The 144,179-nt window shown below is 36.8% G+C and overlaps 8 protein-coding genes and 1 long non-coding RNA gene across 13 annotated transcripts in view; 5 read left to right on the top strand and 4 right to left on the bottom strand.

Moving 5' to 3' along the window:
- LOC114534443 (neurexin-4-like) overlaps window positions 1–294 on the bottom strand; it is a 912-nt gene extending 618 nt beyond the window's left edge. Inside the window, exon 1 of the mRNA XM_028555882.1 lies at window positions 1–294. This exon is cut by the window's left edge and continues 618 nt beyond it. Coding sequence (XP_028411683.1) covers window positions 1–267 — 267 coding nt within the window. The 5' untranslated portion in view covers window positions 268–294.
- Window positions 295–32,102: 31,808 nt separating this feature from the next.
- LOC114534409 lies at window positions 32,103–40,705 on the bottom strand. Of its 4 annotated transcripts, none has more exons than XM_028555849.1 (4): window positions 40,417–40,705; window positions 39,164–39,267; window positions 38,904–38,989; window positions 32,103–33,842 (listed from the first exon to the last, which is right to left on the bottom strand). In XM_028555849.1, the coding sequence occupies exons 3-4, from the start codon at window positions 38,917–38,919 to the stop codon at window positions 32,494–32,496; spliced, it is 1,365 nt and encodes a 454-aa protein (XP_028411650.1). In that variant the 5' UTR covers window positions 38,920–38,989; window positions 39,164–39,267; window positions 40,417–40,705; the 3' UTR covers window positions 32,103–32,493. The 4 variants fall into 4 exon arrangements, 3 of the variants coding, with proteins under 3 accessions (XP_028411650.1, XP_028411652.1, XP_028411651.1); XM_028555851.1 differs by having other exon boundaries at window positions 38,904–38,985; XR_003688130.1 differs by lacking the exon at window positions 32,103–33,842 and adding an exon at window positions 37,108–38,589 and having other exon boundaries at window positions 38,904–39,267.
- Window positions 40,706–53,321: 12,616 nt separating this feature from the next.
- Window positions 53,322–62,275, bottom strand: LOC114534423. The gene is made up of 3 exons (XM_028555866.1): window positions 62,189–62,275; window positions 56,559–56,621; window positions 53,322–54,667 (listed from the first exon to the last, which is right to left on the bottom strand). The coding sequence occupies exon 3, from the start codon at window positions 54,643–54,645 to the stop codon at window positions 53,359–53,361; it is 1,287 nt and encodes a 428-aa protein (XP_028411667.1). The 5' UTR covers window positions 54,646–54,667; window positions 56,559–56,621; window positions 62,189–62,275; the 3' UTR covers window positions 53,322–53,358.
- A 2,381-nt stretch (window positions 62,276–64,656) lies between these two features.
- LOC114534421 (KRR1 small subunit processome component homolog) lies at window positions 64,657–71,455 on the bottom strand. The gene is made up of 12 exons (XM_028555864.1): window positions 71,385–71,455; window positions 71,243–71,278; window positions 70,405–70,571; window positions 69,883–70,017; window positions 69,075–69,200; window positions 68,079–68,162; window positions 67,877–67,933; window positions 67,577–67,741; window positions 66,889–66,966; window positions 66,314–66,413; window positions 65,988–66,043; window positions 64,657–65,564 (listed from the first exon to the last, which is right to left on the bottom strand). The coding sequence occupies exons 1-12, from the start codon at window positions 71,413–71,415 to the stop codon at window positions 65,490–65,492; spliced, it is 1,110 nt and encodes a 369-aa protein (XP_028411665.1). The 5' UTR covers window positions 71,416–71,455; the 3' UTR covers window positions 64,657–65,489.
- Window positions 71,456–71,468: 13 nt separating this feature from the next.
- Window positions 71,469–76,475, top strand: LOC114534422 (RRP15-like protein). Its single transcript, XM_028555865.1, has 7 exons — window positions 71,469–71,614; window positions 72,416–72,489; window positions 73,019–73,093; window positions 73,586–73,691; window positions 74,293–74,382; window positions 74,854–74,933; window positions 75,694–76,475. Exons 1-7 carry the CDS (start codon window positions 71,500–71,502, stop codon window positions 75,853–75,855), a joined length of 702 nt encoding a protein of 233 aa, XP_028411666.1. The 5' UTR covers window positions 71,469–71,499; the 3' UTR covers window positions 75,856–76,475.
- A 1,609-nt stretch (window positions 76,476–78,084) lies between these two features.
- Window positions 78,085–81,065, top strand: LOC114534418. The gene is made up of 5 exons (XR_003688132.1): window positions 78,085–78,227; window positions 78,405–78,928; window positions 79,362–79,462; window positions 80,157–80,239; window positions 80,786–81,065. It is a non-coding gene; the product is annotated as an uncharacterized LOC114534418 (long non-coding RNA).
- Window positions 81,066–84,981: 3,916 nt separating this feature from the next.
- On the top strand, window positions 84,982–108,369 carry LOC114534426 (multidrug resistance protein 1B-like). Its single transcript, XM_028555870.1, has 10 exons — window positions 84,982–85,704; window positions 92,739–92,781; window positions 94,353–94,738; window positions 96,338–96,509; window positions 98,882–99,006; window positions 99,440–99,556; window positions 102,197–102,239; window positions 103,810–104,195; window positions 105,797–105,968; window positions 108,340–108,369. Exons 1-10 carry the CDS (start codon window positions 85,625–85,627, stop codon window positions 108,367–108,369), a joined length of 1,554 nt encoding a protein of 517 aa, XP_028411671.1. The 5' UTR covers window positions 84,982–85,624.
- LOC114534412 (multidrug resistance protein 1-like) lies at window positions 108,355–124,983 on the top strand. 2 transcript variants are annotated; one of them, XM_028555853.1, is made up of 23 exons: window positions 108,355–108,463; window positions 108,897–109,013; window positions 110,268–110,322; window positions 110,847–110,963; window positions 111,621–111,731; window positions 111,825–111,950; window positions 112,530–112,733; window positions 113,236–113,406; window positions 114,143–114,304; window positions 114,869–114,944; window positions 115,720–115,784; window positions 116,004–116,159; window positions 116,940–117,059; window positions 117,294–117,371; window positions 117,464–117,547; window positions 118,018–118,215; window positions 118,308–118,408; window positions 119,313–119,453; window positions 120,276–120,432; window positions 121,557–121,754; window positions 122,873–123,079; window positions 123,475–123,621; window positions 124,403–124,983. In XM_028555853.1, the coding sequence occupies exons 2-23, from the start codon at window positions 108,964–108,966 to the stop codon at window positions 124,613–124,615; spliced, it is 2,937 nt and encodes a 978-aa protein (XP_028411654.1). In that variant the 5' UTR covers window positions 108,355–108,463; window positions 108,897–108,963; the 3' UTR covers window positions 124,616–124,983. The 2 variants fall into 2 exon arrangements, with proteins under 2 accessions (XP_028411654.1, XP_028411655.1); XM_028555854.1 differs by lacking the exon at window positions 108,897–109,013.
- An 8,526-nt stretch (window positions 124,984–133,509) lies between these two features.
- Window positions 133,510–138,644, top strand: LOC114534411 (transmembrane protein 53-B-like). Its single transcript, XM_028555852.1, has 3 exons — window positions 133,510–133,860; window positions 136,833–137,054; window positions 137,522–138,644. The coding sequence occupies exons 1-3, from the start codon at window positions 133,765–133,767 to the stop codon at window positions 138,122–138,124; spliced, it is 921 nt and encodes a 306-aa protein (XP_028411653.1). The 5' UTR covers window positions 133,510–133,764; the 3' UTR covers window positions 138,125–138,644.
- Window positions 138,645–144,179: the final 5,535 nt, after the last annotated feature.

The raw sequence follows: 144,179 nt of genomic DNA, 5'->3' as shown, positions 1-144,179 counted from the left end.
GGCCCCACCCCAATAGTTCATCTTCTTACCTTGACGAGAGACCCACCAGCCATCGTCTTCATCAAACAATTCACTAAAATGGCATTCGTACTTGATAAATTGTTCACACTGTGCAGATTGTTTTATTACGGAGACAATTTGGTCCATTGTTGCGACATATGTAACATTCCTTTCGTACGATCCAGCTTTTTCGTAACCGTCTACTTTTGTTCTTGATTCACTGTCATGTCCAATCACAGTAACACCAACCCCGCCCTTTGATGTCATGTCACAGAAAAATGGAAAGACTGATGAGCTCTGGTTTTTTGGGTTAAGGTAGTATATTCCGCTCTTTATACCAGGGTATTTTTTCTTTATGGCCGTACACGACGGATTTTCCTTCAATATATCTACAATTGCAATTATATTTTAAAATATTAATTAGTATTTGACATTGGCAGAAATTTTAGTTAAAAAGTTAATTAGTACACTAAAAAACCAGTGATATTACTGACTGCCCCTGATTATCGTATCTTGATGTTGCCAAAATAATGGGGAACATCGTGACATACACGAAATGGCATGAATGTATTGGGTTCTTGGAATGATGAGATATGACAGACGTGGTCCACCATCTTGGGTGGCATGAACCTTTTCTCAACTGATTACTGATTAACTGCAAATCTGCGAAACGGGTGACTACAGTACTACAATCGCAGTTGCATTTATTTATATTTATTTGCTCTAAAATGACGGTATTTTCATTTACCACCGAAAATAGCGGGAGCGGAAAAATACGGACTGTAGTGTCACTGAGTTGCAAGAGTTCAGTAATTAAGATATTTTAAATTGATTGGATAAAAGTACCTAAAAGTGGTTGTGTCGTTTTAATTGATACGAAATTTATATCTGCCCTTCCCCATCCGTTTTGGTGTTATTTCCTTAAATCAGACACTGCAATGAGGAAGAGTCAACAGGGCCGTAACTTGACCGGCTTCTTGGGGGGAGGGGGTGTATATTCATGTATACATGCTTACACATGCTCTACCGTAGGAACAATAAAGTACAAAAGAAGTCAATAAGGCATAACATGAATATTCACAACTCACCCAATTAAACTTCCAGCTACGGCCTTGAGAGGCGATATAAATTTCACTCAACTTTTAAATTGATATGGGATTGACATGGCTGCTAATACTTGTTTATAATCTATAAATTGATTTTTTCTCCCTAATATCGTATCTTTCCTGATCATATTTTTTAAGGTTTCCTGGCCTTTGCACACCTCTCGTGGAAATCAGCAAATGTTGAATGAGAATCCGGCCCAGATTGTCGAAAAATTTTAAAATAATTAAATATTTCATCAAAAGGGATTACCTTGTATCATTTTAATGCAGACCATACTCTCATTTTGTGTTTTCTCATCTTTGCGTTGATACTAAAATACAAAAATAAAACTAATAAAACCAAGTGAAATCCGCAAGTGGTAAGTTGATGGTTCGAATCCGGGCAAAAATATTTTCCATTATTGATCTTGAAGGCGGCAGTTTTGTGTAGTCTTCTAAGAAACAAAAACCCATCCTTGAAACCCAAACATCATTTCTCCGTTGCCATGTGTGACCTTGTCAGTAGAATTGCTGAGATGGCAGTTTACATCAAATTTTCCCTTTTTTCTCGTTTCACGATTGAATACAAAGACCACACATGATAGTTGGCGAGAACAGAGAAGAGAGCATGTTGCTTCGTCTTCGACAAAATGACTGGAAATAACACTGCGATTTGATAAGGTGAAGCAGGCTGAAAAGTCAAGTTTAGTACAAGCGGTTGAACAAATTACGTTAATGCAACACAAATATAAGTATAAAAATATCTGCATGTTGCAAATAAATTTTACATAATTACTTAATATTTCAACAGACGTCATCTCGAGAGTTTTAGACAACCCCGCGCACGCTCAAACAAATTGCATCTATGTTCAATACCACAGCACCTCTTTCTTTTGGTGCTTCTTCAAGCACATTAAAACATATTAGTGCCAAAGTTTTGTACCCTATCTCTACAAGACATACAAACGTTCTAAATAGTAAAGGAGAAGGGTCTTGTCACATTCGGGGCGTGAAGCATCCAGGTCAGGGGCGTGGCAAACTTCTATAATGAAAAATGATCAAGTGAATGGCTTCAATGCGGGTTTTTAGTCACCCCTTCAAGACTCGATTTTAATATAGCTTGATCAATATAAATAATAAGACGCCTGTTCTGGCGTTAACTCCGGCGTGCCGCACACGTGCCAGTTTTCAATATATTCTGAACATTAACAATACAGTTCAATTCATTACATGCCTTGTGAACCTATATGTTGTTCGATCGCGAAATTCAGAAGCACATCGCACTTTAAAAAGTGTAGAAGTTCAATTGTTCAAAAATGTAAATAAACCGCATGATACATTACATTCACTTTGTCTTACATTTTGCTTTTGGAATTCGTGCTTGTATAGAATTTTCAATCCTGTGCAAATGGCGACGTGTCTGCATCGCCCCCATACACAGCGATATTATTAAAATAGGACCAGAAGGCAGAATCTACATGTATTAAATATATTCTTACGCCAATTGAATCTAAACTTAATCGAACAGCATCAAAAGAACGGTTTATTTGTTCCTCTTGGAGGAATTGCCGCATCATGCGAGCGAAATCGAATCGCGTATCGGAAAATGAGCTAAAGCTGTGCAACACCACAACTCTTGGGAGACAAGACTGGGACGTAGATAAATGCGATCACATACACATTTCAAATACTAGTATATTTCGCGCCATTACACACTTGCGACGACGAAAAATAATAAAAAACCCCAAAAATAAAATAAAAAAAACAACAAAACAAAACCGAGGCGAATTTTCAACTCCGTCGCCGACGCCGGAGTAATTAGGCTCTACAGCCCTAGTGATATCTAAAAGATAAAGATATTGGAAATTTGTCAAATTGTCGAGGGAAAGAGGCCGGGTGGTGAAAATATTTTTCTAATTCTAAGCCTCTTCCTAATCCTAGATCTTTGGCAACGGCTTATTTGAGCCTGATTAGCGCAGTACAAATTAAGTAGGTAAAGTACAAAAATGTTTTCTTTCAAATTGGATGTCATTAACCAATGATGGAAATTGGCGAAAATTTTTATATAACTAACCAAATTTAACACTGTAATGATGGAATTGCTTTTATTTATGTTTAAGTATGTTTGCGTAGGTGCAGAAAAAGAACAATTTAAATTGGTACGGCGAAGAAACATTTAAAGCTTTTAATATAAAACCAGTGCCGTGGTGGATCCAGTGTAAGTCAGAATAAATTAGCACAGCTCTTACTTGCAATCATATTGGTAGATTTTTATGTAAAAGTATTCTTTAGAAATACGTACTACCCAATATCGCTGTTATTAAGGTATTTTGAATTGGAAATTAGGCTGTGTAATTTATTCTGACTTACCCTGAATCCGCCACTGTAAAAAACTTCTACGAGTAATATCACAAAAACTGTTGCTATTTCACTTCGGCTAAACGCAATACAATTCTTTTTTTTCATCGCAAAAACAAAAGTGATTAGAGTCTGTCCTCAAAATTTTAGCTTTTTTACTATTTGTAATATCTTCCAAAAGGGCGGCTAAATTGTGTATATGCATGGGTGACTATAGGCTGTTTCAGTTTGTAAATCAATTTTTGGCACTTCACTCGATGCAGGAGTATTCTAAAGGTTTTAAAGGGTCTTAATTTCGAGTGAAATTATGCACACTTCAAATTCAAGCCAGGAACAGTTGATGGAAAAGTGAGTCAACTACAGGTTCTCCGGCAGGAATCGAACCTGCGCTTTTGCGATGCCGGTGCAATGCTAATTTTTTTTTCTATTTTTTTTTGTTATACTACATATTTACAGTTGTTTGTATTTGTTTGTATTTTACTACATTATATCCTGGTTAATTTTTTCTAATTTTTAGGTTCAGGTCGTTTGGTATGTTCCCGTTGTATTTTCCTGGTCCGGTTGATAGGTATAGGTATAGCGTCCATTACTCTGTTAAGTTCCTGCCTCGTGTCGTCAAGCGACTCGGTCGGTTCTTCATCTTCGTCTTGTAGCAGTTCGTTGACAGCTCTGGTGGAGCATAAATCCTGGGATTGCTATGTAGCATATGTCTTTTAGTTGTGTAACACCCGCTGTTGCCATTTGGCGTTGTACAACTCCTGGCCGTCGTTGTCTCGTATCGCAGGGTTTCGAAATAATGGTTCGTTGAGTGTCGGTTACGTTTGTTGGTTCATTTGTACGTTCAGTGTGTTGGTTGTACTTGAGCCATGATGTTAGTAGTTCCTTGCGGAACTTTTAGGTACCCCGGTTTATCTGCTGTGAGGTGTACTTTTGGGTGAGGGTAATTTTTCCCAGTTTCATGTTTCCCGTTCTTAGAAATATTCCGTTAGTCGTTTCCAGTGTGCTGGTTCTGGGTCCAGGGGCCGGTTGTATCAAGCCCGTTTAGCTTAAACGCTGGATAAGTCAAAACTAAATAACACTCTTACAACTCTGTTGAATGAGTCAACTTTAATATTATGCACTGAATATGTAGTTGTAGACAGTATCTTTGTATTAAGCTTAAAAACATTTAGTTTGCTTGTTGAATAAAACGATAGACTTGCTTTCTATTTTGAATTTATCCACCGTTTAAGCTAAACGGGCTTGATACAACCGGCCCCAGGAGTCGTCGTAAGGTGTTTAGTCTGAGTGCGTGTATCTTCGTTTGTATTCGTTGTATGTTGAAACCGCCTTCTTCTAAAGGTAAGGCAAGTGTATCGCGGTTGACAAGTGGTGCTTTCTTATTCCAGAAAAATCGGTAGATTATTTGCTCGATTTGTTGTATGTTTTGCTCTGGTATATGTATTGTCGTTGCAGTATGCCACAGTATAGATATCAGTAGGCCGTTTATCACTAGCGCTTTGCCTTTGTTACTTAAGTCTCGGTGTGACCAGTCATTGATAATTCCCTCAAGTTTTTGTACTTTGTTGTCTACGTTGAGGCTTGTACAATCTATGTTTCCGAAGTGGATACCTAGTAGTTTTTCAGGTATGTAGTCGTTATACCATTCAAAGCCGAAAAGTTGGTCTGTTCTGTTGCTGAAATGTCCCGTCCAAAGTCCTTTGCATTTTTCTACGTTTATTTTTGCCCCTGAGCCGCGCTCATATAGATTAAATGTTTGAAACGCTTCCGTGATGCTTTGATCGTCTGCAAGGAGTGTTGTGTCGTCGGCATATTGCGATAGTTTGACTTCCTCTGTTGAATTTGGTAGCCGAAGGCCTTTTACTTTCGCATTTTTGCACAGATTCATTGCTAGAATTTCAGCCGTCAATATGTACAGTGGCATGCTTAAGGCGCAGCCCTGTCTCAGTCCTCGTTCTATATTTACAAAAGCTGTCATCCAACCGTTGGTTTTAACTGAACTGAAAACAGAATTATACAGAAGTTTGATCCACTTGATGAATTGTGGTCCGAAGCACGACAAGATTTCTTCATTTTGTTTGCTTTATTGCGGTAGAAGTTGAAAGCGATGGAGTTACCAGAGAGGAAGGCACGTCTTCGTTGTTTGATAACTCTTTTAAAATCTTAAGAAATCCAGGGGTGGGTCGTTACGGGTGGAAGGTGACTCCTTTTTCAGTCATGATGTAATTTAGGCCTCTGGATAGCATTCCGGCAAACAGGTCGTTTTTTTCACTGCAGTTTGTGAGCCGGTCTAAGAGTTGCCAGATGATTTGGATTAGAAAATTTCCGAGCATTGGTTTTCGATAGGGTCGAGTGTCCCTTTTATAAATTACCTTTTGGAGGTACGGTTGAATTCTCTTGCTTTGGGGATAGTAAAATGACATGATGGTCGGAAAGGCCAAAAGGTGGGCAGGGTGAGGCGGAGACAAATTCTTAACATTCAATTGTTGAAGTCGCCAGCGATGATAATGCAGCGATGATATTTGTTAAAGTGCCTATATCACTTGTGGGATCTTTACGGATTTAAATAGGGCTTGAAAAATTTGTTTATAAGTTCTACAACCTTTTTTGATACAATTAAATAGTTTCGAAAATACGTTTGTTGGGGGGACTGGGACTCAGGAATGACTTGCAAACACGCCGTCTTTTATAATGTAAACATGAAGAGTTTCACTGGCGATATAGTTTGAGCTTTTGAAGAAAAAAATGCGGGAACGGTGCGTTGTGTATGGCTGTAGCAACTGGGCGAGTTTTTCTCAAAATATTTTACGTTATTGGAAGATCGAAGTAAAATTACAATTGGTTATATATTATATTTGACAAGAACTCGGTTCTTGAGTCCCAGGCCCCCGAGCACGACGGAAATTTAGGCAAATCGTCATGTTTAGATGTAAATATTTCCGAAACTATTTAACTATATCAAAAAGGGTTGTAGAACTTATAAACTAATTTTTCCAACTCTATTCAAATCCGTAAAGATCCCACAAGTGATATAGCCACATTAAATATTCCAACATTTCGTTATCATTAGCACTTGGGGGTCGTATCAGTAACTGTAGCAGCTACAATACACAATACACAGGATTATTTCTGGAAATAGGAAGGAAGCTGGATATTGGGTGTTTCCGGTGTCTTCTTTGGGACAGTATAGTGGGAATGTTCATCTTTATGGCGGGGGTACGATGGGACAAAGGATGTAGGGGAGAAAGGTATCGCGACTCAGAATGAGGGTGTTCTCATTGGTATGTGAATGAGAGGTGGTGGGAACAGTTACTGGAACGGTTACATTCTGAACGGGGGCCGAGACTTTGGATATTGGATCGCGGGAAATAATTTGGACCAAAGGTAAAAGGAGGGAGGGAAGGGTTATTATTTGGAAAAGGCGGATCACCGAAGGGAAACAGAGGAAGGAGAGGGTTATTACTTGGGTAAGATGGATTTGGGGAAGGGAGTCTTTCGAAGGGATTTTACTGGAATTTCAAACCTTTGTTGTGGTATACTTATGCCAGAAGTCGCATCGTGAACCCTTTAGGCAGTGGTCTCTCCTTTTCAAAAAGGGGCACGGTATCCTTGCTTTGTTCTTTCTTTTTGGCCTGCTCAAAGAAGGGCTTCTCGGTGCTATCTTCTCTTCCAAAAGTCCCAAGAGACGGGGGGGGGAGTATTTGGTGATATTACTTTAGATTCATTGATTTGTAGAGCAACTGATGGTTTCCCGTCTTCGGGTTCAATAATTTCATTTGAAGCAGTAGGTTCCAGATTGATTACACGATTACTATAGTTGTCAACATTATTACCGGAATTAATTAGGATAGATTCTCCTTCTGGGAGTACTTTTTGCTCCAAGACTGTTAAGCGTGATTTCAAGGGCAAATTTTCTTCAAACAATTTGCATAACTCCTGGCTGTTTTTGTCAATAAATTGAGGTTGTTCTGTAATTATCGTCATCATAACTGCTACTTTCGACTCAATATTTTCTTTAAACGTATTAAACTGGTCTTCGAAAGGAATCAGACTCGGAGCATTAGCATGTAACGATTTTAACGGGGTCGAGCTGTCATTTTATATTAAGTATTTTGGCATGATCTGTCAATGAATTGCTGTAGTTAATTGAGAGTTGAACTATCAGGAGCAGGTGATACAATTTCGGGATGGGATTCAATACTGATCCGCCAACGTCCAGTGTTGCTTGGGTGACACACAACGGTTTATCTTTGGTGGAAAGGACAGGGTTGGAATTGGAATGTGTGCTTTCCAATTTCCATCAATGTGCATGGTCGCCTTTGTTGCACCATAGACAATCCAAAATATGTGCGCTTTCCGTGATACGGCCAGCACATTTTGCGGGCTCATGTAACATATTTCGAGAACAACAATGGAGACACTTCTCAGCAAAAAGACAACGCACGCATTTATTTGGTGATTTGTAGCTTCAATAACATATAATATATAACAAATAATATATTGAAAAAAGCAATAAGTTAACAGTTTATTGTTTTTTGTTTAAACTATTTTCAAATGGGGCACTAATACTTGCCCAAAGTAAATTTAGTAGGCACATATTTCGAGAACAACAATGGAGACCCTCGGTTTATAGCAAAAAACGCACGCAGTTTTTTATGATAATTTAATCTTTTTTAATATAAGACGATGTTGGAAAATGCGATAAGTGCACAGTTAGTTTATTTATTGTGTCAAACATATAAAAATGGTGCATACATGGCGATCCTTTTGTGGTTGGGACTAAAAAAGGTTCTTACTGTTGGGCTTACACACTAGTCTGCATGTAGGTAGTTAAAAGTTGCAGTTACTGTCCTAATGCATTCTTTTGTAATATAAGATGTTATTTGTATGTGGTCATGAAGAAAATTGATAATTTTGATTTGAAGTTACAGGGTCTTAAAAAACGACCTAATTTTTACGTGCGTATATATTCTTTATGCAAACACTTCCAAGACTGAAATTATGAGCTCTGTTTACAGTCAAGATGAAAAATGAAAACGCACTCGCCTTGAAAATTTATCTGACTTTCTCGTCAGGTAGAAATATATTATTTATATAAAGAAATCCCTCAAAATATGCAAACATATGCTGTATTTTTTTTGCATTATTTTTTCTGAATACAAAGAGCCCGATTGCATGGCAACTTAAACATTGACGTGATAAAGCCATGTCACGGATGGCACGTCAGCATTATAAGTGCTTTAGCTTGCGTTTCCAGTCCCTGTCTTCTGGTTTGTCTATGGTTGCACTTATATGAATAAGTAAAGTTTTTAAAATACCTCCCGTTACACCTTTCAAGGACAGAGTACCGAGTGTTATAAGGTTTATATTAAACTATTTGTTAATTAGTTATTGGTTGAGCTATATCACGGGACGTGACGTGATGATTCGGACACGAGGAAACAGAGAAAAAAACAATATAAATGGGTTTAAAATTATTGTAGGAGTAAATTCATGTAAATATTTGGGATTTTTTATTAATGTCTATTACACCAAGATCATAGTTACATGAGGTAATTAGGTCCGTATTGCCGTATTGGAACTAAATAACTTTTTATATTTGCCTTCCGGCGCCGACCATAACCAGGTTAGCTGACAAAGCAATTTGTAAATAACTTCAACATTTCAAATGAATCTGACCATTTAAGTCTTTTGTGATCATAATCAAAACACTTCTCTTCTTGATAACGGTATATCTTATTTAAATCCCAGTTCTTAAAAAATATCAACTGACAACTATACCACTTTGTTAACCATAAGACATAAGTGGCTTGAATTAGGATTCAAATTATAACCTTGACGTGGCAATGCCATGCAACTGTCCCTTTTGTAATGATGTTTGAGTGTCTGCAGGAGTAGCTAATATATTTTCTGCGCGTATCCAAGCACGTGCGAAAATGTTAAAATATTTAGATCACCTGCTACATTCAGTGAGAAGGAATAAATTAGCAAAAGTTAAGTTATAGGCACGGTTATTTGTAAGCTACAGGTTTGTGTCCCTGGAATCACCAGGGGCCGGTTGTATAAAGCTCTTTAACTACACTTTGCATAATAGATTATGATTTTTGGCACTTCACTCGATGTAGGTAAATTCTAGAGGTTGAAAGGGTCTTAATTTCGAGTGGAATTATACACTTTTCAAATTCAAGCCAGGAACAGTTGATGGAAAAACGAGTCAAGTATCGGTCCTCCGGCAGGAATCGAACCTACGCAGTGGCAAGGGCATTGCACCGGCATCGCAAAAGCGTAGGTTCGATTCCTGCCGGAGGACCGATACTTGACTCGTTTTCCATCAACTGTTCCTGGTTTGAATTTGAAGTGTGTATAATTCCACTCGAAATTAAGACCCTTTTAACCTCTATATTTTACATAGTTAAATCCGAGTTAACTCAGAAATACGCGACTCTGATTGGCCAATTCTGTCATTAACAGTTAAAAGTTAACTAGTCTTTTATACAACTGTCCCCAGTGCTGAAACCAAATATGAATGTATACAACGGCTTTCTTTAAAAACATAAAAGAATGGAAAGTTAAAATTTAAATTCAAAAGAGACAAGTCAGAAATTTAGGGAAATTTAGTAATAGTTTTGCCTTAAAGCCTTAAAGCCTCCTCGTTCTTTTTCTAGCGTCTGTAGGATTCCACAATAACTTACAAAACAGTAAACGAGTGAGAGTAAACTGAAAGTTAATTTAACACATATAATTTTACTTTGTATGGCGGCTCTTTATGCTGTTATTCACATCAGACGCTCACAGAGCTCAATGTAGCTGCCGTGTCCGCGATGTTGTGAATATCAGGTAGTCGTTTCTTAAAAAATATCGACTGATAAAAATTCAATTATACTATATGCTTTTGTTAACCATAAATGGCTTGAATTAGGATTTTAATTATAACCTTGACGTGGCAAAGCCAGCTGTCTCTTTTATAACGATGCATGTTTGAGTGTCTGCAGGAGTAATATATTTTCTGCGCGTATCCAATTGGCAACTCGCTTTTGTATGGATCCGCGATTAAGAACAGCAAGAGCAGTTTCAATTTCGAATTCAATACGGCAAATTTGAGCAAAATTTGACTAATGCATACGTGCGAGAATGTTAAAATATTCAGATCACCTGCTACATTCAGTAGAGGGAATAAATTAGCAAAAGTTAAGTTATAGGCACGGTTATTTGTAAGCTACAGCATAAATTTAGGGAGATTTAGTAATATTTTTTGCCTTAGAGCCTCCTCGTTCTTTTTCTAGCGTCTGTAAGATTTCACAGTAACTTACAAAACCGTAAACGAGTGAGAGCAAACTGAAAGTTAATTTAACACACATAATTTTACTTTGCATGGGGGCTCTAAGTCTTGCTGTTGTTATTCACTGTTTTGTCACATCAAACTCTCTCGCGACATTCTTTTTAAATCCGCACTTAAATATAAAAAACGTGTTAAAAAAGGTGTTTTTAAACAAATTGTGAAAAAATTATTCATTTTGCTACCTTTATTAACTAAGCTACATGAAAGAAGATTTAATTGGATCAGATGGAGCGTTATTAATTATTTTTGACCCTAATTATATAATATAATGGCTTTTATGTTCAGAAACAGCACAACACAAATGATAATCGAACTTAAATATTCAATACGGGCAAAAAGTGTGAGTGTATGTGATGTGTTGAAGAAACGGAAATTATATGTGTGAAGGTCGGAACTAATTACTTTACGCGTATCTGGCTACTAAGCAAAATATCTTTATCCACCAATTTATCCAGCAATTTTTTAACTGCTTGTGTTTCAAAAGAAGGGGTCTGGTTGAAAATTGGCTTTCATGCATAAACAATAAAAGCACTGTAAACTTTAATGGAGCTTTGACAACCGAAACTTGTCCATCACAATGATTCTTGAAATATTTTGATATAAACGTTTTATCGCCAATATCGATAAACGTAGCAGAGTTATTTTAAGCCTGATTATGGGTTGAAAGATGAAACTGATGAAGATAAAATAAGAAAGGTGACCGCTATATATTCTAGCACTAAACCCCATGCACTAATTCGTCCATAGCAGACATGGCGGAGTGATTACATTGTAAAATATAGACAAAAATAAATTATACCTTTTTCGATTCTTTTGTAACGCTTCTCTACGCAATTTTCCGACGTTCCAAATGCCATAAAATGCTGCAGGCGTAGAAGGTACAGTACACTGAGCAGACAAAGTATTTTCATTATAATTATTTCACAATCGTAGGTAATATATACCGTGTCGTGAAAGGATCTTTTCTTTTGAAAAATTTTCAAAGCATCTGTATCGTTCAGACACGCAACATGAAAACCTGTCGTCAAAAGCAAATTTGTTTTTATAAATATTCGCAAGTTTGATTAAGTAAATTACCCCTCGGACCTCGGAAGCACTTTAACCGGACTCTGATTGGTCGATCGACCTCGGATTATTACGCGATAATCACCTAAGTGGGTTTTTGCAAAATCCTTTATGTCTTCGTCTGTGTAAGATTGATATTAAGAATGTGACGTAGTACGATATCTTTCAGGGACTAAAAATTCGTGATCGATCGGAAGCTATTATCCGCCACTATTCTTTGTCAGTTTGTGACATTGAAGTAAAATAAATCTGGAACGATAACTCAATACTTTCGGGGTCTGATTGGTTGAAGCCAAACATGATCGTCTTCCCCAGGAAACGACCGCATGCTAGATTGCTTTGGCGCCCGACCCTAACGTTCGAAGCCGAAGAGTTGCCGTGCATGTGTCGAAACAATGCAAAAATCGGCGAAAGAACGAGGACGATGCGACGATAAAGTGCAAAAGATAATGCAAACTCGATAAGAATATATTTGAATATTTACAGTTTTTTCAGTAACACAATGCTTTGTCAATAAAACAATCAAATGGAACCTTATGAAACGCTTTTAATCACAATCAAGATAAATACAATTATAAACCTATTTAATTTAGCATAGGTTAAATTACGTTAATGATTTTTAAACAAAATTAATTTTGTCAAATGATGTCTCTCACTTGGTTTTCCTTCTCGTAGGACGGTTTCACAATCTCGCAATTTCGCTTTCCATACGAGAAAAGCCAAAGTGTGACATACTTGCCAGCCGTATGTTTGACGGTTTGACCAGTTTAACTCTATGATCATCATCCAATTCATACCTTGATCATGATCCGCAAAAACAGTTGATCGAGAGGATGTATTAACGAAGAAATTATTGCTAACTTGTGAAATTATCTTGCTTCGTAGTTGATCGCTTGAACAAATTTGCCACCCATCTTTGCTGACACAAGCTCTGAATACATTTTCAGCATACTTTAAGCAGAAAAGGCTGATGTTGACGGATATGTCAAACCTTCTTGGTTTACGAAATGCGTGAAGATAGACCCACGTTGATGATCGACTCTTGCTTCTTGGTAATCGTGGTCAATCAACTGCGAAGGCTATGATACCCGACTTGAGATTAGGCATTATTTGCAAGCTTCGCAGGTAATTATTTTTACAAGCTTTCTCACGACAAATCCACCAATATAATATAGGATATTCTCAACAAATTCTGAATGTCCTGTCGTTTCCAACTGTTCTGCAAATGGTTAAAACCGTTATTTTCAGATGCCACATTTCCTCAACCAAAGGGGCACGTCGTTTTTGTTAGGGTTTGTACCGTTGCCATCGCTCTTTCTTGAGTATGAAGCACAACATACAACTTAGGAGTTTTACAAAAGAATATATTTTAATCATACAAATCACTCATATATATACAGAATTATATCTATGTTAACTATTTTGACATATTACATTTCATTACCATACAAGGTTTACAATTTTGGTACATGCAACAACTATTTTTACGTTGGTATTTCTGGTAGCCAGGGATTACATTTTTACATACATAACATTACTGTTCAGTTACGTCAACCTTATTTGGAATATTTAGAGAATATCTCAACAGTTTTTTTCTGAAAAATTGGAATAATGCCAGATGAGGTATTTAAAAATTCAATGCAATTTGAATTTTTAGTTGCTGTAACTGCATTTCCGAATAACATCTTTCATAGGGCATACTTTTTCCATCCACCCTTTGATCTTATACAGGAAACAACAACTCAACATGATCTTGAAAAAATTTGTACGTTAAAATGTACTTGAATGGATTCTCATGGAAGGCAAATATTTCGTCAGACATTTTTCAATTATTGACTTAATTGTTGCTGCAAAAGTACCCAGTAGCAAATGTCTTTCGATCGTGCGTTGAAAGGAGTTGTTTCTTTCTTTGGTCATTGTCACCAGTGTGTGTAAATAGTCTGCTGTATCTCTGAGTATAGGTTGCCATGTGCTTCTAGATTGGGGTCGGAGGGGATGCATGTAACCTTTAGCAACTGGGTTTCTGGAATTAAGTATATCGAATGCTCGATCAATCATTCTAGTAAAACTAACTGTAGCTTGACTGTTGTTGAACAGTGATAATTTCATTGATATATCTAGAAACTCTATAGCAGCAACAGCAACAACTGATGAACTTAATGTTTGAGCTGCCAAGCTAACATTCATCTTATGTTTCTTAAATTGTAGATTTTGTGGTGTGAATTTGTTGCCCAAGTTTAAGTCCTTCAGCTTCCTGGAGATCATGTAACTGTTGGAAAAATGACCATCATAGAAAGATTTTATATCACCCAATGCATTTCTGGCAAACTTCAACATGTGGCAAGGATCTAAGAAGTTGTATTCAGTACCTAATGTACAACCTAGTTGTGAAAAATTGGAAACATTTACTCAAGTTCCATCAGCTGTAATGGACCACAGTCTCAATCCAGCATCAGCTGCCCTCTCGAGTGCCATTTTCACCAACTGTGCTTGGCATTCATCTTATTGGTCAAGAAATACCCAATGGGACATTTCTAATTGGAACGGCACCCTACCAACAGAAATACTAGTGCCTCTGTTGCTGCTGTGCCAGGATTGATTGGTGGAATTGGAGCATATAGTTTACAAAGTCTGCTTTATTATTTACATGACATCAATAATTAATGAGCATTCCTTTCTCTCCGGCAGTTTCTCCGGCCGCATCAACTTTTAATCAGTGGCTTACGAGAGACGATAATTGGGGGGGAGGCACATATTCATATATTCATGTTAACAAACCTGTAAAGACAATCGATTTTAAAATAAATTAATTTTGCACAACATGAATATCTGAGTATGTGCCCCCCATAAATTCTAAAGGTTGAAAGGGTCTTAATTTCGAGTGGAATTATACACAATTCAATGTCAAGCCAGGAACAGTTGATGGAAAAATGAGTCAACTATCGGTCCTCCGGCAGGAATCGAACTTACGCTTTTTGATAGATAGATAGATAATTTTAATAGTTTCTCCCAGAAGGGTTTTTCAGAACCTATTTACAATATTTAAGAAATAATTATATTATACTGGATAATTTACAATTAAAACTAAACTATGTTTAATAGAATGTTAAAAAGCTAATAGTATTTACAATGTCGAAACAGGCTAAAATGACAGTAAATGATCTTTCAGATGAGTTTTAAAAGTCTTAAGTGATGTACATTCCTTCAGTTTACTATCTAGGTTGTTCCAAATCACAGCTCCTCTATACGCAAATGACCGTTGACCTGTACTTGTTTTGAACCGGGGTATTTGTACTAAGTTGCAATACCTAGTTGACCTATTATGAATAGAAGTTCTCTTCTCGAACATATCACAGAGGTATTTTGGCGCTAAAGTGTTCATGCATTTATAAGTCATAACCGCATCACGGAAATAGAGCAATTTGTCGACAGTCAGCCACTCCAGATCTTTAAGTAATGGGGTTACATGATCATATTTCTTAGATCCTGTGATTATTTTACTTGCAAAATTTTGAACCGATTGAAGTTTCTTCATGTTAGCATTTGTTGTATTTGACCACACTGTGGAGCAATATAACATTTTATTGATCACTAACGAGGATATTATCATGGTGAGTGTGCTCTTTCGAAGTTGTTTTTAACTCGGTTTATCTGGCACAATTTGTGGAGGCAAGATGATACTACTTTAGAGATATGTTTGTCATAACTTAGGTGTTTGTCCATCAACATTCCTAGATCTTTCGCCCAATCAACAGGTTCTAAAAGCTTTCCCATGAAAGGAACCGAGATATTAACATCGAGCTCTCTTATCAACTGTCTTGTTCCAAGAATCATAAATTTAGTTTTGTCTGGGTTGACCAGAAGACTGTTTTCGCAGCACCAAGTCGCGATCATATGTAGATCTTGTTCCAAGTTTTTTACAGCGTTGTCAACTTCTGATAGAGGAAACGATAACAGTAACTTTGTATCATCTACATATGATTCCAGATTGCCATTGTAGGATGTAGCGGGTAAATCGTTTAAGTATATACAGAAGAGCAGTGGCGATAAAATGGCCCCCTGAGGTACCCCATGAGTTAATAATAGTGGCTCCGATATTGTAGAATCAATACGAGTGACTTGAGAGCGGTCAGTTAGGTAACTTCTAAACCAATTTATTGTGGAATTAGAAGCTCCGACATTGAATAATTTTTGGAGTAGCCTCTGGTGATTTATACTATCGAACGCCTTTGAGAGATCCAGCAACACTAGCGCTGTAAGCTTCTTTTTGTCCATGGCATCTAAGATTGAGTCAGTGGTGAAAATATTTAATGTTTCCGTCGAATGGAGTGTTTTGTTTCCACTTTGGTGGGGAGTTAATCGCTTGTAGTTGATTAAATAGGAATTCAATTGTTCAAGAGCTAATTTTTCACACACTTTCGACGCTACTGCTAGTAGTGACACTGGTCGGTTATTAAAGGGTAAGTTCATGATCACCTTCTTTAGTATAGGAATGAGCTCTGCCTTTTTCCATGCCAGTGGAAAGGTAGAAGTTCGGAAAGAACAGTTAATAATATCCGTAAGAGGACCCAAAATGACTGGAAGACAGTCTTTTATTATCTTTGGGTTAATTAAATCTGGGCCGGGAGATTTATTGTTAGGTAAAGATAACACCACTCGACGAACTTCATAACAAGATACCGCCCTAAACGAAAATTGATCGTTTTCCGGTATATAAACTTTTTCATAGGGTTCCTGCAGAGCGATGTTATTAGCAGCTGCTAGATGAATAGATTTCTTTGCAGCATTTTCACCAACTGATGAAAAAAATTGATTGAATTCGTTTGCGATAGATTTGTGATCTTTGGTGTAAATTTGTCTCTCTTGGCTCTTTGATGGTACCAGACGGTTTATTATTTTCCAGATAGACCTCGGGTTATCTTTGTGTTGCTGTACTTCATTAGTTATGTTCATTTTCTGCCTTCCTGAGAGCTTTTTTAATATTATTTCGGTAGATCTTGTAATTTTCCCAGTCCTTAGTGTCACGCGTAATTAGGAATTGATGGTGTAATCGGTCTCTCTCTTTCATTTGGTTTCTAAGATTTTGTGTGATAAAAGGGCAAGGTCGGTTACGAATCGCTGTTGTTTTAATCGGTGCGTGAACATCTAGTGTTGATTGCACAACATGGTTAAAGCGATCGAGTTTGTTATTTACATCTTCCTCTTCCAAAACGGATAAGAGGGAGTCTGACTTTCTAGCTAGATCGGTGAAGAAGTCATTAGGTACATAGTTTTTGTAGCTACGCGTAGTGATATATCTTGTGGCTTGTCTGGGAGGTTTAAGTTTGAGTTCCGCGTACACTGGTAAATGGTCGCTGATAGATGCGTTTAATACCCCACTTCGGCTAACTAACGACTTCGACGACACTATGATGACATCTAGCAATGAACAAGTTGAATTCGTGATCCTCGTTGCGGTTTCGATGATTTGGATTCATTTCATTTAAAAATTTTTCAAGAGATTTATACTCTGCGCAACCACTCTTCAATACATCACAATTTAGGTCTCCTAGGATCAGGATTGGTTTGTTTAATAATAAAGCTTCCATATAGTTTGGCTTAAGAGCGTCTTCCAAACAGTTCAAGGGACAGTCAGGTGGCCTGTAAGTTACACAGATTAAAAACGATTTGGATTTTTTATACTGAACATTTATCCATTGTTGATGGAAGTTGTCTTCAGAGATAGAAGACAGAGACTTTATGACAGATGCTTTAAGTTCGTTTGTGAAGGCGGTCTAATCTTAAAAGATTGAAACCTTCTATTTTTACTTCAGCAGACGATACACTTGTATTTAGCCACGTTTCTGATATTGTTAAGATATCAAATTTTTCATTTCGCGCCAGTTCTCTCATTTCGGTGAGATGTACATTGTTCCTAAGCGAGCGGATGTTTAAATGAGCCACTTTAAGCCTGTTGTTTTTTAAGTTATACCTCGAATTCTGGATTCCTGATAAACTTGGTGACTGAGTTTTGGACATAGGAATTGGGATTAGATTATTTAAGTTTCTCTTATTTGAATGAGTGTAAGATAATATACCAGCGTCGTAAAGAAACTATAGGGATTTGCTTGCTGACTTTATTCTGCCGTGCTGATGGGTTAATCAAGTTATTATTTGACTGATGGAAATATTCTTCGGGAGGAATGAGCATATGTGTCGTGTCAGATATTACATTCTGGTTATCTGGCTGACTAATTGTAGGTGTTTGTGCCAATTGTTTGGTCGGTGATTCGAACGGCCTGTCCGAAAATCCCTCTTGCTCGATCGCCAGTGATCATTCGGGGACACAGGGTCGTTACGAGGTGTTAGATTAAATGAAAAATCTCTCGGAGGTAAGCGGACCATCCGCTCAACGTGTTGTTTCGTTGACATGAAGCCTTTATCTTTATTTTTATTCCGAGAACTCGTCCAAGAAAACCTCTTACTCACTGGCTGTGAGTCGTTTGATTCAATCAAAGGTAGGCGTCCCACCCACTCAACGTTCTGTTTCACTGTCTTATGCCCTTTATCTTTATGTAACGATTTTTTGCTTGGTACATAGCCGTAGTTATATTTGCTAGTTTTCATTGTAAATTTTTCTTTATGAGTTTGAACGTTTGTTTGATGTTCTACAGATATATCCTTATGTTGGCTCTCACTTAACGATAAGGAGTCTGTCCATTTGGTTTGTTTTGGATCAATAATTAATGATGCGTCACCTACGCCTTCAGAGATTTTGGGCTGATCAGATGTAAACGCCTGTTCATTGTTCAGGATAATTGTAGGTGATTGGAGCGTGGCATTTTGTTCTCCTTTTTTACAATGGCTTTGTTCTTGAGTTAATACTTGGGCGCTTTTACAATTATTACTTATTGTTACATCCATGCTTAGTGATGCTTTGGAGGCTTCGGGATTAAATTCTGAGAGCATCAATTCGTCCGGCGCACGATCGGTTTCGTCTACCAGATTAGATTTAATTTCTAAGTGAGCAATTTTTATCTTGAGCAGATCTAGTTCCGATCTAAGTTGTTCAGATTTCTTTCTCTCGTCGGCGAGTTCCAACGTAATGCATTGAATGTTGTTTAAGTATGTGTCTATCGGGTCAAGTATCTTATTTGCATTTGCCAGACTTTGCAGGGCATCAGTTCTCGATTGTAAAATTTCATAGTTTAACTTCATATCATCCAATTCCGCCCGGATACTTTCACATGAACACTTACAGCTTGATGTATTTTCTGAGTGATTCATTTCCACTACTTTGGCTTCCATTAGCGTGGACGATGACTTGTCAGCAGTGCAACCCAAATCAAGACGCAAAGCCCTCCTGCTACAAATGTTAACTAGAATTTGTCTTAAACGTTCACCCACTTTGCCTTGAAATAATAAGGTTTTCTGCTTGCCGAAGTACCATGTGAAACACAGGTCAGAGAATTCGCTTTTGAAACGCCGAGATTGACCTCCTGGCGATGTCCATTTGCCCGATTATTCCTTTGATTCTTTGAGATTATTTTCAACGAATTCTTTCAACAGTTCGTAGTTATTTGTCCATTTGATTCGTTTACCATCATATGTGACATTTAGATAAGCATTATTGCTACATATCGATTCTTCACTCCACTTATTTGGAGTGTTATCTAACAAATTAGTGCCATCAACTTTAGCAAGTGCATCCGCCATGTTGCATGTTGCAATTGCGATGCTGGTGCAATGCTCTTGCCATTGAGCTACAGAGCTGGCTGACAAGTGCAACCGTGGTTATTGTGTATATGAAGGTAATGCCGGGAATAGGTGAAGGTAGATCAATTATGATTTTTAGTCTTAATTTCGAGTGAAATTATACACACTCGTAGCGTAGGTTCAATTCCTCTCGGAGGAGCGATAATTGACTCATTTTGCATCAACTGTTCCTGGCCTGAATTTGAAGTTCCACTCGAAATTAAGACCCTTTCAACCTTTAGAATTTACTGACATCGAGCGAAGTGCCAAAAATCATGATTGATTTATTCTGTCATAATCATCTTTTCTTCTTTTAAACGAAATTTACATACACAATGTAAATTTTAGTTGACGAGGCAATGCTTGGACGTTTTGTTCATATGACATATTGCCACAATCATATTAGCAGCATATACAGCATGTAGGCTGAAAGATCACCTAGCATTGCGTCTGAAAGATCAGTGTTCACAAGAACATCACCCCTTGGGGCACGTGTAAGGCAAATGACAAAGATTGTATCACCCAATCAGATGGATGTATCAACCAATCAGATGGAATACAACGCCAGAAGCATGCTTAAGTCTATCATTGTGTTCAAACGTTTCAACAAGGACAGCAAAGATAACAAAAGCATATAAATAAAAAATAAAGATTCTGCGATGCTTCCTGTTCACTGCGGTAGAAAAGACTACGTAGACAAATGTTGAAAAAAGACTACAGAGACGACTATCGTACAAACAAATGTTTATCCGCGCATGGGCAACGCAATTTATGCGATAAATAGCGTTTGATCACCCGTCAGAACACAATGCATATTTCTCGGGAATTACAAACTTACCTAGGATTGTACCATCGAGTTTTTGGCTGCTAACAAGATACACACTCGCTGGAAAATGTTTGATTAATGCGCCTACGACGGAAAATAAAAAAAAATCGATGGTAAAATTCAAAGACAAACTTATCATTTGATGAATCAACGAAGAAGATGGCCAACTTGATCGAGCGGCAAAACACCAGCAACGAAAAAACAGCACAGTGTCGTTTAAATTATAATATCGACCATGCGTCAGATACCTGTACAAATTTGAGTGTACATGCTACACCTATCAATTACGGCGTAACTACTATATAGTCCTATAAACTACGGCGGCTACTTGGCGTCCCCCACTGCAAAGTGTCTATGAGATACCTGCGTCATACATTCCAAACTATTGTCTTTGTTATTGTTTTTGATAGTTTATGTTAGGCTTACCTGTGATAAGCAATATGTTCATTTCCTTTTATTGCTCCATTTTGCTTTCCACACAAAACCCAAGCATGTGGCTATTATATTTCATCAATATCCATATTCAATATGGCTGCTAACATGTGACCTATATAACATATACTTCATATAAGCAAAACATTATATCCCAACCAACGTTAAGTTCAAACTATGGTTTCATCCACACAACTGACTAACTATAACTCAACGATAACTATATCAACAAGTACCTAAATATGTACTCGTTTACAAAATATTAACGCCAATTTATTTGTCTTCTTATCTAACATTCTGTTCGTCCCGATAAAAGAGAGGGATATGTCTGCTGGTTCTTCTTCCTTGTGCATCAATGTTTTGAATAGGTTATTAACCAACTTCTCTTGGCACGATTGCGTCACTTTCGTTATCACTATCCGAACTCTTTTCCCACGACTTTCCCGTAAATATCTTAGAGTGAGAACAATTTCTCGTGATCTGTAGGTCATGTCGACGTGCCGTAATTATTGTTCCTTTAATGTCCATAATTTTATATGGTTTGTGATTGAACCTTGCTGTTAGTTTATTCCGGGTTTTTTTGTGGAACTATAACTTGATTTCCTATCTTAAAATTGGAATGTTTCGCACCACGACGTTTGTCAGCATAGGTTTTGAATTTCATTTTGGTCTCAGCGTCAGCTTCATTGATCCGTTTTGTTTATCTCTTTCATATCAGTGTTCACTTCCTGGTGGGGTATCTTCATGCAAATATTCCGTCCATAGAGCGCTGTAGCAGGAGGTAATTTAACTATGTATGGAATCAAGTTAAGTAAAATAACTTTTGATCTGGTCTGCAGACTCCGTTTCAAAAATCGGTTCCATTTTGTTAAAAATGAAGGAAAATACAATAAATAAAAAAAAACATTCGCAATTAGTCGTACAGTGTGGTGTTACACGATAATTCATAAGGAATTTCTGTAATTCTTGCTTCCAGTCTTTGTTTTCAATAACTACAGTTTGAAGATATTTCTTCAGTGGTTTCATGAATGTATCAGCCTCGGCGGTGGCCTGAGGCAATAAGGGCGTGATTTTGCGATGTTTTATACCGTTTGGTATCATATATTGACGAATTTGGTCGCTTTTAAATGGTGGCCCGTTGTCTGATACAATTGTTTTCGGCAAGCCGTGCGTGGCAAAGATGCGACCAAAGCATTTTATTGTTGATTTGCCATTTGTAGCGTACGCCTATAAGATCCTACAAGACACAGTCACAACACGGCTACCAGTCCCAGTCTGATTTATTTATATCAATTTCCTTCTTATATTACATTCTGTCAATTACGTATCATAATCGCTTAATCATCATGTTCCTCTAGCAAATTCTATTTACAACATTATTTATTGCGACATGCATTACTTACGCAATCATTTTGATCGCGCGTCACAATTAGTACTACGATCCTTGCTTGGCAACGGTCCAAGGAAATCAGCCTACACAGTGTTCCATGCCTGCGGAGGAATTTCCATCTCCATTTCTGTTTGCAATGGAGTAGGTTTCGTGGGTTGTTCCAACGGATTGGCAAGCAAGGCATTCTTCCACAGCTTTTTTTGCTAACGCATCAATGCCGGGAAACCACACTTTTTCGCGAAGTAGTTTCTTTGTCTTGACAAGACCTTGGTGGCCTTATGTTCAGTAATGTCAATATCAGTGTTACCACTGTATTTAGTGTCTGCATCGTTGAATCTTGCTTGACAGCTTTCCGAATCTGTTCTACATCAAGTGCAACAAGAACGGCATTTCCCGCAACAAAACGAAGATGTTCGTTAGCCAGGTCAGTCCTACCCCTGATATAATTCTGCACGCGAAGTTCTGCACTGATTGAAGTTTATTGATGTTGGTAGATGACGTGTTGGATCACACCGTTGAGCAGTACAGAAATTTGTTAATTATAAGTGATCTCGATGACCAACTTCAATGTTGCATTATCAAAACTATCCTTCAAGCGATTTATTTGACATATATAGTTTTCTCATACACGACGAAACGAGTTTAGATACATGTGGTTGTGGTAGGATATGTACAAATCCAAATTGATTCCCAAATCCTTAGCTAATAGAACAGGTCTTATGGTCTTACCCAAAAATGATAGCGACATTTCTGTAGATAAGTTCTGCATGTAGCATGGGTCTTGAGCCGACCACAAGGAATTTAGTTTTTTCAAGGTTGATCAATAACTGATGCTCCAAACACCACTTGGCTGCTTCTGTAGGTCTGCCTCTAAATTAATAGTTGTCTGCTCTAAGTCGCAGATGCAGAATGATTTACAAAGCTTCATCTACTTCATAAAGAGTCATCTACGTATGAATCAAGGTTACTCGATTGTATACTCCCTGGCAGATCGTGTATATAGATGTAGAACAAAAGTGGTGATAGTATTGACCTTGTGGAACGCGGGTTATAAGGGGGAGATGATGACTTGGTGGATCCAATGCACACGTATGGGGATCTGCCTGTCAAATAGTCTTGGAACAATTTAACTGGTTCAGGTGAAGCACCAATACAACTTAATTTGTGTAATAAAATCGAATGACTAACGCTGTCGAATGCCTTGGATAAGTCCAATAAAATTAGTGCCGTTAATTTCTTATTGCTACGGCCACGGCTTCCAACATGGATTCAGTAATAAATATGTTTAAAGTTTCTGTAGAGTGAAAGCTCCTATTCCTGCTTTGATGTGATATTTAAATTAGGAGTTAAATGATTTAAAACAACTTTTTCAAACTTTTGAGATTACTTCGAGTAGTGAGAGAGGCCGATTGTTTGAGGCTATCTCGTGGTCTCCTTCTTTTAGTAGGGTATAACTTCAGAAATCTTGTTGTGTCATTAATGAATGTGCTTGTCATTAGAGAGCTTTTTATTATGCGTAAAGCCGGTTTTCCACTAGCGATATTTTTCGCGCGAAGCGACTTATTCCTTTGTATTTGAGCAATTTGTTCCAGATGGTTGCAGTTGAGAGCTCTGAAACAAAAGTAAAATGTCGATTCGCGCGAAAAATATCGCCAGTGGAAAACCGGGTTAAGAGGACCGAGTATGATTGGGAGACAGTCTTTAATCCACACATGCCAGTTTTATCTGGTCCTGGTGACTTATACTTAGCATAGCCGTTAACAACATGTTTAACCTCTGTACAAGAAACAGATTTAAAATTGAACTGCTGATCAGATGGTAAGTGATTACGTTTAACAGAGGATCTGATAGTAAACATTGTTGTCATTGGCTAGATTTACGGCTGTCTCAGCAACGTTCCGACCCACAGAAGTAAAAATATTAAACTCTTCTGCAACTGGTTTTGGGTCTTTACTGGAAATTTGCGTTTCCTCTTCTTCAAGGAAATTAAATAATTGATTATTTAAATTATTGATTATATCTTATTTCCTGCATGCTTTAGGTTGTGGTGTAAGCGCGTTATAAACTATTATCTGCATGCGTTCGCAGATACAACAAGACGCCTGCTCAAGGCGTTCACTCCGCCTGCATGCCAACTGATGTACATAATTCATCCGTGGACCGTGTAACCCAGGGCTTCTCGGTCAAAAGTGAAGTTGTTTTGGGTTACCTGTAGAATACCAACTTCTGTCGCCCAAACTACGACTACTAAAAGGAAAAAAGACCATGGCATTTTAAGACTCCGCTGCGCATACGCAGGCGGAGTAATAATTTAAGTTAGTGTTTCTATTTAATAGGGGAAATATTATAGGGATGCCTATTCCACTTTACACTTGTGTCGTGAAAGTTTAGAAAATGCAATTGCTTGTAGCGGAGCATTGAAGCAATTTCGTTTCGCGTTTATCGTTTTATTATCATTTTAGGCATTTTGTTTTTAAACGCTGAAATATACTCAAAAGTTACATCATGTTGTGCTTTGTTATACGACATTTTGGGCAATATTTTTCCAATCTTTCTTGCATTAAAAAACTGACAAAGGCCCCGTCCACACGATGCCGGAAGAAAACGCAAGAATATTCTTACGGATTCGCGTACCGTCCACACGTATCCGGCGTTTTCGCTCACTAACGGAAAACGGAAGAATCTGAAAACGCTCTCCAGAGTGGAAGAAGTTTGAAAACAACGGCTGAGCGGATACGTGTGGACGGCTTTGCCGGATAAATTTGAAAACGATAACGTCACGTATCAAGTCGTTTCCATATTAATGAGGCTTGTTTCCAGTCTGGCTGCTTATGCTCAACTTTATATTACTATATTAGCCTCAAAAAAGTCTTATTTAGGTTATTTTCATGGTGAGTAAAATCTTCGCCAATATTTTAGCATTTGTGGAAGTATTTACGAGAGAATCATGTCCAAAATATCGGAGTAGGTTGTGTAATTTCTAATACACGACATGCATTTCATAGATACTCAACAACAATATTTATGAGTTCGGGCTTGTCATCTATTCAGACAAAATTCTCATTCTTGTTTTTTGCTTTGGATTTGGTAGATTTTTTGAATTCGACATCCAACCTGTTACACGCGGGAGGAAAACATGAAGTTGTATTGCGGGATCAAATAACTTTAGCGTTTTCGGATCGTTTAAGACTTAATGTTTAACCTCAATTATCATCAACATTATGATTTATGACTACCACTATCAAAACTCTTTTAGTCAGCTGGATAACTTGCGTGACAGAAACGAAAATTATTCGATAGGTTGATAGATTAAGCGAAAGCATGGAGCATGTGTATTGTGTAATGATATGATAATTGTATCTCGGATCAGATTGGATAGCAAAATTTGTGCTTCGGATCGGATCGGATCCATGCGGTAGCCATCTGATCGGATCGGATTGGACAACGTTATTTTTGCTTCGGATCGGATCGATGCGGTAGTCTTCGTATCGGATCGGATTAGAAGACGATATTTGCGTTTCGGATCGGATTCGGGTCAAGACCTTTTGTAATCCGTCGGATTGAAAGGCCTTAATCTGATCCGATCGACACCTTTAGTGTATATTCATATATTCATGTTTACACGCCTGGGGTCGGTTGTTCGAAAGGCGTTTAGCTTAAACGGTGGATAAGTTCAAAATAAAAAATAAAATGATCTCTTTACTGGACAAATGAGCTGGAATATTTCGATGTAAATAGCTTAATTTTCAATGAAAGTACATGTTTAATGCATAAAATGCAGGTTCAGTCATTCACAAGATGTATGAGAGTACTTTTAAGTTTTGGCTTATCCACCGTTTAAGCTAAACACCTTTCGAACAACCGGCCCCTGATTAAGCTTCTGGCTACGGTCCAGGTTATGATTAATTCGTCAGAGCGAAGCAATGATGATTAAATTTTACTCCGTTGGATAAGATCACTAAAAACAAAATTTACCTCCATTATTACGTACAAACTGATCTCTAAACATGTCCATCAAAACTGTAATCTTGTTCCTTGGACATTACCCTTTTTATACATAAGTCCATGGGAACTAGTTTCGCCATAGGAAGCCCAGACAAATGAGTTGGCCATTTGACAATACAACTAGTGACGTAACTTACTCTATTATTGGGAAGGAAGGAAACTCTCGCCTCATTTTTCAACATATTCACAAATTAAAACACAAATTACTATACTAAAACGGCACGTCGGCTGCTAAATGCCTACCGTAGGTTTAAGTTGAATAATCAAACTATACTTTCATAGTAAAAATAGTGCTGAATCCAAAGGAAAGCGCTGGAAAAACGTACACAAATTTTGTAAATTTGCTGAGATTTTCGTGAATACATGCGGGATGTAAGTACCTACCCAAATGGCGGCGGCGGAAGAATCTGATTGGTCGAGAAAGGTAAGCAAAGTATGATAAACCAATCTGATTGGTCGAGAAAGGTAAACAAAGAATGATCGACCAATCAGATTCTTCTGCCAGCCGCCATTTTGGGTAGGTACTTACATCCCGCATGTATTCACGAAAATTTCGGCAAATTTACAAAGTTTGTGTACGTTTTTCCAGCGCTTTCCTTTGGATTCAGCATTATTTTTATTATGAAAGTATAGTTTGATTATTCAACTTAAACCTACCGTAGGCATTTAGCAGCCGACGTGCCGTTTTACTATAGTAATTTGTGTTTTAATTTGTGAATATGTTGAAAAATGAGGCGAGAGTTTCCTTCCTTCCCAATAATATAGTAAGTTACGGCACTAGTTGTATAGTCAAATGGCTACTCATTTGTCTGGGCTTCCTATGGTTTCGCTGGAACGGGATTTGGATAGGTGGCATTTCTACTCTTTTAATTAACCGAGTTCTCAGTTGGTAGGTACAGCAAACGTGTCAGAAATTGTGTTCGTGTTTTAAATTCCTGAAATTTGCATGCTCAATTGTAAATTTGTAATCACTTCAAAACTTGACTTTCATGCAATTTTTGTGCCTTTCTTAAATTTTTTAATATATTTTGATCAAACGTCATGTGTTTAAAGTTAGGCAGCTTAAAAAGATTTTAAATTAGCTCAGTTTTCTTCAAAAACCCTGTGTAACATTTTAGTTCGGCTCCAAAATAATCATTGCAAACAAAATTATATCTTTCAAGATCGTCAATGCTCATCATATTCAGTTTTTTTACATTGTTTAATCCAAATTCACAAGCGTACTATTACTAAACAATGTTGCACCAAAAATGAAACTGGCGTCTCCCAGTCTCTGCATTGAAATGATTTGCAATCAAATTAATGTACATGCATTAGTTATGTTCGATCGTGATCGTTAAACTCCGTGTTCCCTAGTGTAGAGCATACGGCCATGGCAAATCCACTGTTTCGATTTTCATTATTGCTGCATTCCCACGCGTTTTGACGGTTATTTAAAATTAAAATGATTTAGAACTCCACGAATCAAAACTAATATTCGACATTATTAAAGAAGTTTAATTAATTATTTGACGATATGACATGTGCACATTAATGCATCTTGTAATGCTTTTTATAGCTCTGACTAAAACGTGGAGGTGTATAGCAAATCGACTCCTTATCTTTTCCATTCAACAAGAGAACGTGGCTTATCATACCTTGACTGAAACGTATCAAATGGCTTTGTTTCCATTAATTGCTGTAGAGGCATAATTTACTTGTACATGCTTCCAATTTTAATTTCGTAAACCATTAAGATTTATTTCAACGCTGTATATATAAACGTTTTGAAGGGAAGTGGAGAAAGGGTGAACATTAGATTGTTGCAGCTCGACGCCAACAATAATGCCTCATACTTGTGAAGTTCGGAGAATCAAAACTTCAGTAAACAATTACTTGATAATTTCCGTGTTTGGATGGCCTGATCCAAACACACGGGAATGTTGCGATAGTTAAGAAAACTGGTGCGCAAAACACGAACCAAAGGCGAGTGATTTTGCGAGCTTTTCTTAAGTCAAGCAACATCCCCAAGTGTTTGGATCAGGCCATCAAAACACGGGAAACTATTAAGTAATTGTTTTATGAAAATAACAACAACAAGGTAGTGTTCAAGTTTGATTTCCATAAGAGAATTAATTCCGTGTTTGGATGGCCTAATCCAAACACGGGCTTCAACCAATCAAAACACACGTTATATACATGTTATTTTATAATACTGTCATTCTCCACAGATCTGCGCGCGTACGCGGCATAACAGATACGGCGTCGTTACTGATGGAATTTACACAAATTTGTGGCATCTACAAAATCGAAGATTTTTGATTTCTTATTATTTTTGTTTTGTTTGAACTGTGTTTGTGTCGTGTTTGTGGAAAATTCATGGTTCGTTTAGCAATTTTCAGTTTTAAAAAATATATTTCATATTTGACGATATAGGGTACTTGAAAAAATGTCCATGCTTGCGTTGCTTTGAACAAGAGGTATCAAGAATTACGCATGACAAATCAGCAAGTTTTTGTAAATTGGGCGCAAAATATGGGAGATCCAACTGACTATTTTGTTTGTGATTTCCACCAACTTGGGATAGTGAACGAACAGTTTTGCTGCCTGTATTATATCCCAAGTAAGGTCAAAACAACATGAAAATGTTATTCGAAGATAAAGTTTAAAAAATTGGTCAGTTTTCCGCCTATACTTTAAATACTTGAGCCTTTATCAGTCCTAGCGTTTTCTCCAAGAGATTTTACACCTACGCATTTATTGTTTGGTCAGTTTGAAAACCAGCCGCTGTAAATTCCATTTGTCGAATGGCTTTTAATCGACAGTTTTTATTTAATAAAATGCGCGAGTAAAATTGTTGTTTGGTTGCTCGCAACATTACACCCGGCACAAATTCAACATTTTACTCTAACTATAAGGCCATTGTTGTATCAAAGTATCACGCTCTTGTGCAAACAACGACTTTTGCTTTAAAATATGAGAAATTAACGATTTATTTTCATATTTGTATTTTCATTGAAGAATGTTTGGTATTCTTATATGTATAACCGACAATTTATTTTTGGATCTGATTCGTTACGCCCTTAATTCCAAAATCTCCCCAACTTCTCTGATAAGCTGTTCTCAGACAAATTGCCAAACTGTTCATAGCTAAAGTTTACATGAAAAGAGGTCTTTAATCGCCAGGATATTGCTGAAAATTCAAGTTTTACAAACACCTAAACCTTTCTGGCGCATAAATGTTATACATAATTTATCACTGATCGGTAAGCTATATAATTACTCAATCCTTTTTCGAGAAAATTCGCGAACAAATTCACTCATTATATCATTGTGCAAATTCCCAATTACTACACATCCATCAGGTAGCATAATATTCCTTCATGTCGACCGAAGTATATAGCTACTATTCGGTTTGGAGAAAATATTGCGATAAATCAAAAATATTTTAAAATTCATCTGGGTTAGCTTTTAAAAGATCGAATTCAAAAATTTCTCAAATGATCATAAAGTTACAAAGTTTGACACAGATTTTATAGACAATTTATTCACTTCGCGGCTCTTTAATTCTTTAACATACAATTGCAACGAAAACAATGTATAAATTTTAATATTTCTTTATAATAAGCAAATTTCCTACGTTGGCTATAGGCAGTGAAGAAAAGGTCAGTGCATGCATGAGCCTATAAAATAAACTTAGGGTAGTAGGTGTTTTGATATCGTAAGGGCAATTATGGATCAGTGTGCGCATCTACGAGTAATTTCTGCTAAGTATTTGAACTTTATATGAAATTGACGTACTGCATGGGAAAAAGAATTCATATCCTTACTACTGGATATGCAATCGAACTATTTTTACTTGTCTCTTTCGGACTTTTTATATGCTTTGTGTGTTATCGCGACAGCCGGGAGTTTCATTATAAATGCATTAGCGCACATTTGCGTTTACCTTATCGCGAATTGTTTTCCAGCTTTTATAATTAATGTGGGTTCTTATCTGGAAATACATCATTTTACAATAATTAAAACTAACATGACATGAAGATAAGAGTCCAGTTGAAGAGTATTTAAGACGAGTGGATTTCTAGCGAAGAGAACACTATAGCCTTTGTTGCAAGAAATTGATCAACCGCTCAACAACGGTTCCTTTCAAAAACACTTCTCTGTACGTGAAGACAACCGCGTGCGTGGCGATGGCTAACATATTGCTGTATCTATATTTTGTGCCCTTTCTTATGTGGTAACCGCACGCGCACCGATGCCAGTGAGAAACTTCGGTGAAGTGAACGACGTTTCAGAATATGAAGAATATGAGATGCACCGCCCGCTACTGAACGAGATACTTCGTAATTTAGATGGCACTACCGCTGACATCGATGAAAAAACCCACTGGCTCTGCGACATGTGGAAAATAAATTGCGGCGCATGGTTGAAGAAGTGAAGCAAAAGCGTATGTTGATTTGTTCAGTTAAGCCTGGCCGAAAGTGCGACCTGAATGGTTGAATACACGCATAAAGGACTTTCAAATCTTCAAAATCGACGGACAATAGAGACTGAATTCTAACTGTTTATTTGTTTTACCAACGAAGGTTCAAGTATTGTAAAACTCTTAGGTTGTCAAATTCTGTTAGATTATTTAACTGAATAAATTCTCGGAACTTTAACGTTCCTTTGCTCTTTTTTTATTCTTTTTCTCTCCGTCAAATCCACGGAAGTTGTAAATGTCAAAGCTATAACTATCATCACTGCGGTGCTTAGAACACACTTCCATCTTAAAATAGCCTAAAGGTCTGTGATGCGCATGACAGGATTTTTTATTTTCTACTGGCTATCGCGCGTAGGGATTAGGAGGCGATATAGTGCGCCGTCAAAAGCAGGGAACCCAAACAGTTTGATGAAGGAAAGGGAAATCTCACTTGATTTAAAAAACAGAGGGGAGTCAAAACCTTGAGATAACTTTTAAATCTAAATAAACATTTTATTTACTGCTTTATCTCAAAAACAGCAGCAACCTCGCACCCAGGGTATTTTCTTTACCCCAGGTATGGATTGAAACAGCAGTTTCACTGATTTATCTTTTTTTGCCCAAGGCAACAGTCAGCCATATTAGTTTGTGCAGTTAGTCACAGCAACGGTAAAAAAAATAACAATGAAAACCTTTCTTGTTTTTTTAATCAAAATTCTCATATTTATCTGATATAATCATTCAGCATATATCTTGAGATTTGGAAATTAAAAGTTGGCAAATATTTTTATGAAAAAACAAAAAAATAAATATTTGCTCTAGATATTGAATTCTGGACAATAGGTTCCGATCGCTGCTACAGTCAATAATATTGCAGAAAAGGCTAAGATTTCTCCTGCTGCTGAATAGCCTGATTTTTACAAAAATATTGAACATTATTTTTTGAAGTCGGAGGAAGTCAATGAATATTGGGATGCTTAGTTTGTAATAGGTTGGGCAATTTGCACTTAGTCTTGAGATCCTGACATTTTCCTTGAAATTAATGATAAATGGTCACTTCATACTCGAGAGACGGGCAATTATACTTGAATTTTTTAGCCCGTCTTCCGTACTTTCAGGCCCGTGTGCCAATTGCAGCGTCCCGCTGATTGTGCATGGAATTTTTTTTTCTGTTGTATGCCAGCGGTCCAGTGATTTCAACGACTCAGCGGAAGCCTTTCCCTTTGACTTTATGTTACAGCAGTGAGAAGCGCGTAACTAATGCCGGAGTCCTTTGTTGAGAAGAAGGATTTTTTAGGCAGTTATTTAATTCGCCTTGCAGATGTATTTTAAAAGCGCTTCAAATCACATAACGATATGAATATGTTTTTTTGTTTTTCTCCTTTTAAAATACACAATAAAAACAGAGCCTTACTAGTACAGTCAAAATGGTAAAAAAGGTCGGAAAAAATTAGTAAGAAGTTGAAAATTGGGGTATTCACTCATTTCAGTGACCTTGATAACATAGTAAAAGTCCTCATGTATCCGACTGGAGCTTCTGCCGTTATGAGGTCATGACGTCATTACTTATATTTGCGCTAAATATGGATTTTTTAAAATATGTTTTGGTACGTAAAATTATTACTTTAGACTAAACAGCAATATTATGACGTCATAAGCACGATAACATACAAAATTACCTGACACAAAGTAACAACTGGAATTTTCACAGTAAAGTTGACAAGTGAATATTATTAAAACACGTTTCACAAGAATCCTAGCCAGGGGTTCCACCCAACTCTATTACACGAAAGACTGTACACTGTCCCGATATGTTTATGTTTTACTTTTCCGCTTTCGTGGATTCGCAGTTGCTGATGGAAATTCAAGTTCATCAGATTGATTGTCTATTGACAACTCTTCGTCAGGCACATGGACATCAAATGCTTCATTTTCCAATATCGGCGAATCGGAAATAACATCAATGCCTTCGCTCTTTTCATCAAAAATATGTTCTCCATCCATTTCTGATTCACATACAATTGGTGATTCAGAATTACTGCAGCCATTTCCGTTGCAATGGCCACACAGAACGGTGCAAACCAAACCTGCTTTCTTGCAGCCACATGATCGCTCACAGCCACTCTTGCAATTGCAAGAAATCAAAGTTAACAGTTTTTCAGGCGCAGGTGCTTGACGAGTGAGAACCGGTTGCAGGTTTCCATTTTTCAATTGCCAGCCCCACTGAGTTGGGGGCAACTCCACTCCTAACCACTGTTGCACTTGATGATACACTCTGAATGAATGTTCCTTTGCTGCTGCAGATGTCGGTGGCAAAGCCGCGAGTTGCATCTGGTTGTTAACAGGACAGTTAGCTACCGCTTTCATGAATCGTTTGTGTCTGTGATCATTCAGAGAAGTTGTTGACTTAGGAGCACTATACAATGCCAGAAGAAACTTTTCTCCCGCGGATGACACAGAATCAGGGGAAGATGTTGGATCGTTGAATACACTCACCACCTCGCGCCGTAATTCCTCGTTTTTCTGTAAGAGGTTGAACGCCTTCTTCTTGCCTTGTCTGTACAGGGCGGAGGTAGTGTCACAACCTGTCATGGCGTGCAGAAAGAACAACGAGCTGGATACTTCTGTCAAATGTTTCTGAACATCTCTGATAGAAAATACTTTATCTGGACATTTTCCAGCTCCTTGTTTGTACAGATAGAGTTGGTTGTCTTTCTTCGATAGCTGTATCAACAAAATAAGCAAGTCGACATCAGTTCCGACTACGACAACGTTGTTGTTGGTCGACAAATCAATTGCAGTTCGCACAATTAACGCATCTGCATCTGCTACCGCTTGTTTCACTTCTATCTCAGCATGTTCAAGATATCGCGTTAGACCTTCAATAAACCGTGCTTTATTCTTTCCATTTGTCAGAAATCTTTCTTGACGGATAGTAATAGGCATGTCATCCGTGAACAAGATCTCTGTCGACTGCGCCTTCATTGCTCGCCGATTTTGCTCAGCACACTTTGTGGACGGAGCGTCACTATAGCCATCAAATACAATAACGACCCTTTGTGTTTCATAGTGTTTTTGAACATAGGTCACATATGATGAATATATGTCACTGTATGAGCCATGTTGCGGCCATATCACTCGTCTCAATAAGTATCCACCATCCAAGACGACGGTACTACCTGCAGGATATGTCTGTTGACTATCAGCTACAGATTCTATGACATCATACATGACCGATTTCTGAGTTTTTCTCATTGATATCTCATCAAAGAGTGATAATGGTCTGGGAGCTAGTTCATATTCTAGGCAAGAGGCGAAATCTTCATCTGTTTTGATGACACAAACAATTCTGTTAAACAACTGCATGGTATTTACAGGAATGACCTCTTCACGTACTTTTACCGAGTTGTTGACACAGGACAGTGGAAGAACTTTGTCTTTTCTGTGCAGTTGGATGTCTCCAAACGTCTTTCCCAATATTTTCTGCATTGCTTCTGTTCCAACTTTAACAGCAGCATCACAATTTATTGTGTTGTCAGCCACGACACCAGTCGCTATTGACATCAATTCCTTGGTTGACATCATGGGACTGTGAACCATAAGCCACTGAAGAAGGGTATCAACATCTTTCTGATCTCGCAATTGACGAGACATTCTAAGTTCTACATGTTGCTCGCTTGTGGTGAAGGTAACATCACAAAATGCTTCAAAGTGTTGAGTAATTTCACTACAACCTGGCATACCCAACACCCAACGACTAACAACGCTCTCTGTCATCCCACGACCTCTTGTCAGACCTCCTGACGTCTTCATAGCCCGCATTAGTACCTGTTCTATGGTCATGTCTGTCCATACTCCTGCCCACATTTTGTCCGTTCGCCTCACTGTGAAGTAACCTTTAGAGGTAAAGGCTTCGAATTCATTTGGCAACATCTTCTCTTCTAATGTTGACATCTGTTGGATATATAAGTGAGCACATTTTGCATATGCGAGATGAGCCGATGCATGGAAATACGGAAGCATTTTCCGGATTGTTACAAGGTGAAGTTTCCAATCACCACATCTTTCAGCACGTATGAAATCACGCATTAGCATTACCTGATTTATATATTGCACCCACAATGCAGCTGTTCGACTTTCATTACTGGCAGAAAGCTGAACTGCCTCAATCTTTGACACGATTAAGTGCCGGACTTTTAGAAGCATCTACATGAGAAGTACTATTGTCCATTACCGACTCGTGAAGACAAACAATCTGTTCGATGGTCAAATCATCGATTTCCGCATTGCGCAAGATGACGATTATCAACGCAAGCTGTGTCAAAAAATGTGCTCGTAATGCTCGAGCATAAGCATGTCCATTCAGCATCTTCTCAACTGAGTCGACTGCATATATAAGACTCCACAACTCTTTCAGGCCGCTCCCACCCATTATGTAACCAACAGCTCCCATGAATGACATCAGCAGATGGAAACCACCAAGTCTAACAATGACAGAAGAGAGTTCACTGCCACTAGAGGAAGCAGCCACCATATCCACCGCTTTTACGTACAAGGGCTGATCAAACGTAACAAAACATGTTTGCTGCCCATATTTCTCGCACTCATTTGCTGCAAATTTAAGAACCGTGTAAATGGCGTCCAAGCTGCTGGGTGGCAAGTTGACAAATGGTAATGTTATAACCTTAGATGTCTGGTAATTAATAATGCCTTTGGTTACCAACTCCATATATCCACTCCAACTTGGATTTTTGGGTGGCGAAAGCCATGAACCACTCATCCATAAAAAGTCAAGGAAACTGTGAACTGGATTGGCTGATTGAAGTTGTCGGATTTTGGCTGGGTTTTCCACCACAATGTTATGAATACCTTTGGTGTTGGATGCACTATATCTTTGTAGTTTCACATTATTCACTGCTGCTATTTTTTCTGCTGGCGGACATGTCTTTACACGCTCTATATCAGATTGTGACTTAACTCCTGAAGCTGGTGTAACACACATAACCCCACCCATGGAATGGAATGTTCCATATCCATCTATGGTCCGTATATTAAAGTCTGCGTTGTCGAATACGAATTGCTTGAATGATTCCTCACTGACGTTTTGCTGCTTGCCAAGCATTGCCGAGGCTTCATACCGCCTTGCTTCACTGTATGATGCGCAGACACCAATACTGGATAGTAAGTCTATCAAATGCCGAGATGCTAAATGTCTATGTATGTACACGGAAAGTCCAACATGTATCATGGAGAGGAAAGACCTGGGTCTAGTAGCTGAGATTATGGAATGATTAATAACTGTACACTTTCGTGTCTTTCCAGCAGTATTTCCTTTCTTGGTTTTGTTAACCACAGTATGTGTGAAGGTTCTCAATGTTTCTGGGACAATGGACGTATCATCGAATGCTGCTTCAGATGTTGGATACACAGAAGTGTCGAAAGCTTTTAAGCAAATATCTTCTCGTATAATTGCAGCTGCAGCCTTTACGACACGCAAACGTTCTTCTTCTTGGCTTTGTGATCGTTGTTCATACCAAGAGTTGTTGAGAATCTTGAATCCAGTGTCTTTAAAACAAACAACTGGTGTTTTTCCTCGTCTGCTCGCAATAATAACGTCATCCCCAAAGTGTTCTTCGAGTTTTTTCTTCAATGTCTTCTCAGAACATAGGTCTTTAGATTGTGGAAGATACTCTGCAAGTTTATGAAGTAACTCATCAACCGAGTATTGACATTCATCATTTTCACTCAAGTATGAGAACAGCTTTTCGTATGCCTCTGCCAAATCGTTGTCTTGTGGACGACCTGGCTTACGTTTTGATGGCAATTTTAAGAAATTTGCATAACAATTTCCATGGTACCTGGCTTCAGCAGCCACCAAGTCTATTGCGGATTCAACACGCGAGAGTACGATTTGTCCCCATTCGTCATCACGTTCACTTGCTGCATTAGCAATCGTGGTTTTACATGTTATTGTTCGTATTTCGTGTATACTTTTCCGTCTGGCTAAAGGCTTTTTTGTTTCAATTGAAATATCACAGTCATCGCCACAAAACAAGCAGTGCTGTTTGAAGTTAAATTGCGTCATTGAAGATCTAAGGGTTTTTTGTTTTTTGGGAGAAGGTTGAAGCACGGCCTTAATACTGGATTGACGTGTGTAGTTTTTACGACATATTATGTGCACATCGATTGATGAAAGGCCGTCCAATCTTTCTGCGATTCCATCCCCGCGTTGTTCACTGCTTTTTCGAATGGTCTCCATTCCTCTTGTCACAGTAACACTTTCCTCTGCTAACAATTCTTCATCGCATAGAATGCAAATGCTCTGCTGGTTCATACTGACAATGTTTATTTTTTAGTCTCTGATTATTTTTGAATCTTCGCATCAAGTGAATAACACAAAAAACGTCCTGTTCATGATATATAAATAAGAAATTGAGAAAACTAACATGAAGCTAAATACTGTAGTACATATTTGCAAAATTATGTAGTTAATGATACTATAGAAATAGTAGACCTGAAATGTGTACTCCTATCTAATTCTCAGAAAAGTTTGTCGGTTTTAGTAGTATAGAAATTTGGGGGGGGGGGGAACCACTTACCACTTGCCCTTTGCCAGAACATGGCCTTGAAGAAAAGTAAATTCCAGCCGTAAGTTACAGTCGTAACCAAATCGCGAGGTCTTTGGTCAGTTCCCACGATTGGGAGGGAATTTGTTTGTTTTACGCCCTGTTCTGGCAAGGGCAAGTAGTCCGGTACCCTCCCATTTCTATACTACCGGTTTTGCAAAGGCAATTTGACTTGCTCATGGCCAGAAATCAAGGACATTACAAATGCTAGATATGCGCAGAAATATATAAGTCTTGTTTACGGGTAAATACATAATCAATGCGCAAAAAAAAAAAAACAAAACAGAAACAGCACTGTGGCAACATTGTCATTCATGAGTGAATATTTTACCTTCGCAATCGTCGATATAAAACTTTTATTGCTTTGGGATTAAATGTGTCACATCGAACTACGCATGCATTTGGTGCAATGTGCATAAAGATTGAAGATTAAAGGTAGGATGAGTAAGGATTTGAGTAAGGAATATTTGTAATACAAAATTAAAACGAAGAGAAAAAACTAGTTTAGTAGTGAATCATTTAAACTTATAAACATAACTGGTTTTCTTTTAATGTAAACCGTTTCATAAACAAAGACAAAGTTATTTACCATTATTTATAACATGACTGAAACAGTGACATTTACAGTTCCTTCGTATTTAGGCTACCTTTACACTGCACCGTTTTCGTAGCGTTTTTGTATTGTTCTTAATCCTCAAGGGGGCACAAGACAATAGTCTAATTCTCTTAAACAATACGAAAACGCTACGAAAACGGTGCAGTGTAATAGACTTAGTGTCATTAATGTTAAAGTTATTGCTACTTAGTAATATTTTTAGAACACAACATGCATAAGAGTTAAGTGCGTTAAATAAGCTTTTAATATTCAATAGAAAGAGTAAATGATTTTTTACGTATTGAAATGCTTAACTTTTCTGGGCGATATCTTGGGCACGGTAAAAACTTTCCATCAAAAGAAGTATGTGTTTGTGGACCCCAAGACAAGAATGAGCGTAGCTTTATAGGAAAATCTATCTTTAATCCGTCTCCAATGTTGTCCACAATTTTATCCCAATTGTTTGGAAAATTACGGAAATGATTAAAATCATTTCTTTCAAGTAGAAGTGAATTTCTGTCATTGCCTGGTTTCCCCTTTCCATTGAAAAGATAATTAAACACATCACGCCGAAATGAGATGACAGTTGGTACAGTGCTTCTCGATTTCAGCTGTTTTTGTATTCCACAAAGTAAGAAATCTCTCCCTTCCTCAATAGCTTCAAGTGAAGGTTGTGGATTATTATAAGCTCTATTAAAAGAAACGTTTATCGTTTATTGAACTATGCTAACTATAGTCATGCAGATTCTGCTAGAAATATATTTAGGGGGTTGAGGACTTTTTCAAAGGGATTAGTTACACAGACCACAATTTGTTTTGATTTCCAGAGAGATAAATCCTGAAAACAGACGTCCTCGACAGGGTCAAAGGTATGATTTTTTAATACAATAGCCCAATTAATAAAGCAGCCTCAAATTAAGAACAGATCTATCCGTTTCAATCTCGATGATGAATTAAAAACTACAGTTTATCCACTTTATAGGAGAAAAGAGAAAAATAGATACCTGATTGCAGCTGCATTAAGATTCCCCTCAGGCTCCCACGTGTTTGCTAAAGAACTATACCCTTTCCATTTTACATAATATTCTACCTAAACATGACAAGTCATTAATAAACGATAATAAACAGCCCGAAAAAGTTTCCAATCTAAGTTTTTTAAGTAAAACAAGAGACAGTGAAATACAATAAATAGACTGTCGTTGTCAATGTCATTGACATTGTAATATAAATATTTTGAGCGCTCATGAAAACATATTATGCACACCTTTCTACGATGATATCTGCGAAAAATAACTCTTTCCACTTCAAAACGTTTCTTCGAACTTCTCAGCATATTGCTCCTTCGATTGTTTACCATTTTACGAAAGTCTGAGTATGGGTAAAAAACTGTTTAATGAATGGCGATGTAATCGAAAAGTCTTAAAAATCAAAAGTGCTATATCTGCGCCCGCGAGGCAACACGTTGTAACTGTGCAGAAACTGTCCTTGATTTCTGGCAATGGCTTAATATATTTTATTTCACACTTAATTTGTGTTTTAATGAATAAACGTTAAAAATCAATGCAATAATTTGGTGACTATAATAATATTGTTAGCAAGATAAGCCCGCGATACTTTCTACATTAATCATGTTTACAACATGGGGAGGCTCCACTGTTTTTTGAAAATGCCAACAGGTCATTCAGTCAAATAGACCTTTTCGTAATTACGTCAAAATTACACGGAAGCGAGGCTGAGAGGCCAAGCGATATTGCTTTTATTTAGAAGCCTCGCTTCAATGTAGTTGTGACGTAATTACCGAAAAGGTCTATTCTATATGGCGAATTTATAAACATTCCATACTAGTAATCTAATATTTCTTTGGATGACACATTACAAGGGCTTCAAATAGCAAGCAAGGTAGTACAAATTTTTATAGCGCAACAGACCCTTGCCTTGTTTGCATTTATTAAATTCCGATCATATATGACCAAAGAATATGTGCGCCATTGTGCTATTGTATGCTACAATGCATATATAATAACTAAGCTTTCTTGGGAGCTTGGAAAATTTGCCTTTTAAAAATACCAAATCATAAACAACGCAAGGGATCTGTAGAGTGTAGAAACGTATGACTATACTCTATAGCTATAAACTTAAATCCAGTTGCCAAATGCATATATTACCAGCCTGGAAAGTAAAGTGTGTACACCGGACTTGTCCGGTGTACAAACACAAATTTTGGCGTACATATGGCGTACATTTGTTTACCTTTAGAAGTAATTATTCAGAGTTTGCAAAATTGGACCAAATATATTTATACTAAAGTCTAAAAAATAAATGTATTTGGAACTTTTGCACATATACATTTCCAAAATTGGCGTACATTTACATGTGCCTGGCTGAATCGATATCCGGTTAAAAAGTAAACTTTGCAGACTGGCATATATTATACAGCTTTTGTTGCATACCGAAGGTAGAGTTTAACATATAGTGTAAATTCTGAAGAAAATAAAGGTTTTTTGCACATATACTTACATTTTTTTAACTGAGATATTTTCAATTCGCAGCGTCTGCAGACAATTGTTATTGTCAGTGCTTCCACTTTTGAACTGCCAAATCCAACCAAATCCAACAAAATGTATTCAATCTGCCAAAATTTCCGTTCAAAGGTAGTGTATGGTTCTGGCGTTAATACAACAAAAGCTCAAGCGGGATACATGAGGACTTTTAGTATGTTGTTGAGAACGGTTAAAGGATTGCATACTGCAAATTTCAACTTTTTACTATTTTTTTCCGACCTTAACAAAAAAATCTCCTAAAATTACTGGACTATACTTTCTCAAACTTGTTCTGAGACAAGTCGGTATGTCCGGCCATTGAAACAAAATTATAAAATAGTTGTTATAAAATAAGTGTACATGGAAGTGTATTTTGTACATCCTGTGTTTATATTTACCGATGTCATTAGTATATCGAGGGAATAGACCTTTTTCATAATGACGTCAAACGCGGAAAGTCTGATGTTACACGAAGTTTGATTGGCTCGACAGTCAGTTTGTGGCGCCAATTAAATTTCGTGTAACATCAGACTTCCCGCGTTTGACGTCATTATAAGAAAGGTCTATTAGGGAGGTTCATTATAAATGCTGCGATTTATTAAATTATGTTTGTAATGATTTTATTATCATGTTTTTTATCTCTGCTATCGAAACTTTGATGTTTATTATTAACAACCTTTGACTACCTAATATAAATCTATAGCTACTGTGATATATAATTTTTCGATCCTCTCACTGTTCATGCCAGGTTGAAAAAATCTCTACATGTTACTGGTGTCACAGGAATCCCCCCCCAGAAAACATGGCACCTCCCCGGGCCCCTGGCTTGCTCTGGGAAATTTTCTTCTCACTCTAAAAATACAGTTTACTTTCTGTTAGAGCCAAAACACCGTGAAGGTTTTCCCAACAATCATAAAAATAATTTTTCCCCAATATTTACGGTTATAGTGCACGAACTTTTTTGTGTCAAAATTCTCCAGTGTTGTAATTCTGACGATAATGAAGTCTAAAGACCAGGGCCACCTAATACAAGCTCGCTTTAGGATAAATTTTTCATTGAAGTACTCAAACTGTCCAGAATGCGAGATAAGCAGTCGGTGATCTGATCTATAAAGTGACATGAATTGATGTTTATGGGCCATTTAATGTAATGTTGGCTGCCAGCTGTTAGCTTTATCTCTAACCTATGCATGGAAACGAAGTTTTCTAAAGGTACCGAATTCTAGTGATCAATTTAATTCAAGAAGACGCTCCACGATTATAGCTGGAGGGTTGAGTATGTTCTCGAGGGATCCAAATTTCCGAACAGGTGTCATAATTCGTACAGGAAATTTCACCTCACAGAAATTTGGCGCCTTAGCGTGACATACTGTGTAATACAACTGTATATACACTACAGTGTGTCCCAAAAAGAAGTACTCTTAAATGTTAACAACAAAGAATGATTTCAATAGCGAGTACTTTGTTAGGACACACGAACACGGTATACGTAAGTCCCGTTTGTAATACAGTCAATTTATTGGCACGGCAGGGCTAAATTTGGTACCCGTGCCCAGTTTAAGCAGCAGTGTTTAGGCAGTGTTTAATCAGTGTTTAATCAGTGTTTATCAATTGCAAAGGCTGAGCGCTGATTAAATTGGTTCGGGTACCCATTTTAGCCGTGCCATGTCAATAAATTGACTGCAGTGCAAACGAGGCTGTAAGCAGCAGGGGCCGCTTGAATACAAATTTGAGTGAAGATTATGGCATAAGTCCTCTTTTGGATTCGTCAGAATGGTAATTAAGGGTTAGAGACTGCATGTTGTGAGTGTTTTTGTTCACAAATAAACGCACGCGCTGACCATATAATTAACGAGTACGATATTGAAATTTCGAGTTTATTGTATGGTCGGCAAGTGGGTTCATTTTTGTAAACAAAACACGAACATAAAGTCTCTAACACTTTTAATATACAATCTGAGTTCATTGATTGTTGCATTGAAGATCCAAGCTTCGCTGCACGCTGTCATTTTTGAATAAACCACGATTTTCATGGGTTAATGCGAATAAACTATGATTAATGGTATCTGTCGCCAGGCAACAAGAAACCACGTGATTGTTTTTGACCAATCGCGTGAGTAGATTTAGGCCAGTGCACGAAGATTGTATATTAATTGCATACAACTCATCGTGTAGTCTAAATAGGCCTTAACAAACTTTTATGTGATCTTGATTTTAGAGGTAGCTTTATTATTTTTGGCCTAATAGCAATTAACCTAAAAGCATATGATTTCGAGGGGGGCAAATTTCTTAGAAAATTTTCGTAGGAAATATGACCCAGGGAATGTGAATTGTTTTTGGGGAAGGGGGTGATGGAATTTTCTGAGACAATGTAATCTGCATGGTTTGAATTTACATATTCACACCAGAATCATCAGTCACAATTTATTAGGTAGAAACAGGTTAATTAATTCATATCATACTCAATGTTCGCGTGACGATTGTACTTATCTAGGAAAGGACTTTTCTCAGTCACAGCGCGCCAAATCCACCGGTGGATCTTTTGACCGGGGTCTACTGGAGGTGTGTCAATATTCTGGCCAATAGAAAGCACGTATTTAAATATTAATTTAATTTAATTGCAATAATTTTCGCGCCAGAATTTTTAATCGGATGCAAATTCATGCAAGGAAAACAAGTCTAGCACTTATCTTATATAGAACATCTGAAACGTTTGTACACACCTTTATTTTTAAGCCGGTTTTCCACTAGCGATAATTTTTGCGCAAAGCGACATTTTACTTTTGTTTTAGAGCTCTCAACTGCAACCATCTGGAACGAATTGTTCAAAAACTAAGGAATAAAGTCGCTTCGCGCGAGAAACCGGCTTTAGGAAACTATATCTTTCCAATCTAACTTCAAGCAATCGCAAACACACACGCTATATAGCTATAAATAGCCCGGCGTCGCTTGCATAAAACTCTTGAGCAGTTAAATGAATAGATAATTCAAAAATACAAGATTTCGATTGGCTAATTCTGCTACTAAGGCCTGTTTCAGACGTCGATCTTTTCATGTGCCGAGTCTGATGTTAATGTACTAAAGTCTTAGTTTCATATGTCATTTGCATTTGTTCGACACATGAAAAGTTCGATGTCTCTATATATATACAAATCGAACTGCAAGTTTACTTTATGCGGAAGATTTAGGACTCTTATCGGCAACATTAGCGAGGTTCAGATTTGGCTTCCACTACCACTACCGCTACCTCTCGCTAATCTATTAAGCTCGTGATTGGTTAGTCTGATAGACCTATCGCATTTGATTGGTTTATATTCCCTCAAAGGTTGTGGTAGTCGTAGTGGTAGTCAAATCTGAACCTCGCTATTGACGTTTGCAGGAGTGCCTCGGCTTGCCTTGGCTCGAACTGAAAATGCATATGAATACTAAATGGCACCTCCTAAAACTACAGGGTGTATAAAAAAATGTCTCAAATGTAAAATTTCCGTTTTTCAGGATATTTTGCAGAATTTGGCAAATTTTTGTGTTCCTAGAGATATTTAAGACTTATCTGGTATACCCAGGGCAAGTTTGTTTTTCATTAACAAAATATTACCGGGGGGAGGGGTGGTTCCTATCCACTGATATTGAGTGGGCTTGCGCGCGAAAATGTGTAGCTGAAATTGAGATATTATTTAACTGTCCAAAAGTAGGAAAGGTTTTTAATAAACTGTTAAAGTTTCAGGAAAAATAATGCATACTGGGAGCACCGCGCGACCCCTAAAGCTGACGAATATTTCATTGCGCGCAGTGGATTAAATGCATCATTGATTTTAGCCTGACCGCTCTCATGCAAGGGTGGGCAAATGAATAAATTAAAGGAAGAAACCGAACAAAAAGATGAAGCGATTTAATAACAAAACTTTTATTCGTGATGTTCCACCATTTCTTTCTAAAGCAAACTGCGGCTCGTCTGAGCATGATAAACACTAAACGGCGAACCATTTGTTTGTCCTGCCTCAAATTCTCCATTTCGTTCGAAATTCTTTTTGGACCAGGAACTGGTCCCCACACGCGGATAATCTTGTTGTTGTTGTTGTTGTTGTTGTTGTTGTTAGGGGGTGACGCTCTTTAAAAAAGCCTAAGGCTCCGTCAATTCGCATCAGATCGCAATTAAACTTCGCACAACTATCCTTAGCGATATTCCCCATCGATTGACGGAGTTATTTGATTTTTTTATTTTAAAGAAATTTAGAAGCAACTCAAAATTGTAGCGTAGTAATCCGTATAGATTATATTCAATATTAGTATGCGTAACTGAAGCAAGTTCAAATGGCTAAGGCTCCATCATTTCCACCAGATCGTGATAAAACTTCACACAACTATGTTAAAGGTTATTCTCTATCGACTTACGGAGTTAAATTGTTTGTGCTTATATTCTTGAGAAGATTTGCAAGCCATGTCAGATTGTAGCGGGAGGCAAATTTTAATATTATTAATATTCATATACTATGTCTATGAGTTCAAGCCAGAAGGTCGTGTATTTTCTTTTTTTTTGTACACAATATACAGGGTGTATCAAAAAAAGGAGACCTTTAGAAATCAAGCTATTGTTAAAATTTGATTGCCTTTTCAATTGCATTTGCACATATGCTGAACCGTAGTGCGTTAAATATTGATGGCATGCATGCATACATATTAGAAAAAGGAGACCTTTAGAAAATGAATTGAAGTTTGTACACAAGATTGTCTGTTCCTGGGAATTTGAAAATAACTTTAATAGCATAAGGAAAAATAACGACCCAAAAATATTCAAATGACTAAGCACAAACGACTAAGCACAAAAGCAATAACATGCGTGGTAGATTGTTTTAGCTGTTCCTTTAAAACATGAACAAATATTTGTTCATTAATTTTTAACACTGCGCGCGAGTATTAGGGCTGTTCACATGAGTTAGATTGACTTTGAATCCGGAATGGCTCAGCATCCCATTTTACAAACCCTAGCTATTATTAAAATGTTTACATGAGTCAGGAATGAATTACAACTTGATCTAACACAGATTCACTTAACATTTCGATCCGAATTGAAAATTACTGATAAATTTAACATCAAAAGAACTGAATGTCATGGACCATGACCTCAAACGTGGCCTGCATTTCTCGCGAACTGCTTTTCTGATGACAGCAGGCTGGGTATAAGTTAAGACTACAAAAACTCTTTGCTCCGAAGTCAGTTGAACCATTTTTGTACTGGTAGTGTGCTTAGTCATTTGAATATTTTTGGGTCGTTATTTTTCCTTATGCTATTAAAGTTATTTTCAAATTCCCAGGAGCAAACAATCTTGTGTACAAACGTCAACTCATTTTCTAATGTATGCATGCATGCCATCAATATTTCACGCACTATGGTTCAGCATATGTGCAAATGCAATCATTTTGCAAAGGCATTCAAATTTTAACAATAGCTTGATTTCTAAAGGTCTCCTTTTTTTTGATACACCCTGTATATTCATGACTATAAGACCATTACGTTAAATGCGTTTCTCTCTAGGGCATTACTTATTTTTTATTTATTACTCCGGCGTCAGCGACGGAGTTGAAAATTCGCCCCGGTTTTGTTTTGTTTTTTTTTTTTGTTTTTTTTTTTTTATTTTTCGTCGTCGCAAGTGTGTAATGGCGCGAAATCTTACTTGTATTTAAAACGTGTATGTGACTGTATTTATCTACGTCCCAGTCTTATCTCCCAAGAGTTGTGGTGCACAGCTTTAGCTAATTTACCAATGCGCGATTCGATTTCGCTCGCATGATACGGCAATTTCTCCAGGGTGCATTCCGCGTAAACCATACGCCGGATATTCAACAATTTGGTTTCATCAATGCGCCAATACGATCAAAAAATGTTTTTTTGAATTGGTTTGTGCGCCGACCGCATTATATATATATATATATTATATTATATATATATATATATATATATATATATATATATATATATATATATATATATATATATATATATATATACCTTTAATTACATATACGGATATATAGAGTATACATTTCGTTTAATCGTTTTACATACAGTTTTGTTTCTACCTAGTGAGCTAGATTCATCATGTTTATCTACAACAAACAATTACACAATACTATTTGTGCTGCAGTGTATCCAGTCAATCCACTGGCAATTTTACTCATCTGCTAGGAATGGGCAGCGACCGGTATCACTATCGACACGATCGACCACTTTTGACACCTTGTAGTTTTTGCTTTGGACGAGAAAAACGTGTTTACTCTGTGGGCTTTTATCTGCTCATCGCCTTTCAAATACAACTCTACGCTTTCTTCAATAATGCTCTCGCACTTCTTCAAGGATGGTAGGCACCAATTTAACTTTGTTCTGCGAGCAAGTGTATCATTTGACTGGCCTCCTGACTGCTGTTGCGCCCTCATTGCACTATAGAAGCTTTCAGCGATTGCCTCAGGGCCGCCTTTTGCTAAAGCAACATCAATAATGACACACGAAGGTGCTTTAGCGATTGAATATACCTCTTCTTCAGAGTAAAATGAAGAGTAGACGCTTTGTTCGTGTAATCGGACAGTACGCTCTTCACCATCGCTGTATTTTAGATCGTACATCAAATCAAATGGTGTTTTTGAACTGCTTGGTGTAAATTCAACAAGAGCCGCGTCTTTCCTTGGGAGCGGATTATTCTGTTCATCTCTGAACCACAGGGGACAAATGTTTTTCCAAACAGCAGTATAAACCGCTTTCTTTATGCGATACATGTATCTATGCGCCAAACGTTCGTCAAAATCCATACCAGAGGAGATAATGTGGGGCATAGTTGAGATGCTCTTCATGACAACTTTGCTTTCCTGCACACCATAACTTTCATATTCACCTTCAGGCACAGAGAGCTTCACATTTCCATCTTCTTGGCAGTGTCCACACTGCAGGCTCACTAAGTGACCTGCATCTAAGACCTCGAGCTGTGACAAATACGGCTTTGAAATTATAGGGTTGATTCTGCTGTCCACAGCATTCACTAGATCCAAAGCAAACTGATAATGATCTTGTTCTATATCTTCCTCTTCTCTCACTTGCCAGGTGTACAGCTTGCCTGAATTATCATCATCTGAACCGATCTTGGTTACGAGCCAACCTTCCAAAAGATCTACACCATTAAACTGGCCTCCGGGTTTGATAGAATTTTTCAATTTTGCCAATCTTTTGTAGAAGGATTGATCTCCGCGAGCACCTTTTTCCATCACTTGCTTTACCTTTGGCCACCACAATTTTAGCTTCCACACTGGACAGTCGAGGGATTGCACGCGAAGCATTAGATTAACAATCGGCTCGAGTGTATCAAGGAAAGCCAGCAAATCAGCTACAAAATCAGAACCCATAATCTTGTATTGAGTTTCTTCGTCTTCACGTCTGTTTGGATGCAAAAGATCGAATGCTTTGCAAAATGACTTGTAACTTTTCTCGATTTTGACCCATTGTTCGTATGATGAACTAGTAAAACGTTGTGTGGCGTATGACACCGGTCTTCTTGCTTCTTGATCTATAATTTGAAGAAATGCGAAACCTTTTCCATTGGCAAGTAAGGTGTTAAAGACGTTGCAACGCTTAATAAACCTTTGAAAGTGGATTCCACTTGGCGTTTGGGAGTCTTTTACGTCCAGTACACCCAAATTTATCAAATGTGCTGCGTCCCATGATACTGGCAATGAAATCTCATCACATTTTTCTGCATCGTCGATTCCCAGTACTCTTTTAATAAGCTTCTCGCGAAATCCACTAGCTTGGTGGTAAGGACCATCAGCAGCAACGCCACAGAGTCTTGTGATGATGTCTTTATCAAAGTTATCTTCAATAGCTTGAAGAAGGCCTTCTGCAAGTTTATCATATGTGGCAGATTCAATTTCAGTGTATACTTTCGGCGCAGCAACTGGAATAGGACAAGGCGTTCCTGTGTCATCACGAGCCACAACGAGAACAGCTTGGTTCGTTGTTCTGGATGGCGTAGCCTTGTCAACTGTTGCCCAGTAATGCGGTGGCAAGAGTGTGGAAGCAAGTGGTTCCATCAACCATTTCTTCATTCTGGCATTCACTGTGCTTTCCAGGCAATAAAGGATGTCGTTAAAATTATTCCTTCCGTGCCCAATTTTACCAACGTTAGCAGAACAGCAGGCTAAAAAAGAAATTAATGTTTCCAAGTGTTTACCAGCTGCTCCCATTTTGATATCAACAATTGCGGCTCGAAAGATATTTGTGCTTTTTACTTTCTTTTCTTCTCGAGCTTTTCGTTGGTTGTAGATCTCGATGGCTTTTTTATGTTGTTTTGATCCATAACCAACCAGACACAAATGCTCAATGCAGGCGTTTTTTTGATGGTACCATATCGAATTTTGGCCTTTTATAAGAGCTTGTGTTTTTTCTTTTTTCAAAAATATTCCTGTTGCCAAAGTTCCACTACCTGAGGAATTTAACATCCGCTGAGCTTGTAATGGAGTCAGGTTTGCTAGGGAAGGTTTAGCTTCTTGGTGTAGCTGGAAGCAAGGCAAACAACGTAGCACGGCCGCCTCTGTCATTTCATCGTAGAACCATTCAAGAAGAGGTGAAGCATCATCCAATTCAACAATGTTCTTTGCCTCTCGCAATTTATTCATCGAGGTTCTTGTGTCACTGTCTTCAAAGGCTAGATCAGTTAAAGATGCATGATACTTGCTAACATTATCAATCTTCAATGATAAGTCCGAAATAGCACCCATTACCTTTTCTAGGGTTACATCTTCCGAAGTATTTGACTGAGGTATTGAGTAATTTAGTAGTGTCGACTGGCTCCTCGCATTTGGCTTGTGAATGTCAACAGTATGTTCTTTACAAGTCTCTGAATCTGGTAACCGAGTGGGTGATGGCATATCTTTTTCTCCTACCTCTTGAAATGGATCCAGGAGAAAATCATTACAAAACTCGAAATCTGAATTTTTAGTTGGCTGATTATATTTACTCGCAAGGGACATTTCTTCATGATTTAACTCTTGTTTGGACTGCTCCAGATATTTATTTTTTAATTCTTGCAGATCTAATGCTGTTGAAGGAACAAATTTGCACAGCTCTAAATTAGGTGGGGTATGCCAGCGATGTTTGTGGCGGTTGATACTTGACTGATCAAGTCTACAAATTTTCGTACATTTTTCATCCCGCTTTCCCTGTAAGAATAACTCAAAGCATTGAAAGCAAATGTAGCTATCCACACTTTTCTCCCTTTTTTGAACTGTTTTCTTCTTCTTCTCTGGAATATTTTCAGCAGGGCATCCTTTCTTCCAATCCCAAACCAACTGCCTCTTCTTTGTAGGGTTTACTTCACTATCTTTAGGGTTTTCTGAGGATAAAAGTTTTCATTTAAAAAAATTATTACTAATTTTTTTATGACAATAACAACACAGTACAGCACACATATATTTAAGTTTTGTACATAAGTTGATGAATAAAAATTATTAGGAAAATCTGAAAATGTACCTTTATTATTGCATGTAGTGCAAATTACTTTCTGCCCATATCCCTCCTCCCCAAAAGGGTTTCCACACTTAAATAAATGGACGTACTTCTTGCACATGTCACATTGATGAGCTTGCCCCACTACTGTGCCACAAACATGACAATTCTGCTCCATCTTAATGAAGTTGAATTATTAAAATAAAATACAATAATTACAATTGCATAATGATAAATGATAATTGATAAATCATACAGATTATAATTTATAAATAATTACAGAATAAGTGAATTTAGTCAATTTACTGAATTACAGAAACAGAAATTAGAAATAAAGAATAGATTACACAAATGACAAATTAATTAAAGAATAATTAAAGTTTACCTTTAATCTTTGGGCTTTTCTTTTAAAAAAATTTTCTTTTATAAATTTGGGTACCAACAGTTCAACTGAATTTGCATCATTGCATGACACTGATTTCCATATGGCGCGCTATTGACCATTGTCTATGACTCCCAGTGCTTCCACTTACCTTACCAATATTCAAAAATCACTTTCGTTTCCAGATTTATGCCAATATTTCTCAAAATTACTGATAAATTTTAATTGTTACAATTTTACATAATTAATTATTTATATCGATGGCCTGATTCAATGATCGCCCACTTTATGGATTTGTGAGTTATATTTTCACGCCAAGAAGCCTGCAAAAGCTCATATTGTGCTACGCGCGCCTACGCCAAGGAAACTGTCGCAAGGAACTGACGCCAGTACGCCAAGCACCGATTCAAATGCACGCCGGATATATCCGGCGTGGTTTACGCGGAATGCACCCTGGCAATTTCTCCAAGAGGAACAAATAAACCGTTCTTTTCATGCTGTTCGATTAAGTTTAGATAGAATTGGGGTAGGAATATATTTAATACATGTAGATTCCGGTCCTATTTTAATAATATCGCTGCTATTTCGCCGTTTAACAAGATGATGTGGTCGTGTATGGGCGCGTTGACACGTCGCGTTGTTTGCACAGGATCGGAGATTTAATATAACTATATAAGCGCAAATTCCAAAGGCAAACTGTAAGACGAAGCGAATGTATCATGCGGTTTATTTACATTTTTGAACAATTGAACTTCTATACTGCGATGTGCTTCTGAATTTCGCGATCGAACATTTAGGTTCGCAAGGCATCTAAATGCGAATATGTATGCGAAACAATACGCGAACTGTATTGTTTATGTTCAGAAGCTCTATATTGAAGACTGGCACGTGCGCCGGAGTTAACGCCAGAACGGCGTCTTGTTTGTTTAGGCTTTGCCCAGCATACATAAAAAACGACTATAATGACAGTGGCATGCACGGTGCACGCAACGCTAGCTTCTCGCCAGCTACAGCAGCATAGATTAGGACATAGATGTGCAACACGGCACATTTTAAGTGTCTTTGCAGATGAGAAATTGTAGAAAAACGACAATTTTAACATAACCGTTCGCAAGATTGCCTATATAGGTTCATAAATATTTGAAATTTCATCCTGGAGAGAAAGATTGAATCTATACTTCACCAGTTCCTGGTCCAATAGTACGATCGTACTTGTTTGTAAATCGCATAGGCGACCACCGGCAAATCTAGGCGAATGGACAGACAAATGGTTCGGCGTTCCGTGTTTACCATGTTCAGACGAGCCGCAGTTTGCTTAGAATGAAATGGTGGAGATGCTGAGGATTAAAATCACGAATAAATCGCTTTGTTTTTGTGTTAAGTTTCTCGCTTTAATTTATTCATTTGCCAATCCTTGCATGAGATCGGCCACGCTAAAATCAACGATACATTTATGAAAAATTTGTCACCTTTAGGGGTCGCGCGGTGCTCCCAGTATGCATTATTTTTCCTGAAACTTTGACAGTTTATTAAAACCTTTCCAACTTTTAGACAGTGAAATAATATCTCAATTTCAGCTTAACATTTTCGCTCTCAACTATACCTCGGGACAAAAAAATCCAAAATTCTGCAAAATATCCTGAAAAACGGAAATTTTACATTTGGGACATTTTTTTTATACACCCTGTATAAAAGAAATAAAAAAGTGATAACCCTTTGATAAGGCCCAAAATTCTACTGTTTCAGCAAAAACATTAGTTTAAACACAAGCGTTTATGTAAGTTATGTATTAAGGTGGCTCAGTCTGGAGTTTTGTAAAAATTCTAGATAGCAGGTTTGTTGTACCGAATTACACTAATATTGTGGACTAAAGATCAATAATACTTTTGATTATATTGCACAGTACGTTAAAATTTGGGATGAGAAACTATTAACTATGAAAGCCATTGCTAGGGAAACAATGAGGTTTAACGGAATGCTTTGCAAATCATTTAGTAAACGACCGGACAATTTTGAAAAAACGTTATTGATAGGAATTTTTTTAAATGCGTAAAACCAATTTTTTGTATCAATAACTTTTTCTTAAAATTGTCCTGTCAATTACTAATCATCTGGCAAAACGTTCAGTGAAAAAGAAGACATCGCACCGAAGAGTTTGTGAAATATTCGTGATTTAATGAGAATTGGTGGCCATATTGAAACGTCATATAAACGGCTTCTATGTATAATTGGCCAATCAATAGTTTCTTATTTCGAACATAGTATTCAATACGTTAAAGCTAATTTTAATCTATAGCTCAGTTTGGTTCTTAATTCTACATCATCAAACCTGGACTTAAAAAATTTCTCAAAACCCTAAGTACCCACATGAAAACTAGTAAAGCTTGAAAATATAAATATATATTTTTTAAAAAATAATCTTTAGCCTATTCTAGCAATTATCAATGAAATATTTTGAGAGCAACTCTAATTAATTAATTCCGTCTCAGCTGCAGTTGATATATGGCAATATCTGCGGACGCCACGCACATGAAGAGAATAATAATAACGTAATTCCAATAGTTGCTGAAACCTGATTTGCTTTCAAGCGGTGGTTGCATTCTTCCACATTTCGCAAATACTTAATAGGATCTTATTTTATCTTTCACTTGAAATTTTTTTCAAAATCCGTATTATGGACATGTATGGATGCTAGCTGGAAATACAGGGTGTGTAAAAAAACTCAACCCTTAAAATTCCCAGGGGCCTTCGATCTTTTGCTATTGAATAGAAGCGAACATATATGAATATGAAGTGGTTGCAGTTTTTTTATACATCCTGTGCTATAGAAGGTTTTAATATCTACAGTAATAGCCATTGTCGTACAATGGATATACTAGGGAAACAGTGTAAATGCAAATGTCACCTAAACCTAAACGTCGCATTTGGTCGCGCCGAATGAGATGATAATGAAGCTTAATGAGGTTTATCATCTCATTATCTATTGTATGAATTGCATTCCACGCGACCAAAATGCGACGTATAGCGTAGACCTAGCCACAACCCTAACCCTAAAGCGAAGTCATTCTTCGATACTGTGCGCTATACCATATAATACCAATCAACCAGTTGCTGGCCATGAAAAGACAGTAACCTATTAGGCTCATTTTACTAAGTGCAAAACTGGACAACACTCGACTTAATGCAATAGCTGAATGTACAGACGCAAGTGATATACTTTGGATGAATGTTGCTTTTTCAGGTGGGGTTATCTTTGAGAGAATAGAATTTCCCAAGGGGTTTGCGAAATATGGCATGCCAAAACAAATGTATGTTAGCAGAATATAATATTGGACGCTTGTGACATGATCCCACGTTAATGCCAAAGACATCAGAAATGCTATGGCAATAATTTCCATCATCAAGGCGGCAAAAAATAGCTTCCTTTCATCAATACACTCTGAGGCGCGATAAAGACAGATAAACAAAACCAGGGTGAACAAAGTGCAGTTCAAGAAAAAATATTTGACATGAATGAGTTCCAAATGAAAGTGGTCCAGTGCCAAAATGGGGGTTAAGAAAGTAGCTGTACTCGAGAATATCTCGCTGGAAAATATAAGAAAAAGAAGACACAAGATTCTCGAATTCCATATCGTGCTTCGTTTTTTACCAGGGGTCAGGTTTTCGGGCAACTTTTGTTCACGGTGATTAAGATCATCTCGTTTCTTGACTTCTTTACAATCACTCGAGGGTGGCTGGGTATTACGTGCGACACTTTCCACCCAAATGTCTTTTGGTAACAGAAAAGAAGCAATGAGGAAGAGAGCATATATGATTGCTAACACAAGCCCAGGCGAATTTCCTTCATCTATTTGCCAACCAAATATATAGGCACGAAACGTAATAAAACTTCCAATTCCAGGACCAAATACCGCACCAAGACAATATACACCTTCTAGGAATACGAAGTTCTCTCCACGACTTTCTTCGTCGGTCTGTAATGCAACTTGTCCAAGAAGAATTGCTATGTCCCCACTTAGTCCTGTCATTAGCCTTCCAAAAAGAGGGAAATATGCGCTGTAGTTGACACTATATAGAATACTGGCAAACACTTTCATCGCACAACAGCAGCTGAACATAAACTTAGGATTTCCAAATCTATCTGTTAAGAATCCGAATAAGGGTCCGGCAATAATGGCGCCAACATTGTACGAAGTGAAGACTAAAGCGAGAAAAAACTTGGTTTGACCCAGGGATCTGATGTAATACCATGCTGTAGGCGCGATAATGTAGATTTCAATGCCACCCAGGAAAAATCGAAGAGCTGTGAATTTTGTTATCCAGCCGTGTCTGTCCATTTCTATAACACGAGATTCAGATCTATAATGGAAAAAAGATATAGAATTTCAAATTTAAATTGGTTAGGAAGACACTAGGTAAGACTATGTGGAATTTAGGCAATTTTTCACTCGGCGGAATCTCCGATGGAGTTTGATTCCGTGATTCACAAAATATCAACCAAAATTAAGCGAAAAGGTAGAAAACTCCCTTTATATAGTATATTACCATCTAATCTGATATACTAGTTTTTTATATAATGTAGTCTTAGATTGCTCAATAACTGTTTAGCTTTTTTGCATCATGCAAATCAGAGTGTACTCGTTTTTTATGAAAGCCAAAAGCTCTACCCCAGACACAACAGCTTCTCTTGTTTGTCGCATTATAAGTCTGTTGCATTATAATCATAAATCTCGTCGGTGTTTTCCGCTAGCGAAAATAAATGGTTGTGAAAAGTATTCTCGCAGGCAAGTTACTTTGCTGCAAGTCCTTTTCACGTGAACAGAGAATTCGCCAAGGGGAGAACCGGCTCCACGTGGGGAGAAGCGCGCGCCAATTGTCTCGTGCTACACGTCACAGGCCATACCCGACCTTACCTGACCTAATTGCCTATTGTCTTACGCACGTTAATTGCCTGATTTTGCTTGTTTAAAGTCGATTGAGATGAAGCAAAAAATTTTACAGCGAGTTAATATTACTTTACTCTTTATTTTGAAACGGGCAATTGTCAGCAGGTTGTCCTAGAAGGAAGTCAAGGACAAGAAACGGGGAAAAGAAACTGGTTTAATGAGAATGCCGGTAGGGTATCGGACCAAGTTTCACGACGAGTCTTATTTCGTGTGTTTATGTTGTGCGCACGCATTTTTACTTTTTTAATGTATTTAAATTATGATTTTCAGCCGTTTTCACAGCTTGTTCATCTGCAACAGACACAGCGGCCTTTTGAACCCTACACGTGATAAAGACCTAACATTCAAAAGCGGTTTTTGTGTTCATATTACAATGTGAAATAAGCTTTTTCAATGGATGTAGAAACATATTTGTTTGTTATTTATTTGAGTAAAATAAGGATGATTTTAAGTGATTGATTTCGGAGTCGTTGAAATTGGCGAAGTTTACTTGAATCGACAGATGAAAGAATTTACTTTCTCATATTTTCCTATATTTTCCATGTTAAAGAGGCAATTACAATAAGCATAACCTGGGCGCTAGGTATACAGGGCTGGGTGCCTATATAGGCGCCTGAAGGGCTAGCAGCTCGCGAGCGTGGCTAGAAGACTACAGGCAAGCATGATCTTTACCCAAATGTATAAGCGTTGCGCCATAGTAACTCATGTTATTTTTTGGTCAGAAATCATATTTACACCTTTGTGAAATCTGATTGGTTGTATACGATAGCGGTCCATATGAGGCCGTAGGGACTGCGCGAAACTTAAATCCCCAATGATGACAATGAGTCGGACTAATTGGAATTTTTTGACGTTTTCCTGCCTTATATATATTTATTAAATTGCGCCGAATAAGCAAGATTGATCATGAAATTCATTTCAAACGCGAATAAAACGAATATACAAGCAAAATTCAAGCATCAAGAGAAATAATTCGTTTTTAAAACATATAAATAGTTCATTGAAAGGAAAGAAAACGTCAAAAAATTCTATTTAGTCCGATTCATAGTCATCGCTGGGGATTTAAATTTCGCGCGGTCTTCGGCCTCATACGGACCGCTCTCGTAGCCAATCAGATTGCAGAAAAGCGTAAAATATGATTTTGGTCGGAATATTTCCCTCGATCACAAAAACGTACCTTTTGAGACCACGGTAAATAATATATATATATATTTTTTTTGGTTTGTTTAGTGAACTCTGGTGCTTCTGACTGGCAGTGTAGGAATGCGAATATTTACAAAGGTTTATTACGAGTTATTACATACCCTGTGGTTCCATAAGACCAAGGTGCGTCTGAAATATATTAAGGAATGTGTGGACCAATGTCTCTGAAAAAGCAAAAGATAAATAAGTTATCTTAGTAAAAGTATTTTGTTATTTACATCATGAAAACACAAATATTCCAGTCATTAATTATTAATATAAGTAGAACAGGTTTCATTTAAAAACCATGGCCAGCCGACAATTTAAGGTGGCTCCCTACAGTTTTAAGAATATTGAAAACTAATGATTTAGATTGAAATTTTTGGCAGGAAATTTCTTGCCAGACGAAATGAAATTTTCCAGATATATTAACCAACATTCTAATAGTCGAAAATTTTGAGTATCACGTCATTACCGTGTTATGGTAAACAATGGCGATTCAATATGGCCGTCATTTTACCTATTCACGCATTTTACTCGAAAACAAGTTCGGTTACTCCAATTTTTTATTTTTTAAAAAGTTTTTTTCTTACAAAAAAATGGGAAATTTGAGCAAGTTTAAAAAAATTCTATAAAGCCAAAAAATTCTATAACGAAAAATCACGTTTTTTCATTTTTAATGATTTTGGCTCTATAGAATTTTTTTTAACTGGTTCAAATTTTCCATTTTTTTGTAAGAAAACTTTTTATAAAATAAAAAATGGGGGTAACCGAACTTGTTTTCGAGTAAAATGCGTGAATAGGTAAAATGTCGGCCATATTGAATCGCCATTGTCACCATAACAACGGTAATGACGTCATGCTTATGGGCAATTTCTGACTGTTAGAATGTTGGTTAATATATCTGGAAATTTCTTTTCCTTAGCAAGAAATCTCGTGCCAAAATTTTAAATCAAAACCACAAGTTTTCAATATTTTAAAAAATTGTAAGGAGCCACCTTAAAAAAGTAAAGTAAAAAGCAAATTCCGAATAAACAAGACATCTTGAGAATCAAAATATAATTCAAACAAGACACAGATTGAGACTGTAAATTTTCGACTTTATTACAAAGTCATCTTCAGACAGAATGAAATACAATACTTTACAACGCATATATACACAACACAGAGAGACAGAGCGCACGTATCAATCCAGCATGTAGCGGAAGGCCGGTAAATCAAGCAGAGCGAAACATGATAAGGTTTTGAATAAAACTGTAAATATGTATGCTATATTTACAACAATATGTTAGATAGATTAATTTAAGGAAAGAAAGACCTGACAATTAAAATATAGAGAGATTAAGTGAACAGTTGTAGTTCTTTGCTGGCTTTAAGTCCAGTGTTAAGGAAAGGTTTGTTATGTTTGATTAAGAGTGCTTCAAGGAAAAGGCGAGAACTGATATGATAGTTATTCGATTTAGTTATGTGAAGAATTCTATAGTTATTGAAAACTAAGTTCTCAATAGGAGAGGGGTTATTCAAAGATAATGGTATATCGTTGAGTAGTGAGAACTGGTTTTGTAGTGTGGCTAAGAATTGAGCATGCTCACACTCAGAGAAATGTTGGCCTACTGCACTAGAAGAGAGCCTAGTAGAATGCTCTTTCAAACGTACAGAAAGGCACCTTTGCGTCATGCCAATATAGGTTTTCCCGCAGCCAGGGCAAGCGACTTCGTATACTAAATTGCTACGAGATAAAGGAGGAAGTTTGTCTTTGTTGGAAACAAAATAAGACAACCTTTTAGTGTCGTAAATAGTGACGAATTTCATCGGTTTGGAAAGAAATCTTTGTATTTTATTGAGACGAGATTCAAGCAGAAAACAAAATTCATTTGGTTCACAATTTATACCGGATTGCTTTCAAAGTGGTTCAAATTTTGTAGCTATTAAAAGGCAGTAAAAAAATTGCTGTCAGAGATTGAAATAAATACACCAAATCTATCAAACTAGTAAACATTTGCTACTAACCATTCTCCTTTAAAGGCAGACGAAGATATCGCGACAAACGAATCCGGTGTAGTGTAAACGGGGCCTTTGGTGTAGTGTAAAGAGTTTGGGGCATTCGGTCCCTGTTAACTTCCTGAAAAGTATCCCATTTATAATTGGAGGCATATTGTTAAATTGTGTAATTAAAAAATTGAGTTATTAGCGCTCAAAAATACAATCATCCTTTGCGCGAATGATTGGTTCGTCTTCCAGTTCAACGATTACAATTAAGACCGTTTTACAGATAATTATTTTAAAATTTCTATAGTACAGACTATGAATATTAAACATTTTAAACCACCAATCCAGTCCTATATTTAGGTATGTAACGGTAGGTCATTGCTGGGAAAAAACTGTTTTTATGCCTATGAGTCCGACATTTAGGTAAAGAAAGATTAGTGTTGTTTCGCAGAGTAATGCACGCAACAACACTGTCTTCGTGTGATGGAGGTCCGGACCCCTAATATTTGTGAGAACTTTTGAAGGGTGGGGATAAAATGCGGACACGGATTGCGGATGCAGATGGAAAAATGCGGATAGGAAAATGCGGATAAGAGGATAAAATGCGGATAGGAAAATGCGGATGAGGAGATAAAATGCGGATTTGGGGATAAAATGCGGATGATGGGATGAAATGCGGATGATGGGATAAAATGCGGATGATGGGATAAAATGCGGATGAGAGGATAAAATGCGAATGAGAGGATAAAATGCGGATGGGAGGATACAATGCGGCTGTGTATCCAACTTGCGAATTTGACGATCGAACAAGTATATTCAGGGTTTTTTTGGCACTATTTAAGGCTATTGTTCGGTTAATATTAATTTACATTGCCGTTACACCGGAAAAACTGAATATTGGCTACATATAAAGGCTGATTTCGTTCTGCTCCTTTTCAGAAGTTACGAAATATCGCAAGTGAAATTTACAACTTTTGAAATGACAAAAAAAAATTTGAACCCGGGCGCACAAGTTTATGATCAAATCGCTGACATACGCCTTTAGTTAACGATTACCAGGTGCCCACAGATCATATGGATTCGACTAGCTGTCTATAACCTTGTCATGCATCCAAAACAGAATTCGCTAACTAAAATACACTGGAAGCCCCTAAATTTGAATGGGAAAACATAGTCAAACAAAAGAAACTTGGTCGCGGCAGTCTCGGTTCTATGTACCTTGCAAAATATAAAGACGATGGTAAGCATTGTCATCCCATATATGTTGTAGTGAAAAACTTAAGAGCGGATCCGTTGATTCACGAACTATCCAAAACAGCGCCAAAAGAGATCGAAATATCACTGAATGTCTCAGATTTTGTAAGAGTCCTTACTCCATCACGATGCAATACTTGTGCTTTGACTCATAACAAAGCCCACCGCGAATTAAAGCCATCCTAGTTTCTAATCAGCATTTGAACAATCCTAAATTTGACGAAACTCAGTAAGCTCTCGCACACGTAAGGATAATTGCTTTCTTTGGCTTCCTTTATCAGTCAGCCAGATTACAGCCATCGAACAGTACGCACGACTATCACCTTGCTGCAGAAATGCAAAACAGCAAGAAAAAATCCCACATTCCGTGCCCCACAATTGATGCAGCCAATTCGTGTGCGGTGTGCGTTCCTCTCTTTTGGAATTTGCGATCGAATTTTAAACGATACTGAATTCATTAATCATCCCAATTCGGAAAAAGTACGTGAAATAGCTGAGGATGTCACCTCCATTCCTGGAGGGAGTGCTCCTCGAAATTCAGTAACTTCGCCGCCATCTTTTTAAAGTCGAAAACATGGTGGACTTCGGCCTTCTGCGCACTGCGCAGAAGCTCTTCTGACGCCACGTGGTCCTAAATGGACATGGTAGAGCCACTGACCAGGCTCAAATCTGAGCCCACTTCGAAGACATTCCCCTTCTGCATTTTTGGGAGATTTTTATTTTGTCGGCGAAACCTCACTGTTTTCGATATATTATAACTATTTAACCATGATAAATCTTGTCCAAGAAAAGATTAGGCTTTGACAGCAACTCCAGTGGTTGTTAAATATATTATTTTGTATCAGAACCTGCCTGAACCCCTGCCAGGTCAGGCAGATTAAACCAATATGAAGTGACTGGTATATCTTGTTCGGGTCATGAAGCAGCTCCAAGAGAGAGTGATATTGTGCAATAGGGAAGATCTGGGGCGATCGAAATATAAATTTGTCAATCTTGTAGCCAAACCTGCCCCGGAGATGACATAATAATGATTACACAATAATTGAACTTCTATACTTTTTAACTGAATTTCGCGATCGAACAACATTTAGGATCGCAAGGCATCTAAATGAGTATGAACTGTATTGTTTATGTTCAGAAGCTTTATATTGAAGACTGGCACGTGCACGGCACGCCGGAGTTAACGCCAGAACAGGCGCCTTGTTATTATTTAAAAATATTCACACAGGGTGTCTCAAAAAAACGAAAACCATTGAAATCACTCATTGTTAAAATTTGAATGCCGTGTGCACGAATTTTAGCCCGTGGGGATTTAATGCAACTCAGTAAATGTCAAATGCTTTGTGTTGCTAGAGAAAGGGGACATGTCGAAGGTCATGGTGATTGAGATGCACATTTAAATATTGTTAATAAATATCATTTTCGCGTACGAGCAAATTTTACTGCATCATATGCATGCATAAAAATGCTTATGGCAAACATTTACACACCTGTGGGTCCCAACAGAGCGCTTAGGCATTCAAACTCGAACAATTACTTTGTTATGTGTGATTTCGTTTTAAATGCCTAAGCACTCTGTTGGGACCCACAGGTGTATAAATGTTTGCCATAAGCATTTTTATGCATGCATATGATGCAGTAAAATTTGCTCGTACGCGAAAATGATATTTATTGACAATATTTTCAATTTACAAATACGGATAACAATATCTAAATGTGCATCTCAAACACCATGACCTTCGCCATGTCCCTTTTCTCTAGCAACACAAAGCATTTAGCATTTTATAAGTTGCATTAAATCCCCTGGCACCTACACTGCATTCAAATTCTAACAATGAGTAATTTCAATAGTTTTCGTTTTTTTTGAGACACTCTGTATAAGGTAGCCTTTGAATTGCGTGATTTTCAAAGTAGCCCCACCAGATCTGCTCGCTCAAAGGGTCAATTATGCGCGGTATTTCACATTTTTAAAATATTCTAATTGTGTGATAAATACGTCTTCTGAGCAGGCATGCAATATTTAAATCATTTTCCATAGTGTTAGAAATAATCAGTATCAGGCTTAACCATTCGTTTAAATCCTTTCCTTATTGCAATTATAATCATTATGTATTAAGTGTGGTTTTCACATTTTTAGCATACATGGCTATAATCCTATAATCTTTTATATGAGAATTAAGCATTGCCTGAATAACAATCTAAACGTTTATTTATTTACTTCACCAACAAGCGCCTTTTTATATAGGACCATTAATTAAAGTCAATGTATCTATAACTTTTCAGACTAATTTAAATACGTCATTTCTTGTACCCTATGCTGAGAAGGTTGTTTCACTGAATATGTAAAAAATTGTCGCTTGTCTACCACATAACGTTCTTATTTCACCTTTCGAAAATGGCGCTATAGTATGGCATCGATAAAGTATTCAAAATAGTCGAATAAATGCAATTAAAATGTAAAGTTTCCTCGTTTAAATGATTTCATACACATTAATATCTATACTCTCACCTTACAGATACACGACAAACTACCGTACGCAGGTTTCAGCCAAAATCCAACGCAGCACCTGGGCCAGGCAACGAAACTGGAAAAAATGTATGACCCCAAGGCTCAACGACAAATGTGCATGTTGTGTTTAGTATATTGTTTGTGAAGTTTTAATAAGGCCATTCTAGGTGACGTCGGGTGCAATATAAAATAACAATAATTAAGGGCCCGATCATACATGATCCTCGTTGTGCTACTCTTGATGTATGGAAATACGGTTATGGTTAGTGACAGCGAAGGCCGTAGAAACCGGGGGGGGAGGAATTCTTGGGTAATGGCTAATTTCCACACTTATTTGTCAAAATGAAAAATTATTTTTCATGCATGTGTTGAAGAAGGATGTTTTGCATCTTTGCACCTGGCTCATCGAAGTTAAGGTGGTTCTAAATTTAAAACGATGTTGTGACGTAATTATTGAGTCTATTACTGTACCCCACTTGTATCTTCAATTTTACAACACAGGTAACAATCAAAATATGGTTTTCACGTCAGCCTATGAGCTGAACCCAAGTATTCCGGTTGTGCTTTGGCTTGACACCAATGTTATCATACTGTAGTGATGATATACACACAATATAAAAATCATAATCATAAATATATACTCATGCAGGATTAATAAGGGAAAAATATAAGTGATTAAATAGCAGGATGAAAAAAGAATAAGCGGATTTAACATTTTATTATATTCATTTTGAAATCAATGGTGTTTCTTGCAATCTGATTAGTTAAAAATAGTGTGATTAATTCCCAAATCGCACTATTTTTGAGCATTAATCACATCATTTATAAGCCAATAAGTTTGAAGCTCTGCACCACAATAACCAACCAGATTTAGTATTTCAGTGTAATTACAGGGGAAAATGGCAGAACATTTTATTATTTTGTATTTTTAAATGCCCCGCAAAATTTCTTGAAAAAAATGGATGAAAATTGCTCACATTTTACACGGTTTTCGGTTCTTTCAGCCAAATAAATCGTTTTGAATTGGTTTACTTTTTTGTATGACTTCAAAATGAATATAATAAAGTGGAAATTGCACTTCGTGTCGTGCAATTTTGGTGTGAAATCAAACTTGTGATTACAAATCATTTTGTAATCACGCGTTTGATCTCACACCAAATTGCACTCCACTCAGTGCAATTATCATTATTTATCCGACTGCAGAAGCGTAAAGCCGAACGAACCGTAAAGTTTTGTCGAGGAATTTTATACCGACGAACATGTGGCATTTGAAACGCATCCTGAGAAAGCACAGCCATTTCGTGAGTTATGGAACAATGCTTGTGAGCCACTTGTGTGTATGAACGAGGATGAACCTGGGGGTTCAGAAACTCCCCACAATCACACCCCCCCCCCGTTTCTATAGGCCCGTTTACACTTGCAATTTTTGGTGCGATATTCTTCTTTTGGCAGATGTGAACGAGTGACTAGTTAAGAATGCTATGATGTATAAAAGCTCTTACTTGAACATCTGTAACTAATTCACACGTTCACATCTATCAAAAGAAGAAAATCGCAGAAAAAATAGCAAGTAAACGGGCCTTATAGACATTTAGAAAGGTAGGAAATATTTCAGTATGTTAAATGAGGAAGATTTATACGGCGGGATTTAGTTTGTTTAGTTAAAAGCTTTCAATTAAAATGCTGATAGAGAGGATTTTTTTACTTAGCGCTTGTGAAGGATCGTAAAAAACCACTCATAAATTAAGAATCTCGTGTTAGCAACCTCGCAAGCCAGGCTTGGTATTGTTAGGAGAAACCTCGCTGCTAAGACGGTGTTACACGGTGCAATTAATTTATCAACCAACTTGCAATACAATTATCCTTTTCAGAGATGGCAACTACGCGAAACATAATACACTGATTTAAAATTAGAATTGCATTGCACGTTGCAAGAAACGTTGCACCGTGTAACAGGGCCTTTACATCTTGCTATTTCTTGTAGGCATATACAATATATTAGTTCAATGAATTATTGAATGAAATCAGACTACGGCGAGTATGAGCTAGTCTTCGATATTTAATGTAGCTAATATATATAAGCCCCCTTCACACTATATACACTCATGCAATTTATTGGAACGGCATGGCCAAGATCTGTCTAATATATTTAAATACCAATGCTTTTATGGTCAGCACTTCTGGTTATTTAGGCAAGTGTCTAGAAATTAAATTATATTTTTGAAAATTTATCATCAGAGGCGTATGAAGCAGTTTGGGTGGGGTGCATGGGCGCAGGCTTTCAGAGAAACTTTTTCTTACAAAAAGGGAACCCCGAGTAAATGTATTTTCCAATAGCTTAACAGTCAGTTTGAAAATCTTAAATTGGCGGTATCCCCCATATAGGTCTACACATTTTGAAACATTTCCATGCAACATTGCTTCCTAGCAATATTTATATATTGATTTATATATTTATAAGATATATATCACAAGCCGCCTCTTAATTGAAAAGTCGTTTTAAATCTAAAATATGTTAACTATGAAATGTCCATGTTGTGGTTTTGATGTACATATATATATGTACATATATAGTTTGCCATCCAAGTATGCTCCATATTGGCCAACTGCATGGACGTATTGGCCACTCACAAACATGTTTTGCCCGCAAACTACGTCATAACGTGGGCTTTCTATAAAGGTCCACAATATATTCACAGTAAAGTACACTGTATAGGCATTATTGACTATTGCATTGGCGTCAATCGACGTTCATGGAAGGGGACATACCATATATTACGCTATGGCTTGCTAATTTCTTTTGAAAACAATTTCACTTTCAATAGAAATCAGCAATTAACGTTCGATTGACGCCCAGGGACTATTGAAAACTCATTTTTGCCGACATGTTTTTATTTCTGGCGACCTGAAGTACATGGATTAATAACGTGTTTTTAACTCTGCACAACTCTGCCAATAACATCACGCATGGCAATGTTCAAAGTCTGACAGGCATGCGCGCAGATATTTTATTGACAAGGCAAATAATAATTTTCAGGGTCTTTTAATGATTTCCAGTATTACGAACGAAATCAAGGCGGTTTTTCACGAGCCGGATTTTTTTGACGGTAAAAAGTCGACAAAGTTTACAATGAGAATTGGACGCCTATTATCGTAGGATTTGCGGAGGACATGACGTTGAAAGAAAAAAAATTGTCCAGACCCAACAAATTCATAGACAGTGGCTGAAATATGGCACCTTACACTATACAAAAGATGTGCATTACTATAAGTTGACCATCAATATATGGTGTCGTAGATACTACGTCGACTTTTTCCTTTTCTTTTCTTTGATATTTGTTGTCTTACTATCAATCACGCCAGAATGTTTACGTTTCTAAAAAGATTCAACGAGTGCACAAATTATCATCACGTTACGTGACAAATTAATATATGTGTATTCATATACATTCATCTTGCCCTGACTGCAGTACAATTAATGGTTTTGCCAAAATGAATAAAATGGCGAATAAAAGATATTTGCATAGAAAACTCTTGGTCCTGGGGAACTATAAAAATAATGTTATACACGCAACATCTTTTTACGTCAACTCTACGCAAAAATGCTTCCATAAAGATTTGCGTAGTTATGTGTCGAATACTGTATATATGAGCCAGTTTGTAACACAAAAATGGTTTCGGAAACTACATGTTACAAGAATAATATATTGTTTTAATTTATACAACATTGTTGTTTAATGGAAATTGTTACGTGTAACATCGCGCATAGGTACCCCACACAAATAAGCAAAAAACTAACCTGAGAGGTTCTAACTTTTTTCTTAAATGCTTGTACATCAACTTTATCATTTGAATCTGAAAATACCGTATATATAATATTTAGCAGGTACATAAATTCGTATATACGTGTTTGTCGCATCACAAACTTGTGTGTGTTACATGTAACATTGTTACGTGTAACATCGCAGAATAATATAAATTAAGTTAGAATCAGTTTTTCTTAACTCAACCGGTACATTTTGAACATACATACTTGCAAACCATTTGCTCTTATCTTATTTCTCTTTATCTCTTAAAGCGTTTGAGAGGCGGGAAAAAGCTTGCAAATAAGTGATATGTAAATACCTTTTTCATGCTTTATTTTTGTCTGTTTCTCTTCTTCAGGAGGTACAAACATCTTTTCCCGGCGTTCTTTACGTATTCCTTCCGCCTTCGCTTGTTTGTTCTGTTTAAAATAAGCGCAGTTGCTCAGAAATGCTATTGAATCCGGTTAAACATGCATATATGATGCTTATTGAGCGTTAAAGTGAGCGGACGTGATGTCATGAATAAACACCCCCTCCCCAATTATCGATCTAATTATGCCACTGGCCCAGTCCAGGTTGTAAAAATAATTAGTTAACTTTTAACAATAGTTATAGTGCGTGGCAGAATCAGCCAATCAGGATGAATTGTAATGCTGAGACGCTCGTTTCTTAGTTTATTTTTTAACAAATATGCTGTATGCAAGAGTTATATTCTTCATCCTTGTATTTTAATCGCTATCCAATTATACGATAGGAAAAAGTAAATCAAGTGAGTTAAATAACAAAATAAAACATCAACTTTATATCAGCGATTCATCTTGCACTGATACTTTAACATTAAACACAAAGTGCAGCAGAAAACATTGCCAGAAAATGGAAAAAATATAAGAATACCTTCTTTTCCTCTTGTGCCTTAAATCTTCTTTCTTTCTCCTTGAGGAAATACTCTCCACTAGCAAGCTGTTTATCCACCTTAATGAAAACCAGACTATGTGTAAACTTATGTCATGTATAAATTCGCAATGGTTTTGGTTTTTTTATTAAACACGCACAACTTATTAGGAACAGTAAAACAACATTTGTGATATTGGCTCTGTCCCTTATGTAAAGTGTAAATGCAGATTTTTTAAAACTGATCGGACAAATATAGGACAAGAATCCGCTAGAATCTTTTTACTGTGTCTCACGCGCTTTTCATGCAATGATTTTAACAGGAAATGCAAACAAGCTTTCCCAGGAACTTCATGCACTAAATGGATGGGAACAAAAATTAGTGAATTATTATCTAACTTATTCTCGGGAAACTACAAGATAAAGACGTTCATAAAAATAGTGGCTTTGTTAACGAATCACGAAAAAAATTACATTTGTGAGAAATTTATCAAACAAAATCTTTGATAGAGGCTAAGACTATTCCAAAGGTACATAAAGAAAGATAACAGTGATTATTGTGATTATTATCAATATCGACAGTTTTATGATATCACGACATGTTATACATATAACGTGTTAACGTTGATGCATGACTGTGTCATTATTGCTGTGTGAATCGTGAGTCTTGAAGTTGAATCAGTGAACTTACCTTGCTTTCTTGCTGTGGGGGAGGGAACGGCGTGTATCTTTTCTTCGCAATTTTAGGTTTCTTACGTTGTTGCACAGAACTATTCTTAAACTTGGGAAGAAAACGATCCCATGATTCGTTCTTCAAAGCAGGATCTTTAGCTAATTCCCGTTTGATCATTAAAGTCTATAAAATACGTTAATTTAGTGGTTAACAACGAGTCCACTGTTTAGTTTATTGTGGTTACGATTGCCAACTGCTGCTAGTTCATTCTTATAACACGTAAGCCGGTGGCCACATTTTCAATAATAAATAAAATACCTTTATATTGTAGATTGGATGAATATTCTTCATCGTTTCTTCAACTACCTTTCGGGCCTAAAAACAGAATTCCATACGTGAAACTGACATTCTTTGTCGATCAAAAAAGCCACTTGTATTTTTACGGTCAATTTTAGTGTCATATTTACACCTAATAAAATTCTCTGTGAAATAATTCACGATTCTACAGGATTAAACTTACAGCTTTCAATCCTTTATAGGAGCCAATGATTGCAACCGTGTTTCCTTGTACCATAATATAACACTCTGTTAGTAACTCAAGTGCCTGAAAAAAATATAAAAATATTTTAGAAAAACTTTATCGGGATATGACTTTAAGTTCACCTTTAGCACAATAACTCACGGCATATTTTTCAGGCTGAAATGAAACTCTTTTAGGCCGAGTTGAAGGTTAGTGGGCTAAAATGAGCTTAAAGTTGGTTTTTACCAATGAAAGAACATTAGGTTGATATGTCACCTACTGTATATTGTATTGAGAATAGAATTGTACAACTCTATTTCACCCAATACTATTTTATGAACTCCATTCCTTCCTATTCAACTCTGCGCTAATCATCATCTTCTTCATCACATTTTATGACATTCTATTCTATCTCGTTTTCCATGCAACATCATCACATTAAATGGCACTTCATTCCACGCTATTCCAATTTTTTGCATCTGTTCCATCCCAATTCACCTCGTTTCACGAATTTCTACCATTCAACGGCCATCTCATATTCCATGACACCCTATTCTTTCCCACTCCACATCGTTACATAATATTATATTTCATCTTACTCACTTCCAATTCACACCTACATATTTCATAATGAATACTTCTTCTCGTTCCATGACAATCTCTCCTCACGTAATTCATAGCGTCCCATGACATTTCATGCCACCCAATTTAATATCGTTCTATATGACACTATTTCATCCCACTACATTCCATTCCAGGCAATTCTGCTAAACTCCACAATATTTAACTAATAATTTTCAACACGATGCCACGCCATTCACGTTTACTTAAATTCGACTTAATTTCATCCCCGCTCATTTCATTTCCCCTTAAATTCGTTCATTACACACTAATTTTCGTCCATACGTTACCGCACAACACCTAAATCGACTTCTATCTTGTATATTGTTCTATTCTGCATCATTTTTATGGCGACTTAAATAACCTTTGACTAACCTTCAACGTCGCGCCGTTTGGACCAATTAGCCTTTGTCGACGCTTTACAAATCTTTCTTTGTTGCGAACAAGGGAACCAATTTTGACGATATCACATGATACAGAATCATCCAAAACTCTCAACGCCTAAGAGGAAGACGGTCAATATTCGTATTATATATTTGACCACGTGAATATCATCCTTCCGAAAATCAAGTCTTTATTAGAAGGCCTATTGAACATTTACTTGTAATCTTAATTTGAAGAAGAGGGTTTCACTTAAGAAGAGGCCAATCAGGGGTCTATAGCCCGACTCCTATAGAAGTAAATTTCGAGATCTTAGCCCACCAGAATACAATAGCCCACAAGTAACAACGAAGACGTACAGTATATCCTTCATTGTGATCAAGTGAATTTAACAAAATACTGTAGCAAGCACAGGTATATAAGTTCCAATATAACCAAGGAGCAGCGTGGCAGCGTCTTCAAACAACTTAGCATCAAATGTGGTATAACAACTGCCTAAATTAGACAAAACACTTCTTGACGTTTTGACCGGAGGGGCTTCGTCAGGAGAGTTAGTATCACTCTCCTGACGAAGGCCCTCAGATCAAAACGTCGAGAAGTGTTTTGTCTATTTAGGCAGTTGTTTTACCACATTTGATGCTAAGCCCAAGTATAGGTACAGGTATGATAAAGCTACACTATAGTATGGGCACCTATTCCCCGGATTATTTATTTATAGAACTTTGTAAGTTCTTTTGGCCAATGTTCTTGAGACTTGATGTTTTGATGAGGTTATGAAGTCAAAATGCAAATATAGAAGTACCTGTTCAAATGGGACACTTCTGGCCATGAGTTTTATCATGTCACGTGCTTTGATAATAATATATGGGTCCCAGGTCTTTCTTGTTGTATAGACACTCATACTACCCTCAATCACATCCAATTGGCATTTTACACCCTAAAGTGAAATATTTATACGTACAAAGAATATTAATATTAGGATATATTGAGTTGTTACAAAGACACTGTGGACTTGTACAAAAATTGCCACTAAGCAAAAAGAGAATGTCAAAAGAGAATGTCAAAAATATGTTGATTATGTGAAGAAATCCATATTGTATAACCATCTTGATCTTGTTAGAAACCCTGGTATGCATGAATTTGCATGAACATGCACAAAAAAAACCAAACAAACTAATGTTTCACTAAATGGTAGATGCAATGCTCAAAAAAGTAGATATTGAATATTTTCTAAATTCATTGAATACCTCAAACTAAAATGATGATGATTCCTACATATAATGAAAAGTTATTTTAAAAATGTTATTTGAAAAGTCTTTTTTACATGTTCTTTCAATTTCGCATCCACAAGTGGCCAAACTTCACGTAAATATTTTTCTCTGTATTTCGGGAAGAGTGTTGCAAAGGAACTTTCCTCCAAGAGACCATGTTTATTGTCTTCTGCTGAAAATGGCTCTATTTTCCAATGATCAATTCCTTCATGATCCCATGCTAAAAATGTTTTGTTAAATATATTTTAAAAATATCACATGAAAAAGGGTTAAGGGTTAATTCTGCTCTGCCATACTAAAATTGCACCACACTAAAATCTTATATATTTGAATTTTACTAACAAAGATTGCTTTTACTGATTCCACCCATTTTTTTAGGGTTGCTAAGTGAGCCAGCCTACACATGTCAGAGTTATGGTGGACAGCCAGCATGGAAAGTATGTATAGCACAACAGTGATATGACAGGCATGCCATTTTAATGTCTTCATTTTGCATACTGTACTAGTATTTTCCTTTAAATCTCGGGCACATAATTTGCAGACATTCCAGACAATGATTGATGTGAAATATAATATATTAATGAATGCAATAAGGACACAAATCTAAAGGTTTAGGCATGTCAACTGTATGTCGTTTATACTTTAATCAAAGGCCATCTAGGAAGCAGTCAGAGTCTAGTTTTGTGTGAATTGTAAATAAATGAATAATGTTAAATTGTTTAGTCCAACTAAATTGGCATTAGTTGGACTATTAAAATCTTCACGTTGGCCACTATACATTTCATACCAAGCCATCCTGTTTCTATACAGCCAATTTTAGAAGTTATTTGAAATTAGCCTTGCTATATGTATGTTTCAAATATCAATATCATGCTTCTAAATGATACATACGTTTATCTTTTCGCCATCGATTCTTCTTGTTAGAAACTAAAATGATCAGATAAATAGGTGTCAGTATTATCAAAATAACCCGAACTGTTAGATTGCTTTTTAAATCAAATTTGAGTCACTAGAATTAATTTCTATAAAATACCTTCGGACGACGAGCTTTCTTCTTCAGCCATATTGGAAATTTAAGGTTATCTCGCTCTACTTCATGTAAGCCTGGTTATAAAGTGTATTCTCATCGCTGGCTCATCTGGTAAGAAATGGCTGCTTCATCAGACTCTGAGAAAGAACAACAAATTACTGAAATTAGTGACCAAGAACAAACACATACGCTGGATGAAAACGAGAATGAAAACCACGAGATGGATGAATCGAGTATGCAGTAATCTTCAGTTATGTTATAGTCAGGGCATGTGTTTTTGATCAATTATATGGCAATTATTTCCATCCATTTGCTTCCCAATTTGTCAGAGTTGTTTGACATCATTGTTTCATAAATACTCACGTGTAAATTGATTAGTCCCAATAAGAAGAAAAGAGATCAAGTAAAGGTTGACAACCTCTCTTGCCAATGGCATTGTATATTAGTTGGAGTTACTGCTGATATAAAAATATAAATCCTCTATGGCCACAAAAATCCTTTATTCTCATCACAAGATTTTTAAAATTAATGAACTGCAAATTGAAATACCAATCTCCAATGTTAAACTAACCTACTCTGATCAGTTACCAAGTGGTGTCACACCTGATACCCCCAAATGGCAAATGCCAATTTGAAGTTATTGTACTGTTGCCAATATTCAAGTTTGACCATGTAGAATTGAATATACAGTAAGAGGTGCCAACTTGTTTCTGAAGCCTGTAGATACAGTACCAGGCAACGTGTTGCATCCTTTATAAGAATACTTGCATGGGAATGATTTGCAATTTCATACACACTAATTAACACCTAGCAGAAAATGTTGTTTATTGAACCTCCTCATTGGCCTTTGTTGGCCATGTGTGCACCACTCACATATGTAGCACTGCTCAAGCCCTTCAGTGTAAATTATTTGTCCAAATGTATTTTGCACTCTCTTCACTCATTTTAGTGCTCTTTAAATAGGCATATTGAATTGCCTTAATTGTACCACTGATGACTTCAGATTAGACATTAAAATTCTATTTTGTGTATAGATAAGATTAATGGAAATCCAGGATGGGCGGATGCCATGGCAAGAATTTTGACCAAGCCACTGCCAGACGACAAGGTATTCATAAAGACTCAAATTATTAGCATGCAGGATGTTTTGACTCAACAGGTCACAAGGAATCTTGTGTTTTCTGAAAATTTTAATTTTAAATTTTGTAGAAAGATTTGTATAGAAACCTTTCACTTAAGGCCTATCATAGGTGGATAATTTTTATATACACTTTAAAAAAAAATTTCTATTTCAATATTCACAATTAACCTTTCTCACAATGACGAATAACCGCCATTTTTGGGGGTACTTTCAATTTTCTTAAATGCATTTAAACAATAATAGCAATGTAAGAAGCATTTTTTAAGAGTCTGTAGACTATTTGAACAATAAATTAAGCTTAAAATTATAGACAACCGCCCTGACAAGGACTTGCGTTTACAATTTAAAAAAAAGGTACCCCAAAAATGGCAGCACATTCCTCATTGTGAGAAAGGCTAATTGGCTATATTACATTATAAATTTGTTCAGCTTTTTGAATGAATGATGATTATATAATTTTAAGGGCAATTTTTTTTTCCAAAACTTATCTTTACAGCCAGCTGTTCTCATCAAGTACAAGAAAGCAGAAAGAGAGAGGAAGAGAAAACATGAAGAAGTTGCAAAGCAGAAGGTAATGTGGGTGATTTAATTCAGGATGTATTTGAACGTCTGCTGTGTGTTTTTTAGACTTGCTTTTGTACGTTTTGTGGACGTGTGCAAAATTAAAAAAAACAGTATATACTTTGGATTTACAAAACTCTCAAACCTCTTAGGGCAGGGTGATATTTTTCGTATTTTTCCAAAAAAAAAGTTTTAAACCCTTTCTTCATGATGCATTTTAATAAACAATTATACCGTACCAAATGATTCTCCCATGGTGCTGTCGACCAGTGAACTGTAATAAAAACTCCTATAGTTTAGCGCTATACTTGGTTGAAGCCAAAAATTGAATCTGTTTTTGAATCTGCTTCTCGTTCAATTTTTAAAAAATTAGCTTCACAATTTCCACTATAATCTTCATACGCCCCTTTTTTTTACTGGATTCTGCATGGAAAATCATTTACTCTTCCTATTAGTAAGAAATACGTACATGCATGTAAATAACCTAGCCATTCTCTGACAGGTTATCAGCCAGGAAAAGCACCAGGCAAGGGAACAAAACCATGTCAAACCTGCTCCAAGTAATGATGAAAAGGAGAGAACGTTAAGAAGGATTGCAACAAAAGGAGGTCTGTGTAAAACAGAATAAAACATTCATTCATTTATCTCGCATGATGCATTGCTGTGACTACTGTCCCTGGCTTGAATGCGAGTTGTGTACGATTTCCACTCGAAATTACGACCCTTAAACCCTGTCATGGAGTGAAGTGCCACAGAGTTTTATTGATTTACCCTCATTGATTTGGATTTTTAAATACCAATCAAAACACGTATATTATTTGCCCACAAATATTCCGAACTTCGTTCAGACATTCAAAAGTTTGTTATCAAGATCGAAAATTCACAATAAAATTACAATCCGTTTTGTAGTTTCTAATTGGTTCAAGATTCAAAACAATCTAATCAATATTGCGTCGTCTAAAGAGCTGTTTACATGATCCCACTTTGCTAAGATTCAGCGAAGCATAAGATGACTTAATTGACTTTGAGGTATTGAAATGGATATATAACATGATTCTTACAGTAATGTAGTCATCCTAAAACTTGTTTGGTTTCATGAAGACTCATTTTGATACCTGAAAGTCATCTCATGTTTCGTTGAATCTCGGCTAAGAGGGACTATGTAAACAGTCCCGTAAAATGCTTCTTGATTTTTTATGTGAAATGTAGTGGTGAAGCTGTTCAATGCCGTGAACAAACACCAAAAAGATCTTGATGCTAAACTAAAGACTGCACCGACTGAAGCAAAGAAGGCAAAAGGTATTCATGTCGACCTTAGTTTGATTTGTTCCTAGTTTACAACAGCTCGTAACCCACATATTTTTGACGGCATTAAAAATAGGGTTGTCAGACCCAAATATTATTGTTTGGGTCAAGTTTTTGACAGGACCGTAATTTGACACTCGATTGGTGGGCAGGGGATGAGAATTGGTCCCGTGCCTGCATGAGTGATTTCTGTATTTTACTTTGTGTGTGTAAAAATGAATATATCAATATGCACCCTGCATGAGATAATTAAAGTGCAAGACTTTACTTTAAATATAATTTATCGCGACTGAAGATAACTATATCACCTAAAATGTAAAGTACTATAGATAGAACCTTCTACAATTCGACGTTCTACAGTTCGCAAATTTTCTTGCATTTCTTCATCCAAGATTTACATTGTTTATACATGTCGTTTATTTTACTTTGAAAACGCTAACAACATTGATTTCCTCCTCCTTTTAGTACTGAAGTCAGTGTCTAAGTCAAGTTTTCTGGATATGCTTAAAAGTAATTCAAATGAAACAGTTCAACATGGAAATGATGTATGTACTAATCTTGCGATATAGGACTGCATGGGTTATGCGTACGAATCAGTGATATATGGAAAAGAATAAGTTAATAGTGGTCATACTAAATGCCTTCACCTATAGAATCTATACACTGTACTTTGGTGTACAATCTATACACTGTACTTTGGTGTACAATCTATACATTGTACACTTTGGTGTTGGGAAAATATGATGGCTGCACGCCAAAAGTCTAAGTTTATTATGCATGCAGCGTTGTATAAGTTGCTAATATTACTATATTTTACCAACTATGTTCACTTCATGCCCTATTTAAAAGAAGGTGGTTTTCCTAAAACGCCAGGATAAACATTTTTCAAGGCGTTAATTGCCAGTATACAGCCGCTTCTGTTTAAAAATCACTCTTGTTTTCTCTAACTCGGGAAACAAATTTTGTAAAAAACACGCGCTTTTCAGCCCAGTGTGGGTTTGACACGTCGGAACCATATAAAAACCATGCTGAATTTTGAGCCTAAGACAAGGCTCATAATGAAGCTACGTAGCTATGTATTTAGACTCTTTAAATGCCTAATATGCAATTACTTGGCCTTAGGATATCTGTGATTGAGCATAAAGGTGAAGAAAAGGAAAGAAAAACATTTTCGAAGCTTTTTATTTCCATCCCAGTTTCATAACAAGACCGGGTTGAAATGCCGTCGCAAAGTTAATAATATGATAATAAATTTGGGGACATGCAAGTTCGCAAAAATAAACGACGGTTTATAATTTGATGTAGGTTAATGGAAACGAAGACAAAGCATCGAAGTGGGACATTTTAAGAGAAGACTTTATGATGGGGGGTAAAATGAAAGATTGGGATAAGGACAGTGATGACAACGAGAATGAAAACGAAGAGAACCGACTGGCTGTTGATTTTGATGATGACGAGAGTGACTAAGATATACAGTTGCAAATCGTGGTTTAGTATCTCGTGGTTAGCGAGAAAGGAAATGCAGAAAAAAAGTGGATGCGGAGCAATTGATATCGACAGTGGGAGATATACCGTTTAAGTACGTATCGGTGATAGAACCAGTGAGTGGTGTTAAAACTTTCAATCTTTACTTGCAACAGTGAATGATCTTTAATAATTAAATGCTAGAGCACAGGGTTGATCATAACGCCCACTAAGTATATACGATCATGTTACATAACTTACATTAAACTCAAAGCTAAAACTTGTCGCCCCACCGAATTTCGGTCTGCGTGTTAACCCAGAACCTTATCAACAGAACCTACTTTTGAACTTAACCTGGACGTCGAGTATAGCATACAGCACTAATGCCTAAAATACCTAATGTTATTTTGTTACACATTTCATCCAAGAAAAAATAGAAGTCATGGTAGTGTAACAGCCAGGGCGCTTATATATAAACACGAGGCATTTATATTTGTAAAAAATAGACGATATTTATTTTACTTGGTGAAAAAATTGATTTTATCATAAGGTTTCAGCGTCAACTGGTAACAGCAGTCTGATTTACGCTGTCTCAAGTCAACCATGCCTGTAACCATGTATATCTTAGCTCAGAATAAGAAGTGGCATATCAGGCGCCGGTTGTTCAAAAGGCGTTTGGCTTAAACGGTGGATAAGTTCAAAATGGAAAGCAAAATTATCTATTCATTGAACAACTGAGCTAAATATATGTTCGAACAACCGGCCCCAGACGTCGTCTTCAGCGGACGTTTTTCTGCGTTTTAAGCGCATGGAGACTCGGACTCGTTGACCGCCCGCTACAAATCATTTCAAGATAGACAGGTGTGTGTGCTCACCTTTTCACCTTCGAAGTGGGTCAAAAATACACATTGGGACTTAGTATCTTTTACACATATTAAGGGATGTGTTTGAGGTCGTTCACAATCTTTCAAAGTCATCTGGTTCGGGATTCATTTAGGACAACGATCCCAAATTCTTATGTACAGAAAAATTAGGCATTGGTGATCAATGAAAAACCTCATGGAATACATATCAAGGAGGGTTGGAGCGGTTTTAGCAGCAAGGGAGAGAAAAAGATAGCTAATTTAAACTAAATTTAGCATGTCGTACTTCGAAAATTATTTATCGACTGGAATTTTAGTTATTTTTGTAAGGCAGGTCCACTGCACCAGCCACCCCAGATCAGAACTTCCACACAGATTCATTGTCGCGCAATCTTGTTTCATTGATATCTGTAATATTTTCTCTTCGTTGTACCTTGGTTGTATTCACTTGATAAATATACCCATGACCTCAAAACCCAGTTTTTTCATGCAAGTTTGATATAAGAACAATTAGTGGACGTTAAGCAAATCAACAACTGAAATCACGTATTAGCGAACAGTTGTGCTACGTATTATTATTAGCGTACTAAAATTTCTGGATTCTAATTGGTCGAAAGAAGTACAATTATTTCATTAATTGTACTGCAGTACAATAAATAATTTTGGCAATTTAAACAAAACAGCGAAAAACTTTTTGCAAAAAAGGAGCCGGAAATCTGCATATTCTGCCAGGCGCTTCGTTCTCCCGTTGCGTCCTCCCCAAGCACCATTGCGCGCTCGCACATCTTAGCCACAGATCTCTATATTACGCTGAATGCAGCCTTTATGTTTTCCAATAAAGCGCCTGGGTACTAGGCTGGATACAAACAACGAAACAGCGCTGGAGGAACTAAAAATGGCAAGAAAGACGAAAATACTGCCAAAAGTACAAAATAGTGGATAAATATCTGTCAGGACTGTATTTTTACATTTCTACAAAAACTATCGCGTTTGCAATGAAAATTACGTTCGCGATTTTATTCTGCTAATGATAAATAATCATGCGATGATACTCGCCCGGGCAGCTCGTCCAATTTTGGCAACATTTTCAAACATCACTCGTACTATTAACCCTAAATGAATTGTACTTGCCATCGCATGATAACCTATTTGTACAAATTCCGAATATTGAGAAATTTTACTGTGGAAAAAGTAGCAAGCAGAATGAAGCAAAGTACTGCATGCATGGGAAAAAAGTTGGCTATGACGTACAGAGGCTTTTGACGTATTTCCGAAACTTTACTAAAGTTTGGTAAACAGATGCTTTATGACGCCATTGGTCGGAATTATCACTATATAGCTACAGGTAGTCATATTGCTCCGTCGCAAGCGGAGCTTCAGAATTGACACCCCAGTTCCGGTGTACGAGTATCGCCATTTTGTTGACTAATTTCTGCTGATGTCAGCGTCTTTACTCGTAATTTTTACCTGTTTCCTCGGGGTAAACTATGGCCTAACGTAAACAGCAAACGGGTACGGGTATTGTATGTTTATACTTTTTACGATTATACATATATAAATTAAATAAAATACATTAGTTTTGTTTGATCAATATAGCTATATCGGGCTGCTGTGATATGATCAATATAGCTCAATAGCTGCTGTAACTCGTCAGTTTTCGCTATAATTATATCCTTTTCACTATTCTAGGGCGGATTCAAATGGACAACGGCAACGTCAAAGACGACGCGTAAAAACGAAGAGTAAATGGCGGCCACAGAATAGATATTATACAGAATACTGAGTATAATGTCTACTCTGTACGTCATGGTGGGGGATCCATATTTGGGGCCTTTTTGGGCGTATCACGCCACTTATTTGCCATTCTCACGTCGTTTTTGACAGTCCTGTCCTCAATCTAAATCTATTTGGTCAAACGCGACCAACAAAAAGCTATCAAAACTTTTGTAGTTGTGCATGGCGATAACAAATAAGATTTTTATTGTATAAGTTTATATATACTTAGTTGACCTTTCTGGCAGTTCAAAGGATATATTTGTCAGAAATGTCACAACTGATATATCCTTATCAGTAATCTGTTCCGAAATGTAATATCACACAAGACGTAAGTCTCAATGAAAATTGCATAATGATACCATTATCTCATTGGAACTGTAAACGAAGCATCTCAGCATCTCTGACAAGCTTAAAGTTTCCATTCATCACAAATTGAGGTCTGTTAAAGGTAATTCGTATGCCTTCGTTACTTGATGGTAATAACTGATCTTCATATTGCTGGTTAACATTTCAAATCATTTTGTTGCTTTTGCTGCTTTTCGAAACTGAGTCAACGTTCACACGGACGAATTTGGTGCTGTGCTCGAAATCGTCCGGTTTCCTCGCGCGAACACGAAAAACCGGTGAAATTTTTATCTATTCTTCTTACCCTATGAACACCTGAACCAGACGAATTCGAGTACAGCATCCGAAATTTCTCCGGTCCAGTGTGAACGTAGCCTGAATGTGTCGTTCATCGTTGCATGTACTGCATGCAGTCATACTCATGAACGAGGGCGCAAAGATGCAGAAGAAATTGAAGGAATGATATAATACGTACATATTATATTGTTGTATATATACGTTGTTATCTTGGTCATTTTGTTTCAGGAAGAATGAAGTTTGCTTGTGCTGTCGTGCTATTGTTGGTTGTCCATACCACTTTTTCCTCGCCAATTTTGCGGTATAACAGAAAATCCCAGGCCGTTGAAGTAAGATTTCTCTTTTTTTCCGTTACGTCGATCCAGGACTGTAGCTAAAAGCTTAATTTACACGAATTGTGTTCCCTGACTGCCCCAAAAATGGGCTATAGCCCTCCTAGCACCCCCGGTTCCTTACCCACTGCAATCTATACTATGGTATCTAATTAAAAAAATAGGTGGGTTTCACTTAAGATTAATACATAGCGAAACACCCCAATATATTTCTAGATAAATGTGATTCCTTTATAGCTATTTTTATATGGCCATAATAATACGAATAAAAATTCCTTATAGTAAGTTGTGTAATCATAATTATGTGTTCACTTGCCGTGTCGGTGAACAATGTTTTCATTGAAGTGTTTACAAGAAAAATATAAATGATAATTTTTACCCATGCATGCCGCTGCAGTAGTGAATACAAGAGGCGTTGAAGGCGTAAAGGCGTTTCTATTCGTTATCGTGCACCTGATAAACTTAGCGAGGTTCTTTTACGAATCAGCATTGGGATGACAGACTCTAACATAAAAAAAGATGAACGTTGATTCTTCCCCAATCTGAAGGCCTAACGCTGTCTGCGCTAGCGTTAAGTACACTATATTAGCACCTCCATGACGTTGCCTCCCATGATACCTAGAGGAGCTGCAAGGCTCCTAATGTAAACACTAACTAAACTAATAAAGCATTTGTTTTTAATTATTTGAAGGAAGTTGAGATGAATTCTCCACGGAAGAGAAGAGAGTTCAAAGCATCAAATACTGGATGTAATAATTGTCCTGTAGGATATTGGTAAGCATACTACTTACTTTACACTCTAATTATATATGAAATACATGCATGCAGGCTGTATCAAAACAATTTTCAAGGTAAAGAACAAAATTTACTCGAAAAACATATTTTTATAAAATAAATCAACTTTATTTCCATTTTCGCTTTTTTCAAAATGAAGAGAACCCGGTCAAAACTATGAAAAAATTAGCAAAATATTTGGCCGTGCATGTTGTGACTTGGAGTGGACATTTTTCTCAAAAACCATTCTATGGAAATATGCTACACTCTTACTGTTTCCAGACTAGATCTATGGTATGGAAATTGCATTTCGTATGAATATTATAAACTTGCAGTCGCCATACATTTTCAAAATACAGATTTTGAAAAAAAATCCAGTGAGCACACTCTGATATGCATTCTGATCAAGTGGTATAGTCCACCGATAACGCATGTTCTATATATCAACTGATATACGTATTTCACTATTTCAATCATATGTATTTTTGAAATATATATATTTTCCCTACAATATTCATTTCGGTACTTTATAATTTTGTGTTTTAGTGACTGCAGCAGCGGAAAATGCTTCTGCACAAAGAAACGGGGTTTCTCTAGTTTGATGAAGCAAGAGAAGAGATATTTTAGCTAAATGTTTCATGTTTATTTCATTGAAACTTGTTGTTTCAAAATCTTTAGTTGTCATCAGGGTTCAGTAGTAGCTATATTAATAAGGTTGTGATTTAAATTCTCGCCTTTTCGATTTCATTGTTTCACGATATCGACTGGGATTAAATACAAATACAATATAGACTTGGCTGAAAATACTATTTTTGAAAGAAGAAGGCATCGGCAAACCAAAATACTCACAGTAAGGCTGGCCTGTTTTCCACTAGGCGGAATTTTGCGCGCGGAGCGGAAAAAGCAATGAAAAATTCCACCCCGTGCGCAAAATTCCACTTAGTGGAAAACAGGCATAAAGTCGGTTTTCCACTAGCGATATTTGTGGCGCGAAGCGACTTCATTCTTTTGTATTGGAGAAAATTGTTCCAGATGGTTGAGGTTGAGAGCTATGAAACAAAAGTTAAATGTCGCTTCGCTAGTGGAAAACCGGTTTTAAGGCGTCAGCCGATTATTTTTAGAAAGTTGCAGGGAAAGAGAACTTCGCCTGCGCGGGCGAAGCGGACGAAAACTCAGTTTTGTCGAGACGCCTCATGACGTCATGATCTCACATCAGTTGGAAATTTTCGGTTTGGTCGATCGGAGCCTTTGAAACCATAAAAGCAGTCGTAAAACTCTATACCGGAGCCTTGCATGAGGAACAGTTTTAAACAACAAAAATACACCTCTTGAAGTACGAACACGTCCAAAACGCAGACCCTGCAATATCCTGTCATAAAACATAGGTAATTTTTGCCGGCAACAAAATTGATCAGCAATATTTTTCTTCCACACCTCGAGAGAATACTTCAAGCGTACTTTTGATGTGAGATGAACTTTTGAGAGTAATCCACCACCCCAGCTTAACGTGACGCATCTGACGTAATAATACACAGGAAACGTAATCATGCGTTTAATTGTACTGGCATATTTACTATCAGCTACTACCACTGCTAGTTACGTCAGGGCCCAGGGGCGTGATGAACAAGCTATAGGGTTGGAGGTGTCGTGTGATATTGATATAATGGAAAACTGAATAAACTTTTCAATTATCATACAAGGGTAAAATATCACACTTAGGGTGAGCAGTTATTAGTTTGAGGCATTCAAATAAAGCGTCTTGCTTTCAATTGGGTTTATTATAATATTCAGGCAATCAGATTCAAACAAAGGCTTGGTTTCAATAGAGGGGACTTTTTTTTGGGACGCTCTGTAGAATAACATCCGTTTTCGGCAATTTACGGCAATCGGCAATTCCATGTCCGCGCTATTTCTCGCCATCATATGCATAAACGTATTCTCAAATCCCATAAGCGTAATTAGTTGCACAGCTATTGAAATTCTAATTTATGATCTCGTGCATAATTATGGTATTTGGTATTTAGCCAACTTATTAAACGTTACATTATAAAACATACATTTATGAATATGCAGTCCTCTGATTAGGCGTTGAGCTACGACCTTAGAAATTATTTGTGTGAACCCAAGACGATTTGTCTAGGGTTTCATGTTCAAGCACAGCTAAGCCCTTGCGCCTGGTAATTGATTATTACTCAAACTTATGCAAACGTGTTATAATTGTAGTCTGTACGAATCGAAAGGCCATGTCGGATTAAAGGAATACTAAATGGTTTTCCCTGCAGGATTGCGTGATACTGCACGCGGGAAATTGCGAGGCTTTCGGAGAGCGTGAAAAAGCTTTTTCACGTTTTCCGAAAGTCGAGCAATTTTCCAAGTGCAGTATAACGCAATCCTGCACGGAAAACCATTTAGTATTTTCTTTAAAAAATAGCTACAATGAAACGACGGTCAAATTTCCCGCGCAGAGCGGCATTGTAAACTTTTCGTGTCGGATTGTCTCATACTGCACGCCTACAAATGTATAATGATGCCTGGTTACTGATTACCAGACAATTAGAAAGCATGATGTCTGGATTCTTCGATGCTCCATCGTCCCCGTGTCATGACTCCATTGCACTGGGCTCTCCATCCTTGATTGGACGCATCGGTGTGAATAATCAGGTCGAACACTGGTAGTGTGATTAAACCCTTGATGAACTGATGTATCTAGGACGAAATCCACCATTGGAGGTTTTCTTTTGTCAGATAGACTTTTGTCTTGCTCGAGAGGTTTTTGCTTTTGTGAATGTTGTGGTTATGTTGTCTCTGCAGTGCACGATAATGTAGAGGTGCCTTCAACAGCTTTGTAAAGGTCCTGGGGGCACTGGATAGGCCGAATGGCAGGCATTAGAACTCGTATGTTCTTTCTTGGAAGACAAACCGTAGATAATTCTTGTGACTGTTGTAGATTGGCACGGAAAAATAGGCATCTTGGAAGTCTAACTTCATCATGAAGTCTCCTCGTTGGATTAATTTGCGTACTGCTTCCAGCCCTTCCAACTTGAACTTTTGTGCTTGAACAAAGCGGTTGAGATTCTTCAAATTGAAGATTGGCCTGTTCGTAGACACTTATTTCACTATGAATAGTGTTGAAGTAAATTGATTTGTCTGCTCCTGTTACTGCATCTTTCGCTTGGAGTTGTGATATGGCTTCTTTTATAGAAGCCAAGTCCTCCTTCGACTTTGCTTTTGTTTGTCTTTGTCTCCACTGTATGGGATGACCCACAAAATGGACACTTGTACCCTTGCATGCACTATGAATAGAATTCAGGGATCGGACGTGATCAGTGTCCAATTTGAATAAAAGTGTTTTATGCGACCTGCTACAAGATTGTCCATTGGTTTGATGTCCTTCGGTGCTGGTAGCTGATAGTCAGCCACGTTTTGCCAAATAAGATTTGTTGTTTGGGTTCTTTCTAAACCCGAGTTGTTGTTGCGATCGGGTAAAACTATAGATCTTTGGAAGGATTGATCACGAAAGGGCTGGTCACGAAAGGACTGGTCACGAAAGGTCATTAAAACACTCTCTGGAGAAGAAAAGCCTTTTGGGTTTGGTTGCTTGTGCGACTAATTTGCAATTAGTGTTCACATGATCATATTCTTCTTTCATTATTATGAAATTGCTCGGGGAACGATGTTTGTCAGCTGGTATTTGGTTTTTCAGGGTACACTTACCGACGTCTGTCAAGTACTCAGCAAAACGCGTTTGGCGCCAACTCGGTTTAGCCGTTTAGGCGACAATATGCATTTCCCAAGCAAAAGTTCCGGAATGGATGGATGATTTATTTGAAGGATTTTGAAGCGAATTTAGTGAGTTAAACAAACCGAAGCTTGCCCGCGAAAGAAGTGGAAGTTATTACGCATGTGTAGAAATTAATTAAAATCGTGGGTTCCAGGCTGTCGCGCGTCGCGAAATGCACCAGTATTGTGAGTATCAATCGGAGAAGGGGTGATGGAGAAAGGTTGCTCGCGGCAAAAATTGCAAGTGTAAATAGGTAATATGTGAATACAAAAAAATTTGTGCTCAAGGCCTCTTTGTCAAGTTACGCAGTTTACCACCTAAAGTAGATAGATATTTGCATGTACTGAAAGACTTTTTATTTATCCAACACGATAGCCCCGTTTTCACTACGCTAAATTTATTGACGGTCCAAGACTAAAAACTCATCATCCGTGTTGGGCCTTTGGATTGGTAGCCTGAGCTAATACTAAAATAAGTGTTGTGCAGACGGGACTTATTCAGTTATAATTATGTCACTGAAGGTCAATAAATATCTTCCCATGAATTTCCGGGGCGGTAACATGTAACTGCATAATTATGTAGAAAATTTAAGTATTCCTAGGAAACACGAAATCTTGCATGTCTGCAAAGTGTTTTCATATATCTGCTATAAGATTGCTATGACACTATAAATGAGTCTATTACAAGTGAAAACTCACATATTCCTAGTCTTCAGGGAGAAATCTGAGATATTCTGTCATTCGCATCGTATAATTAAGGATGAATGACAAAATATCTTAATTTGGTCACCCCAGACTAAGAAAACTGATGCAGGTGACGTTGATGCGTCATGTTGATGTTGCGGATTTTTGTGCGCGTAACATGATGACGACAATAACACGAGTCAGTTGTCACGAGTGAATTGCGCCTGTCTTTATAAACAAGTTTCTTGGTCTTTGGTGCATAATAGATATTCAATGGCAAAATCTCGTTTTCGTACCAGATTTCATAACCGTATAGTTCCAAAGCATAAGTCACCGTAAGTCGCCTCGATAAAGAAAACTCGGTAAACAATTCCCTCGCGAGTTAGCTCAGCCCGAAAACCATTCGCACACGAGCGAAATTTGTCTCTCGAGGCGAATTTATCACGAAACCATCCGCAAACAAGAGACACATGCAGAGCTAACTGCCTCGCGAGGTCTTTAGCTCAGCTAATAGCTCTAATAGGCTTTATAGGCAACTAACAAAGAAAACTTTCATAACTCATACCATACGTATGTGTGTATATTAAAATCATGGAAGCTATTTTATATGTAAATATATAGCTGAGGTTGACCATTGACCTGTGTGATTTGTCGTCTTTACATCACACACTTGTATGTTTGCCATGTTTGGCGGGTTTGAATTGCCACAGTTGTTCAACTAATTTCAGTTCAGTTGTCTTGGCATCGCCCTTACGACTTCATTACCTATCAACACTTACATCACAAACATAACGATATTATAACTGTACTCACGTATGAGGAAGATATCTCCGATTCCATACATGCAAGTCTGATTGATGGTGTTCACTTTTACAAAGGACTATTAAACTGAGCTCACGGGTAAAGTGAAACTTGAGCACAATGGCCACTGAACGAACACCGCTTTTGAGCAATGTACCGGAGGAAAATCGATTTGTCGAAGTGAATATTCGGCCATCAAGGTGAGAATATACATCAATACATGAAAATATGAATTGCTAATCATGTCTTATTTGTTGCTAGCATTAGCTTACACCAGTTACTGACAATAGTAAGATAGAAGCGAATATCCAGAAGTAGCACAGTTTTGGTACATATTACATTTTAATCTCTGTCAAAATCCCGAAAAGTTAACTGCTCCGATAGCAATTTGATATACTAAAACGCTGGAGATTTTGTGAATACAAATAAATACTTGTCAGACTTCTAACTAGTATAGTTCTAGCTAGTAATTTCCGTTATAAACTTGAGACTTTGCATTAGCTATGTACGCTATTAAATCAAATAATTTGCTATCATCAGAAAGCAATAAATTATACTTAATGATTTTCTATACTCGTGACAGAGACTATGCGTGAGTAATACGTCTCTATCTCTATAGTGAGAATCAGCTTTTGTTTACATTAACAAACACACACAAATGTCCAGGCCCATTCCAAGCGCGCTTCTTCTCGAGAAAATGCAAAGTATTTCGCTTGTTTAATAGACCTTTTTAGCTTGTATGCAAATTAAACCATTTTAAGTCACATGGTCTGAAATGGTTAAGTTTTATTGGCTATTCCATCACCACAACATCTGAAATGGTTAATTTGTGTGCAGGCTGAAAAGGTCTATTGCGTGTGCAATCAACGGATAGGAATAAAATGCGGCTCCGGAATTGCGGAATCCGGAATTACGGAACGGAATAGCGAAAGCGGAAAAGGGGATAAAACGCAGTGAAAAGGAAAAAACGCGGAAAAAGGGGTAAAACGCAGAAAAAAAAGGATGAGACGCAGAAAAAAGGATAAAACGCGGATAATGTTTGTATAATATCTTTCCTGCGGTGTTTACATGAAACGGGATGTTTTTTGTCTTGTCCCGCGAGGGCGGGATCCCGCTTTGAGCAAGTGGGATTCCGTTTTAAGCGGGACGTTTCTCTAATACGCTAACATTGCACTATTTTATCAATGTCACTGAGCAATATGCTCTCATATAAACAGGGCCTTATTCTGACTAACCGCTAGTTCTTCCACAATTTGTCTTGGCCCCCTTTGCAAAGCCAAATCAGCGATTTTTACATCATGGGACAACGCTGACATTCCAAGTCAGAGCTTATGCCTTAACTGCTTTCTTTTACTTTATAAAAACTATACGATCTATAATATGACTTACGTTTTTTTACGATTACACTTCACTCGATGCCGGTAAATTATAGAGGTTTTAAAAGGTCTTTCGAGTGGAACTTCGGGTCTTAATTTCGAGTGGAACTTCAAATTCAAACCAGGAACAGTTGATGGAAAAGTGAGTCCACCATCGGTCCTCCGGCAGGATTCGAACATCGAGTGAAGTGCCAAAAATCATAGTTGATTTACCCGGTCCCTCACCTATTCCCGGCATTTAACAACCATGCATATACACATTAACCACGCTTACTCTTGTTGTTTTTCCGCTTCCGCAATCCCGTGCCGTAATTTCGGATTCCAAAATTCCGGATCCGCGTTTTATCCCTACCCTGCCATCAACTAAAATAATATCGAGTGATTCCGAAAAACTGGTCGTGTTCCGAAACGATTCAAACTGGCGAAATATTCTTGCTAAAAATACCTTTACAAAATTGTCAATAACATATTCGTTGGTATTACTAGTTGGCATTACATCTGAACAGTTCAATTTGTCCTGAGTTTGTGATTTATCAGGTAAATTAGTAACATCGTGAGTCTATTGGGCATATTAATTTGTTATTTAATTAATTGACAATATAAACTATTTAAATTGTCAGGTTTTACCTGGCGTTATGTTATCCGTATACAAATCCAATGAATACCGGACCAGGCCTATTCAGATGGGGGCATTAAAGTTCCGTTTTACACTACACTCAATATATATACTCCTGGCATATATATATATATATATATATATATATATATATATATAATTATATATATATATATATATATATGAACATGATTTGCTCCAAAATAAATTTGGAGTTGCAACACAGGTAATAATATATATATATATATATCATACTGGTCAGGTAACAACTGATCGCGTTTATGAACGCTATGAAATATTATATGCTTAAGGCGGATTTCCACTTACAGCGAAATCTTTCGCTAGCGAAATATTTGCATATTTTCTTTTGAATTGAGAACAGTGGAGTCGCCCTAATTTATTCATTCTGTTAAAATTCAAAAGAAAATATGTAAATATTTCGCTAGCGAACGATTTCCCTGTAAGTGGAAATCCGCCTTTAATTTTAGGCCTATTGTGTTAGTTCGTTGTGCGGTCGGTACGTATCGGATTGCAGTCATTTGCTACACAATGAATGTTTTTTTTTCTGTCTGCAGTTTGATACTAGTCTGTTCTTTCTGTTAAGTGTGCAAAGCTCCGGATGACAAATAATTATAAACTTCTCATATAAACATAAATTACATCGCTTAGTTATACTGGAATATGATTTACATCGTTTTTAAATTTTCCATTGGATGGAGTGTTGTACATCAGAATCTTTTAGTGACCATACATATTTACTAAGTTCGGTAGCATTACGAAGCTTGGGGTTGACGAAAGAGCTTTTGTGGTTTGCAAGACGCTTTTTGAATTTGTTTTCAGTAAGGCCAACGTACGTTTCTTTGCTTTGATTGTCTTCGCGGGTCACAGTGGCTTGGTAAAATAATCACGCTTTCAACTTGGCATTTTTGCTCTAGAGGATAATTAGCAGTTTGGCGGCAGTTGCAGTTGTACACTGTGTTTGCTTCATTTAGACGTGATTATGGCGTTGATGTTAGACATGCAGCTGTAGCCTAGTTTGATGGTGTTTCTGTTGAAGATCTTGTATAGCGGGTGGGTGCGCGGGAAGCACTCATCTATAATTCTTAAAAAAATGTGGCCGATATTGGTGACGACGTTGCAGCTGAACGGTGGGTTGAACCAGATGATTTTTCTGGTTCTCTCAAGTTGAAAGCGTGATTTACCAAGCCACTGTGATCCGCGAAGACAATCAAAGCAAAGAAACGTACGTTGGCTCACTGAAAACAAATTCAAAAAGCGTCTTGCAAACCACAAAAGCTCTTTTGTCAACCCCAAGCTTCGTAATGCTACCGAACTTAGTAATGTATGGTCACTAAAAGATTCTGATGTACAACACTCCATCCAATGGAAAATTTTAAAACGATGTAAATCATATTCTAGTACAACTAAGCGATGTCATTTATATTTGTATGAGAAGTTTATAATTATTTGTCATCCGGAGCTTTGTACACTTAACATAAAGAACGAACTAGGCAAACTGCAGACACAGAAAAATTACAATCACTCCATATTATTACAATCGAAGCAAATTGTAATACTTCATATTACAATCGAAGCAAATAAAAAAATCGTTAATTTCCTTGACGTGATGTTGAACCTCGCCAACGGATCATACACGCCATACGTGTAGCCAAACAACATACCGCTTTATGTAAATCACGAAAGCAACCACCCACCTGCAATCCTAAAGAATATCCCGATAACAATCAACCAACGCCTTAATGAGACGTCGTCATGCCAACAGTCTTTCGACGCAGTTGTACCCAGTTACCAACAGGCCTTGCAAAAAAGCGGATATAATTATACCCTCAAGTATATGATAAACATCTAGGAGAAGGAATGCCAAGAACGAAGAATCGAGCTCGTAATGTAACGTGGTGTAACCCACCTTTTAGCAAGCCTGTAGCAACTAATGCGGGACAAAAGTTTTTATCGATTGTCAGAAGAACATTCACCGAAATGGTCATCCACTCAAGCAAATTTTTAATAAGAATACATTCAAACTAAGCTACTCATGCATGCCCAATTTACAAGCTAAGATCAGTAACCATAACAAGGCGTTATTACGGAAGACCGATGAGGAAAAGGAAGAAACCAATCATGTAATTGCAGGGATAGGTCATCGTGTCCCCTGGACGGAGAATGCTTAACAACAATTGTATTTTACCAAGCAACAGTGGAGACGGACACAAGAAAAGAAACATACATTGGATTGACGCAGAAGAAGTTTAAAACCAGATACGTCAACAACTAAGCATCGTTTAGGGACAAAAACAAAATGAATGCGATACAACTGAGCAAACATATTTGGGAACAAAAGGACAAAGGCGTCAACTATAATTTGTGAGGTAAAGTTATCGCCAGAGCACAACCGCATACAAATGTAAGCAAGCGATGTAGATTATGCATCGCTGAGAATTTTTTTATCATTTGCAAACCCCATGTTACGCAAAGCTTTATTGTGTTTAGAGATATGCATATAAAAATAGCTGCAAAAATAGGAATATCAATAGCATGACAGGGATTAGTGAATGATTTTTGCCACAAGACGCCTGAGTAAATACAATTTTCGGCCATTAGCAAACATTAATCGCCTTTCCCTTTCATGTATGACATATCGTGGGATTAAATAAGTAATAAGGTGAAAATATTGATAATCCTCTCAGAACTAATACCTGGATAAACAGTCGTAAGTCGTCACTTATCTTAATGGTCGCATTCTTTAAAAAAGTGTGCTTGCTGTAGGCCATTCAAGTTCATATGTCAATCAATTGTGTTAAAAATGTTGCTCGGTCAAGCATGTAATAGATTACGTCATCAAAAGTTCAATTCGATAAAATAAGAGTGAAAATAGTTTAAGTTAAAAGATATTGTTCACAGACGTATTGTTGGTATATTTTACTAGTTGTTGATGATGAATATTTTAAGTTGTGAACATTTTTAAGTAATGATCGATTGAGCAGAAGACCAACTCGACTAGTGCGACAACGCCTTAAATAAACAAGATATGAGAGCTGGAACGAGCTTCTAAGACCAACCCACATTTCTAACTTACAACGCTGATTGGTTGGGTAAGGATCACCCCACTCTGGTTGATGACGTCTGCAAGTTTCCCTCAACCGTTACTATAAAAGGGCGTGCACAACACCCCAACCTTTAGTGGACTAGCGGAGTAAAAAGCATGTGAAACGTTAAGAAGCTCAACCTGACGGAACAGACGACCAAAGACAAGAACGCAAAACGACGAAGATCGAGAAGTAGAGAAGAGAAGACGGAAGAGAACATTATTGAACTTTAGTAAACCCTTGTAAAGATCTCCTACCTCGTGCATAGAAGAATTAAAATCTTATAACACCCATATGGGTACATTAAACAGTAGAAATGAACTTGCTAACAAATGCCGTCACGGAGGAAAGCTTTTATTAAAGAACATGTTGCGAACGAGTATAAATATGACCGAAGTCAGCTGGAACACACCTGACGACAGAGCACTCGCTAGAGTGCTTTCGAAACAAATTTGTAGTTTTTTATGTGTAAATGACGGTTATATACTGTTAAGACTATAAAAAGAGTGCTCAATACTTATTTAAAAAGCAGAGCTATATTATTATTTAAAATCTAAAAATTACAATGATTGTTCGCTACTCAGAGTTTCACGATCTTTAATGATCGATCATCAGGCTATTATGTCCGTTTAATTCTCTTGCTTGATTTCGTGATTTTCAATTTATCTTGAATGTAGACAGTCGATCTAACAACCGGCCAGCAATATTAAGGCTAATATACTGAAGTCATAAACATGCGTATATCATCTCTCTCATCTAACAAAGAGACATGAACAGTCAAAACCCTTTTACGTGAAAAACTTGAAACAAAGTCACTATAAAAAAGATTTGCAATACAACCATGCAGACCCCAAAAACAAAAAAGACGTAGAAATATTATATGGTTTAACCCTCCGTAATCCGTATGGTAAATTGGTTAGGACAAACGTTGGAGGCAGATTTCTTCAACTTATCGACAAACATTTTCTTCCCACAAACTCGCTACACAAGATATTCAACAGAAACACGATAAAAGTCAGTTACAGTTGTATGCCAAATGTAAAAAATGTAATTTCACAGCATAATCGGAAAGTATTAAGGAAAAACGATTCTCAGACAACCGCCCAAAGTGTAATTGTAGAAATCGGATGAATGCCCTCTAGACAACAAATGTCAATCGAGAAGCGTCGTTTACAAAGCAATTGTAACTTCTCTGGATGACAGTGTGAAGAAAATATATGTTGGTATGACAGCAAATTCGTTTAAGGAAAGATATAACAAAAATCGTTTAATTTAATTCCATATGAAAAGGAAACTGAATTGTCTAAATATATATATATATAAATATATATATATATATATATATATATATATATAATATATATATATAATATATATATATATATATATATATATATATATATGGCAACTTAAATTTAAGGAAAAAGATTTTTCCATCCACTGGTCAATTCTTAATCACTCAACACCCTATGCTCCCGGTAACTCACGTTGTAATCTTTGTATTGAGGAGAAACTTTGTATTATGAAATCAAACCATAAAAAATTGTTAAATAAGCGATCAGAGCTGTTCAAGAAATGCCCCACAATGACCGGTACAAAGCTGGAAAATTTCATCATGCGCGCGTGCAACAAGATCAATTGCCGGAAAATTTTGAATATATACTCGCTTCACTCTGTGTTTTACGTTTCTTCCGAAACGATCATCAGGCAAAAACGTAAAAAGTGTTATTTCCAGCCACAACCGACACATCATGAAATCGAACAAAACCTCGCCAGATCGTACAAATTGCTCCCAAGGTACATGTTGGCTTGGAAATTAAGTTGCCAACTTTATCAATATATATTACTAGTATAATTAGTACTTAGTAATTAGTATAATAATTAGTACTGAAAGTTGAAGCTGACCGCGCGGTAAACAATGCAGTCGAAGACTGAGTATAAACAGATTTCAGGGCTGCCTATGGTATAACAACTGCCTAAAATGTCGAAACGTCGAGAAGTGTAGTGTAAACAGGGCTTAGGTTTAGGATAGCGATTCACTCATTCGCCTTTTGGCATGACAACATCTTGCTTGTGCGAGGTCAAACTAAATATCGAGAAGCAGCCACGAAATAATTATTCTTTCTTTCAACTTGCAGTGATGAAATTATGAAGACGCCCTTAGTAACCATCAAGCAACTGGTAAGTAGAGATACGGAAAAAGGAAAGCTGATCTTCTAATAGGCCGTATGCATGCACAGTCTATATAAATATGTTATTTAAATTCTATCAATGGTTTAAAAATGATTAATGGCTGGGAGTAGATTCAGTGGAAAGGTTATTCCAAGCCTCAGCCCCCCTGTAGGCAAAAGCCTTTTTCACATTATTTGTTCTAGGATTACGTAATGCGAAATTGACTTCGTTATTTCTCGTATTATGAGCATGTTTTGAATTGGTATTGGTGAAGATTTCAGTTAAATGCATGATTTGGTAACATTTTGTTATTGACTTTAAACATAAGAAACGCTAATTGACGATCTCGTCTGCCTTGTAGGTTAGAAATCCCTGCGTTTTCCAAAATATCGGCAGATCGAATCTCATAGCTTTCACGTGTTATTATTCGAAATGCTCGTTTTTGGAGCTTCTGTAATTTGTCAAATAAATCTTTTCTTAGACAGCCCCAAACTTGCGAGCAATAATAAAAGTGTGATTGAATAATTGATTGATAATTATATTGTAATTAGTGATCTATAATCTACTATTTCTCGAAGCTTGACCTTAACCTTGTTTTTTATTATTTCGATTGTTAGAATTTCAATTTCAGCATCATTAAGATCAGATCTAAGGCGATAATTGATTGTTATCCTAACGAAGAAGCTGATACCAACCCTAGATCTACCCCTATCCTTGGAAACCATTCATAATCATTGCTATTAAACCATTTGGTATCGTGCCATTCATTCTAGTTTCATTGATTGCAAGGACATCAATGTCTTTGTTACTCATTTTGATTTTGAGTTTATTTATGTATTTATGGCTTGTAATTTTAAAGCCTTTAATGTTAGGAAAAATAAAGTCTTGATGTATACAGACATTGAGATTGATAGTGCTAGTAGTTGAGACATTTGTAGAGAATGTAGTGTCTTCAGGTTTAGAGGCATTGTCATTGATAGTGCTGGCAGTGGGGCACTTGTTTGCTTGTGGTTATAAATTATAATATAGGTAATCTAGTATATTCACACTCGGGAGATCTAGTCACTTTTTTAAAAAATCGATATAATTCTTTGCCAGAGCTGTGGTGCCCTTAATATGTAAATGTAATACCGATGCATTGAGGGAAGAGGTATCAATGTTACCGTGGGAGATAAGAGACCAATTATTAGCTTTACAAACCTCAGCCAAAGTGAACAAACCTCAGTGAATTCACCTTCTGGATTCTTGCATTTGGCTTGTGATCAGCTCTATCAGATCGCAATTTTTAACCAACCGTTCGGCATAACACATTTACTCAGGGTTTCCGCTTCTTTCGCAATTTCTTCTGGTTTCTTGTGTTGAATATCATTAGTTCCAACATGCAGTATGACAAGTTGAGGCCGGATTTCTTTCGAGTGTAAAAAAATAGGCAAGGTTAGGAGATAATCGAAAAAATAAATAACAGAGGTCTCGTGTTTACTTACTTTTGAAATGACTGTATGGGCTAAACGTGCATGGAAACTGATTGAATGGGCAATTTCCTCTTGTTTTCGTTTTGAATTTTATCTTTAATTTTTTAGTTTCGTTTCGCTGACAAAACTGATTTCATTCTGCTAACCCTCGCTACGACTGGTTCAATACTCTATGGAATAATCACGCCTGCGCAGTTTATATTCTTTGGTAAAATGGTGAACGACTTTGTTGAGTACATAATTCATGAAAACTACGACGTCGACGCCTCTCATCTTCCTGATCTCGAGGCTTCTACCACAAGGACGGCATTGTACTACGTATTGCTGGCGATAGGAAACTTGATATTTGCCTGGTTAGGAATGGCTCTGTTCGCCATTTCAGCCAAACGCCAGGTGCATAAAATGAGATTGGCCCTGTTTAAAAGTGCTATATACCAGAATATTGGATGGTTTGAGATGTTTTCCGTTGGGGATTTAAATACACGATTTACAGAGTACGTTTTTATTTATTTTATCTTACTTTACTGCATTATTCTGGGCGCCGTTGTACGATATAAATAACCCTAGAAACATAATATGATGAAGGGACTTTTATACATAACTATATTTTATCGGCTCAGGACAATATAAAAATCGTGATAAATATTGTGATATTGTGGAAATTTCACCCTAAAATGAAGGAAATCATATCTGCTGTACTGTAATTTTTAAATTTTTCTTCAGGAAGTATGCCTGTGAAACCCACTTACCAGTAAGCCCACTTTCTCAGGGGATTGGGGCCTCTTATGAGAATTTGATCCAAGCCCTAAATATTCTCTGTGTGATCCTTATAACTGTTAGTGTTAAAAAATCAACATCAAATTCGAATGATGTTGGTGAAATTTGGTCAACCCTGCCCATAAAGAGATTGAATGTCAATTGGGAATTTTGTCCTGTTTTTATTCACTGCCAAAAACTGTGACTATTGTGAGTAATATTTTAGTACGTTATTGGTGGTAAATCTATTAAACTAAACTAAACTGATTAACTGAACTAATTTAATCATGACTCGTTCACCACGCCCCTGGTTAAGACTTAAGACGTAAAGGAACTGTTATGACTGTAATCATCACTATAATAACATAGTCGCTTTGTTTTCTTTTGTTTCAACCACTGAGCTTTAATTCAACAGGGATGTTAAATGACGTATTTCCCCCAAGTACAGGGATGGGAGATATTTAGTTCTAAACGTACCTTATCAATATATTGATGAGGGACGTTCACAACTGAACCGTTAATAATAAACTGAAACAACGAATTCAATTACACACAACTTTCAATCGCTTTATTCTTCGTTCGCTAAAACAATTCAATGGAACGGAATTCAGAAACAAAAAGCTTCATTTAATTCCTTATTCCCTCGCTCATCATTTTATGACGAAATCAAATCAACACATAGCTTTGAACGTCATTAGCGCGGTTATAAATATTCTAATCACTGAACCATTTCGATAAAGAGATCTAAACAAAAGCATCTAATCCATTGTTTTTCCCTCGGCGACCATGTTATTACAATAAACGCATGCTTTTAGGGATATTAGTGTTCAAATGTACACTTAAGCCTCGGGAGGTTTAGTAAAAGTTTAGGAGGAGGTTTACTAAACCTCCCTCGGTTTGCGGGATATTTAATCACTACAGCTAGGGTGTATCAAAAATCAAGGTAATCCAACTTCAACACGCTATTGTACGCGAACTACTCTGTCCATGAACGAAATTTTTTCATATTGGTGTAAAACATAGAGATTTTAGTGGCATCCCATTCATTGTAATCAATTTTATAGAATTAGGTTATTATGTTTTTTATCATTATAACTAAAACGACCGTAAAGGCGGATTTTCACTTACAACAAAATCGTTCGCTAGCGGAATATTTGCACATTTTCTTTTGAATTGAAAACAGTCAAGTCGCACTAATTTATTTATGATGTTAAAATTCAAAAGGAAATATGCAAATATTTCACCAGCGAACGATTTCGCTGTAAGTGGAAATCCGCCTTTACGGATCAAACAGCGCGCCTGTCCATGCTCTAAAGTTTATATATCATGATATTTAGAGAGATGAAAAGAATATCTGACGGTATGGGTACAAAATTGAGTCGGATTGTATCAAGTGTTGTGTGCTTCGTTGCTGGTTATACAATTGGGTTTATATTCTCTTGGGATTTGACTTTGATACTACTGGCTACGTTTCCACTCTTGGTTCTTTGTGGAATTTTTATGACCAAGGTAGGAACTTTTGTTGCACGCTATAGGTAATCATGCGATGGCGAGTACAATTCGGGATTAATAATACGAGTGGTATTCTTGCACGTTTGCATGGTGACATTTAAATAGGTAAACTAAAGTTAGTGCATTTAAATTTAATTAAATTTCTAATTAATAGCGCGAGAAAACAAATCACGACGAACGTGATATTCAAGTGACGTGTAAATGTGTTTTCAAGTAATTGCACGTACAAAGATGTCCGACTCGCGGGTCGGCACTTTGATCAAATTGCACTGATGAAAGCCCGGATTAACGGACCGAAAGCTGTGCAGTATTAAATATTTAAAAAATAGAAAACATTTTCCGTGTTTCTATACAGTTTTAGTATACACCCGACTATCGTCTATTACAAATCCTACATTCTGATTGGCTACTCAACCATCGTCTATTCGTGATGGTGCACGGTTGGGAAAATTTCGCTAGCGCAACCGTAAAAAATTGAATTATTTTTCGGTGTGATTGCGGTGTATTGATTATTTTCCCGAAATTAATATATCTAGATACAGGGTGTATACTAAAACAATTAGACAACTCGCCTTCGTTGTCTATGAGCGAATAGTCAACTCAGGCTTCGCCTTCGTTGACTATTCGCTCATAGACAACTCGGACTCGTTGTCTAATTGTTAAATAGAAACACGCGTGGGAGTTTGGGAGAACGAGAAATAGGGCGAGTTTTTCCACGTTATTTCGAGTTCTCCCAAACTCCCACAAGTGTTTTTATAACTGTATAGAAACACAGGAAAAAATGTTTTCTATTTCTTTTATAATATAACTCAATAAAAAGATTTTGTACAAATATATAATTCGATTCAATTACAAATACTCATTACATTACTTCGCTTGACAAGTTCGGCGGGAAAATTCCCGTGTTTCTATGCAGTTTTAGTATACACCCGACTATTGTCTATTACAAATCCTACATTCTGATTGGCTACTCAACCATTGTCTATTCGTGATGGTGCACGCTTGGGAAAATTTCGCTCGCGCGACCGTATAAAATTGAATTATTTTTCGGTGCAATTGCGGTGTATCGATTATTTTCTCGAAATAATATATCTAGGTACAGGGTGTATACTAAAACAATTAGACAACTTGCCTTCGTTGTCTATGAGCGAATAGTCAACTCAGGCTTCGCCTTCGTTGACTATTCGCTCATAGACAACTCGGACTCGTTGTCTAATTGTTAAATAGAAACACGCTTCTCGACCAATCAGCACGCGCGTACTATAAATGTTATATTATAAACTCACGTGGTGTACACCACCTACAAGCTAATTTTCTTAATACGAATGATGTTTGAACATTTCGAACTTTTGTGCATGGCGGTTCGGCGAAAATTTTCAAACCGCATCCCGAGTACTTTTAATATCTGATTGTACGAGCAACACCGCTTGATTTTTTGTTTATTATTATCAAGATAAAATCGTCCTTTTTAGAACAAAATGTTCCATGCATGGATGATATTTTCTTGTGAAAACATATGCAGTCCTGTCAGACTTTCACACAATATTTTGTACTATTGCCAGTATTTTCGCTTCCAGGGCTGTTTAATTTGCTCCGCCATTTTGTGAATTAATGATGGTAATAGAACGAATTTAAGCCGTGCAAGTAATGCCAAAACTTAATTCGTTCTATTACTTATTAAATAATTTTATATTATCTTCTGTTATCTAAAGATATTATTTATTTTTTTTATCACAACAATGCTTGGTAAATAGTGCAATTCTGAATTATTAAAACTATTAAAATACTGAATGGTGATTGGCTAGTTGTATATATTAGAGTGATTATTATTGGCTATGAGCAAGGGTGCAATTACAACTCGCAAAAAGTGCAATTAATGCTTAAATCGCACTCCTCTTACCCATTAAAATTGCAGCATTTGGTACAGATTACAGAAGATATATAAATAGTGAATAAATTGTACTCCTCTCGACAAATAAGCATCCAGTAATTCTATATGATGCTGATAATAAGGCCAGTAACACGATTGTTACATGTGTCTTGTTTTATACCCTCTTGCTGCAGAACTTTCGCGATTCCTAATATTTTTTCACTTGCCAAATAAATTTCAAAGCTTTAAATTCCGTGTGCAAGTCATTATAAATTGGCCTGTTGGAAAATACACGTCAGCTAGATTTTGAAAATTCACCTTTCAGAATGAAACCAGAGCTATACAGATTCGAAACTCGCAAAAATGAGCAATTACTATAGATGTATGCAAGTGGAAATCGAACTTTATTCACTTACCGTAGCGGTCATAGCGCAAACAAAAATGACCATGCATTCAAAATGTACCATCACCTTATGACAATGAAAAGCTTTTTTTCCAGATGACTGGTTTTTACACAAATAAAGAATTGATTTCCAATGAGAGAGCTGGAAAGATTGTAGAACAAAGCGTTTCATCAATCAGAACAGTCGTTGCGTTTGGTGGAGAGCATCGTCAAGTAAAACTGTAAGGTTTTGTTTTATATCTACAACATTTTCGTAATTTTTCGCTCGATTTTCTTTTCAATTGTGAGAAATCGACCATGGCAGATTCTCTTCACCGGTCACAATGGAAAAGAAAATCGATCGAAAAATTTCGCCCAGTGGTAAACCGCCTTAAAACCTTTGCTAATATGATCAACCAATCACGCATGACTGGTTTTATTACACGTATTTTTAATTGGCTGAGCTAATTTGAATGTGCATTGTCCGTTAATATTTTCTAAACATAAAAGTTTTAGCTACATGAGAATAAGCAATAATTTTATTAGTCATCGATCTATCATGAGCTATCCAATATACCTATACCTGCATAGGTCTCGAGATAAAGTTGAGTAATTTAATCAGTGATTCTTTTAAAGTATGTAGCTAGCTGTGTATGTACAATTCAAAATTTATAGATACGACGATAGTCTCGCGGATACGTGTAAATACGCAATAAGAAAAGCTGTTAGTGTTGGATGTGGAATGGCAGCATTTCAGATAGTTCTCTTCGTTGATTATGCTGTGTCAATATGGTAATAAAATTAACTGATTTATTCTTGAAAATATAGAAGCCGTTAAACAAAGGCTGAATGAATGGCAATCTTTTAAAGTGCCTATATCACTCGTGGAATCTTTATGCATTTGAAAAGAATGTAAAAAGTTAGTTATTAATATATTAAAAAGTTTTTTGATTTAGTGCAATAATTTTGAAGATACTAGCCTTTAAACTACCTGAAGTTCCTGAGTCCCAGGCTCCTGTAAACAATGGACAGTTTCAAATTAAATAGCCGTGTTCAAACCCAGGAGGTTGGGACTCAGGAACCGCAGGTAGTTTAGAGGCTTGTATCTTCGAAATTATTGCACTAAATCAAAAAACTTTTTTAATATATTAAATGACTTTTTACATTCTTTTCAAATGCATAAAGATCCCACGAGGGATATAGGCACTTTAACTGTTGTAAAATTCTTGGAAGGACCAGTGGCGTAGGAAGCACGCTAAATGGGGAGAGGAGCATATTCATATATTCATGTTCCGTATGATCAAATTCTTTTCAAATCGGGTGTCTTTATACAGTTTGTGAACTAAAATATATGAATATGCACTCCTCCCATTTATCGCGCTTCCTACGCCACTGGAAATGAATAAATCTTCAGATATTTACCATTTTAACGGGAATTTTTCAGGCAATTTGAAAATCATTATCTGCTGGATAGCACTATTTATAGGGGCTGATTACATGGAGCCTTTTCAGCCCGATTTACAGGCTAGATTTAAATTCAGCCCGGAATTGTTGTGAAATGCCAATAAAATATACCTCGCGATTATATGACAATAATTTCAGCTACCCGAGCTGAAACTTAGTGTTGTTGTCATGTAATCGTAAAAAACTTAAACCCGGACAGAAAAATTCGCCTTGACAACGCTATTTCGTTTGTTTATTTCATTTTTATGTGCAATCATAGTCCCTTAAGTTATTGTCATTCGGGATTTTAAAGCGCTCGAAGAATCGAAATAGGTCCACTGCCAGCTTTTACAAACTCAGCCCAGGCTGAAATTTCAGCCCTGGTCTTAAAATAATTCTGACGTGTCGTGACGTGTGATTGTTCGCTACTCAGAGTTTCACGATCTTTAATGATCGATCATCAGGCTATTATGTCCGTTTAATTCTCTTGCTTGATTTCGTGATTTTCAATTTATCTTGAATGTAGACAGTCGATCTAACAACCGGCCAGCAATATTAAGGCTAATATACTGAAGTCATAAACATGCGTATATCATCTCTCTCATCTAACAAAGAGACATGAACAGTCAAAACCCTTTTACGTGAAAAACTTGAAACAAAGTCACTATAAAAAAGATTTGCAATACAACCATGCAGACCCCAAAAACAAAAAAGACGTAGAAATATTATATGGTTTAACCCTCCGTAATCCGTATGGTAAATTGGTTAGGACAAACGTTGGAGGCAGATTTCTTCAACTTATCGACAAACATTTTCTTCCCACAAACTCGCTACACAAGATATTCAACAGAAACACGATAAAAGTCAGTTACAGTTGTATGCCAAATGTAAAAAATGTAATTTCACAGCATAATCGGAAAGTATTAAGGAAAAACGATTCTCAGACAACCGCCCAAAGTGTAATTGTAGAAATCGGGATGAATGCCCTCTAGACAACAAATGTCAATCGAGAAGCGTCGTTTACAAAGCAATTGTAACTTCTCTGGATGACAGTGTGAAGAAAATATATGTTGGTATGACAGCAAATTCGTTTAAGGAAAGATATAACAATAAAATCGTTTAATTTAATTCCATATGAAAAGGAAACTGAATTGTCTAAATATATATATATATAAATATATATATATATATATATATATATATATATATATATATATATATATATATATATATATATATATATATATATATATGGCAACTTAAATTTAAGGAAAAAGATTTTTCCATCCACTGGTCAATTCTTAATCACTCAACACCCTATGCTCCCGGTAACTCACGTTGTAATCTTTGTATTGAGGAGAAACTTTGTATTATGAAATCAAACCATAAAAAATTGTTAAATAAGCGATCAGAGCTGTTCAAGAAATGCCCCCACAATGACCGGTACAAAGCTGGAAAATTTCATCATGCGCGCGTGCAACAAGATCAATTGCCGGAAAATTTTGAATATATACTCGCTTCACTCTGTGTTTTACGTTTCTTCCGAAACGATCATCAGGCAAAAACGTAAAAAGTGTTATTTCCAGCCACAACCGACACATCATGAAATCGAACAAAACCTCGCCAGATCGTACAAATTGCTCCCAAGGTACATGTTGGCTTGGAAATTAAGTTGCCAACTTTATCAATATATATTACTAGTATAATTAGTACTTAGTAATTAGTATAATAATTAGTACTGAAAGTTGAAGCTGACCGCGCGGTAAACAATGCAGTCGAAGACTGAGTATAAACAGATTTCAGGGCTGCCTATGGTATAACAACTGCCTAAAATGTCGAAACGTCGAGAAGTGTAGTGTAAACAGGGCTTAGGTTTAGGATAGCGATTCACTCATTCGCCTTTTGGCATGACAACATCTTGCTTGTGCGAGGTCAAACTAAATATCGAGAAGCAGCCACGAAATAATTATTCTTTCTTTCAACTTGCAGTGATGAAATTATGAAGACGCCCTTAGTAACCATCAAGCAACTGGTAAGTAGAGATACGGAAAAAGGAAAGCTGATCTTCTAATAGGCCGTATGCATGCACAGTCTATATAAATATGTTATTTAAATTCTATCAATGGTTTAAAAATGATTAATGGCTGGGAGTAGATTCAGTGGAAAGGTTATTCCAAGCCTCAGCCCCCCTGTAGGCAAAAGCCTTTTTCACATTATTTGTTCTAGGATTACGTAATGCGAAATTGACTTCGTTATTTCTCGTATTATGAGCATGTTTTGAATTGGTATTGGTGAAGATTTCAGTTAAATGCATGATTTGGTAACATTTTGTTATTGACTTTAAACATAAGAAACGCTAATTGACGATCTTCGTCTGCCTTGTAGGTTAGAAATCCCTGCGTTTTCCAAAATATCGGCAGATCGAATCTCATAGCTTTCACGTGTTATTATTCGAAATGCTCGTTTTTGGAGCTTCTGTAATTTGTCAAATAAATCTTTTCTTAGACAGCCCCAAACTTGCGAGCAATAATAAAAGTGTGATTGAATAATTGATTGATAATTATATTGTAATTAGTGATCTATAATCTACTATTTCTCGAAGCTTGACCTTAACCTTGTTTTTTATTATTTCGATTGTTAGAATTTCAATTTCAGCATCATTAAGATCAGATCTAAGGCGATAATTGATTGTTATTCCTAACGAAGAAGCTGATACCAACCCTAGATCTACCCCTATCCTTGGAAACCATTCATAATCATTGCTATTAAACCATTTGGTATCGTGCCATTCATTCTAGTTTCATTGATTGCAAGGACATCAATGTCTTTGTTACTCATTTTGATTTTGAGTTTATTTATGTATTTATGGCTTGTAATTTTAAAGCCTTTAATGTTAGGAAAAATAAAGTCTTGATGTATACAGACATTGAGATTGATAGTGCTAGTAGTTGAGACATTTGTAGAGAATGTAGTGTCTTCAGGTTTAGAGGCATTGTCATTGATAGTGCTGGCAGTGGGGCACTTGTTTGCTTGTGGTTATAAATTATAATATAGGTAATCTAGTATATTCACACTCGGGAGATCTAGTCACTTTTTTAAAAAATCGATATAATTCTTTGCCAGAGCTGTGGTGCCCTTAATATGTAAATGTAATACCGATGCATTGAGGGAAGAGGTATCAATGTTACCGTGGGAGATAAGAGACCAATTATTAGCTTTACAAACCTCAGCCAAAGTGAACAAACCTCAGTGAATTCACCTTCTGGATTCTTGCATTTGGCTTGTGATCAGCTCTATCAGATCGCAATTTTTAACCAACCGTTCGGCATAACACATTTATCAGGGTTTCCGCTTCTTTCGCAATTTCTTCTGGTTTCTTGTGTTGAATATCATTAGTTCCAACATGCAGTATGACAAGTTGAGGCCGGATTTCTTTCGAGTGTAAAAAATAGGCAAGGTTAGGAGATAATCGAAAAATAAATAACAGAGGTCTCGTGTTTACTTACTTTTGAAATGACTGTATGGGCTAAACGTGCATGGAAACTGATTGAATGGGCAATTTCCTCTTGTTTTCGTTTTGAATTTTATCTTTAATTTTTTAGTTTCGTTTCGCTGACAAAACTGATTTCATTCTGCTAACCCTCGCTACGACTGGTTCAATACTCTATGGAATAATCACGCCTGCGCAGTTTATATTCTTTGGTAAAATGGTGAACGACTTTGTTGAGTACATAATTCATGAAAACTACGACGTCGACGCCTCTCATCTTCCTGATCTCGAGGCTTCTACCACAAGGACGGCATTGTACTACGTATTGCTGGCGATAGGAAACTTGATATTTGCCTGGTTAGGAATGGCTCTGTTCGCCATTTCAGCCAAACGCCAGGTGCATAAAATGAGATTGGCCCTGTTTAAAAGTGCTATATACCAGAATATTGGATGGTTTGAGATGTTTTCCGTTGGGGATTTAAATACACGATTTACAGAGTACGTTTTTATTTATTTTATCTTACTTTACTGCATTATTCTGGGCGCCGTTGTACGATATAAATAACCCTAGAAACATAATATGATGAAGGGACTTTTATACATAACTATATTTTATCGGCTCAGGACAATATAAAAATCGTGATAAATATTGTGATATTGTGGAAATTTCACCCTAAAATGAAGGAAATCATATCTGCTGTACTGTAATTTTTAAATTTTTCTTCAGGAAGTATGCCTGTGAAACCCACTTACCAGTAAGCCCACTTTCTCAGGGGATTGGGGCCTCTTATGAGAATTTGATCCAAGCCCTAAATATTCTCTGTGTGATCCTTATAACTGTTAGTGTTAAAAAATCAACATCAAATTCGAATGATGTTGGTGAAATTTGGTCAACCCTGCCCATAAAGAGATTGAATGTCAATTGGGAATTTTGTCCTGTTTTTATTCACTGCCAAAAACTGTGACTATTGTGAGTAATATTTTAGTACGTTATTGGTGGTAAATCTATTAAACTAAACTAAACTGATTAACTGAACTAATTTAATCATGACTCGTTCACCACGCCCCTGGTTAAGACTTAAGACGTAAAGGAACTGTTATGACTGTAATCATCACTATAATAACATAGTCGCTTTGTTTTCTTTTGTTTCAACCACTGAGCTTTAATTCAACAGGGATGTTAAATGACGTATTTCCCCCAAGTACAGGGATGGGAGATATTTAGTTCTAAACGTACCTTATCAATATATTGATGAGGGACGTTCACAACTGAACCGTTAATAATAAACTGAAACAACGAATTCAATTACACACAACTTTCAATCGCTTTATTCTTCGTTCGCTAAAACAATTCAATGGAACGGAATTCAGAAACAAAAAGCTTCATTTAATTCCTTATTCCCTCGCTCATCATTTTATGACGAAATCAAATCAACACATAGCTTTGAACGTCATTAGCGCGGTTATAAATATTCTAATCACTGAACCATTTCGATAAAGAGATCTAAACAAAAGCATCTAATCCATTGTTTTTCCCTCGGCGACCATGTTATTACAATAAACGCATGCTTTTAGGGATATTAGTGTTCAAATGTACACTTAAGCCTCGGGAGGTTTAGTAAAAGTTTAGGAGGAGGTTTACTAAACCTCCCTCGGTTTGCGGGATATTTAATCACTACAGCTAGGGTGTATCAAAAAATCAAGGTAATCCAACTTCAACACGCTATTGTACGCGAACTACTCTGTCCATGAACGAAATTTTTTCATATTGGTGTAAAACATAGAGATTTTAGTGGCATCCCATTCATTGTAATCAATTTTATAGAATTAGGTTATTATGTTTTTTATCATTATAACTAAAACGACCGTAAAGGCGGATTTTCACTTACAACAAAATCGTTCGCTAGCGGAATATTTGCACATTTTCTTTTGAATTGAAAACAGTCAAGTCGCACTAATTTATTTATGATGTTAAAATTCAAAAGGAAATATGCAAATATTTCACCTAGCGAACGATTTCGCTGTAAGTGGAAATCCGCCTTTACGGATCAAACAGCGCGCCTGTCCATGCTCTAAAGTTTATATATCATGATATTTAGAGAGATGAAAAGAATATCTGACGGTATGGGTACAAAATTGAGTCGGATTGTATCAAGTGTTGTGTGCTTCGTTGCTGGTTATACAATTGGGTTTATATTCTCTTGGGATTTGACTTTGATACTACTGGCTACGTTTCCACTCTTGGTTCTTTGTGGAATTTTTATGACCAAGGTAGGAACTTTTGTTGCACGCTATAGGTAATCATGCGATGGCGAGTACAATTCGGGATTAATAATACGAGTGGTATTCTTGCACGTTTGCATGGTGACATTTAAATAGGTAAACTAAAGTTAGTGCATTTAAATTTAATTAAATTTCTAATTAATAGCGCGAGAAAACAAATCACGACGAACGTGATATTCAAGTGACGTGTAAATGTGTTTTCAAGTAATTGCACGTACAAAGATGTCCGACTCGCGGGTCGGCACTTTGATCAAATTGCACTGATGAAAGCCCGGATTAACGGACCGAAAGCTGTGCAGTATTAAATATTTAAAAAATAGAAAACATTTTCCGTGTTTCTATACAGTTTTAGTATACACCCGACTATCGTCTATTACAAATCCTACATTCTGATTGGCTACTCAACCATCGTCTATTCGTGATGGTGCACGGTTGGGAAAATTTCGCTAGCGCAACCGTAAAAAATTGAATTATTTTTCGGTGTGATTGCGGTGTATTGATTATTTTCCCGAAATTAATATATCTAGATACAGGGTGTATACTAAAACAATTAGACAACTCGCCTTCGTTGTCTATGAGCGAATAGTCAACTCAGGCTTCGCCTTCGTTGACTATTCGCTCATAGACAACTCGGACTCGTTGTCTAATTGTTAAATAGAAACACGCGTGGGAGTTTGGGAGAACGAGAAATAGGGCGAGTTTTTCCACGTTATTTCGAGTTCTCCCAAACTCCCACAAGTGTTTTTATAACTGTATAGAAACACAGGAAAAAATGTTTTCTATTTCTTTTATAATATAACTCAATAAAAAGATTTTGTACAAATATTATAATTCGATTCAATTACAAATACTCATTACATTACTTCGCTTGACAAGTTCGGCGGGAAAATTCCCGTGTTTCTATGCAGTTTTAGTATACACCCGACTATTGTCTATTACAAATCCTACATTCTGATTGGCTACTCAACCATTGTCTATTCGTGATGGTGCACGCTTGGGAAAATTTCGCTCGCGCGACCGTATAAAATTGAATTATTTTTCGGTGCAATTGCGGTGTATCGATTATTTTCTCGAAATTAATATATCTAGGTACAGGGTGTATACTAAAACAATTAGACAACTTGCCTTCGTTGTCTATGAGCGAATAGTCAACTCAGGCTTCGCCTTCGTTGACTATTCGCTCATAGACAACTCGGACTCGTTGTCTAATTGTTAAATAGAAACACGCTTCTCGACCAATCAGCACGCGCGTACTATAAATGTTATATTATAAACTCACGTGGTGTACACCACCTACAAGCTAATTTTCTTAATACGAATGATGTTTGAACATTTCGAACTTTTGTGCATGGCGGTTCGGCGAAAATTTTCAAACCGCATCCCGAGTACTTTTAATATCTGATTGTACGAGCAACACCGCTTGATTTTTTGTTTATTATTATCAAGATAAAATCGTCCTTTTTAGAACAAAATGTTCCATGCATGGATGATATTTTCTTGTGAAAACATATGCAGTCCTGTCAGACTTTCACACAATATTTTGTACTATTGCCAGTATTTTCGCTTCCAGGGCTGTTTAATTTGCTCCGCCATTTTGTGAATTAATGATGGTAATAGAACGAATTTAAGCCGTGCAAGTAATGCCAAAACTTAATTCGTTCTATTACTTATTAAATAATTTTATATTATCTTCTGTTATCTAAAGATATTATTTTTTTTTATCACAACAATGCTTGGTAAATAGTGCAATTCTGAATTATTAAAACTATTAAAATACTGAATGGTGATTGGCTAGTTGTATATATTAGAGTGATTATTATTGGCTATGAGCAAGGGTGCAATTACAACTCGCAAAAAGTGCAATTAATGCTTAAATCGCACTCCTCTTACCCATTAAAATTGCAGCATTTGGTACAGATTACAGAAGATATATAAATAGTGAATAAATTGTACTCCTCTCGACAAATAAGCATCCAGTAATTCTATATGATGCTGATAATAAGGCCAGTAACACGATTGTTACATGTGTCTTGTTTTATACCCTCTTGCTGCAGAACTTTCGCGATTCCTAATATTTTTTCACTTGCCAAATAAATTTCAAAGCTTTAAATTCCGTGTGCAAGTCATTATAAATTGGCCTGTTGGAAAATACACGTCAGCTAGATTTTGAAAATTCACCTTTCAGAATGAAACCAGAGCTATACAGATTCGAAACTCGCAAAAATGAGCAATTACTATAGATGTATGCAAGTGGAAATCGAACTTTATTCACTTACCGTAGCGGTCATAGCGCAAACAAAAATGACCATGCATTCAAAATGTACCATCACCTTATGACAATGAAAAGCTTTTTTTCCAGATGACTGGTTTTACACAAATAAAGAATTGATTTCCAATGAGAGAGCTGGAAAGATTGTAGAACAAAGCGTTTCATCAATCAGAACAGTCGTTGCGTTTGGTGGAGAGCATCGTCAAGTAAAACTGTAAGGTTTTGTTTTATATCTACAACATTTTCGTAATTTTTCGCTCGATTTTCTTTTCAATTGTGAGAAATCGACCATGGCAGATTCTCTTCACCGGTCACAATGGAAAAGAAAATCGATCGAAAAATTTCGCCCAGTGGTAAACCGCCTTAAAACCTTTGCTAATATGATCAACCAATCACGCATGACTGGTTTTATTACACGTATTTTTAATTGGCTGAGCTAATTTGAATGTGCATTGTCCGTTAATATTTTCTAAACATAAAAGTTTTAGCTACATGAGAATAAGCAATAATTTTATTAGTCATCGATCTATCATGAGCTATCCAATATACCTATACCTGCATAGGTCTCGAGATAAAGTTGAGTAATTTAATCAGTGATTCTTTTAAAGTATGTAGCTAGCTGTGTATGTACAATTCAAAATTTATAGATACGACGATAGTCTCGCGGATACGTGTAAATACGCAATAAGAAAAGCTGTTAGTGTTGGATGTGGAATGGCAGCATTTCAGATAGTTCTCTTCGTTGATTATGCTGTGTCAATATGGTAATAAAATTAACTGATTTATTCTTGAAAATATAGAAGCCGTTAAACAAAGGCTGAATGAATGGCAATCTTTTAAAGTGCCTATATCACTCGTGGAATCTTTATGCATTTGAAAAGAATGTAAAAAGTTAGTTATTAATATATTAAAAAGTTTTTTGATTTAGTGCAATAATTTTGAAGATACTAGCCTTTAAACTACCTGAAGTTCCTGAGTCCCAGGCTCCTGTAAACAATGGACAGTTTCAAATTAAATAGCCGTGTTCAAACCCAGGAGGTTGGGACTCAGGAACCGCAGGTAGTTTAGAGGCTTGTATCTTCGAAATTATTGCACTAAATCAAAAAACTTTTTTAATATATTAAATGACTTTTTACATTCTTTTCAAATGCATAAAGATCCCACGAGGGATATAGGCACTTTAACTGTTGTAAAATTCTTGGAAGGACCAGTGGCGTAGGAAGCACGCTAAATGGGGAGAGGAGCATATTCATATATTCATGTTCCGTATGATCAAATTCTTTTCAAATCGGGTGTCTTTATACAGTTTGTGAACTAAAATATATGAATATGCACTCCTCCCATTTATCGCGCTTCCTACGCCACTGGAAATGAATAAATCTTCAGATATTTACCATTTTAACGGGAATTTTTCAGGCAATTTGAAAATCATTATCTGCTGGATAGCACTATTTATAGGGGCTGATTACATGGAGCCTTTTCAGCCCGATTTACAGGCTAGATTTAAATTCAGCCCGGAATTGTTGTGAAATGCCAATAAAATATACCTCGCGATTATATGACAATAATTTCAGCTACCCGAGCTGAAACTTAGTGTTGTTGTCATGTAATCGTAAAAAACTTAAACCCGGACAGAAAAATTCGCCTTGACAACGCTATTTCGTTTGTTTATTTCATTTTTATGTGCAATCATAGTCCCTTAAGTTATTGTCATTCGGGATTTTAAAGCGCTCGAAGAATCGAAATAGGTCCACTGCCAGCTTTTACAAACTCAGCCCAGGCTGAAATTTCAGCCCTGGTCTTAAAATAATTCTGACGTGTCATAAACACAGCCCGGGCTGAAACTTGCCATGTAATTGAAAAATACTTAGGGCTGAAAAGACAACATGTCTATGTAATCACCACCTTAGTACAACCTGCCGGTTAGGCAAGCTGCTGACGTTTTGAAAACCATCGTATTTTGGCAAATATGATTTAACTGTGCTGACGTGTTAACTGTACATGCAATTATTTTTCAGGTATATAATAAAATTGGCCAGAGAAAGCGATAAAACACCTGGAGATGCTTTAACTGTATGTTTACATTTTTTTTTACATTTTACCCGGTTTGAATCCGAGATAGCTTGACAAAAATTCACCTTACAAGGCATGGTTGCAGAAACAAAGCCTTTCAAATTTCAAGAAGGTTGTTCGATTTAGGGCACTATGATAGACAAGTGATAAAGAAGGGGAATTTCTATTACTCCGGAGATTTTGCCACCTGATTTCTATCGCAAATATCATGTTCTCTTGAACTCATATCGCGAATCTTAAAGACAATTTACAGCGGCCTCAGTGCATCTGTTCTGCTCATAACATTTGTGGACTCCATGATCTAGAAATTGCCGAAATCTCTTATTCATTTAGATATAGTGAACTAAAATATTAATAAATATTCTGACAGGACAGGATACTATAATATATAAAATGATATGTAAACACAGCGTTTGCTTACATTACCGACTGTAATCTACCTTTAACTTTAGGTCGTTGGGTCTATCTCAGAGTGTTATACTGTACAATCACAGTGTAACATATAATTTATAACCTTTCTTAAGGTATTTTTTGCTGTAACAATGGGATCAATGATCCTTGGACAAACAGCAGCAACATGCTTTCAAGCAATTACCTCAGCCAGAGGAGCGGCATTCATCATATTCAGAATCATCGATCAGGTAGGTAGTAATGTATGTCATAGAACATTTTTGCGCGATTCTCGGATATCGTGTGCTCAAATTCGATCATGTTTTCAACCTAATTATTTGGAAGAATGTACTTCAAAATACGAAAATGTAAATGTTTCACCTTTTTCTTCATTTTTTTGATGAGCGACATAAGTCGCGTTTACACTACCGTCATGCACTACGTGGTTTGACCTGACCTGGACCAGGCCTAGACCTAGGTGTGAACGTTGTTTATCTGGCCTAGACCAGGCCTGGACCTGGCCTGGTGGGCTGAAGACCAACCTTGTTAAAACCCATTCACATTACAAGGTGAATGGTTTTTACCTAGTCCTGATCTTTTTTCAACTTAGTAGTATGATTCATAAAAGTATTACCACTTTTCGGCGTGTTTTGAGTCTTTTTCCAAGTATTTTGTCAATAATGTTGGTCATCCGGTAATAGTGTTGGTCAATAATGTTGATCATCAACAAGAAAGACAGTGTGGACGTGGCAAAAATTACCTAGACTTGTCCAAAACCTGATCCAGGTCAGATCAAGGCCTCTAGTGTAAACACGGCTATAGACTCAGAATTGTTATTTGCAAATCTTTAACTTTCCCCACCTCTTCTCAAAGCGTGTTCAGCTAAAAATTGAATTTAACATGCATAGGAATCACAAATTGATGCTTCTTCGAACGCTGGAGAAAAGTTGGAGAATGTTGTTGGCAACATAGAATTTACTAATATCCATTTTGCTTACCCACGAAGACCTGAAGTTGAGGTGAGAATTGCTAAATGTACAGATTTGCTAAATGCACAAATTCTCAATGTTGCATTTTTGTTGCAGTTGAATAACATTCCATCATCTCCGCAGGTTTTAAAAGATTTTAATCTAAGCATACGAAGTGGAACATGCGTTGCACTTGTAGGAGAAAGTGGTTGTGGGAAAAGCACAATTGGAAAATTGCTGCAGAGATTTTATGATCCAGGTGAAGGCAGTGTAAGTAAAATTCTTCACACTTCCCGAAGATGACATTATTTTGTATGTGTAGGTTATAGTCACGTATTCCCCAGATAAAATCTAAAACAATATACCTTTGCATTATATTTTCTTCATATGATTTTTCGGGAAATTTCTCTTTATTCCGCCGACTTAACAAGGCATCTGTAGCAGAGACGCCGGAATGAGGCGAGATCAAAGGGGAGGGGGGGGGGAAGATCTTCATGAAATGGTACTTCTGCAGCAGCGCATACTAGAACTTCGTATCGTCGTGTTTTCTCTTTCTAAGATAATTTCGGTGTCTGGATGTTTTCCACCGGACGATTGTGCAATCCTTGACGATCGTTCAATTCACTTCTACTTAAGATACAGAATGTAGTACTTTAAGAAGAAAAAGCATCTTTGCCTCCCTTGCCCCTGCACGTAAAAGTCAGGGGGGAAACTACCCCTGCTGCCTCCCCTGTTTCGGGTTTTGCCGTCAAAGTCCATCATCAAAATGGGACAATTTTCTCGAGAGTTCATATATATTTGAAAAGATATTGAAATAAATTCCTCTCAGCCTTTCTTCTTTTTTCCAAGGTTCTGCTTGATGGTGAGAACATCAAGGATCTTAATGTCAGTCACCTTCGTGGCAATATTGGTGTAGTTGGTCAAGAACCATCCTTATTCTCAACAACTATTGCAGAAAATATCGCTTTCGGTCGTGAGGGAGTTACACAATATGACATAGAAAAGGCTGCGAAGATAGCAAATGCTCACGACTTTATTCTTCGTTTCCAAAAAGTAAGAAAGAACTACGCGATCTTTTCCTTGTTTACTTGATGTAACTTGATGTAACAATAACCAAATATATGAATTCTTTAGATGGGTCCCTTTTCATTCTGCGCATCGAGTGGCGCTAATGCGAAAGAGAGTTTTGGCTACCAGAATTTCATATTTTCGAGTGCGATAGCCTATGAGCCCAAACCTCCTTCGTAATCCCACTTAATCCAACTATCAAATAATCCAACAGTTTCTCTTGTGATAATAAAAAAACGATCATTTTTAATTAAATTTAAGAAGCATAGTCGTGCGTAAAAAAAAATTTTCGTTTCGCCACTAACCAAAGTAAAAAGTGCATATCGATATGTAATCATTAATACGTATGTAATCATCAATGTTTTGCTCGTAATTATTGCGTCTATTGTGATTGTGCTGTTCTGACTGCACTGTCTGTAATATTGATCAGAATAATCAATACCACTTTGAAAGTAATAAATATCAATAATATCGTTCACACTTTCAGGGATACGATACATTATGTGGTGAACGCGGGACACAAATGAGTGGTGGTCAAAAACAACGAATAGCTCTTGCTAGAGCTTTGGTTGGCAATCCTAAGATCCTAGTGCTTGATGAAGCCACATCTGCTCTGGATTCGGAGACTGAAGCTGCCGTACTAAAAGCTATACGCAATGTAAGTTGTAGGATATAAGATTAACCTGTAGGAAGATATTGTTTACACGATATTGTTTTTCCGAGCATATTTCTTTCTAGGGACATAGCGAATGAGCTGGGATTTATTATTGGCCAACTTTTATTATGACCGTCCGCGTACAGTTTTTACTTTTTAGTGGCCGCCTTCTCTACGGAATTTTTAGTGATTCTAATTTTTTGGATATCGTGTGATTAATATAAATAATTAGGCCCAGAAACCAAATGACATCAAAATAACACAGATGTAGGAAATTGTTCAACATTGTTCGAACCTCACCCACTGTTCACTAATTGTTCGAATCCCACACCTCCCCGATTGCCACGCCCCGGTGTTTTCCTGTTCATTAATTTGTCTGCTGGGAAAGGTTTAAGAATACAACCTATGCATAATAAATGTTCCGTTTTCCATCATTAGAAAAATTGTTTGCGCTGCCCCAAGTTAACGTTTTTAAACCTACTACTGTGTACTTGGTAAATCGATCGATATATTCATCCTATTGCGTTCTTTTAAACTAAGCGCGGCGAAGTAACGAGTCGATATCATAAATATAGTCAATGTTTACCTGTTGTTTGCCGGAAATTATATTATACAGCAATGCGAGAAGGTTGCACATGAAAAACCAAGGTAACATTGTCAGCAATTCAGTAAGCATTTTGACATCCCTGCCGAATCCTCCATCCTTCGTTAACTGATGTGTTTCTATATTTCTATATAGGATGGAGAAGAACGCACGACAATAATTATTGCTCATCGACTTTCGACAGTTCGCGACGCTGATGTTATTGCCGTCATAGATGAAGGGCATGTGGTTGAAGCAGGAACACGTGAGGAACTTATGGAACTTGATGGACTATACAGCAGTCTTGTAAAATTACAGGTGAGCTCATGACTCATTTGCGGGAACCCAACCCCTAGTCGGGCGTGCTCAGCAATAAGCTTAAAGTGGTTGTGAACTTAATTTTCAATTTTCATAGCAATTAAATTTTGAAAGAAGAGCGAAAGGAATTGAGCATTGAGTGTAATGGGGCAGAAGGGGAAGAGAGAGAGGGGAGGAGGGAGAGGGGAAAAGGGAGAGGAGAAGAGGGAAAGAGGAAGAGGGAGAGGGGAAAAGGGGAAGAGAAAGAGGGGAAGAGGGAGGGGGGAGAGAGGGGGGGAAGAGGGGAAGAGGGAAAGAGGGAGAGGGGAAGAGGGAGAGGGGAAGAGGGTGAATGGAAGAGGGAGAGGGGAAGAGGGTGAGGGGAAGAGGGAGAGGGGAAGAAGGAGAGAGGAGAAGAGAGACAGGGAGAAGAGAGACAGGGGGGAGGAAGGTGGATTGGGTCGTGGTAAAGCGGGAAGTAAGAGAGTGGGAGAGGGGAGACGAGAGGTAATACTGCCACAGAATAGCTGTAGCGATAGTTCAGTAAGCCAAATTCAGGATTGACTGAAATGGTCTTAAATGCAGCAGGCGAACTACGATGACGATGCTGACGAGGACGAAAGCAGTTTTGATGAAAAGCATTACTTTCAAATATCTGAAGGTATTACTCTTGATAGTTTTATTAATAGATTAATTATCCATCTTCTGTAATCACTGTCAAATACTTCAATTTGATTGGTTTACAGGAGTGCGATTAATCATTAATCGCACTCTTGGTGAGCTGTAATCGCACTCTTGTTCACAGCCAATGAAATTCAGCATAGCTTTACAAGTAGCCAATCAGCATTCAGGATACAAAATAAGAATTTGTTTTCTTTTGGGGCGCGAAATTTTTAAAAATGGAGGAATTTGACAATGATTTTGAAAATTTTGACCTTTTAAATGATATATTTGCTGAAGAAAATGACCAGAATTTTTGATTACAGAAGATGGATAATTAATAAGTAATAGAACGAATTAAGTCGTGCAATTAATGCCAAATCATACTCGTGCTTAACAAATCAACCTCCCGCTGCGCGGTCGGTTGATTTTGTAATCACTCGTATGATTTTGGCATTAATTGCACTCCTATTCGTTCTATTACCATTATTTATTTTCCTTAAATAATCTCTTTGACTTTGTACATACCCAAGGTCGTAACTAGGACGATAATTGGGGGGGGGCTGCAATTAGAGAAGAAATCCGGGAGGAAGGACTGGATATATGAATATTCACCCCCACCCAGTTACAGTGCCCTGCATCGGGTCATGGTAAATGTCACGGCCAGAAAATATGCTGCTCCCAAAACTGACATAAAAGATATAGTTGAAGTATGGAATACACATTGGTTATCCCGAGCTTTATATTTATACTTTTCACTATATTTGGATTCATAGATGGTGCACACAAACTAGCTTCTGTAGTGTCCACAATCGGTGAATCTCAAGTCAGAACGTTAATGGTAAGAATGTGGAACCTGTCTGTTAGTAAATGTATATAAAAAAAGAGTGTCCACAATTATTTTGTGCACGTTCACTGACACTGACATGATTGATTGTAAACTAAACTAAACACAGTGAAATGAGTGACATCCCAAATATTTCGATTCATGACTCGCCCTTACAATTTCTCGTTGAATCTCTGTCTAAGATTCTAAGATATTTTATTTATAAAATTAAAGGTTGATAACTCCGACGAAATAAAACCGATATCGTTCGTTAAAATACTGAAATGGAACTCTCCGGATTGGAAATTCATGTTTCTTGGTTGTTTTGGTGCTATGTTGTATGGTGCTTATCCATTCCTGTATGGTATTACTTTTGGTGAAGTACTTCACGTACGTAAATGCCATAAATTATGATGATTTTGGCCTGCTTGACAAGGTTGGCGGAAAAAGCAATGAAATAAATAGGTTGATTTCAGCAGGTTTTTATATTCTCTCTAAATACCTCTTAGGCCTTTAAAAAACACTTTTTATAAGGGTTTACATAGAATATTGAGAGGACTAGAGTAATCATTTGAGTCGAAAATTCAGGTCACCTAGGCAATTTGCCCGGAGCTGTAAGCTTGCAACCCCCCCCAAAAAAATGCTAAAGATATAAAACGAATTGTGGTTGGAAGTTTACCGTCCTTTTTCTAAAAAAAATTATTGAATTTGGATAATTGTAAAAAATATCATTCCCAAAAAGAAGGAAATCACCTCAACTGTACTGCAAATATCAAACTAGCCTTCCATGGGGAGTATGCCCTTAAACCTTTCTTGTGTAATTCACCCCAGATGAAGCTCCTGACGACACAGTGTTGCTTAAGTTAAAAGTGGTACCAAATACTTCAAATTATACTATTTAAACTAATTTTGCTATTTCTGTTTAGTTCTCGATAGTTTTTAATGGTAGTTTTGAAAGGATTACACTGCAAAAGTAAAGGATTTTCTATCTATATAGCCAGTTTTCCAGCGTCCATAGAGCATCGTTCAATTCCGTTTAAACAAAAACTTGCCTCTTGTTTCATTTTCTAAATTGCCGTCAAAAATCCACGAAGCACATGTTTTTTTTAATTTTTTGTTATATTTTTCGTAATATTCAGTTATTATTTCACTGTACTCGTTGTTATGTAGACGATGAGGTACAATCCCAAAATTGAAGAAGAAAACGAGGCGATGCAACGAGATGCAGATTTTTACATTTTTTTCTACATCGTTATTGGAGTGGAAAGTGGACTAGGAATATTTTTACAGGTAAGATAATTCATCCGAGAATCAGGAAAATTTTTCAAAGTATATCAAGTGTTGTATTTACATTTGCAACACGAAAGGTCGATTGTTTATATTTCCATTTGGGTCATTTATTGGACAAGGATATTGGCAAGAATATTGTTTTCTTCCTGCTTGACCTTGAAGCATTTTTTTTGTGAAAATGGGAAAAATAGCAATGCCAATAACAATTTTATTCATTTTTCTTTTCATTTCCAGAACTGGTGTTTCTCATCCTCGGGCGAAGCACTGACAAAACGATTGAGAAAAAGAGCACTTTCCGCTGTTCTGAGACAGGTAACCTAAACTATATGTATAATACTTAATCGTAATCGGTACTTTGATGTCATGAAATGTACCTGTGGTTTCAAAGGCTCCTTATTTTACAGGACATGGCTTATTTTGACAACCCTGGCAACGGAACTGGAGCGATATGTTCTCTTTTGGCCACCGAAGTGTCTTCGATTCAAGGAGTAAGTAGCTGAATCTAACATAATGTAAGAAGTATAGTTATCAATGAATGGAGGGAAATGGTAAAATATGAAGGGAAAAACGTGTTGAAGACTTTATTATGGTAGTATTTAACAGAAGTCCGAATTCAGTAAAGCTTTTGGAGCTATAATCATGTTGTGAATTGAAAGTGCGAGAAAAAGGTGAAAAGATTTGCGAAGAGGTTTTTTCGAAAGTAAAAACAAAAATGGGGCGGAAAATTTTTGAATGAAAAATCTATACTTAGGAAAACAAACCATGAAAGAAAGGAGAAACTATGAAACGAAGAAACTGAAATGGTAGAAAGAAAGAAAATTTAAATTATGTAATGTTGGAAGTAATAAGGGAATGTGAAAATGCAAAGATGCTATTAGGGTAAAGATAGGACAAAATTACGTCGAATGTTGAGGTGAGCTTATACCACATCAAAACATGATTGTGCATTTCTTTTCAGGCGACAGGTCCACAACTTGGTTTAGTTGTGTCAGCTCTGGTTACCACAGTTGGTGGTCTGATAGTTGCTTTCAATGCCTCCTGGCAACTTACTTTAACGATGGTGGCTTTTTTCCCTATTATTCTAATCGTCGTGCCTTTAATAATCTATTGCCTCCGAGGAAACGACTGCGATAAAGCAGTCGCTTGTTATGCTGAGGTAGGTGCCATACAAACACGATGAGTGCGTAAACATCCTCTATAATTATACTCTTTGTACTCTATCAATTTGCCACTTCCTTTTTTTTACAGGTGGTTGAAGAATCTTTCACCAATATAGAGACTATCGCATCATTCAATCGTGAGAGTGAATGTTTTGCGAAGTACGAGGAAGCAGCGATTGCAATGCACAAGTAATGAATTGGTGCTTTTCTTTCTATGCAGCGCTATATTTTTCTAACGTTTATTAAAGGAAATGTTCTTGAAAAATGTGAAAATGTGAAAACATCAGATATGATCACAGGGGGGGGGGGCATAGCTACCTATTGTATTCTTTTTAAATGTTATAAGTCTTCTTTATAACACCTACCCCCAGAGTAAAGATAATCTTTATTTAAAATTTGGGTTCTGTTGGTCAAGTTTATTCCGTTAAACGGAAACGAAAACGAAAACGTATTCTTGGGGGGGGGGGGTTTCCCCAGTCTTTTTGTGAACTTGACCAACAAACTCTGTCGCCAACGTAAAATGATATGGTAATCAGGGGCGTAGGAACCGAGGGGTCACCAAACGTGCCCTTTTTGTGATGAAGAAGGCCTTTTTGGAGAAGCTGTAAATATTATTTTAAAATCGAAGGTGCCTTTTTGTTTCCTACGTATGCCCACTTACACGTGCCCAATAATTTGTAGAGCATAGATATACACAACACTAGTGGTGTCCTTGCAACTTTGGCAATGAAACAGCCCCTATACATATTTTTAGCTGCCCTTTTTATTAACCAAAAGTGCCCCTGGAAGCTTGGGCCCCCCAATCTCTGGATGCTTCCGACGCTCCTGATGGTAACAATATTAGTGAGCTTAAGCAAGCGAGGTTTTTGACAACACAAACGGCATGAGTAACGCCAAAAGACTGGGTCAAGGATTGTGAAAAAGACTGGGTCAAGGATTGTGATTGGTGAAAAATAAAAACTTTACTTCCGGTCAACGTACGTGTTGTCAAAAGCGTCACTTGCTTAAGCTCACTAATAATAATTCAAAGTCACCCTCAGCACGATATCGTAAAGCAATATATTTTTATAACGTGCGACGTTTTCCCTTTTAGAAAGGGCAAGAAAGATAGCCATTGTTTGGGTGTTCTTGCAGGAACACTAATGGCGATAATCAATCTTAGCTTTGCAGTCGCTTTTCGCCTTGGTGGTTATTTAGTAACAGAAAAGGAAGTCACACTAAGAGATATGATGAAGTAAGCCTCTTAATTCAATAGATTGTTTTCCCCTACGTCATAAGACTGCCATATTGGACAAGGCTTTTCAGATATGTCAGAGCACCCCGTTACCAGGTTTCCAACTCATACGCGGCTACAATATCCAATATGGCGACCAGACGTGAGTAGTATATATTTTATGCATTATTTTCTTTGAAACCATGACTAAAAGGGTCAGAAGTGTATAAGACATATACCACACATATATAAAAAATACACTTCTTATGCCTGGTTGCAGTATTTGATATTGTGACAAGGTGCTCTGGCGCGTCTGAGATAGCCTTGACCTGCCATACTGGTATACATTTGAAAAGAAAATCCTTAAATAAAGGGCAAAAGAACTCTGATGGGCAAAACAACTTTGAACATACATGGCCGCTTTGACGATATGATAAAATTTTATCATCAAGTTTGACAGTTGGATAGGAATGAGTGCAGTCTCTCATTTATAAAATATTAAGACTATTTTGATTCGCTATATTTATAAATGAACATGAGCTGTAGTTTATGTTGAAAGAAATAAGAAATAGATAAATTTCAGCAATTTTAAATGAAGTATTATACCTATAATTATGAGCAAAACCGATGCAAGAAGCAATTGTAACCTCTCCTTTAAAGTTCGTTACAAAAAAACACCTAATGTCGCTGTCACAAGTGCAACTTTCATATTTCGAGTAGGCTGGCCTATGAGCAACTCATTTCTTTAGAAATCGAATATTATCACAGTCAATAAACACCGAAATATTAACATTGCGGGTATTTCTCGAGTACTAATGCAACATCAAACTCTATTTTTTACAGATCGATATTTACTGTAGTGTTATCGGCCATAGTTGTTGGTAATGCCATCTCCTCTGCTCCAGATTATGTAAAGGCTAAAAGAGCAGCGGAAAAATTATTTCATCTTTTTGAAAGAATCCCCTTTATTGATTCGTATTCAAATAGTGGAAAACTTCCGGTACGTTTCCTACCACGTAATTAATTAATTATTACAGCAAAGTAGATCACTCCTGCCTATTTACTGGATTTCACCCGGTATAGATGGAGTCATCAGTCATAGACCCGTTTTCTAGATAAAAAAGCTTTAAGGAAAGCAGGTGGTCTGCAACATGCGCCATCTTCTCATGAATTTTTTAAAAACATGTGTAAAACATTATTTGCATCTCAAATCGTCACTCAATAAGAAATCTCAAAATATTCAAGGATTAAGTAAAAAAACTCCTTCTTGTTTTTTAAAAAGATGTTTGCAACCATGGCGTCCAAAAAATATTTACATGACGTCATATCTGAACAAACGATTGGCCGAATCCCCTAGTAAAGTACAAAAGTCATACCCAAAAGCGTTTTGCAAAGACTTAACTAAGGCTCCGTCCACACGTATCCGGATATTTTTAAAAATGGAGGTTTTTTATCCGTCATGGCCTTGCGTCCACACGCCTAACCGGCGTTTTCGGCAACCGAAAACGGAGGTTTTCAAAAACGCTCTCCAGAGTGGAGTTTTTCCAAAACGCCGGGTGCGTTTTTACGTGTGGACAGTTTTCGAATTCGATGACGTTTATAATCGGACCCAGTCTATATATAAGCGGTCATTAATAGCGCATGTTTTGTATCTCTTCAAGATGGTGAACTAAAATTGCTTGGCTGTTTTACTTTGGCCTATTTCATAATTTCAAGTCCAATAGCATGCATTCAGCTTCATGTTACTATGCTAAACCTGCACGGACGGGGGTGGACCCGGTCCATACGTATCCGAATATTTTTAAAAACGGAGGATTTTTTCTCCGTTTTTGAAAAAATTCGCATCCACACGAAGCGTATTCGAATCGTTTTTGCCCGTCCACACGTATGTAACAACAAATTCTAATTAGGCCTCGTCCTAAATGCGCACACCTTGTTTCTTTCCATTCATTCCTGTTACACCATTTTCTTGGGATGTCTTTTATGAATAGATATTTCGTTGTTTACCTTGTAGTTTGGTTTTTCTTTGACAAGTGGATTAAATTTTCTGTGAACAAAAAATCAAAGATAAAATGTCATAGGCGTGAAGAGAGTGTATTCATTATTTTAATCCTGTTTTTTTAGGGTCAATGTCGTGGTAATTTATTCCTATCCAATGTTATCTTCAGATATCCTTCACGACGTAATTATAAAGTCTTACGTAGTTTTGATGTGACAGCTCAGTCAGGACAAACTATCGCCGTTATAGGGACGAGTGGTTGTGGCAAAACCACAATGATGTCACTTATTCCACGATTCTATGACGTCAATGTTGGAAGTGTGGTAAGCAAGCCCTATATAGTTATGATGCACATGCAAGCGAGATTTATAGTTTAGCATTTTTGTTTACACACATGCCCCACGGGTTCAAATAATTTTGTGTGTGATTGTGCCATGCCGTAGATTATCAGCGGTATAAGAATTCCATTTTTAACACAAATCTTAAGATTTGGGCAGGGATTATGTATTACGAATTGTAAACCCTTAACAGTTAATGTCGGTAATGATAACTCTCGGTTAAACGACACGCCGTTTTACACGCTGGTGCAATTTTTCTAGTAACGTGCAATGCAATTATAATTTTTGAGAGATGTAAATTTGGCAAACGGAAAACTTTTGTGTGTATAAAATACTTCAGGGATATGTTCTTATACACACATTTCGAAAATGCTTAATTCACTATTTTACATCTCTCAAAAGAAGAATTTCTTTGCAAGATAACATGTTTATAACGCGTGTTCTGATTAAAAATTTTATCTCACTTATTGAGATAAAACTTCGAACATTGCTGACCTTAATTGTTCTTGTTATTTAAAAAAATCAAGTACTTCATGGTTTCCTGTGTTTGGTTTCCCGCTCATTGGGAGAGTTGCTTGAGTTAAGAAACGTTTGCGGCAAACGCAAAACTGCTAATAAACTTTGTGTTTTAACAATTTAACTCCACTATCTTAAAGTGCGCAGCAATTTCGCTAAATCACAAACGTAAGAAAGCAATAGGCTATTTCTGATGGATTTAGTAAAGCAGTAAATTTACTAAATTTTTGCGCTGTAGCTATATATGTAATATGTTTCACGTTTGCCGTATAAAATGTAATGCTTGAACGGCTGTGGTTGTGTGCAGTCGTGAGGTGTATGAAGTTTTAGACGGAAAACGTGAAAAACATACGGCAAAGCTGAATTTGCAGCCTTGCTAATCCATTAGAAATGGCCTACTCTCGCAACATTCCCGCGTGTTTTGCCCGTCGCTTGCCTTGTCAACTGCTTGGGCAGGTTTCTACGAGAACTCTTACGCTGTTACGCAGTTGAAATATACCCGCTGTATATTCAAAACATGCATATCCATTACAATTTACAAAGGTATTTTGCAGCCAGTATTCCTGTCCTACACTCATTCTTTTCAGTGCATCGACGGTAATGACGTCAAAGATTTAAATTTACATTGGCTTCGAAGTCAGATCGCTATTGTATCACAAGAGCCAGTCTTGTTCGACATGACAATTAAAGAGAATATCTCTTATGCTGACACCACAGGAAATCTATCTGATACTGACATTATTAAAGCTGCGAAATTAGCAAATATTCATGAATTCATCATGTCTCTACCAAAGGTGAGAAAATTCATTCGAAATTCGAAACATATCTAAATCTGTTTTTGAGCATTTCTCAACAAATGTGAAGTTTAAATGTGACCAAAAATGTATAATATCACGCCCATACAACATTCGAGAGTGGCATTTTCTTAGACTGATTTAAATTTTAAATTGTCCTTGAATCAACAGCGGCTACGACTTTGCACCTGGTTTTTGAACTCCTATTTATATATAGTAGTCCGAAGCTATAGGTAATTAACTATAGGTTATAGTAAAAAGTCTTTCAAAAGATTTTTTATTTGAAAGAATGTATGTAGGCTTGTTAATTACTAATCTGCTGCTAATCGACTGCTCCAACCTTCTTCAGAACATTGTTATTTTGCTAATATTTTGCTCATTACAACACGTTCAAGGGTTATGACACTGTAGTAGGCGACAAAGGAACGCTTTTATCCGGAGGTCAAAAACAAAGGATTGCCATTGCACGAGCTATGGTTCGCGACCCGAAAATACTCCTCTTTGACGAAGCTACCAGCGCGTTGGACGCTGAAAGCGAAAAGGTAACTATATCTATTCATGTTTATTGGGTCACACGGTGCAATTTTTCTTGCAACTTGCAATGCAATTATACTTCTGATATATGTTAATTTGGCAACTACGTAACTTTTAATGTTTATTACACTCCATAGACGTTTCTGACACTTTGAAAACTATTGACTAATTTACATCTCTTAAAAGTAGAAATGCATTGCGAGTTGTAAAGTTTTCCATAGCGAATAACGAAAACCTTGGGAATACCACATTTGATAAAGAAAGTGATGTTGAACATACGCCTTTTCCTATTGTCTTAGTTAAAACGTAAAAATATTATGCTATTGATATACAATGGTTAACATGATCCTTGGTTCTCTCACCTTCGATCGTTAATCCGTTACTTTTCGCTTAAACAGTTATACTTACCCGGGATAATTTATAATTGAAAAAGGAGGTCGAATTATCCCCGTTCACAGATTCCTATTCACATAACTGTAAAGGTAAAAAAAGGCCCGTTTCTAACGTCGAACTTTTCATGTGCCGAACTTAGTGTCAATGGGCTAAAGTTCGTCTGAAACAGGCTTAAACAATCGCCTGGAAAAAATCTCTCAGGGAAAAGGTGATATGCTACTATTCAATTCAAACCCCAACCCAGCCCTGTTACACAATTTTCTTGGGACGAATGGAAAGAGACAAGGTCTGCGCATTTAGGATTGGGCCTAAGTAAATATGTCAAGATTATCAAGATTCTCACCACTTGCTGAATGCGAGTATAAGTATATAAAGCCCACTTCATTTATTTAACAGGTAGTTCAGAATGCTCTGAGAAAGGCATGTGTTGGAAGAACAACCATTGTAATTGCTCATCATTTATCAACAATCCAACACGCAGATGCCATTATTGTAATGAGGAAAGGAAAGGTAGCGGAGCAAGGAACACATAATCAACTACTGGCGTTGAAAGGAATATATTATACGTTATTCAAAGCTCAGTCATTAGCTGTACGTTCGACATTTTAACCACTGGCTACTGCATACTTGTGTTTATACAGATGTTATCGAAGTATAGGTAACTGTCTCTAAACAAGTACGTAACTGTCTCAGCCTCTAAACAGCAATCGAACACTTTTCAGGGATGATTGTACGAAGCCTGTTTAGGTAAACGGTGGATTAGCCAAAATTATACAACACTTTCATATACATGTCGCTAACGATTGAACATTTGAACTTCAATCTGACTGATGGTGATCTCGAGCTCATATTTTAGCCAACCAGCACTCAGAATGGTTTGGAAATAGACATCCATTAATCCCCGATTATTTATTTTGTTATTTTTTATGAAACTAGTCGTAATTTGGTGATTATGCTTAGTTGTAAGAACTAATATATAGGTCTGACATAAATTTGAAACTAAAATAAAATATGTTTCAAGAGATGTTGAGTTGTTTCAGTCGAAAAAGATTCTTTTTCGACAACTAGTCCCAGTCCTTAAAAATGAGGTCTACAAAATAAAACAGATGCATGGCTGCGGTCGACCGAATAGAAACCGCAGACGCCCGCAAGGGAAATAATAACCGAACGGAATGTTATGAACAGCTGAGAACGACAACATAATAATCCAATAAAAAACATCATAAGAAATGTCTGTCAGACAGAGATAGGCCGAGGTTCAACCGCGATCAGACCGAGGTTTGACCTAGGTTCTATCAGTCTTACCACCGCAGAGATTCCATGAGAGAACACGCATGCGCTGCGCTGATCATAACACTTTTTGCTGGACACCATTTTCGTTTGCTGATCGTTTCGAACAAAATTTTCTTCAAATATCTTCCTTTTTCGGACACATCGAGTTTCAATCGATACTAATCCAGCTATTTGAGGTAATTGTGAATAACTCTTGACTGGTTTATCCGCGAAATATTTTCTGGATAGAGGAAATATCCCGCTGTGAAAATCATGGACGAGATCGAAACCAGCGTGATTTCGAACCAGTGCTCGTCCAGTAATGATTTTTCTGGTTCGGCGATGCCAAGTACAAATGGAAAAGAAGAAACCTTGATCGAGACCTGTGGTCGAGGGAAGAAAGCGAGCGAGAAACGACCTCGCAATGCAGAGTGTTAAAATGTGATCTCATCGTATTTCATATTTTATACATACTTAGGGCCACGAGTGGCCGTGAGTTGTTGTTAATTGTTTGTTAAAATAAAATGGCGAAGCACACTGTCTTATTTATCTATCTGAATCCCCATCATGACAGAAAAGCCGAGTACATCCACTGGCAGTACGGCCAGTAGAACGAACAGTTTAACAGGTTATGGGCCCAGGATCCGGTTGTTCAAAAGCCGGTTAGCTTAACCCAGGGTTAACTCAAATTTTCACATCAATTTTTTTAATCGCTTGTTTATGAGGTTGAACATGTTTTTTCATAAATATTTTGTAGATCAATAGAAGTCTTATTTTGTAAAGTCTTGAAACAAACGGCGGTGCAGAAGCATATAAACCAAAACAGCGGAGTAAAATTTAACCCAGGGCTAGCGCTAACCCAGCTTTAAACAACCGGATCCAGATGAGAAATTCCTGGAAGATATAGCAGACTTTGTTTCGATGGAGATGAGAGGAAATATGAATAATGGGAAATAAAATTCCTCGGTAAACTGTATTATCTACATGTTGGACTTTATAGTGAAATAGAAAACACTGATTCAGTTAATTATACTAGTGATTTAAGGTGGCTCCCTACAGTTTTAATTAAGAATATTGAAAACTAATGATTTAGATTGAAATTTTTGGCAGGAAATTTCTTGCTAAACGAAATGAAATTTTCCAGATATATTAACCAACATTCTAACAGTCGAAAATTGTCTTTGAGTATCACGTCATTACCGTTGTTATGGTAACAATGGCGATTCAATATGGCCGTCATTTTACCTATTCACGGATTTTACTCGAAAACAAGTTCGGTTATTTTATAAAAAGTTTTCTTACAAAAAATGGGAAATTTGAGCAAGTTTAAAAAAATTCTATGGACCCAAAAAATTTAAATAACGAAAAATCACGTTTTTTAATTTTTAATAATTTTGGCTCTATAGAATTTTTTTAACTTGTTCAAATTTTCCATTTAAGAAAACTTTTTATAGAATTAAAAAATTGGGGTAACCGAACTTGTTTTCGAGTAAAATGCGTGAATAGGTAAAATGTCGGCCATATTGAATCGCCATTGTTAATATATCTGGTTGGTTAATATATCTGGGAAATTTCTTTTCCTTAGCAAGAAATCTCGTGCTAAAATTTTAGATCAAAACCACAAGTTTTCAATATTTTAAAAAATTGTATGGAGCCACCTTAACATGATTAACAAAGATTATTTTTATCCCTGCACTCGGCAAAATCTTAAAATACTGAATTTACTTTTCTTTTCAAACAAACCTTCAGAATTTGGCCGAAAAAAGGATATTTTCAAATTTCACAAACACAAGAACAGAAGATTAGAAAACACGATTTTAGAGGGGAACTCCACTCCGAAAACAAGTTTGGTTTATCTGAAAGATAATACCTTGAACAGATTGTTCCTGAAGTATTTCGGTCTAATTCTTTATAGTAAAGCAGAAGTAAAGCAGTAAAGCAATTCTTTATAGTAAAGCAGAAAGAAACAATTATCGTGGGTGACTTTAATGTCAATTACAACGATTCAACTGACAATGCAGAGTTCAAAAGTGCAATTAACCAACATGGCTTTAAGCAAATGGTTCAAAAATCAACTCGGATTACAAATACGTCATCGACGTTAATTGACCTTATCATAACAAATAAGCCATCAACTCTATCGCAGGTTGAAGTTGTATCCACGTCATTAAGTGATCATGATATGATTGCCTGTATAAGGAAAGTAAACTCACATAAACAACCACCTAAGGTCATTAAATGCCGTAATTATGTTAATTACGATTCAAATAAATTGAACGAGGATGTTGCAAAGATTGATTGGAAGCCTGTTTATGGAGCAAATGATGTTTCTACATCATTGCATTTTCTCTGCAGTAAACTGAAAGCTATCTTCAATGATCACGCCCCTATTGTCGAAAAACGGGTCAAGGGTAAACCGAGTCCGTGGTTGACTTGTGAGGTTAAAAAGCCTATGGACGACCGTGATAAACTCCTGAGAAAAGCGCGAAAGAGTAAATGTGAAACCGATTGGATAGCCTATAAACGTTTGCGTAATTACTGTACTAATCTTATTAAACGAGCAAAAGCTAGCTTCCATAGAAATCTGCTTGCTGAAAATGTAGGAAACCCACGTAAATTCTGGTCTACCATAAAGTCGATCTTTCCATCGAAAAGTATGAAATCAAAAGATTCTGCTGGAGATAATGCTAGTAACGAGTCAAGAGTAAATAAATTCAGTACTTATTTCAAGAATGCAATCATAACAATGAAACTAGCTGCTATACCGCTAATGAATTTTACATGGCGCTTTATGAAACCTCGTACAAGCCGAACCTGTGAAACTTTTACTATAAGCTATATATCGAAGTCTTTTATTGAGAAAGAATTATGCTCCCTAAAGCGCAATAAAGCAACAGGGCTTGACGAATTACCTTCTGGGCTGTTGAAGGACTGCGCAAAAAATATCTCGGGACCGCTGTGTTACATCATGAACTTGTCGATCACAACTAGTACTATACCTAGCGTATGGAAATCAGCGAAAGTTGTTCCTGTTTTTAAATCCGGTAACCATGATCAACCGGAAAATTACCGACCGATTTCAGTACTACCTGTCCTTTCCAAAATTATGGAAAAGGCAGTCCATTATCAACTTCTCCAATTTCTGGAAACTAATAAACTTCTTAGTGATTCGAAATTTGGCTTCCGTAAACATCGATCGACTAAGATGGCCGCAGCACTTCTGTGTGATAATATTCGGAAAGAAATGAACACTGGGAATATGATTGGGGCTGTGTATCTTGACCTATCGAAAGCATTCGATACTATAGGACATGGATTATTACTAAACAAACTGAATATGTACGGAGTCAAGGGGAAAGAATTAAGTTGGTTCACAGATTATCTGTTCAATAGGACTCAGACAGTTGAAATCGAGAGCGTTAGATCGAGTCCTGAGCCTATTTGTTGTGGGGTCCCGCAGGGCTCAATCTTGGGTCCGCTCTTATTTATTGTTTTCTTTAATGACCTCGTTGAAAACATAAATTGCCATGTTATAAAATATGCTGATGATACCGTCATATACTACGCAAATAAAGATATTGATGTTATTGAAAAAGTTTTGAACTTGGAAATGGAAAGCATAGGTAATTATTGCAGAGAAAATGAACTTCTGCTCAACCTCAAGAAAGGTAAGACGGAGGCAATGCTGTCTGGTACTACAAAGCGCGTAAAGCAACACGGTAGAGAGCTCAAGATCAATTATAATGGTATCTCAATCTCTTTTGTGACAGAGTACGTCTATCTTGGCAATGTCATTGATAGCGCTCTTACGTTACATTCTAATTTTACCCGAGCTTATAAACGCGCAAGCAACCGTCTAAGATTGCTGAAAAGCTTGAGAGAATACCTGGATATCAACGCAGCTACAAAGATATTTAACATGATGATACTTCCAATTCTGACCTATGCTGGTCCAGTTAAGCTGACGTATACTCGAACTCAAAAAGAGCGTTTAAAATCTTTGCTAAATAGAGCCAAAATCATAACAGGAAATGATGCACTTGCGGATATGAAGTCATCCAAAGACAGAACTGTATGTTAGTAAGAAAATGTATCGAACAGCAAACTAACAGCATGATTTTTAATAATTATTTTGAAACCATTAGTCATTCAAAGGAAACGAGGAATAATAATCATTCATTGCGACTACCTCCAGTAAAGTTAGAGACAGCTAAACAGGGGTTATACTTTGGTGGAGCTAAACTTTATAATAGCCTTCCATTAAAATTAAGAACGGAACCGGAACTTAACAAGTTTAAATCCTTGCTCGCTGACTATAAGTTTTTATAGACTCTTTTATAGATTCTTAGATTAGTTTGATTTTAACGAAATAAGTCTTATTTAGGTTTATAGTTATCAGTACAAAATTAATTATCTTTTCAACAGGACAAACAAGGATAGCAGTTTTATTCCTGTGAAACTTAATTGTATACATAGTTGTAAATACTGATGTTTTTATCCTGTATAAAGATTTTTAATAATAATAATAATAATAATAATAAAATCGCTCGTCAAAGTTCGCGATTTTTGCATATTTCAACGCCATTTTGTTATTTCCAGTACAGACGCGAATTCGGTCAGCGCCCTCATTTTTGACGTCATTGCGTGCTTCGACGCATTCATTTCTCTGCGGGAATTTAAAAACATACTACGCGCTGAATGCAAATTTACTGACATACACATATAACAGCTTAATTAAAGCACGATGCCGCATTGCACCGTACCGTTGTGTACTAATGGGAGTCGAAAAACCAAGGGAACGGATATTAGTTATCATAGATTGCCAAATGGGCCTCTCAAAAGCGTTTGGCTGCGGAATTTACGTCGCAATAACCCTCGTGAGCGTGCGAATACGTACGTCTGCAGCGCACATTTTACTCCAGATTGTTTTGAACCTGCTACCGAAGTGATTCCAGGTTTCAAGAAACGTAAAATGTTAAAGCCATCAGCAGTACCTACAATATTTGCTTTCCCAAAGAAGCACCACGAGACCAAAACAAGGACATCAAGTCTTAGACAATCAAGTCTTAGTCCAGATACAAGAAGTTACTATCGCAAGTGAAGTGCTGCCTCACAGGCATAGGGTATAGCCACAGAACACAAGCAAATAGAACTACAGCAATACAATGTACACAAAAGTGACAAATGTTTTAATTTAGATATTAGTTAACTATCACTTATCTGTAATAGTTGGCAAGGCTTTATAATGGTATAAAAAATACAATAATAATATAGTGTACATAAGTGGAACAATTTAAAGTAGTCTTCTATATTTTCCACATTCAGTGAACAGTTGGTTGGTTATAGCAACAACGGAAAACGTGTAATCGTTTTTCTGCAGGGAGTTCGTATGTTAAAATGAATAAAATAAACACCAGTGTTACATGCCATATTGGTCACATCAGATTTTGCAAACATTTTTAAGTGGTCAATGGGAACAAGATTTGTTTTTGGCACTCTTTGGCACATTGATATTCGCTGTTGATTGTCAATACTTTGGATAGCTTCTAGAGGCCATTGTTCAAAAGCCTGTTAGCTTAAGCCTGGGTTAATTAAAACTTTTACATTAGTTTTTTTAATCGGTCGTTTATGTAGTTGAACATGTTTTTCCATAAATATTTTGTGCATAAATAAATAGCGGTGCAGAACCATAAACCAAAACACCTGAGTAAAATTTAACTCAGGGTTAGCGCTAACCTAGCTTTGAACAACCGACCCCAGCTGTATAGACCATTGTTATTGTAGAATTAACAAAGTATGCGAATAAGTAATTAAGTACAAAATGTTGAGCATTGCTAAATAATTTATTTATCACAAGTGAACATTACACTTTTTACCATTACTGTTGTTGTTGAATGTGCACTTGGCTACCATATTCCCCGAAGAAGAATACGAGCAAGTGATAATCGGGTGGATCCAGTTAACGCTGCACTGGGCTGAGGTGCTCTAGTATCTCGTAGAGCTTACTATGTTCCTTGGCCAAATTCAATATGACATATAGATAGGCATCACTCTTTGATACGTTGGTCGTTTGTCGTCCATGGATGTATTGATGAGAAATCAAGGAAAATTATGTATTTATCGTGCAACACAAACAATGGAGCAGTGTACTACTATACCTCCTATGCCATGGAACAGTGTGGAATTCTTGATCTCGAAAATCCAATTCACATGTTTGCACTCCGCATTGTATAATCATTAGTCAAGAATTAATCATTCATTAAAATAATTTATGGGTGCATTTAACAACCACCGCCTGTCAACTGAACATAACTGGACCCCAAATCAGATTTGGGTTAATGGTATGATGGATGAGGGAAATCCTTTTGAGGATACATGATAATAACAGCCATTTGCTTTAACAAATTTAAAGTCGTTCTTTCCAGGTGGTGGAAACTTTTTAGCCAACGACCCCTTTCTAGCTCGGCCCAACGTTTCGTGCAACGTGTTTCGTGATTCTTCCTCTCGGTTTGAGACTTGTCCATGCCTCGAACTCGGTGTACTTGCAGATGTCGTAATTGTGCTGGCAGTGCTTGTGCTAGCAGGTCGTAATATCATCGACTGCAGAACATTCGACTAGTCCCCACACGCATCCCGCAGTCTCTCTGAAGCCTCTTTCAGCATATCTGCCATATAAGGTATTGGTTTATCGGTTTATTTATAATTTATAACATGGGGCAAGCAAATATATCATTAATGTGATTTTGCCGCGCTGCTGTACTCCCAGCCGCGCTCGCCCCAGGAGGATTGAATAAATATTTTGCAATGGATTGGATTGAATAAAATATTTTGTGTATTGGGATTAAATAAATATTTCGTGGATTGGATTGAATGCAGTACTTTGTATATTGGATTTAAAAATATACTTTTCGTGGATTGAATTGAATGATATATTTTTAGATTGAATTGAATAGGATTGCACTGAATGAATATTTTTACGGATTGAATATTGCTACAGACGGGCCGGCATATTCATGGTCAATATACAATAACAATGATGGGAAGAAATGAGCAATTATGGCAAGAAATGTGAGTTATGTGACGTTGTCTTCCGTTTGCATAAATTCCGCATAAATTTACGCGGACAGACAAACATTTACAAAGCGAGATTTTGACTACATACACAAATATATACTTCGCGCTAAAGATTGGGGCGAATGAACTCTGGCGAAATGTTAGCCTGCCCTGCCAAGAATAGGAGGCAGCAATTAAATGTAGGCATTGAAGTGATTGAACATAATTTTGAAACAATCTAAACAAAATAGTACTAATTTTAAACTGCATTTGAGCAGCCACAAATAATGACAATCATACACCCAGTCTTAAACTGGATGTGTGAAAATTCAGTCTGAATTTTTACGACTACAATTCCTGACCACTGGATCCGACACAAATTTGCCGAAAAATTTCTCGAGTTCAAATGATCAAACATTGGTTTCAAGAGGGAAGCCGAGCAAGCCAAATATCGTATTGCAATCGCATACATAGAAGTTTGCAGAGAATAAGATTATCGTCCTTTTAAGAAGGATTAAGAAGAAAGAATAAAATAGAGAACAATTTTTGAATAAGATTTTTTTCTTTTTAGACTGAAAACAAATGGGTAGATCACTAGATGAAGAGCTTTGTATAAATAATAAACCCTTAGGAAGTGAAGCACATCCAATTGAATGCGGGGTTTTCCTGTAAACATCGTCCATCTTCTCGACTTCAGTCCTTCGATCTTACTTTTATGTATGAGTTGGTGTTTCAAGAAATTAAGATTACCTACGTTCAAAAAAATTGACCATTCAATGTACAGACATTGACACTGCAGTCAGTGTGGTCTTTGGTTCGTGCACGATTCTTGCATGGGCGAAGGAAGTAGATTACATAGGGCAAAGATCATCCGAGGATAACAGTGACATGAGAATTTCAAAATTGATCAACATTTATGAGGGCCGTATGAGAGAATGCAATGAATGTCAATCCATATAATGTACAAAAAAATAAATTCTATTAAAACAGAGAAAAATGTAGTTAATACGGTGATGATACGTTAAAAAAAAATGAACTGGAATGACCTAAGCATTGGGAAAACTATCTATCAACAGGTGAATTCTCTCAAGATGTTAGGTACACGTATTGACGCATGGTATTATTATGCGGGATTTATTATAGAACTACACGTGCTTTATTTGTGCATGTGGCTGAAAATAGGACGATTTATTGGCCTGTACAGATTCTCTTTAATCCTTTATTAGTTTACTATCGGCATTAGAGCGAAAATATTGTTGGTCAAAACGTACAGAGATTGTGCAGTCAAATATGGTGCAATTTGTACAATGACGTTAGTATAAAGTAATCCAAGGTCGTCACGTGCGTTTGCAGTTTATCTGCAAGATAAGAGATAAAGTTACCGATTTTTACCGCAAATACCACGGTTTTTGGCATTTTGTCATCGAACGAAGATGTCGCTGACACTCACTAGCGGCCGACGTTGCTTATATTCTACTTGGAAAAAAGTATATTTTTGGTCATGGACCTCAAGTGCAAGTAAACTTAAGGTATGCCATTGTTTTTTTTTCATATTTCACCTTTTGCCTTTGATTCGATGGCAATTACTAATTCATTTGTTTTGTCTTAATAATGTGTTTGGCAATCATTAATAATCTTGAAATGTATACGGGAAATTGTGTAGGCCACAATTTGCAGTAATTTCTTCGCAGTTCTCGCTTAATTATCGTGGATCGATCCTCGGTATTACACAAAGTTTGCAAACCAACTATATTTATATAAAATGTCGTGTTTATAGCGAGGTTTATATTTGGCTGTGATATTGATGTTATTCAAGGGCAACCTCAGACACTTTGTTAATCACTGTATGATATCTCGAAACACTGTTAGCTAGAGGTTACTTAAAAATTGGAAAGGGCAAAGAGGAAGTCATTGGTTAATTGTACCTGTATTTTAATAATTCCAGCTAGCTGTTGTTTGTAGTCAGACATACATACTACATAGCTATTTTCTAGATCCTGAATACTCAGCTATATATAAAATACAAATTAATATACTATGAAAACACTAAATCTTCACAAAATCAAATGCCTTGGGGCTATCCTGCCAATGAGATTTTGAATGAAAATTAAAAGAAAAACTGTTATATTATTGCATTGATTTGATTTAAAGATTGATGCCTCGTACAACGCAAAAATCACCATGTTTCCATTGTTGATTTTCAAATAGCCATTTATATAATTGTGGGAAATTATCAAATATCTCACTAGTAGTTGGGCTGCTTTTAATTGTAAGTAATAGAATTTGCCAATTGGAATATTGTATTTTGGAGTAAACTATATGATTTACCTATGCAAATTGCAGTTCAAGGCTTTTTACAACTAAACCTAGGTGATTATGTGTTGTAAATATTTTTTACGATAGTTATGCATTACTAATTACCAATTACTTTTTGGATAATTTAAAACCATAAATTTATGTGTATATCCCAATAATTAGTCTATCCCAATTTCCATGGTAATGATAAATTTTCTTAGTGATTTTTGAGATTTTGTTAGTGTGGTAATTGCAGATCAGTATCTTATACAAATTAAAAATGCAATCTTATTATGGGGTTGAAAATTATTTTGTCTGGCATTATTATTGCAAAAATATTATCTGCATGTCTGGCATTATTTGCATTTTGTCAACCTTGAATTTAAAAATTTCTTCTTTGGGGGGAATAGGTATATCTTAATTACCCTGAAAGTGCTTTATTCCACAATATTTTGATGTTTGCTAAGCCAGGGGAATCCACCCTGTTCCTAAATGTATGTCCCACTCAGTACAACAGTCAGATATATAAAAAATTTTAACCGAAGCTCCAAATTGCTAAATCTAGTAAGGCTGCCCCCTCCTGGTCTAAATGTGCTAATTATTAAAATCAAGTGGGGCTTTCTATGCGCATTCGACTAGATCTGGTAAAAATGTACGTACCAGATCTGGTCGCACTGGTCCCACCCTAACTGGTATTAGTGATGTGCAATTTGCCTGTGTGCCATTATAATGGTTAGGATAAATTTTTACTGATTCAAAAAATTTATTTTGAAGCATTGATTTTGCTTTTTCCCTTTTTGGAAATGACTATATTCATTGCTCAACATTAACTTGTACTACATGACTAAAATACACTGTGTACACAATACAAAATCTGGTGTGTTATGCCATAGGCCTATTGAATTTGTGTACCTGCATTAATTTTACCACTAGCTCCTTATAATATCACCAATCACAGATAATCACTCATAGTAAAGGTCAAGGTCACAAACCTAGGTCAGGTCATATTTTTAACTGCATATATCAGCTCAGCTGTGTAAAAAGACAATAATGAAATAAGAGCAGTGTTTAACATTGAAAGACTAAAATTAATTTTGCTCAAACTGGCATAAATGAATATGCTGGTATATATAACTGGCATAAATGAAAGACTCTCTTTTATTTAAGCTACTTCGCCTCCCGAAGTAATATGACTTCTGTTTCTTTGTTTACATCAAAACCTGGATGTAATATATTTCCGTTGCTGATAATCAGGCGTCTCTTTGGCAATGTAATGTATAATGTATTCCAATTTGTTTTGATTTTTTGTTTTCTATTGGCCCATTTTATCTTTCCTAACTCTCCTGACGAAGGCTTTCAGGTCGAAACGTCGAGAAGTGTTTTGTCTATTTTAAGCAATTAGCAGCAATACAACATTTAATGCAAGTTTGTCTTATCATTAGATCTAATAAAATGAAGTAAAAACTGGGAAAATGATTAACGTGCGCAAATCGTGTTAATACGAATGGTACGATCTTGTATATAGCAAGCGTGTGAGTAAATTAAAACATTGTCGATGAATTATTTAACATGATCTGCAAGTATTTAACATGATCTACAAGGCAAGAGAAACACTCAATAAAATCTTAAATTTACCCTTCTTGTGACGTCATGCATAACCTGATATATATACCATAATTATTGTTAAAAATAAGCGGAATATTTTATCAACGAAAAACGATAAAGCAAATCTGTAAAAGGATTTTGCAATATCCTGAATGTCTCTCTGAAATATAGGACAAGTTAGATCGCTTGATTGGGAGCAGTGTATATTCATATATTCATGTTTAGATATGATAGGAACAATAGCGCGGAAAGAAATTAATCGGGCATAAGACGAATACAGTATATGAATGTACACCCCGCCCCCCAATTAAGCTACTAGCTACGGCCGGTTGTTCGAAAGGCGTTTAGTTTAAACGGTGGATAAGTTAAAAATATTTCGATGTAAATAGTTCAATGGAAGTACATATTAGATGCATAATATGCAGGTTCAGTCGTTCACAAGATGCATTTGTATCAGAGTATTTTTATCCGCCGTTTAAGCTAAACGCCTTTCGAACAACCGACCCCTGGTTGTTTGGCAACCATTCGTAATTAAGAGTAACATTGCATGTTTGGGATTCCTTATTTGCTGTTATAACAATGAGCCATTTTCGTTTTACAGGGAAAAAGAAATCTCAATAACCGACAAATATCAACCAGTACGCAACAATGTGGACTAGTAGAACGCATGCCAGCAAAGGGCGAGTTCTCTCGTGATCCAAATCAGCCAATAGCAGTTGTTTATGGATGGCTGCTAGCAAAAAGCCGCCATCTTGAAAAATTTGGTCAGTTCTATAACAACTACGGAGCGGATGTTGTTACTGTGAAACCAAACGTGTCTGAGGTAAATTACTGTATATATGCATTTGAAAATATGCTGGCAAAAAAAAACCGATACGAACATTTCCTCTTGACTATTTAGCTATTTATTGGTCTAACATTTTCGCGCGCCAGCTCTCTCAATATCACTGGATAGGAACCCCCCCCGGTAACATAATTTTGTTAATGAAAAAACAAACTTGCCCTAGGTATACCATGTAAGTCTTAACTATCTCTAGACTCTAGGAACTCAAAAATTTGCCAAATTCTGTAAAATATCCTGAAAAACGGAAATTTTAATTTTACACACGTGTGCCGTACATATTCTTTAAAAATAAATATTTTGTGGAACACAGTCTGTTTTTACCAATTAAGAGCTTTTCCATTTTATGTTACAATGACATTAATTACACGTTCTCGTCGCACGCACCCTCGAATGACCTCATTTTTAGGCCATATAATTTATGCCACTTGAATGACTTTCCGATTTAGGTTCTTCGACCCAAGAAAGCGGAAAAACTTGCCGCAAGCCTACTTGATATCTTGCAGTCACCCACCAACAAAGACAGACCAATCCTAGTTCATGGTTTTTCGGTCGGAGGCTATCTGTACGGTCAAACACTCAATCACATTGTCACAGATCCCAAATATTCCTCGGTGCAAGATCGTATCATTGGGCAAATATTCGATAGTCCTGTGGACTTTGATAATATACCGTACGGAATCTCAAACGCTGCGACAGAGAATGTGATACTCAGGAATACAATGAGGTTAAGCATTCAGTCTTATTTTAAACTCACTCAGAAACACACAATGGATAAATTCCTTGCGAGATCGAAATTGTTCCTCGGTAATCCGGTACGAGCTCCAGCACTGATCTTGTTTTCCAATGATGATCCAGTTGCATTACCAGAAGCATGTGAACAGTGCGTGACAAAATGGCGGGATCTTGGGATGGATGTGACGGCGAAGAAATGGGAAAGTTCCCCTCATGTGTCGCATTTTTATAAACATCAGGAGGAGTATTTAGAGCTGCTGATGATGTTCTTGCATAAAGTTGGTATTGTTCAGACCGTGGAAGGCAGAAAACTTTAAATGGCTATATTATAAGACGATCACTCCTGTGTAATATTTAAGGATTAAAGCACTCTATGAGTGCGTTATTGGGTTTTACATGCACGAGTTCATACACAAGGAACGAGAAGTTCAGTACTGTATTGAACTTCGAGTTCCTTGTATATGAACGAGTCCATGTGAAACCCGACAACGCACGAACAAAGAAAGAATACATAGTGTTTCGTCGTCGCAATTGTATTATTTGTTTCCGTATTAATTGCCGCTATTTTGCCTGTGCAATAAATTTTATAACGGCACTGCCGTTGCGTTGTTGCTATATAAAATTCACTCACGTGGTAGAAATCGACCAATCAGAACACACGTTTACAAAAAATGAATATTAAATAAGAATAATTTATAACTTGCGATAGTGCAGTTGACCGATATTATCCTAACGTGCCGGCTCTTATCAGAAAGACTACCAAAAACCATGGCTCATTTTAACACTGCCAGGTTAAGGCCGGCGCACACTAGAGCTATGTGCTTGGCAAAAAGTCATTCGTGGCCATTAGCGTAAGCCAGTTGCTCTCGTGTGCGGGCGACTTTTCCAATGACTTTCGTCATTCGTGCCAAAAGTCGTCGGAAAAGTCGCCCGCACACGAGAGCAACTGGCTTACGCCGATGGCCACGAATGACTTTTTGCTAAGCACATAGCTCTAGTGTGCGCCGGCCTTTAGAAGCCGAGAATAAACAAGCTCTTATCAAGTACTCGGAAATGCTCGGTCCTACCATATAAAAAATAGGGTTTCCAAAAGAACTGTAACCGCGTACATGATTAGTTTATGCATTTACACAAAGGCCAAGTAACACGGTGGAATTTTTCTTGCAACTTGCATTACCAATTTTAGCTAAATTTGGCAACTGGGAAACTTTTGTTTATTGCACTCCATTGGAGGTTCCGTACACTTACATCTTGAAGACTCTTCGCTATAATTTAAATACCTTGAAAGTAGAATTGCAAGTTGCATGAAAAATTGCTCCGTGTAACAGGACCTTAAGTTATACCAGCGCGAATATGTGATTTTAGCGACACAGAAATGTCAAGTTCATCAACATAAATTATTGTGAATATAGGTATCACATAATGAATGATATAATTAATACATAATTATTAATGCGGTCTCGTTATTTTCGAACACCTTTTAGAACTGTGCTGCCGAATAGTTCACTAGCTTTAGAGAAACTGGGTACCTATCAGCACGACTTAAGTCGTGATACTGATAGTCTAGTATATGAGATTGTTAATTGCATTGCTAAAATTTACTGTAACGGAAAACGTTTTTAAACTTAATTAAAAAGGTTAGTTTATTGTATTCAGCTATTCTCGGAATACGGTGGGTGCAACCCAATTGTAAGAAATTTTCGAAAATAAAATATTATTGAGATAGTTGCCTGATAAGCAGAGAGAAAGGAAAGTCGAAAACAATGGAGGTTCTTGAGTTTTTCAGTAAAAGAAGGTCATAACAATAGATAGGAAAGCCCGAAAAAAGTTGTAAAGAATCGTGACCCAGTGGAGGGTCGTATACTTCTTTGGAAGGAGATTTTACTTTTGTTCAAAGTTCTCACCTTGTTCTTCCTGCTAATTTCTGGCACGTTTCTGAACAACGTATTATTAGTAATTAGTAATAGCTATGTTACTAGAGAAATTATGATGAAACACAAATGATTACACAAAATACTTGTTAAAACTGTTTCCTATAGACACCCGAATTTGCTCCGGACAATGAAACAATCCAACTAACAATGGATAACATTGCCCGCCTCGTTTCGGGAAGTGTCTATTAAGGACAAAAATTGCCTATTGAATGGAATTCTTTGTCTGTGCGCCCTCATGCAAAATTCACACTCCACGCGCAAAATTCCATGTAATCCTAGTTTTCATCACTGGCAGGCGGTTGTCAATGTTCTTTGACCTATTGTTGTGGTGACTAATAAGGTGGAACATTTTTCCGGCAGACAAGGTTTACGTTGTACAAGCATATGCATAGAAGCAGATGATATTACTGCATTTAGCTAATGTTGTTACCTCGGTAATAATGTTATAACAAACTAAAGCGGACTTCGGTTCATAAATAAACGTACAACTGGAAAATAATATATCCCAATTAATAAATACCACAGTTTTTTATTAGAATAAAAATTTTTTGTGGACTGGCTAATTCTCTGGGACTGAAAAGTGGGTTTAACCTTCTATAATCAAACCCCCCAGGCGGTCTTTCGCCGTCCTCGCATTTCCCGATTTAGGGGCGTTCAAAGAAGCCGTTCCTTTGCAGTGAACTCAATATCTTTATACTGGAATGATAACTGGTGTAATAATTCCTTCTATAACTCAAGGATTGCAAAGGATTTTAAACTTCACAGTGTTAAGAAAAAGTTTTAGATCTGGCTTAGATCAACCAGAAGTCTTTACATGAATAATTAATATGTCCTACGCATGTCCGCTGATCATTACAACTTCCTTTAAAAAACAAAAACAAAATATGATAATCCTAGAATATCTTAATGTTTTAGTGTTCTATAGCTAGTTACAAAAAAATGTATTTAATCGTTCTAACGGCCTAAGGTGGCATATAGTCCATTACATAATCATGAAATCTTTCAGGTTTTCGTATAATTCTTTTTCTTGATGTTTTTTCAACATTTGTACTCGGAATGGTTGGGGTTAAGGTTGTGATTGCATTATCATCTTGAGTTGGAATAATCAATATGTCCTACGCATGTCCGCTGATCATTACAACTGGTATTGATTTTGGCAGGAAAAAGTGAAGCAAGCACGTCATACGTTTGGACACCAGAATCCACGTCAGCCGTACGTCAGTTTTAGTCCCCTTTTCTGTTATCGCCTCGCGATCCGTACGTCAGTTTCAGTCCTCTTTTCTGTTATCTAATGACGTTGCGCTCGCGTAATGATGACGCCAGCTTATTCGCCAGCTTTGGCTTTACTTTTCGGAGTCAGTTCTCATTCCAGATAGAGGAAATTGAGTTCACGGTTCCTTTGTTCTTGTTTCACCTCTGTATGAATGAATGTGGATTAATTAAATTAATAGTGGAATATTTACAACTTCCCGTTGGTCTAAATAAACTGACACATTAAAATTGAAAAAACTGGAAGGAAAATCAAACGAAAAATTTTGTTCCACCAAGCAATTCAGCCTATGCAAAACCATGACAGATCTAAAGGGAAAGTTTTGAAAAGTTTGAAAGTTGTACACATTTAAAATGCTAATATAAACAAATATTTCCTGTTGCTCGTGCAAGGGATTAATAGTAATCGTGCATGATGTTTGAAAATTTCGCCAAAAAAGACTGGCCCAGCGGCTTGTCAAATTGTTGCATTATTAAACCCGAATTGTACTTGCCATCGCATGATTACCCATACTAATTAGTTGAATATTTAGTATAGCGACGGAACAATATACAACGGCACCAAATAAAGTAATCCAAATTCATCAGGCTGTTGTACGTGATATTTGGCGTTTAGCAATTTTATTACACAACAAGAAAGAACGAATATTTGTTTTTCGAATGATGCCATTCCTATTTCATAGCAACATAACAAGCGAGAATTTCGTTTTAGACCAATCAGCATATTTCTCTACATTTTCAGTGCATAAATCTTTACATCATTTGCCATTTTACATGAAGTATCAAAAATAAAGGAATTCTGATTGGCTCTGCCTGAAAAATGTAAACAAATATGCGGATTTGTTCAAAACGAAATTACTTCTTGTTTATAGCAACATCAAAGAAAACCTTGCTCATGCAGAAAACATAGCTCTCTTTGCTGGTTAAAATTAAAAATTTAGTCGTTAAATGTGCTATTTATGACAGCTAAATTGTTGAAACTAAGTGACTTTTTTTACACACCGCGCATTTTACAACGGCGCCAGTTGACAAGTGACTGTGTATAGTGATGGCAACACTGCTATTCCGGCGATGAATTAATAGACGATTTTAAAGTATTGTCATTCTCCCTTGGAACAATACCAGTTGTGACTGCAAAGGTCCATTCCGGGTTTCCTTGTAGACAATTCTTATTTATTATCTTATTTCTTATTTATGAAAGTTACCTGTTCTTCTAAGGACATGGATAATTACGCAGAATTATTCAAGTCCAAGAAATACAGATGTCACACAACACGTATAACGTTCAGTTTTTCTAAGCCATTTTGCGAATAAGATTAAAAAGACTCTAACCTGGTATTCAATAATTTTTCTCTCAATCTTGGTGCAGGATGCTTTACAAAATCAGGTAATAAATAAATATTTCCATTAATCGTTTACTAGAATCTTTCCTTGTCATGACTAAATCTAGTTCTATTAACTGTCCTCTTTTCTGTATTCGTACGTACGCATACCTAATCCCCAGTCTTTAGAGATTAGAAATATATATGCATGAATATCTCAACAAAACCACACTGTGTATATACAAATATCTAAAAGCTGTATATTTCTTTACGGAGTATTTTATTAGTATCATTAGAACAGATTGCATCACAAAGTAATCGGAATGAGCGTTGAAAGGGCTTCCTTGATGAAACCTTTATTTACCCCCAGGCCCAGGGTAGTCTCTTCAGTGTTGAAAGGAACATTGTTATCATTGGGAGCCCTGGTAAATTTATATGTATGTACAAAGAAGTATAAAATACAAATTATTACAATATTATTACGAGAGTCCAAGAATTAAAAGATACTAAAAATCGTGTCCGATACCTGTACATAGCTATATATTACTTCTTGAAAAAACTATTCTATATTACAGCTCATGCATTATAATAAAAAATATTTTTTGGCAGCTTCTGTCCTTACCGCCGGAACACTAAGAAAATTACTTTGGCGCGTTCTTCTTGTAATAAAGTCTCTATACTTAAAATAATCACAGAGAAACTGTGGGACATTACCATTAATAAATTTCTTCACCAGCTTTATTCCATGCTTTTTCCTTCGGAACTGCAAAATGTTCCATTTTAATGTACTTAAAGCGTTCTCACTTGAATCAGATTTTCCCACAATCTTGCAGCTTTTCTCTGCAAACATTCCAGGTTATCAACATCGCCTTTATTACAACATTCCCAGGCACTGTCACAATACTCCAAAACAGGCATTATGAAAGATTTGTATAAGGTCTCAGCAGCATGCGTTGTAAGATCTTTTCGCAGTCGACCCTGCATCCCTACTTGTTTACCACAATTACGAACAAGATATTTAACATAGTGCACTCCATGTCAGTGAATCATCCAATATAATACCAAGATATTTAAACTCCGTCACTCTCGTCACTTCATATGTACCGATACAGGTACAAAACCTGGTTATTTGGGAGAGTTTCGGTCTCGTTCCAAAAACCACCACTTTCCGGCGTTTTCTTTTTGTTTAAGAAAAGAATATTTCTTTCGGTCCATTCATTAATAGCAGCAAGTTCGCTATTAAGAACATCCTGTAGATGTATTACGTCCTTATGTTGAAAAAAAATTCTGCACCATTAGCGTACAATAGGATCCTGCATTGTGACAACAGATCTGGAAGATCATTTATAAACAACACGAACAGCAATGGTCCTAGAATCGAACCCTGAGGCACGCCACATGAAAGCTCTAAGGATTGGGCATCTTCGATTGAAAACCCACAATTTGCATTCTGTTACTTAGATACGCCTGAAAACATTCTAGTTCTTCATATTTCGCTTCTGGATTGTTCTGGAAACTCATGCCCAATATTGCACGTTAATCAATGCCATTTTTTTTTTAGATCGTTCATCGCCTTCGTAGTGATAATGTTGAACATCGTACAGAATGAAGCCTTTTACAGGGTGGCAGAGATTCGAGAAGAAATTCCTTATAACTGCAGTGTTCAAAATACATCAGAGACAACGATTGGAAATTGTCTTGCAAAGTGTCTGAAAAATTGCACGTGTCGGGCGTTCCGGATGTGTGACGAAGATAAAACTTGTAGTTTGTGTTTGTCTCATAACGTGTCTCTCAAGATGGAAGACAAAATGGAAGAATGTAGCTATTTCGCCTTCAAAAGAAATCAA

Source organism: Dendronephthya gigantea, unplaced genomic scaffold (assembly GCF_004324835.1).
Source record: "Dendronephthya gigantea isolate DGI-Jeju-01 unplaced genomic scaffold, DenGig_1.0 000100F, whole genome shotgun sequence".
NCBI classification, from domain to species: Eukaryota; Metazoa; Cnidaria; class Anthozoa; order Malacalcyonacea; family Nephtheidae; genus Dendronephthya; species Dendronephthya gigantea.
This window is presented reverse-complemented; position numbering and strand designations above follow the sequence as displayed.

Excerpts from the sequence above, each read along its gene's own strand:
- LOC114534423 (XM_028555866.1), bottom strand. The coding sequence starts at position 54,645 with ATGGACAGACACGGCTGGATAACAAAATTCACAGCTCTTCGATTTTTC.
- LOC114534421 (XM_028555864.1), bottom strand. The coding sequence starts at position 71,415 with ATGGCTGAAGAAGAAAGCTCGTCGTCCGAAG. Across the intron at positions 71,279-71,384 it reads AGAAAGCTCGTCGTCCGAAG|TTTCTAACAAGAAGAATCGA; the intron begins GTATTTTATAGA and ends TGATCATTTTAG. Across the intron at positions 70,018-70,404 it reads ATGCGAAATTGAAAGAACAT|GGTGTAAAATGCCAATTGGA; the intron begins GTAAAAAAGACT and ends ATTTCACTTTAG.
- LOC114534422 (XM_028555865.1), top strand. The coding sequence starts at position 71,500 with ATGGCTGCTTCATCAGACTCTGAGAAAGAACAACAAATTACTGAAATT. Across the intron at positions 72,490-73,018 it reads AGCCACTGCCAGACGACAAG|CCAGCTGTTCTCATCAAGTA; the intron begins GTATTCATAAAG and ends TTATCTTTACAG. Across the intron at positions 74,383-74,853 it reads TGAAGCAAAGAAGGCAAAAG|TACTGAAGTCAGTGTCTAAG; the intron begins GTATTCATGTCG and ends TCCTCCTTTTAG.
- LOC114534426 (XM_028555870.1), top strand. The coding sequence starts at position 85,625 with ATGGCCACTGAACGAACACCGCTTTTGAGCAATGTACCGGAGGAAAAT. Across the intron at positions 92,782-94,352 it reads TAGTAACCATCAAGCAACTG|TTTCGTTTCGCTGACAAAAC; the intron begins GTAAGTAGAGAT and ends TTAATTTTTTAG. Across the intron at positions 99,007-99,439 it reads GAGCATCGTCAAGTAAAACT|ATACGACGATAGTCTCGCGG; the intron begins GTAAGGTTTTGT and ends CAAAATTTATAG.
- LOC114534412 (XM_028555853.1), top strand. The coding sequence starts at position 108,964 with ATGGCAGCATTTCAGATAGTTCTCTTCGTTGATTATGCTGTGTCAATA. Across the intron at positions 112,734-113,235 it reads TTATTCTTCGTTTCCAAAAA|GGATACGATACATTATGTGG; the intron begins GTAAGAAAGAAC and ends TCACACTTTCAG. Across the intron at positions 117,372-117,463 it reads TTTCCGCTGTTCTGAGACAG|GACATGGCTTATTTTGACAA; the intron begins GTAACCTAAACT and ends CTTATTTTACAG.
- LOC114534411 (XM_028555852.1), top strand. The coding sequence starts at position 133,765 with ATGTCGCTGACACTCACTAGCGGCCGACGTTGCTTATATTCTACTTGG. Across the intron at positions 133,861-136,832 it reads CAAGTGCAAGTAAACTTAAG|GGAAAAAGAAATCTCAATAA; the intron begins GTATGCCATTGT and ends TTCGTTTTACAG. Across the intron at positions 137,055-137,521 it reads TGAAACCAAACGTGTCTGAG|GTTCTTCGACCCAAGAAAGC; the intron begins GTAAATTACTGT and ends TTTCCGATTTAG.